This window comes from Ranitomeya imitator, chromosome 1, assembly GCF_032444005.1.
Source record: "Ranitomeya imitator isolate aRanImi1 chromosome 1, aRanImi1.pri, whole genome shotgun sequence".
Classification (NCBI taxonomy): Eukaryota; Metazoa; Chordata; class Amphibia; order Anura; family Dendrobatidae; genus Ranitomeya; species Ranitomeya imitator.
Window position 1 is genome coordinate 849,147,466 of NC_091282.1, and position 144,179 is coordinate 849,291,644.

The 144,179-nt window shown below is 45.7% G+C and overlaps 1 protein-coding gene across 1 annotated transcript; it reads right to left on the bottom strand.

Annotated features, from left to right (window-relative positions):
• Positions 1-375: 375 nt before the first annotated feature.
• LOC138651263 (lysine-specific demethylase 4B-like) lies at positions 376-102,774 on the bottom strand. Its single transcript, XM_069741332.1, has 22 exons — positions 102,625-102,774; positions 60,099-60,273; positions 50,006-50,181; positions 48,247-48,361; positions 47,871-48,064; positions 24,761-24,810; positions 23,534-23,637; positions 23,313-23,450; positions 23,041-23,231; positions 20,190-20,335; positions 18,593-18,924; positions 18,388-18,502; positions 16,483-16,661; positions 16,199-16,385; positions 15,592-15,668; positions 15,245-15,300; positions 13,211-13,319; positions 12,943-13,128; positions 11,866-12,030; positions 5,503-5,622; positions 4,301-4,393; positions 376-1,398 (listed from the first exon to the last, which is right to left on the bottom strand). The coding sequence occupies exons 2-22, from the start codon at positions 60,237-60,239 to the stop codon at positions 1,237-1,239; spliced, it is 3,036 nt and encodes a 1,011-aa protein (XP_069597433.1). The 5' UTR covers positions 60,240-60,273; positions 102,625-102,774; the 3' UTR covers positions 376-1,236.
• Positions 102,775-144,179: the final 41,405 nt, after the last annotated feature.

Below are 144,179 nucleotides of genomic sequence, written 5' to 3' on the forward strand. Positions count from 1 at the left end.
AGTGGTTACATTTTTCTAAAGGCTTACGTAGGTTTGAAAGAAGGCTGGAATCTGTGTGATCTAGAGGATCACTAGTGGTTTTTGAGACTTGACATCCTGCAATCAACTGATCAGCAGTCAGTTTTTTTTTTTAGAGAAAGGAATGACAAAGTGAACTGCCCCATTTTAGTAATGTAACCCTAAATGATTCATACAAAGTCTCACTCAGGTGTAGATAAGTGTGCAAAAAAACCCCAAAATACTTTAGTCCAATCACTCAGCATATTTGGTATAGGACGTAATGGTGATGGTTTGAGGGGCTTGTGGGACCATCACCTGACATGCTCGCTTTAACAAGGTGTTTTTTAATAAGTAGTAATGACGAAAGTAAACATATTTAATGAAATGGTATCCAGTGACTTGATTTATTTTATAATTACAAAAAGGCCATGATAATACAGCACATTATTCAATAAACAATTGGAAATCATGATTAGTGCACAAAATAAAACACCATGACACAAAGAAAATGCATCTTCCCCTAACTAATAAAATATGAGGACATGCAGCAGGCTGCAAGTCTCCCGAGGATTACACTTTGCAATATACATTAAGGTTCTCAGAAGCCCTGTCCATGAATCCCAACACCAGGTGATTTAGGAAAGGAAGAAAAATAAAAAAAAAAGTCATGCATGATTACACAAGGACCTTGCTTGCAGACTCTGCCTAAAATCCTCCGAACACCCAGTACTTTTTAACACAAGTGTAATAACTTGGGTGGAATCAGGAAAAAAAAAAAGTTCTTTTACATAGCGGTAGTAAACAAATCATGACAACACTGTTTCTTATCAGCTCCCATCCCGGTTATCACAATCAGATGAACCATGAATTAAAAAGGTTTTCAAATGTTTTTCAAAGTTGATGTTTTTCTTTTTTTTACCAAGATATTAAATAAAATCACATTTCATTTCTCTCTTCTTATTATTTTAAAGCTATTCTGAAATGTTTCTTGAAAAGTTTGAAAAATAGAAAGAGAGGATTTTATATGCAGTTTAACCGTAGCACCTAGAGAATTCATGTCCTCGGCTTACGAGTATTTATGGCAGCAGTACTTGGCCCTTTATACTGCCGTACAGGACTCGCTTCACATCTCCACTCTGCAAATGCCTGAGAGGTCCTTGAATCCACTCTGGAGTTTGAAATATACAAAGAATTTTGCCAACGTAAGTGTTCAAAGTTAGATGGGCGGCAAGGACCCTAAACACCAGGAGACTGGGCAGAGTTTTCTACAGGAGTCTTGTTTAGGTCAAATAAAGTTTGATTATCAGGCTCTTCATTAGTCGGACTTGTGACCCTTGGGCGCTTGTTCATCTGTGCATCCTCTTTGTCCTCCTCCAAAGGAGCTCCAGTGCTGACAGACTTGGCAGAAAAACAAAACAAAAACAAGCCATAAGTGAATAAGAATTACATGGGTTTGAAGGGTTAATGAACATTGAGAGATAGAATATCAAAAATAAAATCCAGAAAATCACATTGTATAAATTATATACATTTATTTGCACTTTGCAGTGAGAAATAAGTATTTCATCCCCTACCAACCATTAAGATTTTTTTCTCCTACAGACCAGTTAGACGCTCCTAATTAACTCGTTACCTGCATTAAAGACAGCTGTCTTACATAGTCACCTTTATAAAAGACACCTGTCCACAGACTCAATTAATCAGTCAGACTCTAACCTCTACAACATGGGCAAGACCAAAGAACTTTATAAGGATGTCAGGGACAAGATCATAGACCTGCACAAAGCTGGAATGGGCTAAAAAACCATAAGTAAGATGCTGGGTGAGAAGGAGACAACTGTTGGTGCAATAGTAAGAAAATGGAAGAAATGAAAAATGACTTAATTGACATTGATCTGGGGCACCATGCAAAATCTCACCTCGTGGGGTATCCTTGATCATGAGGAAGGTGAGAGATCAGCCTAAAACTACACGGGGGGGGGGGGGGGGGGAACTTGTTAATGATCTTAAGGCACCTGGACAACAGTCACCAAGAAAACCATTTGTAACACATTATGCAATAAAGGTTTAAAACCTGCAGTGCCCGCAAGGTCCCCTTGCTCAAGAAGGCACATGTGCAGGCCCGTCTGAAGTTTGCCAATGAACGCCTGTGGTCAGATAAGACAAAAATCGAGCTCTTTGGCATTAACTCAACTCGCCGTGTTTGGAGGAAGACACATGCTGCCTATGACCCAAAGAACACCGTCCCCACTGTCAAGCATGGAGGTGGAAACAATATGGTTTGGGGGTGTTTTTCTGCTGAGGGAACAGGACTAGTTCACCCTATCAATGGGAGAATAGATGGAGCCAGGTACGTAAAATCCTGAGTGACAACCTCCTTCCCTCCACCAGGACATTAAAAATGGGTTGTGGCTGGGTCTTCCAACAAGAAATGACCCAAAGCATACAGCCAAGGCAAGTGGATAAAAAATGAGCACATTAAGGTCACGGAGTGGCCAAGCCAGTATCGAGACCTTAAACCCACAGAAAACTTAAGCAGGGAGTTGAAGCTCTGAGTTGCCAAGCGACAGCCTCAAAATCTTAATGATTTAGAGATGATCTGCAAAGAGGAGTGGACCAAAATTCCTCCTGACATGTGCGCAAACCTCATCAACTGCAAACAATGTCTGACTGCTGTGCTTGCCAACAAGAGTTTTGCCACCAAGTATTACGTCTTGTTTACCAGAGGGATCAAATACTTATTTCTCACTGTAAAATGAAAATAAAATCCAGAAACTCATATTGTATAAATTTTTGATATTCTATCTCAATGTTAAAATTAACTTACCCTTAAAAGTATAAACTGTTCATGTCTTACTCAGTGGGCAAACTTACAAAATCAGCAAGGGATCAAATAATTATTTCCCCCACTGTATGAGATTCACTACAAAAAGTTCAAGGAGGGCCTGGATGTCTCTCTCGATAAATATAATATTACAGATTATGGGTACTAGATTCTGTGATAAGACATTGATCAGGGGAACTAGTCTGATTGCTGTATGTGGAGTCAGGAAGGAATTTTCCTCCCAATATGGCTCAATTGGCTTCTGCCCCATGGTATTTTTGCTTTCCACTTGTTCATCGTTCGGTTATAGGTTGAACTCCATGGAGTTATGTCTACCTTCAACCTTAAAAACTATGAAACTACGAAATATTGCTATAGACCAAGTACACCCCTACATGTCAACTGTATGTCCTAATGGCAGCAACCTCTCTCAGCAAGATAATCAATAATTGTCTAGGGATAATTTGGGGACCGTGACAAACGTCAAAGTGTTGCATTGGCCTCCAAATCTCCAAGGCGTCAACTGAATTGAGCATCTGTAAGAAGTGCAAGGAAACAAGTCTGATCCATGTAGGCCCGAATCTTGCAACCTACATTCCTTAAGTGTGCGTACATTTTAAATATTTTTTAAAAACTGGAATAGGTGGTGAAATGCTCTATAGATCTGTGGTTTCTGGGTCAAGAATCCCCCAATGATTGTTCTGAAGACTCTTCAGAAGTGCACTGCTCAGAAGTTCCTGCATGAGCTCAATAGTACGTCTATGCAGTTGCTGAGCACTTCTGAACAGTTTTCTAAGCAATCGATGGAGACCTCACGACTTGGACACCCACCTATCTACTGGTCAATTTAGCACCCACATTTAAAAAATAAAAAAATGTGTAGTGCGTGTATTAAATTCCTTACTTGTAGCGGTCTTCTGCCGTTTCCAACGCTGCTCTGGTCCTCTTCAGCATCACATGACCACAGCTTTTTTTTTCTACTTCTCACAAAGTGGGACCCTTAGTTCATTTCTTAATTTAAGTTTACAAAAGCCGTGTTGAAAGTCTCGTACACTTAGATTGAGAGATTGACTTCCATTCCACAGAGCCTATGCTGTAGTTGTAGCTAACCAGCTAGTCACAACTGCCAGTTGGTCTCTCGATGCAGGAAGAGGACTGGAGTGGCGGTGGAAACGGGAGAAGACAGTGACCGGAAAGTATTTTCATTCGCTACACATACATACTAATGACTGGTAACAGAGGGTACAATAAAAAATAAAAAAAGGCCTGCTTGAGTGCACCCTATGACATGGATCCGCTGCCAATGACATGCCATCACTAAAACTATTTTGGGCTTGAAGATTTTTCATCCTGGAAACCCAACTAATTTTCATACTGAGTACATCCTTATGCTGTGGATAGGCAATGAGCGTTTCAAAGGCATTATTTTTTTCAAATGTAACTAAACATATGTGGTAATCACATAAAAACACCTACCAAGCGGCACTTCACTCTTTTTGGTAGAGGTTCTTCTAACGTAAAGATCTCACTGCGCTTTAACATTAACTGGGATTCGTCGTCAAACTCCACCTGCACAAACCACAGCGTCAGTCCAGATTCAAGAGGGAAATGCAAACATACAGCAAACACCAGGATGGCATTTCAGAGGCCGTGTCACTTATCTCATGATGATGCAGATTACGCGCTGGACAGTTTCAATGTTTTTGTTAAGCGCACTGTATGAGGGCCTAATCTGCGAGGCGAGGTAATGACTCAATTTTGGAGCAGATATAGAAAACTATAAAACTTCTTAAACCCTTGGATTTAGCCAGAGCTGGTATGTCACTCTCCATAAGGAGAAACGATACCCCTTAGACCCCAGTCCAGAGCCTCTCACCTAGCCTGATTAGTTCTCATGCTTTGCACTGACGAGGGCCAAAAGCCCGAAACACCGTGTCTGCGAATTGAGATATTGATTTGGCTTTTATCCCAAGTCATATTGCACAACTCGTTAAAGAGTTGATTGTGACTTGTAGGATCGCTACTTCCAATAGGTGGCGCTACAGAGTTAAGTCCTCTTTTTCTCAGAAGAGGCAATTTGCATAAACCCTTGGAAGTCAGTTTTGGCCTGTAGGACAAACCATTTTTTTCCCACTGAAACTAGTCAAACTGATATTTATTTTAATCCTAAATGTCTGCCTGATGTAATAATCTAATCTCTTTTCTAATATATTACAGTTAACCACTCCCGATCATTCCCTTACTACTCTAACTGCTCTCTATATTTTTTTTTCTACATGCAGATTTATGAGGCTTCACTTGAGAATCCCCAGTGCATGCTGGGATTCTCAAACGAGACGTCATCAGGGGGGAGACTGCTGTAGCCTCTGCCCCTTCCACGAAACGTCAGTGTTGTGAGTTTCAGGGGCTGGGCTAGTCCCTGCTCTACAGAGCATACGACAGTTGTCAATTGCGACTTATGATCAGTAGGATCTTGTCACAGCACAATATTAATTTTAATGCACAGTGACAGTGCGCTTTCTCACTGGCTCTGATGAAAAATGAAGAGTAAGAGAGCGCACAGTCAGTGCGCATTGTAAGGAGAAAATCTGGAGAGCAAAGACGAGCCCTGCTTCCGCATGACATCACTTTAACATGATGATTGCGTCTTTTTTAACCTAAATAATTAAATTACCTACCTGATAAATGAGGCTCACTTTAGAGGAAATGAATTTTGCTTTGTAGATATTTCCATCTATCCACCTGAGATCCACAACTTCTCCTTCTGCCGGTGGCCCATTTTGCATACAATCTCTGCTCTAAAGAAAAAAAAAAAGAAAAAATGACCACATGACAAAGATGTGTGTACATACATATATACGGTGTGCGCACACATACCGGGTAGTATGTGTGTGTTTTCGACCTTTACACTATGGCCCCAATTTATATAAAGGGACTGTCGGCACAGAATGACTGTTACAACCAAGTATAGATGCTCGGTGCACCATGGAGTGACCAAATATTTAACTATGCCTTCCCGCTTGCTTGTTTTCCCCACTATCTCCACACTCCTCTTTGATTAACGGCTTTGGCTTCTCAGAGCCTGAGAAGGGTGGGAGACAGATGGAAAACAAGAAGATAGGAACATGCACGGAACTGTTTAGCCACACTACGGGTGCACAGAGAGACTGTACTGGGGTTGAAGAGTCATTCTGTGATGACAGAGTCCCTTTAAGACTGGCGTTGTTTCAGGTGCATCTTTCCACTGCCGTGTGCCTCCGCTAGAAATGTTACTCCAGCCAGGGACACTGAAGAGGAGGAAATTTTGCCGAATTTGCCAGGCACACCTACCCAAGTCCCAGCACCCCCTACTTTAGTGTAGTTGGCCAGGACAGGCGTAAAAACAACAAAAATTTGCAACAATCCCGAGCAAGATGTTTTACGCTAGAAAACTAGCGAAAACCCCTTGTTGAGTGGAGTTGCATTTCTTGATTTAAATAGATTTTTATTAACAATATAAAGAAGAACATCAGAATGCCATTTACATTACAATATGTTACATGCACATTTTCTTATTTTAATAAACCCCAACATTACCCCAATGTTCAGCATTTATCCAATTTCGTGCTATCACTTTCCTAGCCATGTATAGTAGCCTAGCGATTGCAATCTTCCAGGTATTGTCAACTCCAATTTCTTCCACATATCCCAGCAAGCATACTATCGGGTCTCTAAGAACTCTACACTTATAAGCTACTTCAACCCGGCTCAAGACCACCACCCAAAAAGCAGCCAGCCTAGGACACGTCCACATCATGTGATATATTCCTGCATTCTCACTCGCACAACTCGGACACTCAGAATTGGCACGCAACCCCGCTTTGTGTAGCACTTCCGGAGATTTATATACTCTGTGCAAAATATATAGCTGCGAGAGTCTATATGGTTCACTCAAGGATAGTCGCGGAACCCACTCCATCACCGATTCCCAGGTTTCATTCTCCATCGGCCCCACTTCTGTCTCCCACTTAGCTCTCGCCTTTATAGGGAAATCAAGCAAAAACGTGTGCATAAGGTCCTTATACAGGGTGGAAATAACTCCCCTTGTGGTCCCGTCACCACACACATACTCCAAAACTATATCATCTTGAATCCTGATATCAGCTTTCTTATTCTGAGCTCTAAAGGCATGTCTCATCTGCGCATACTGATATTCCCCTGTTGATCTCAGACCAAACTCTACCTGCAATTGGGAAAAGGATTTCAATGCTTGCTGCTGGATTATCTGGTGAACAAAGCAAATTCTCTTATTCTGCCATTCCATCAGTCCTCCCAGAGCCTCGAATTCCTTTAAATTGTTGTTAGCCCATATCGGTGTGAATTTAGTCAGCCCTGTAACCCCACGAATCTGCCTTAGTCTATTCCATAATTTACGAATCAGGAACAGGGTTGGATATAATTTCCCTAAAGCGCCCAAGGAGCCATCTTCCAAACACTGAACCACCGGTCGTCGGCCTGTCACCTCTTCCATCAGGTGTTGTACTGCACTGGATGACGCCCCTCGCGCCCAGCCCTTCAAATGCTGACTCTGGGCTGCAAGAAAATATATTTCCGGGTTGGGCAAAGCCAAACCACCATCTTCCTTGGGTCGCTGAAGCGTCTCCAGGCTAATACGTGGATATTGTCTCCCCCATATCAAACTTCTAAAGAGGGCATTAATCTGCCTGAACTTCCCCCGAGGGATCCAAATTGGCGCATTGTGTAAAACATATAGAATTTTAGGCATCAGGACCATCTTAATAAGGTTAACCCTTCCGACCACCGATAGATGCAGTTTATTCCAGGCATCTACCTTCGCCTTGAGTACCCCCATAACAGGAGTCAAATTCCTTTGTAGGAACTCCGCAATTGGGACCGAAATCCATATTCCAAGGTATTTAAATTGGGAAACCACCTTTAGCCTCTCATCCCCAACATCCTCACTCACATTCTCTCCTACGTCATCCACCCTAAAAAGAACCGATTTACCCCAATTAATTGTTAGTCCCGACACGGTACCAAATCTCTCAACAATTTCAATGGCCCCTCTCAGTGAATCATTCGGATCAGCCAGGAACAGCAAAACGTCATCCGCGTATAGCGCTATTTTTTCCTCAATTTTCCCATACCTAAACCCAGGGACTCTATCAGACTGCCGAATCTTAGCAGCAAGAGGTTCTACAGCTAAAGCAAACAGGAGGGGTGAGAGCGGGCATCCCTGCCTAGTACCCCTAGCCAGCTCTATAGGCCGAGACAGCTCCCTGTTCACTCTAATTCTAGCCGACGGTAATGAATACAACAGCTGTATCCAGGACACAAACTGCGGACCAAACCCCATACATTCCAACACCTGCCATAGGTATCCCCACTCAACACTGTCAAACGCCTTATGGGCATCTAACGATACAATCACTCTTCGACCACAGTTGTCAGACTCCACCTGCAGATTCACATATAGCCTCCGCAAATTAATCGCCGTTGACCTATCAGGCATAAAGCCAGACTGGTCCGAATGCACCAGACTCGCAATAACACTAGAGAGACGGAGAGCCAACACCTTGGCCAGAAGCTTGACATCAATAGTTAGTAAGGAAATTGGTCGGTACGACTCCGGCTTCCCCAAATCCTTATCCTCCTTTGGAATAACCACTATTATGGCCTCTCTCATAGAGGCTGGCAAGCACCCACAGGACCTAGCTTCCTCCAGTACCATTTTTAATCTAGGAATCAACACTTCTGCCAAACCTTTATAAATCTCAGCGGGTAACCCATCAACCCCAGGCGCCTTCCCATTAGCCATGGACATCAATGCCCGACTCAATTCCTCCTCAGTGATAGGGGCCTCAAGGCTCTCCCTATCTGCCTCATTCAGTCTCGGCAGATCCAGACCCTCCAAGAAGGTCAATGTATCCTCGACCGATTCCCCCAACCGGGAGGAATACAAATCTGCATAGAAGTCCGCGAAGGCCCTCAAAATCTCAGGCGTTTCCGTTATTCTACCTCCACTTGTAGGTTCCAAAGAGTGTATATATGAAGATCCTCTCTGAGCAGCAGCCACCACCGACAGCATATGTCCCACTGTTTCTCCTTCCTGATAAAACAACACTCTTTGGAAATCCCGCTTCCTCTCAGCTTTGTCTAACAGAATTTTTTCCAAATGGTTTTGTGCATTTTTCATCCTTCTCTCTGCCTCAGGAGTTCCCAGTGTGGTCATCCCATCTTCTGCCTCCTTCAACTCCTCAACTGCCGCCTTTTCTGCCTCCCTCGTCCTCCGCTTACACCTACTAATGTCCCTAAAGAGTAGTCCCCTCAGATACGCCTTCATTGCATCCCAAATCGTAAGAGCGTCTGTGCTTCCATCATTTAGGACAAAGAACTCCGCCACCTCCCGTCCTATACTTTCCAACTCAATGCTCTGTAACCAATTAGGATGAATCTTCCAATCTCTCCCATTTATCGAACGTGCCCCCTCCAATCTAACCTCTACTTCAATTGGGCTATGGTCTGACAAGGCCCTTGGCAGATATCTCACCTCCCCAACCAGTGTGTCTAAGATCCTGTTACCCAGAGCCATATTAATTCTAGAGAGCGTGGCATGCGCTGGTGAATAACATGAGTACCCTCTTTCCCCAATATGTCTGACCCTCCAAAGATCAATCATACCTATCTCCTGTATATAGGTGCCAAATGTTGTAATGTGTCCCTCCGACCTATTCTAAGTATTTTTATTTTTGTCCCAATAATCATCACAGATGTTATTTAGATCCCCGATAATCATTAACGGTGTTGGCCCCCATCTTTCCACTCGCTCCATTACTTCTCTAATCTTCCTGCTAGAGTAGGGGGGCGGAATATACATCGCAGCAACACACATCATCACTCCATACAATATACACTGTATTAGTACGTACTGCCCATCCACATCCACATATACCTTCACCTCCTCATACTGAACTCCCGCTGGAACCAAGATTGAGACTCCTCTTGCATACGTGGAGAAGGTAGAGTGGTATCCCTTTTGAATCCAACGTCTATTTAGGACATCCACCTTTTCCCTTACCAAATGCGTCTCCAGCAAGCATATCATTGAGGCCCGTTGGTCTCTTGCATATTGCAAACTCGCGGCTCGTCTAGATTTTTCCCCTAGGCCTCTCACATTCCAGCACAAAATCTTAAAACGGGTCCCCATCAATTGACTCATCTTCACTAAGAGTATCATCATTCTTGAGCACGAGCTGTCTAACTTCCCTCCCCCACCTCTCCCAATTCCCCCTCCCCCCCATCCCCCCTCACATCTAACCATTCCACCTCTTTTCAAGAGTGGGGCATCATCGCCCATAGCGAACACTCCGTTTGGCATTGCCTTCCCAACCCTCCTCCCACCACTGTACATAACAGGATTCCATACATTTTGAAAAACAACGTCTCAAAATATTTTAACATAGAATTATTTACACACGCAAGAAACCTGCATATACTTATAATATGCCGCTTACCCTTCCTCCCCCTTTCCCAGCAGCCGTTACACCATCCCTTTAACTTTAACTGATTACAATCCAGCTCCCTTCTTCACCACCCATACCCCCTGAGTTGTCAATCACAAGATTCTTTTCCAACTGACAGAGAAGTAATCACATTCAGACTCTTCCCACAGTTTCAGTCTCCTTTTCCTTTAAGCCTTTTAGCATTAATATCAATCCACTGGGTAGCTTCCTCCGGCTTCTGAAAAAAATGAATTTTATCAAACGCCACCACCCTCAGTCTTGCTGGAAACATCATAGAGTACTGCACTCCCAGCTCCCTCAACCGTCTCTTGATACCCGTGAACATCATCCGTTGTTTCTGCACCAGGGCAGAATAGTCCGGGTAGATAGCAATCTTTTGGCCTTCAACTGTCAGATCCGTCATATCTCTAGCCTTCCTCAGGATAATGTCTCTGTCTCTATAATTTAGAATTTTGGCAAGCATGGTACGGGGATTCGCTCCAGGGACAGGTGGTTTCGGCGGGACCCTATGCGCTCTCTCTACCGCGAACACTTTTGTTAGCGCCATATCTCCAAAAGTCTCTAACAGCCAGTTTTCAATATACTCAGTTGGATTCCTCCCTTCAGCTTTTTCAGGGATGCCCACTATGCGAATATTGTTTCTTCTGGACCTGTTCTCAAGGTCCTCATTTTTTGCCGCCAATTCAGCTATTGCTTGAGTGAACTTTTTCTCTGCTTTTTGCAGCTGCACTATATGGTCTTCTGCAGTGCTCACTCTCTCCTCTACCTCCCCCACACGTTTGTCAATCTTCTGCATGGCTGCGTTTATCTGGGCTGTGTCTCCCTTAACCTCCTGTATCTGTAAAGTCAGAGACTGTTTACATGAAGAAACCAGCACAAAAACGTCTCTCAAGGTAGGCTCAGCTTCTGGCGCCATTTCCTCGGGTCCCCCTTCTGCCACCGCCATTTTGCTCTCCTTTCTCCCCTGTTGTACCTCATGTTCTCCTGATGGGCTCTCCTCCTCCTCCTCGGTATCAGCTCCGGCTCCCTCCTCTGCGGCCTCCGCTCTGGCAAACTGCTGGAGCTTTGCCGCTACCTCCATGCGCTTTCTACATGCGGCGTTCTCCTTGTCTGCCTTCTCCCTTGTATCGGCGCCATCTTGGATTGCGCCTGCATCCCCGGCTCCCGCGTCCTTCTGCCGTCTCCTGGTCATATTCGCCGGTTCCAGCGCTACCACTCAGCACCGCCGGACTCTCCAAGTCTCCCCGCAGCCGGTAAGCCCCGTCAGGGACCGAACAGCAGCGGCTCTGTAGGATTATTGAATATACAGCAGCGGGAGCTCCCTGCCGCACGTCCGTTCACATGGACTCTCAGGCCACGCCCCATGGAGTTGCATTTCTAATAGAAAATTATTTCAAGAATGCTACTTCAAAGTAATATGAAGGATAATGACAATGCAGTGCTCCTTTCTAATGGGGAGCAAATATTTGGTTTATAAATTGACAGTATTTATTCTACCCAGTGTAAGACAAATCTCACCATGATATTTTCGGGATACACGTTGTCACTGTACGAGCCATCGTCAAAGTTGACTTCATAGAAAATGTGAGTAGCGCATCCAATGACCCGGCATCGATAGTACAAACCATTGCGATTTCGTCCAATCACAGTCTGACCCACACTCACCTCCTTGGAGTCTGGAATCTGTAAGAAAAAGGCAACTAATGACACTAATGATATTACTAGTTTCCAAAGACAGTGCAAAGTTGATTGGATTTGCCGCCACTGTGATTTTCAGAACACACTCGTCTCTTCTGACCGCCGTCTCCAAGCTGTAGCATCAGCCCCACGGACTGATGTGGTATGCCAGAGAACGGCCTGGAGCAAGCGGAGGAATATCCACTCCAAAACGCGGAGCTCTGCTCCCACTGTGTATTCGTTCACAGTATATACCGAGACTTTACATATCTTAGTCCGTGATTAGACCGTGATTTTACCAAAACTACAGCAAGCAGCCCAGTAAGTGACAGCACTGTAATCAATTTTTTTACTTTTTTTTAACTTTCTCATTGCTTTTTTATGGGTAAAAAAAACACTGCAAATAGGCTGCAAGAATTGTCATGATGAAGTTCTCAAAATCAGTCAGGAAAATAGGCGTCTGCATAAGATTGCTGTCATCTCAGGTTTTACTGGCAAAAAAATGCTTCATGTGAACATAGCCAAAGGGTATGTGCACAAATCATTGTCAGGCGGGATGGAAGGGAAAGCGCTAATAGGATGGTCTCCATTGATAAATCATCGATGAGGACAAATCCTCAACTTTTCTTCTGTCATCAATATTGTTTAATGAGTGCCAATCCTATTCCCAAGGGTGATGGAAAACCCAAGAAAGAACAAGGGTGAGGCCAGATGGAGCGTCTGAAAACAGCAGCGGGTAATAGTTTACAACCACGAGACTACAATAAGGCGCATGAAATGTGACGCATGCGCTCCGCGGCCACGTCCTCTGGCCTTACTGGAATGTTGTGGCCTCCATTAAGTACCAACGCCAATTCCCTGCATGGAACGGCCTGCTATCTCAGACATGATGACCAGAGCTGGGTGAATATTACTTACAGATTGCCCGTTGGCCTTGTGTTTGAAGCATGTAATGGACACCACATAAGGCCAGTCGTCAGGCTCCATCGATATCCCAGCGGCGTGAGCACATGTGACATGGAATGAGGTGGAACATCGATCGACAGAACACTGGACACAGGCAGCAACCTCTTTTCGGATTTTCTTCCGGCAATACACACATCTCTGAATTCGAGAATACCAAATGTTAATCCCGTCCACAAATTCTACAGCAGCGAAAACAGCACATTTCTTTTTCCGGACTTACCAGTCTCCACCTCTGTTCTGGAATGCTACTAATGTCCACGGGGTGGCGCTGAATCACATTTACAAAGCAAGCTTCAGGAACAGCAATGGCGCAGACAATGTGCGCCCACCTGAAAATCAATTTGGAGGTGACAAAATTAGACATGTCACTTAACAAAACCTGTGTTCGTGCACCCTTCAAAAGGCGTATGGAAAGCATTTGCCAAAACTGGAAGAGATTTTGTCAACTGAACAAAAACCCAAACCAATAATGCATTCGTGCCTTTTTTTGGTCTATTTTTTGGCGCACGTTTACTCCATTCTCCAAATTTTTGCAACATGTTAAAAAAAAATGTAAATTTTTGCAAAAATAAATAAATAAGAAAAAACAAGTTGCAAAACAGTTCAAAGAAAACAAAAATAAAATAAAAATATATACCGTATATACTCGAGTATAAGCCGAGATTTTCAGCCCATTTTTTGGTGCTGAAAGTCCCCCTCTTGGCTTATACTCGAGTCATACCCAGGGGTCGGCAGTGGAGGGGGAGCGGGGGCTGTCTAGTTATACTCACCTGCTCCTGGCGCGGTACCTGCACGTCTTTTCCCCGGCGCCGGCAGCTTCTTCCTGTACTGAGCGGTCACATGGTACCACTCATTACAGTAATGAATATGCGGCTCCACCTCCGGGGAAGCAGGGACTGCACAGCGCCAGGACCAGGTGAGTATAATGGGGTGGAGGAGCGCTGAGCTGCGCGATACTCACCTGTTCCCCATTCCAGCCGCCGCTGTCTTCAGCGTCTTCTGCAGTGACGCTCAGGTCAGAGGGCGCAGTGACGTGGTTAGTGTGCGCCCTCTGCCTGAACCTCAGTACAGAAGACGCTGAAGACAGAGCAGCACCGGAACGAGGAGCAGGTGAATACTGAAAGTGCCGGGGGCCTGAGCGACGGAGAGGTGAGTATGTGATTTTTTTTTTATCGCAGCAACAGCAAATGGGGCAAGTGTCTGTATGGAGCATCTTATGGGGCCATAACGTTTGTGCAGCACTATATGGGGCAAATATCTTTATGGAGCATCTTATGGGGCCATTATTAACCTTTATGCAGAATTATAAGGGGCATATTTTAATATGGAACATCTTATGGGGCCATCATAAACTTTATGGAGCATTATATGGGGCTCCTGATTCAATATGGATATTCAAAAACACTTAACCTACTGATGTCTCAATTAATTTTACTTTTATTGGTATCTATTTTTACTTTTGACATTCACCGGTAGCTGCCGCATTTTCCACCCTAGGCTTATACTCGAGTCATTAAGTTTTCCCAGTTTTTTGTGGCAAAATTAATGGGGTCGGCCTATACTCAGGTCAGCTTATACTCGAGTATATATGTTATATATATATATATATATTGGTGCAGAGGCAAGCAAACAAATTCTACAAGACGAAAATAAAAAAGTGCCAAAAAAAAAAAGAAAAAAGAAAAACACAAATGACGACTAGGGGTTATCAGGGACTTTTTACCCCCATGGGGTAGTTGCTAACTACCCGACTGTTGTGTCCGGAGAGACAGACAGACTTCTCCTGATGGCAATCCTGCTGCTACACGTCAACAGAACAGCTCTTCCTCTAATGGGCTGCTCTGTCGACAGGGTGTGACTGCAGACGTGATGCCGATTGACTGCCGAGCTGTCATGCTGATTGACAGCCGGGCTCCCTGTAGTAAGCTAGCGGGGAGCCAGTTGTTAACAAAACGGACATCGACAGTGACGCCCCATCAACAGAACAGAGTGGAAGAGAAGGCGCTGCTCTGTAGTATTGAGGTCATTGGAAGACGTATTATTGCTGGCAGGAGTAGTTTGTGACCGCTCCGAGCTGGCAGAGATCGGCGCCGGGCAGAACAGGCAAGTGGTTAATGGCTACCTGCCTGTTAGATCTTAAAACCATAAGAAATACATAGAATAGCCCCAGATAACGCCTTTAACGTTTTCTTACAAACCCAAGGTGAACTAAAAGGTAGTGAGGATATAAAAGGTTACCGACAATGATACACACCTTTTGTCTGTAGTCGTCTTCAAGGCACCTCCTCGAAGATTACATAAACTGCAGTGCTGTAGAAAGAATAAATAAATGGAGCAGCCAAGACATAATCTACCCCAATTTACAAGACGCCCCCTTTCTGCATGAGTTAATCTAATGACATCAGTCACCAGTGAGAGAACATGGCGAGCAGGTTCCCAGTCCTAGATTACATTTGGAGGGACTGCTGGAACTAACAAGGAATACAGGTGACTAGAGAAATAGGGTGGTCAGGTACGTATGGGCAGGGGTGTTGGCAGACTGGTTTGGGGGTATTTTTGTAGAGAAATTAGCTATGAACAATAAGAAAGATGGGTACTCACAGCATTCCAAGCACAAGCTGAGCAACGTGAGCAGATCCAATTCTCCTTCACTAAATCTGGACGAATTCCGTAACAGCCTGAAAAAAAAAAAAAAAATCACAGTATTGTAAGACGTTAAAAAGTAGCCTTCATTTTATTTTTCATAAATCAATAGTACACATGAAAATAAGGAACATAGTAAAATATTTTATTAAATAAATCTGCTTCTTTCTCCCCCCCAGAACTGAGAATTCACAAAATGATATAATGTGCCTTCAGTGACCACAGATTTTCCCATTACTTAGCTAGGAGATGACAGCTGGTGCTCATAAAGTTCTATGTGCAGCAGAGTGTCCGTGTGCCTCTAGCTCCTCCCATATTCCCATTGCTTAGAGCTCCACCCCCTCCATAGAATTTTAAAAGCACCAACTGTCATCTCCCATCTCAGCAATAGCGAGATCTGCCTCCACTGAATTTCCCCATGAATTGGAAGAGGCGTTCAGGAGGAGAAAAAAGCAAATATATGATAAAGTTTCTTATTTTAATTCTGATTTATGAAATAAAAATGACAGAAACTCTAAGTTAAAGAGGGAATTGCCAGACTAGAACATTAATGGGAAACACTCACTGGCATGGACCTGCACACAGCATTTTACACAAGACAGCAGGGGACTTGTGCCATCTTCTCCAATGTAAGTGCTGACTGGTAAAGGATCCATATTGCTTTCACTGGGTGTAAAACACATTTCTGGTATAATGGGCTTCGTTTTCTGGCCTCGTTTAGGACTGACTGACTCCGTCAGCTGAGAAATATCCTAGAAAGTAAAAGCATCATGTGATACAGGGTGGTATGTGGGGTAGACCTAGGAAGAAAAGGAGAACATCATAGAGGAGACGAGGAGGACTCAATACCTGTTGGCAAGGAGAGAAGAGGGAACACACTGCGCAGTATGGCTTCACCAGCGCAGCTATGGCGTTGAATCTCCGCTCTGCCAAAAAATTGGGTGGCTTGTTCTTCCACAAGTGTGACAGAAGGTTAGGTAGGGTCTCCGTGTCACCAGCGTCATCTTCGGTAGAGAACGGGATAGAATCTGAAAATCAGAAGAGGTGGTTAGTAGTGATGAGCGAGCGTGTTCACCAATCGATCGTGCATTGGGGTGCTTGGGTACGCGGGGGCTCAAGTGCCGTGATCGGGTCCCCGCCCCGCATGCGGGGATTGCCAGCCATGAGCTGTAATGCCGTAGCCATGCTGGCTGCAACATTACAGCCAATAAACAACGTGGGGTGGGGACTCTAGCATGGCGCTCGTGCACCCGCCACACTCCCGAGCAGACGACATATGGCTAAATAATTAGAGTTTACAGGAAAAGGGTACTGAAAATATAGAAAAAAAATTGTTACTTGACTGTCCACATTACAGTGATATTGATGACCTATCCTTACGCCATATGATCATTATCAGATAAATGGGGTTCGGACAGCCGTTGCCACCAATGAGCTGTTATCAGAGTATTGGGAGCGGAGCTGCATCCCTGGAGGAGCAAAGGGGCTCTGCAGCCGAGAAGAACTTTTCCTTCCAGCAAGTGCGACCACCTGGCCTAGAAAAACGGCGGCTGATAATCAAGGCAAAAACCTGTATACTAGAAGATTAAGAATCCACCCCCGTTCTAAAGAAGAAGATTTTAAAGAAGAGTTAAATTTGCCTTTTACAAGCATTTTGCAATTTTAACCATTTATGAACATGAAACAACCCCTTTAAAAAAGGAACCTGTCGACTGATGCTGCCCAAACCAAAAGGGCAGCAGGAATCTGAGCCAGAATGTGTGATTGCAGCCAGTTATGTTTTATTCGGAAATGATCTGGCGTTTTAGAGAAAACATAGAAGATCCGGCTCGGGACCATAGCGGGAGAATTTCATATACTAAGTGCTGCACTCATTTTAAAATGCCCATTACTAGACCTTATATCCTGTCCATTACAATTCTTGATGAAACCTCATATGGTACGAGCATATAATCACTGAAGTGCATTTCCACAGTTTATTCCAGTTTACTCCATCTGAGCGAATGGTTAAGGCTTCTGGAGAAAGCCCACTGGTAGCCACAGACCAGACTAATAAAGCACCAACGCCAGCCGGCTTCTTATGGCCTCACTCTAGTGTCTATACATAGGTAGAGACCTGTCAACCATCTGGAGTGGTGTGGGGAGAAGGTGACCAGGGGTGGTGTCTCTCCCTATGGTTCCTGGCTGGCTCGGCAAACTAGGTTATCTCCAAACCGCTCCAGTGTTTCAGAGTAAAATATACTTGGCTGCAATTCTGCAGCTAGTCTCTGATGCATGTGGCCCGTGGTTTAGGCAGCAGGAATTGACTGGCAGGTTCTCTTTAAGGACAAAGCTGTGGCCACACGGCAAAGTGAAGATTGCAGTTTCACATTGCGACATCTCATCTAATTGTCAATGGGATTGCATTGCAATCCGTGACCAACAGCGACTGCTGAAAAAAAATCCAGCATACATAGATTTTTGGTTGCAGATGACTGACTCCATACACTCCTCCCCACCTGGCTCTGCTTGACCGATTGGTTTCTTCATGTCAGTCAAGCTGAGGTGGGTGGGAAGAAGCAGGCAATATCTGCTCCATGGTCCTCTTAGTCCTGGCGTCCTGCTCAAAACTAATTTGAAGGAACTCTTCCATTTCATAAAAAGGTCTTGCATCTTGGATTATTTTATAGCTACAAAGCAGATACATTTCAACCTTGCACAAAGGAACAGGAGCAAAACTGGAAACTTGGCTTGCCGATCTAGCCAGATCTTTACCATCATCACTGGAGACGTCCTGCTTGACTACCGACAAGGGAGAGCGGGTTGGTGGTCTTCCCAGTGGATGGCGCCTGCTTTTCTTAATTTTCATCTCTGGGAAAAGGGCCTTATGCTGAAAAGATACGATAAGTGCAGACCATTACATTAAATTTGGGGCAATTTTACAAGCAAGTACCCATAAGCAGATGTAACCGTAACGCACCTTGGGCACTTCCACTTTTTTGGAAATTCCAATAGATTGATCCTCTTCTTGCCTGTCAAATTTTGAGGCAAAGTGTTCAAACGCTTCTTGGCAGGACATCCGTGTTTTCTCAAACACAATCTTCTTTGACTTGGGGACAACATAGAGCTTGGGAATTGCACGCAGAGGCTTCAAGTCATCCTCTGTTGATGGGTCTACAGAAGGGTCTGAAGTTTTTATACTGGAAAAGTTAAATAAATGGCCTTCAACCAGGGCCCTCTGTTTCTTGCCACATCTTGCTTTCTTGGGTTTCAAAAAACAAGGAAATGTCGCTAGAGGATTCTCCAAAATGTCTGGGAAAATATAAAAAAAAAGAAAGCAACATTTGTGAACATTCTCAGGCTTAAATGTACTATGGAACAGTTAACTCTCTCACTGCATACTTTAGCTGGGTGTAAGTAGGGACTCAAGCCTGGCTACTAATAGTGATGTGCCATAGAATATAGTAACAGCTAGGCCCCGATTCATCATGGTTGTTTCTCCAGTAATTTGCTCCTTTTTAGTGGTTTTGGTAGATGAGCCTTACTCTGTGTAAAATTTGCACCACTTTTTTAAGCGGTGTTTCTTTTTTTAAAAGGAGCTGTACACTACTCATACAACTCTCTCTCCATCGGTAGGTTATCCAACAGTATCTTAATAACACTTACATCACACCTCCAGTGTCTGCGCCATTCCAGTTGTTTTGACAGGGTCTTTCAGACGCAATTGACACCTGGAGGGGGTAGGTTGAGAGCAGCAATAGCTCTGACTTCTTCAGGATGTAGGATTTGTCCTACGGAGGGGAGAGTGAAGCCACCGCCGATTGGCCGCAGGGATTGCATGACATAAAAATGTCATGCGAGCACTGGGAGAGCCAGAGCTAACACCACCCAATGACGGCACCGCAGGGGAGTGTAAGTTTTATTATTATACTCATTGGGGAAATACGAATTGAGTAAGGATGGAAAATACTAACGGTACATGGGTAGCTGTGGGATGCTTATTGCCAGTGTGGGGGTTACACTGGAGGAGAACAGGAAGCTGTGAGATGCTTGTTGGTGGTGATACAGAGCAGATAATGGCCACTCTGCTCATGTATCATTTTCTGATTTATGTCCAATTACATCTTCAAGTTACTTTTAAAGACAGCAGACCATCAGGTATTTATCCTGTATGTGGGTGGCATCAGGGGAATTATTATTATTGCATGGCAAGAACAAAGGTATGGTGCATGTGTGGGCCACAGGAGACCATAGTGTTACTGTGTATGACCCAAAAAAGGACATTATTACTGTGTGGAGCACCAGCAGGAGTACTTTTTCCCACGGTCCAGGTGACTAGTGATAGCTAATGAGTGTAAGGCTGCATACAGGCCACAAACTGCAGTATCCCGTGTCGCTGGGGTCCCACTTCTCTGTACAATCATTGAATTTTGCAAGGAAACAGCAGTTCCATCTCTAGGACTGAGTGGCTATTACGTCCGTAGTGTATATTAAGCAAGAACCCTAAAACACAGGGATGAGTGGAATCCGACACTACATGCTCAGACACAAAGGATAACAAAGTTCTAGATACAAACCGTCACAACACATTTTGCCATCATCCTCGCACTTTGTTCCATCAGCCATTTTATCATCTAAAAGAACATCAGAACCAAAGACTTCCTTCAGTACTTTCTGATCTTGCACCTTCTGCCTCCGGGGCTGGGTGCGCTTTCTGTATTTCCTGGGAAAACACAAACATTTACACTCATTTTTGTACACTGAAATCAGATTTTATTATTATTACTAGCTGAAGAGCCCGGCGTTGCCTGGGCATAGTAAAAATCTGTGGTTAGTTATAGCACCTCACTTCTCTCATTTTCCCCCTCACACCTCATTTTCCCCCTCACTCCTTTCATTCCCCCCTCCACTTGTCATTTCGACCTCACATCTGTCATTTTCCGATCACTCCACTATTTTCCCTCACTCCTCATTTTGCACTCACACCTCATTTTCCCCTCAGTATATACCTGTTTGTCATCTCCCTTATATATAGTATACACCTGTATGTCATCTCTTGTATATAGAATATACCTGTATGTCATCTCCCCTGTATACAGTATATACCTGCTGTATGTCATCTCCTCCTGTATGTTAGGGCATGTTAGGTTAGGCTATGGGTTGAACTAGATGGACTTCAAGTCTTCCTTCCACCTTAATAATAACTATATATATTGTATATACCCATGTGTAATCTCGTCCTGTATATAGAATAACACCTGTATGTCATCTCTTCTGTATATAGTATATACCTGTATGTCATCTCCTCCTATATATAGTATATACCTATATGTCATCTCTTGTATATAGTATATACCTGTATGTCATCTCCCCTGTATATATAGTTTATATCTGCTATATGTCATCTCCTCCTGTATATACCTATGTGTCATCTCCTCTTTTATATAGTAAATACCTGTATGTCATCTCCTCCTGTATATAGTATTTACCTGTAGGTCATCTCCTCCTGTATATAGTATTTACCTGTATGTCATCTCCTCCTGTATATAGTATTTACCTGTATGTCATCTCCTCCTATATATAGTATATACCTATATGTCATCTCTTGTATATAGTATATACCTGTGTGTCATCTCCCCTGTATATAGTATGTATCTGTATGTCATCTGCTCCTGTATATAGTATATATCTGTCTCATCTCCTCCTGTATATAGTATATACCTGTATATTGTATATATCTGTGTCATCTCCTCCTGTGCATAGTATATACCTGTATGTCGTCTCCTCCTGTATATAGTATATTCATGTGTCATCTCCTCCTGTATATAAGTATGTACCTGTATGTCATCTCCTCCTATATATAGTATATACCTGTATGTCATCTCCTCCTGTATATAGTATATACCTGTGTGTCATCTCCTCCTATATGTATATACCTATATGTCATCTCTTGTATATAGTATATACCTGTGTGTCATCTCCCCTATATATAGTATGTACCTGTATGTCATCTCCTCCTGTATTACACCTCGTTCACACGTTATTTGCTCAGTATTTTTACCTCAGTATTTGTAAGCTAAATTGGCAGCCTGATAAATCCCCAGCCAACAGGAAGCCCTCCCCCCTGGCAGTATATATTAGCTCACACATACACATAATAGACAGGTCATGTGACTGACAGCTGCCGTATTTCCTATATGGTACATTTGTTGCTCTTGTAGTTTGTCTGCTTATTAATCAGATTTTTATTTTTGAAGGATAATACCAGACTTGTGTGTGTTTTAGGGCGAGTTTCGAGTGTCAAGTTGTGTGTGTTGAGTTGCGTGTGGCGACATGCATGCAGCGACTTTTGTGAGACGAGTTTTGTGTGACGCCATGCATGTAGCAACTTTTTGTGTGTCGAGTTGCATGTGACAGGTTAGTGTAGCAAGTTGTGTGCAGCAAGTTTTGCGCATGGCAAGTTTTGCGCGTGGCGAGTTTTATGTGTGGTGCGTTTTGAGTATGTGCAAGTTTTGTGTGAGGCAACTTTTGCATGTGTTGCAACTTTTGTGCATGTGGCAATTTTTCTTTAAGTCCCCCTTGTTCACATCTGGCAGCTGTCAATTTGTCTCCAACACTTTTCCTTTCACTTTTTCCCCACTATGTAGATAGGGGCAAAATTGTTTGGTGAATTGGAACGCGCGGGGTTAAAATTTCACCTCACAACATAGCCCATGACGCTCTCGGGGTCCAGACGTGTGACTGTGCAAAATTTTGTGGCTGTAGCTGCGACAGTGCAGATGCCAATGCCGGACATACACACATACATATACACACACACATACACCACATTCAGCTTTATATATTAGATTATTCATATTGTAAAAGAAAGTGACAAGTATTCCTGGTTAAGGAGTTGCCCCTTTCTTGTTAAAGAAGTTCTCTGTGCTAAAAACAGTTTCCTGGGGGGGTTAAATCTCTGTATAAGCTCTCATATTCACACATGGATACAACTTAGGCCACTTTACAATCTGCTCCTGCATCAACATCACATAACCGCTGCAGCCTGTGACTGAGTGCAGCAGTCAGGAGACTTGAACATCATCACGTCCGCAGAGGCCTGTGCTGCATCCATGGGGGTGACGACAGGTGGGAATGGGGAATTAAAGAGAACCTAGGGATGGACAGGATCCCTCTATAGCCCAAAAATGGTCTATAGATCTTGCAATTTTCTGCAGGTTGCACCAAGTGGATTTTTGTTCTCAAGTTAAGAATAATGAAATATCTTCAGAAATCATTTGTAATAAATATGTATCTTTACAAGGTAGGGGGTCATTTCTAATATACTGAGGATATGACATGGAGGATGTGACATGGAGGATGCACTACGTGGTCATGGTCCTGTCACAAGGGGACAGAGTCTGATTTATAGAAGGTGAGAGACGATACCTGCGGCCTACTTTCCCTTGAGCTTTCCTCAGCAACCAAGCCTCCAGCTCGGGGCTGCTGACTTCAGTGGGCTTCAAGTGGTCAAGAACAGTGATGTCCTTGCCCTTCTTCCACACGTCATAGCGGTCTGGCTGAAGGAACTTCACAAAGACATCCATAGAGATCTTCACCATGTCCTTCCGACATGTGCACTACAAAGAGGAAATCCAACGCTGACGCCCATTACAATGATTAGGAAACACCCAAAGACCCTAATGGAATAACGGACTAACCTGTGTGGCCATTTTTCCATAATCAACCCAGCGCAATGTTGCAAAATTGGTGGACTCGGCACAATTAAATCCATGATTAAATCCCGCATGGTAGCCATATGGAAAAGTGATCATAAACTCTCCTGCTTCCTGTGTGATCTATAGGAACAAGAGACGCCATAGACTTAGCTTTAACTAACACAAAAATGCTTTTTTTTTGTCACATCTTGCACATTTCTTACCCGATCAAACGGAATCCCATACTTCTTGAGAATGGATGGAGAAATTAGAGTCATTTTATGCCTAAGGAAGGCATCGCATCCTTGAGAACTGCCTGGGAAAAATCCTGTTGGGAAACAGAAATGATCGATCAGGGTGAAATTAAATATGATTGGGCGTTTTACTGTCTCCATGGAGACTTCTAGCCGAATCTGTTCTCTCCCCTCTTTTAAAATGGAGAAACATTATGGGATTGTTTATCTTTTGGGGACAATTCATTTATCTAACATCAATATGTGTATTTTGGGGTAAAAATCAAATTTGTAATTGGATTCCAGTCAAAATGTTGCAGTTTGCCTTCTATAGCCTCTATACTACACTGTCTATTGATGGCTGCAGAATTAATTATCTGGGAATCCACCAGTGAACTCATTCAGATTGAATGATGGGAGATTTTGGAACCTTTTTCGTCTCCTCTCAGCCGATTTACAGCCACAGACCACATTAAAGACACGAGTTTTCAATTAAATCAAATTACAAAATTTACCATATTTTTTTTTACACCCAAATACGTGCATTTCCGTAAAAAAAAAGTATATAAATGTGCTCAGATGTGGAAGACCCTTTAAAGTGTTATTCTTTTTTTTTGCCTTGTTCGTTTACAGGACTCTTCCGCTTCCATTATACTCATTTCCCGTGCCGACACTCTTCTATTGGTGTTGGCACTCACGTGATGTTATGTCACCTGACCCTTGCGCCCAATCAGCATCACTGTCCCGCCTTCAGGCAAATGGAACATCAAGAGGAAGTCAGAGTCCCGCCACAGCTCTGACTTCCTGTTGATGTCCAATATGTCGGAAGGCGGGGACAGTGATGCTGATTGGGCGCAGGGATCAGATGACGTAACAACATCATGTGAGCGCCAAGAACACGAGTGCTGACACTGCTGGAATGGCGCCAGAACCATGATGAGAGTACAGGAATTTATATTTTAACGGGGCCAAACATGGTGAATGAGAAGGGGATGTCCTGGTAGTGGAAACAGGATTTAAACGGACAGCAACATCCTATAGTCAGGCTTAGATTTACATTACCATTTATTCTATAGAAGACTTATTGTTCCTTGCTAGAAATTATTTAAGGCAGAATGTATTTTTTCTGTAAACCACAAGAACGGACTAGATAACCATTTACAAGGCTCTGTTCAGATCAGCATCATTCTTTCCATTTAGATCGGAAACCACGCTTACCTTTTGCCAAACGTTCTAGCCTTTTTCCATGTTCAGGGGGAATTGCATACCTGTCAAATACAAAAAAATGAAAGTTATATGAGGCATTGCAGAGGTTAAGTCCTGGCATTAGAAATAATACGATTTATGGACCCCCTTAAGAAATACTGTCTAGAGTTTATCTGGATAGTTCACAAGTCTCATTAGTTGCCAGCGCTGACCTCGGGAGGATAACGCTCTGACCAGACGTTTTACAGCCTGTAGCTGGTCTGCGTACGTCGGCGGTGACCACAACAAACTGGTGTACTGTATCAATCATTATTGAGTGCCAAGTTTTTTGATACAGTTGATTTAAGGGGCTGGAAACCCTACTTGAGCACCTCTACTCACAAATCTATAGAGTGCCGTGTATCTTGTTCTTCTAACAACAAACTGGTGTCGTGATTTTCTAAAACAACTTTTTTCCTCATTTTTCAGATGATGGAGTTGCACGACACTTATTTTTGCACAAAGCGCTGCAGTTTCTATAGGTATCATGTTGGGCTACACTTGATCGCTTTCTTTTTTTTTACTGTACAGTATTTCATATTAGATTTTCATAGTTCAGACTTTTACAAACATAGCAAAATCAAATATGCTTTTTTTAAAAAAAAATTAAATATCTTTATTTTTGGATTGAGAAAAGGGGCTGAATTCAATAAATACAGTTGCAATCAAAAGTATTCAACCCCTATTGCAAACTAGGCTCATTTGCAAAATGTAAAAAAGGTTCAAAAATAAAACCGAGTCAAGAACAATTTATAGACCCCAACAACTAATATAACAGGCGTCTTCTCCAAATTTAACACAGAATTACTTCATTCTCCTTTTAATAAGCATCTTCAGTACTTATTAGAGCACCTTTGGATGTTATAACCTGCTGCAAAAATGATGCAACACCAGCCTCCGGCAAGGATCCATTCCTCAAGGCCAATGGCCTCTAGGTCTAGGATAATGTTCTTGACCAGCCTCCGGCAAGGATCCATTCCTCATGGCCAATGGCCTCTAGGTCTAGGATAATGTTCTTGACCAGCCTCCGGCAAGGATCCATTCCTCATGGCCAATGGCCTCTAGGTCTAGGATAATGTTCTTGAGTTGTCAGAGAGCAGTACTAAGCTATAAGTAGTGCTGAGCTATGTATCTTGTTCTTGTTTGTTTGCTTTATTACAAAACAGCAGAAAGGGCACAATTTGGTAATAATCCCAATTTGCAATGGGGGTTGAATAATAAGGCAAAGAAACCACTCTATTTGTTCTTTTAGGCCCCCTGTAATCACTTCAACATTGCAGTTAAACTGACGATCTCCTGTGTAGCTGTGGAAATACAACAGTGGCAAAGTAGAACTTCAGTGGCCATCGTCTGCCAAAGGATAAGAGAGAAAAAGAGGGTGAGGGAGAAAAGGGGGAGACCTTGTAAGGTTGAGGGGTGATTGAGGGTGAGAGAAAGGAGGAGAGAGGGGGAAAGTCGGGATGATCTCTTATGCTACATAAAAGGGACATTACACCCAATAAGGAGTTTCTCGTTCATCAGATGTAAGATTATTGTGAATTGTGTTTTTACTAACACTCAATCACAATTATTTTTGAGTGTAAATGCCCCTTCAATTATATTTTCTTGCCCAATAAACAAATAAAACACCATGCTTTAAAACTTCATTAATGACTGCCAAAACTCATTAAAATGGCGTCCACTAGGGGGCCTTAAAACAGCAATCGGAAATAAGTGTAGTCGGAAAATCTCCAAGGTTTTAGGTGGAGAAAACGATTGGGGCCATTTTTTATTTTTTTTACAATCCCAGATGAGATGAGCGGCGTTATTGAATAACTGCGATCACGTAAAAAATAGTGAAATCAGAATTAAAAATCATTTTGGTCTTCCAAGACATGATCTATTCAAGGTCTCTCTCAAATGTCTGTGAAATTAAAAATGTTTAAGCATTACCCTGAACATGGATTTAGTGAGGTGAAGAAGAAAAAAAAACAAACAAACAAAAAAAAAAAAACACCACTCTACGCCTAGTGGGCAGCAAAATCTGTGCACAGCACCCCTGTATTTGTTGCGGTCATGTCCAGAGCCCCTTACAAAGCCCTAATAAGATTCCTTCATTTTAGTGATAATTCCTAGCCTGCCCAAAAAAATGACCCCAAAGATTATAGCCAGAGCAAATGGAGACCCCCTAAGCTCCCTCCTAAAAGATTCATTGTAATTCCTAGACCCTGGAGCAAAATGTTGCAGTTGACGAGTCCTCGATTAGTTTCTAGGGCAATCTGTCGAGCTAATTTATCCCCTCCAAGCAAGCCAAATACAGTATCAAAATGATATAAAATGTGTGAGGGTGTAATTAGGTATACATCCACAAACATTTTGGAATGACAAGAAGGACGTCTACATGACGACACCACTGTTACGGTCAGCGACAGTGGCACCACCAAGGACAAGAAAAAAAAAAACAGTCTGTGTAACAGATCTATAATAGATTTATGGGTGTCTTGACTTGTAGGACCAGGTGACAACCATAACTTTTGAAGTGGAAGACCAGGGCCTGGTATAAAGATAATCTACCTCATCCAGATTTATACCTATAACAACTTTGTCCTCTATAAAAAGTCAATCTTATCTAGTTCCAGGAGAAAATTGTCGAGTGTCTCCTATTTGACTCAATGGCACAGGAGACAGTCTTCGAGTCCGAGGACATCGGGAGACTGTCAGAGCGACATTTTATTAGCCCTGTCCCTGCCACTACCATCCAAAACTGTCCCCAAAAAAAGATGCCGGACTTTTAGGAAGTACAGCAGGAGCGTTTCCTGGTATTATTGCCCCATGTGCGCATCCAAATCAGGTCTTTGAGTCACCCCTGTTTTGAACTCTACCACATAACTTCCCATTATTAAATTGGCATGATTAACATTAAAAATTGTGCAGTAGCATCTTTTTTTTCAAATCATATTTTCTCTCCTTAGTGGGCCCCAGTAGAAGGGAATTTTTATTGGACAAGTAATAAAAATAATGTTTTCACCAGTAAAACACATTTTACCCCATTTCACAAATTACAGGACTTGATCACTCACATACCAAATTCTCATCCACATACCAAATTCTCATCCACATACCCACGTCTGTATACTCCAGAGTGTGAATTCCACAAATGTTCCTCAAAAGTCAGGTCATGTGACAATTACTTCCATGACATCGAATCATAGAATGTTATAGTTGGAATGGGCCTCCAGGATCATAATGTCCAACTGCTCAATGAAGGACTCACTAAACCATCTCAGACAGATGTCTGTCCAGCCTCTCTTTGAAGACTTCCATTGAAGGAGAGCTCTCCACCTCTCGTGGCAGCCTGTTCCACTCATTGATCACCATCTAATCTGTGTCTCCTCCCATTCAGTTTCATCCCATTGATTCTCATGTTTCCACGTGCAAATGAGAATAATGATGATCCCTCTACCCTGGGACATCCCTTCAGATATTTGTAGACAGCTATTAAGTCTCCACTTAGCCTTCTTTTTCGCAAGCTAAACATTCCCAGATCCTTGTAGGACATAGTTTGCCGTAAACTCACCATCCTGGTAGCTCTACTCTGAACTTGATCACTCACAAACATTGACCATTTATCTAGATCTGACTGTGTTTAGGACTATGTCTGGCTTTACAAAACTCTTCTTTGCATTTTTATTACCTATATATTATTTTACAGAGTCTCAATTGCAACTCGAACTATGTAATTTATCAGCTTCAATGCATTTGTAATCTTCAGCATATAGGCAGAGCAACCTAAGCAGCATATAATAGGATGAACAAGCAGTGCCACAATATTAAGAATGGGGTAACAAGCCACACAGACATAAAGATTTACAGACAATTTTTGTTTTAGTACAAGAAAGATCCTACACATCTCCAATTAATATAAATTGAGCAAATTCCTGAAAATTTTCCCAACAGAAACCAGACAGAGAATCATACTGGTCTTTACACTGGCCAAGTTTACCACTGAAGGGGTAAATGAATATACTGAAGACACTACATAATCCTTGTGCTTTGCCCTGCAGTTTTCTCATATTATTCACATAATTATTAATTTTTATTATTTTTATTTTTCTGCATTTTGCTCAATTCTCCTTCCTCTCCCATGTTTAAATTCAGATCACTACCATCTCCAGGTTAAATCAATGTTTGTCTGAATTTCTCCTTACATAATTATGTTTATGTAGTTTTATGTTTTTAATATATACTGTATACACTCGAGTATAAGCTGACCCGAGTATAAGCCGACCCCCCCTAATTTTGCCACAAAAAAACTGGGAAACTTAATGACTCGAGTATAAGCCTAGGGTGGAAAATGCAGCAGCTACCGGTAAATGTCAAAAGTAAAAATAGGTACCAATAAAAGTAAAATTAATTGAGACATCATTAGGTTATGTGTTTTTGAATATCCATATTGAATCAGGAGCCCCATATAATGCTCCATACAGTTCATGATGGGTCCCATAAGATGCTCCATATTAAAATATGCCCCATATAATGCTCCATATACAAATATGCCCCATATAATGCTCCATACAGTTCATTATGGCCCCATAGATGCTCCATACAGTTCATTATGTTATGGCCCCATAGATGCTCCATATACAAATATGCCCCATGTAAATACAGTTCAGTATGGGCCCATAGATGCTCCATATAACAATGTGCCACATATAATGCTGCTGCTGCAATAAAAAAAAAAAAAAAAAAAGACATTCACCTCTTGTCGCTGCTCCTCAGAGTCCCGTCTCTCTGCACTGACTGTTCAGGCAGAGGGCGGCGCAGACACGAATACATCATCGCGCCCTCTGACCTGAGCAGTCACTGCAGAGGACGCGGAAGATGGAGAGGCGGTGGAACGAGGAAAGGTGAATATGAAATACTCACCTGCTCCCGGCGCGGTCCCTGGCAGCTTCTCCCGGACAGATGGTCTCCGGTGCCCGCAGCTTCTTCCTCTGTCAGCGGTCACTGGTACCGCTCATTACAGGAATGAATATGCAGCTCCACATTTATGGGAGTGGAGTCCATATTCATTACTTTAATGAGCGGTACCACGTGACTGCTGAAGAGAGAGGAAGGTGGTGCCGGCGCCGGAGACCATGGGACATGCAGGGACCGCGTCAGGAACACCAGGAGCAGGTGAGTATGTGACAGTCATCACTCCCCCTCACCCGCCGACCCCCCCGCATTCCATGACTCGAGTATAAGCCGAGAGGGGCACTTTCAGCCCATTTTTTGGGCTGAAAATCTCGGCTTATACTCTAGTATATATGGTACATTTTGAGATCGTAAAGTCATTTGTGTGCGTTTTTCTCTGTTTTTTTATACACACGTTTTCCAATTGTGGAGTCATTTCCCTTGTTAATCACTATAATTACCGTATGTGAATTTCCCATTGACCAATCATGTTATCCCATTAAGGACTGACCTCTACAGTATAAAAGGCCATGATAGTCCCTGATATGCTTGATGAAGGAGTGCTATCGACTCTGAAACGCATTGCATGAACAAAAACTTTATTTTTCTATACATCTGGATTTTCCAGTCATGAGCGGGGTTCTGAGGAGTGTGAGGAGGCGAGCTCTGGCTCCTCCCCCCACTCCCCATCTACACAGAAATCTATACATAGCAAATGCCTTCTCCTAGCTCAGTAATGGAGACGTCTGTCTTCACCGAATACAGGTTTTACTTCAGAACTGAGAATTTAGATAATGACTAGTGTTGAGCATTCCGATACCGCAAGTATCGGGTATCGGCCGATATTTGCGGTATCGGAATTCCGATACCGAATTCCGATACTTCCCGCGTATCGGATACCGGAATCGGAAGTTCCCAGAATTCAAACTGAACGCAGCAGCCAATGAGGAATGATTGGAAGTGTGGGCACATCCTGTTTAGCATGGTGGGCATGTAAGTACTGGCAAGGCTTGGATTGGCTGCTGAAATGATGTCACTCTGCACTATAAAAAACGCTGCCGCCATTTTGCGCTCACTCTGCTGTGATTTCAGTTAGGGACAGGACGCTGTGTTCTAACTGAGGGCCAGTCGAGCTAGCTAATTGCTTTATTTTCCTTTCCAAAGGCTAATTTAGCAAAACGCTGTGTGTTCTTCACTGTTCACCTTGCTCTTGCCTTGCAGCGCTGTTTTAACAGCGTTCTGCAAGGTCTCTGTGTGTGTGTGTGTGTGCAGCTCACTCTGTAGTCTGTGTGCAGCCATATACCCGGTTGTATTCAGCTCAGGGGGGGTTCACACTGCCTCACACAGTTGTCCTTTTTTGCTCTTAGTGCAGCCTGCTGCACATTTTTTCTCAAATTTCCTATTAGTGTTTTTCCACCAGTCTCCAGCTCTATTGTGGAAAAACACTACATAGGATAACCTAGAGGGGGGTTTTTGGGCCTTGCAGCGCCGTTTACGGCTGTCTGCACGGTCTCCGTGTGAGCCCAGCTCGCCCTGTAGTCTGTGTGCAGCCATAGCCGGTTGGATTCAGCTCAGGGTGCGTTACTGCCTCATACCTTGAAAAACAATTTCCTTTTTTTCAAATAGTGCAGCCAGTTTAAAATTTGAAAAAAAAAATTCCTATTAGTGTCTTTCCACTCGTATCCAGCTAAATAGTGGAAAAACACTATATAGGATAACCGAGAGGAGGGTTTTTTGGCCTTGCAGCGCCGTTTACGGCTGTCTGCACGGTCTCCGTGTGATTTAAACTAGCTCTGTAGCCCGATCTGCACCAAAAAAAAAGTTAAGTTCACCAAACACAACTTAACACTTGTGTAGGCCACATTTGAAAAATAATAAAGTTTAGTCCACAATTTACAACATTAGTGTTTCTTACACCTGTTAGGAGGAGCATTTCAGGAATAAGCACACTAAGGCCTTAGTACTTTTCTGCTTATCTTTATCTGTCAACCAAGATGAAGAGGGCAGGGAGTAAGGCACGTGGGCGTGGGCGCGGAGCAGGGAGAGGAGCAGGGAGAGGACGTGGTGATTCTGTGCCTGCTGCGGGCGCCGGTGACTCGTCGTCACTCAGTTTCAGCAGGGAACAGTCCTTCATGCGCAGCTTTGTCGGAGAGCGCCGTGCACCGCTGCTACGTGAAGACCAAATTGAAGCCGTTGTCGGGTGGATGGCAGCTAACGCCTCGGCATCGACTTCAGTTAGTGCCACATCCTCTCAGGCACAGAGCACTGGAGAGCAGCCATCTGTCTCTTCACCACCTGCCAAATTGGCCAGGCAGTCAGAGAGCCCAGGACAGGAGCCGTCTCTACTTCTGTTCTCTGAATCTCTTGGCTTGGAAACAGGGGGCCAGCCAAGCAGCATTGGAGAAATGGAAGAAGAGGCAGTGTGCAGTGATGCCCAAAAGCTTTATCTCTCTGACTCTGAAGAGGCAGGTGGGCCAGTGCCTCCGGTGACCACAGCGCAGTACGCATCTGATGATGAAACTCAGGTGCCGCTTTCTGATGCGTACTGTGCTGCCGAGACTACCCAGGAGGAGCAGTTGGTGGCAGAGGGTAGTGGAGATGATGAGGTCCTTGACCCATCGTGGCGTGAGGAACAGGAAGGTGGTGGGAGCAGCTCTGAGGAAGAGCTTCCCCTTACGGGCCAAAGAGGGAGAGGGAGGGGGAAGACTGCGGAGCCTGTAGCCTCCATTTTTGCGCCCGTTAGGAGCCTGTCTCTTTCCAAAGCCAAAAAGGGCGCTCCCAAGACTTGCAGTGCCTGGTCCTTTTTTGACACAGTTGCAGATGACATTTGTTTTGTCAAATGCAAGCTGTGTCATCAGAAAGTAAAAAGAGGTAAAAGTGTCAGCAACCTCAATACCACAAATATGTGGAAACATGTGCGGAACAGGCACGCGGTGGAGTTACAGAAACACAGTGAAGACGTAGGCCAACCAACAGCGGCAGCTACCACCTCCATCTCGTGTTGCCTCTTCCTCCACTGTTGTCCAGAGACCTAGTGTAATTCCACCCACAGCACCACCTTCCCAGTCATCCTCACACTCCCAGTCTACTCTACAGCCATCGGTAGTCCAGGCATGGGAGAAAAGGCGGGCATTCTCGGCCAACCACCCCCGAGCACAGGCTCTGAATGCAGGCATTGCCAAACTGTTGTCCCTGGAAATGCTCTCGTTCAGGCTGGTGGAGACTGACAGCTTCCGTGACTTGATGGCATTGGCAGTCCCACAGTACAAGGTGCCCAGCCGCTTTAACTTCAGCAGGCAGGCTGTCCCTGCCCTGCACAGGCATGTTGAGGCAAACATAAAACATGCGCTACTGAACGCCGTCAGTAGCAAGGTCCACCTCACCACCGATGCGTGGACCAGTCAGCATGGACAGGGGCGATATGTTTCCCTCACTGCCCATTGGGTTAATGTTGTTGAGCCAGGTACAGATCGTGCGAGTGGCGCAGGACGTGTCCTGCCCACTCCAAGGATTGCAGGAATCCAGTCTGTACGCATCGACTCCTCCTCTTACACCAGTTCCTCTGATTCCTCTCTGCAGGATCCGTCACAGTCCACCTCCACATGGACCCGTGAACGTTTACCTATGACCGACATGAGCACAGCCGTGGCCAAACGTCAGCAGGCCGTCTTGAAACTAGTTTCATTGGGGCATCGAAGCCACACAGCGCAGGAGCTCTGGAATGCCATCAAGCAGGAGAGCGATGTGTGGTTACTGCCAGCGAATCTCCAGCCAGGCATGGTAGTGTGTGACAATGGCCGAAATCTGGTGGCAGCTTTGGCCCTTGGCAACCTCACTCACATCCCATGTCTGGCACATGTGCTCAATTTGGTTGTGCAGAGTTTTCTGAGGGACTATCCGGATCTTGATGCCCTGCTGCACAAGGTCCGCCTAGAGTGTGCTCACTTGCGGCGTTCCAGCTTGGCCAGATCCCGCATTGCTGCTCTGCAGCGCCGATTCCGCCTTCCGGAACACCGCATCATATGTGACCTACCTACCCGGTGGAATTCCACGTTACATATGTTGGAGCGGTTGTGTGAGCAGCAGCAAGCAGTTATGGAGTACCAGCTGCATCAGGCGCAAAGAAGTCGCAGTCAGCGCCGATCAGACTTCACAACCACAGAGTGGGCCACTATGAAGGACGTCTGCCAGGTTTTGCGTCCTTTTGATTATTCCACGCGGGTGGCAAGTGCAGATGATGCACTAGTCAGCATGACTGTCCCCCTTATCTGCCTGCTTCAGCAAACTTTGCAAGGGTTAAGGGATGATGTGGTGGAAGAGGTGGAGGATGAGGAGTCACCTTTTCCATCAGCTTCTGGAGAGTCAGCGCCACGTGGTTCCTCACAAAGGGGTACGCAGGGGCCAATTTGTGAGGAGGATGAGGAGGAGTCAATGGAGGAGGAAGAGCTCCGTCCAGAGGAGGGAGCGACACAATTGTCCAGTGGTCAGTGTGTACAGCGAGGGTGGGGTGATGACGAGCGGGCAGAGATCATGTCTCAAGCAGGGGACAGCGTTTCTGGGCCAGTTGGCACTCTGCAGCACATGGTGGATTTCATGCTGCAGTGCCTGAGAAACGACCGCCGCATCGACCACATTCTCAACATGCCTGATTATTGGGTGTTCACCCTCCTCGATCCTCGCTACCGGGACAACGTTCAAAACCTCATCCCTGCGTTGACCCGGGAGCGTAAATTGCGGGAGTACCACGACACACTGGTGAATTCCATCATCTTCTCCTGTCCAACTGAGAGGAGTGCTGCTAGTGCTTTACAAAGCAGCTCAGTGCGTCGAGGCAGTGGGGGAGGCTCTGCCCAAAGAGGGAGCAGAAGCAGTGCCTCTGCCCAAGGCAAGCCCAGTATGGCACAACTCTGGCACACTTTTGTGTGCCCGCCCCAAATGTCTACACCATCACCGGCGGCTCCAGTCAGCAGGAGGCAACGGTTCCGTCAGATGGTGACAGACTACATGGCTTGCCCTCTTACTGTACTCCCAGACGGCTCTTCCCCGTTCAAGTTTTGGGTCTCTAAGCTGGATACATGGCCAGAGCTAAGCCAGTATGCATTGGAGGTGCTGGCTTGCCCTGCGGCTAGTGTCTTATCGGAACGTGTCTTTAGTGCCGCAGGTGGTGTACTAACAGACCGTCGCATGCGACTATCCTCCGATAACGTTGACCGGCTTACTTTCCTGAAAATGAACCAGGCCTGGATCTCGCAGGAATTTGCCACTCCTCTGCCTGATTAAGTAATTGGGTGTCATCCAGGTCTCCTGCTGTGTTCATCTTTCTACCACCTGAACTGCTATTCCTGGGCTCCAACACCGCCAGTTGCGGCTCAGAAGTGCAGGCTGCACAGTAAAAACATACGACCCAGTGTTATTGGGTTTCAGTAACGTCAGCTGATCCCCAGCTGTGTAGCCGGCAATGTGTCCTGCGACCGCCACGCTGGCACAACAACCTAAATGTAAGGGAACCTGTCTCCCCCCTCCCCCCCGTCGTTTGTTACTGAAAGAGCCATCTTGTGCAGCAGTAATGCTGCACAAGGAAAAGGTAGCTCTTTTTTTTTTTAGCTCTTTGCACACGCAGAGCTTAACACTTATAAAATGTGTTCACTGATACCGTTATACCGTCCCGGAGCTGGGACTTTCCTTCGTAATGTGACGCAGCACAGCCGTCATTCCTACCCCCTTGGTGCCATGCGCTGCCTCCTCAGCGTTGTTTTAAGCTGTCACGGAGCCTGCGCTGTTCTGTCATCCCTTGGGCATGCCCTATTTGCGCTGCCTATCTTCTGACATAATTTGGTGTCAGGCTGGCTGCGCCTGTGCGGCCGCGCTGCCCGAGATCCCGCCTCGCAGTGTCTTCTGATTGAGTCACACTGCGGGCCTGGGATCCATGGGCATGCGCAGTGCATATCTTCCCCTCGGGCTCTCGCTCATTTCCCTCCGCCTTCTTTAGACTGTGCGCCGTCAGCTGATCCCTAGCATGCCACGGCCGTGACACCGCACAGTCTAAAGAAGAGGGAAGGAGGGGAGTGAGAGTCGAGGTTATGCACTGTGCATGCCCATGGTTCCAAGGCCCGCAGTGGGATTACGTTAGACGAGACTGCGAGGTGGGATCTGGAGCAGCGTGGACGCACAGGCACTGACAGCCTGACACCAAATTATGTCAGAAGACAGGCAGCGCTAATTGGGCATGGCCAAGGGCTAACAGAACAGCGCAGGCTCCGTGACAGCTTAAAACAACGCTGAGGAGGCAGCGCACGGCATCAAGGGGATAGGAATGACAGCTGTGCTGTGTCCCATTACGAAGGAAATTCGCACCTCCGGAACGGTTTAACGGTACAAAGGGACACATTTTTAGTGTTTACTTCGGTGTTTGCAAGGAGCATAATTAAAAGAGCAACCTTTTCCTTTTGCATCCTTAGTGCTGCACAAGATGGCTCTTTCAGCTACAAACGTCTTGGGGGGGGGGGGGGGGGGAGTTAAAGGTTCCCTTTCAACTTGCTCCAATCAGGCTTCGGCCTACACTCTGTTCCTCTGCTCCTCCTGCTGTCCCTGGGCTCTAACACCGCCAGTTGGTGCCTGGAAGTGCTGTGTGCACAGTCAACAGTCGCTCCTCTGTTATTGGGGTTCAGTAACGTCAGCTGATCCCCAGCTGTGTATCCGGCAACGTGTCATGCGACCACCACGCTGGCACAACTAAAATGTAAGGGGACCTGTCCCCCCCCCCCCCTAGGCGTTTGTTACTGAAAGAGCCACCATGTGCAGCACTAATACTGCACAAGGGAAAGGTCGCTCTTGAAATTATGCTCCTTGCAAACGCTGAACTACACACTCATGTAATGTGTCCCCTCACACCGTCCAACCGTCCCGGAGGTGGGACTTTCCTTTGTAATGTGACGCAGCACAGCCGTCATTGCTACCCCCTTGGCACAGTGCGCTGCCTCCTTAGCGTTGTTTGATTCCGTCATGGACCCTGCGCTGTTATGTTATCCCTTGGCCATGCACAGTTTGCGCTGCCCGTCCTCTGACATCATTTGTTGTCGTCCTGGCTGCGCCTGTGCGTCCACGCTGCCCGAAATCACACCTCGCAGTGTCGTCTAATGTGATCCCACAGTGGGCCTGGTATCCATGGCCATGCGCAGTGCATATACTAGCCTCTCACTCCCCTTCTTCACGCTTCTTCAGACTAGGCGGCGTCAGCTGATCCCTAATAGCATGCCACGGCCGTGACGCCGCACAGTCTGAAGAAGCAGGAAGGTGGTGAGTGAGAGGCGATGATATGCACTGCGCATGCCCATGGATCCCTGGCCCGCAGTGGGACTACATTAGATGACACTGCAAGGTTGGATCTCGGGCAGCTTGGACGCACAGGCACTGCCAGCCTGACACCTACATGATGTCAGAAGACGGGCACCGCTAACTGTGCATGGCCAAGGGATAACATTACAGCGCGGGCTCCGTGACAGAACCAAACAACGTTGAGGAGGTGGCGCCCGGCACCAAGGGGGTTGGAATGACGGCTGTGCTGTGTCACATTACAAAGGAAAGTCCCACTTCCGGGATGGTTTGACGGTGTGAGGGGACACATTATATGAGTGTGTACTTCAGCGTTTGCAAGGAGCATAATTTTCGGAGCCACCATTTTCCATGTGCAGTATTACTGCTGTACAAGATGGCTCTTTCAGCAACAAATGCCTGGGGGGGGGTTAAAGGTTCCCTTTCAACTTGCTCCACTGCAGGCTTCGGCCTACACTCTGCTCCTCTTTGATTCCCTGGGTTTCAACACTGTCAGTTGCCACCTGGAAGTGTTGTCTACACAGAAAAAACACTAGGTGATGTGTCAGTGGGGTTCAGCACCGCCAGCTGTTCCCCTGCTGTGTAGTCGGCAACGTGTCCAGCACAAGCCACGCTGGCACAACAGAACAAATGCTGCCACCAGTGCAGGCTTCGGCCTACACTCTGCTCCTCTCCTCCTCCTGCTGACCCTGGGCTCAAACACCGCTAGTTTTTGCCCGGAAGTGCTAGCTGCACAGAGAAAAACACCAGCCAATGTGTTAGTGGGGTTCAGCAACGCCAGCTGTTCCCCTGCTGTGTAGCCGGCAACGTGACCTGCAAACGCCACGCAGGCACATGAACTGAAATTAAAGGGAACCTGGCCCCACCCCCCCAGGTGTTTCTATGTATAACAGCCACCTAGTACAGCAGTACTGCTGCATTTGTACAAGGTGGCTGACTTTCTCCTTGCCCACGTGGAACTCAACACGTACAAAATGTGTCTCATTGAGACCATTCCACTGTCCCTGAGGTGTGACTTTCCTTTCTAATGATACGCAGCACCCCCCTTGGTAGCGTTTCCCGTCTTTTGTCATCATGGTTAGCTGGCTGCGCCTGTGCATCCGCCCTGCTAGAAACAACGCCCCTCGTTGTCATATTTATTTTGTCAGCGAGGGTGTGGTTTATGGGCACGAGCAGTGCATATGTTCGCCTGTCTTAACTCATCTCCTTCCGCCTTCTTCAGACTGTGCGGCCTCCTGGCCGTGGTAGGCGATAAGGGATCAGCTGAGGCCGCCCAGTCTGGAGCAGGTGTAAGGATATGTGTGAGCGGCAAACCTATTTACTGCACAAGGCCACGAATCCCAGCCACGCAGTGTGATTTTTTGAAAACACACTGTGGGTCTGGGATTCATGTCCATCGCTAACCGCAACGGCCGACATGAAATGAGGTCAGAAGACAGGAAGCGCTCACAGCGCATGGCCAAGGGATCACAATAGCGCAGACTCCTGTACAGCAAATAACGCTCAGGAATCTGCGCCCAGTACCTAGGTGTAAATTTGTACACCTGTGCTGCGTCTCCTTAAAAAGACTAGTAGTCACGCCTCCACTACTGTTTGACAGTATAATGGGCTAAATAGTGTACGTGTTTAATTCAGCGTGTGCAAGGAGCAAAATTAAATAGAGCAACCTTTGACTTGTGCATCATTAATGCTGTTCAAGGTGTGGCTCTTGTACCTTGCAACACCTGACGGGGGGGGTTAAAGGTAACCTTTGAAATTGGTTCAACTAGGCTTCGGCCTACACTCTGCTCCTCTCCTCCTCCTGCTGACCCTGGGCTCAAACACCGCTAGTTTTTGCCCGGAACTGCTAGCTGCACAGAGAAAAACACCAGTCAATGTGTTAGTGGGGTTCAGCAACGCCAGCTGTTCCCCTGCTGTGTAGTCGGCAACGTGTCCAGCACAAGCCACGCTGGCACAACAGAACAAAAGCTGCCACCAGTGCAGGCTTCAGCCTACACTTTGCTCCTCTCCTCCTCCTGCTGACCCTGGGCTCAAACAACGCCAGTTTCTGCCCGGACATGCTAGCTGCACAGAGAAAAACACCAGCCAATGTGTTAGTGGGGTTCAGCACCGCCAGCTGTTCCCCTGCTGTGTAGTCGGCATCGTGTCCAGCACAAGCCACGCTGGCACAACTGACCAAAGGCTGCCACCAGTGCAGGCTTCGGCCTACACTTTGCTCCTCTCCTCCTCCTGCTGACCCTGGGCTCAAACAACGCCAGTTTCTGCCCGGACATGCTAGCTGCACAGAGAAAAACACCAGCCAATGTGTTAGTGGGGTTCAGCACCGCCAGCTGTTCCCCTGCTGTGTAGTCGGCATCGTGTCCAGCACAAGCCACGCTGGCACAACTGACCAAAAGCTGCCACCAGTGCAGGCTTCGGCCTACACTTTGCTCCTCTCCTCCTCCTGCTGACCCTGGGCTCAAACAACGCCAGTTTCTGCCCGGACATGCTAGCTGCACAGAGAAAAACACCAGCCAATGTGTTAGTGGGGTTCAGCACCGCCAGCTGTTCCCCTGCTGTGTAGCTGGCAACGTGTCCTGCAAACGCCACGCAGGCACATGAACTGAAATTGAAGGGAGCCTGCCCCCCACCCCCAGGTGTTTATATGTATAACAGCCACCTTGTACAGCAGTACTGCTGCATTTGTACAAGGTGGCTGACTTTTTGTCCTTGCCCACGTGGAACTCAAAACGTACAAAATGTTTCTCATTGAGACCATTCCACTGTCCCTGAGGTGTGACTTTCCTTTCTAATGATACGCAGCACCCCCCTTGGTAGCGCTTCCCGTCTTCTGACATCATTGGTTGGCTTGTTGCGCCTGTGCGTCCGCCCTGCCTGAAACAATGCTCTTCGTTGTCTTATTTTGACTGCGAGGGTGTGATTGATGGGCACGAGCAGTGCATATCTTCACCTGTCTTAACTCATCTCCTTCCGCCTTCTTCAGACTGTGCAGCCTCATGGCCGCGGCATGCGAGAAGGGATCAGCAGAGGCCGCCCAGTCTGAAGCAGGTGTAAGGACGTGTGTGAGCGGCCAAAATATTTACTGCTCAAGGCCACGAATCACAGCACCGCAGTGTGACTTTATGAAAAGGCACTGTGGGTCTGGGATTTATGGCCATCGTTAACCGCAACGGCCAACATGAAATGAGGTCATAAGACGGGCAGCTCTAACAGGGCATTGCCAAGGGATAACACAAGAGCGCAGACTCCTGTACAGCAAATAACAACGCTCAGGAAGCTGCGCCAAGCACCAAGGCGTTATTTGGGACACCTGTGCTGCGTCTCCTTAAAAAGCCAAGTCACGCATCCACTACAGTTTGACTGTAGAATGGGCTAAATTGTGTACGTCTTTCATTCAGCGTGTGCAAGTAGACAAATTAATAGAGCAACCTTTCACTTGTGCAGCATTAATACTGCACAAGGTGTGTCTCTTGTACTTTGTAACACCTGAGGGGGGGTTAAAGGTTTCCTTTGAAATTGGTTCAAATAAGCTTCGGCCTACACTCTGCTCCTCTCCTCCTCCTCCTGCTTCAACACGGGCTCTAACATCGCTAGTTTTTGACCGCAAGTGCTAGCTGCACAGAGAAAAACACACGCCATTGTGTTAGTGGGGTTCAGCAACGCCAGCTGTTCCCCCACTGTGTAGCCGGCAAAGTGTCCTGCAAACGCAACGCAGACACAAAGCTGCCTCCAGTGCAGGCTTCGGCCTACACTCTGCTCCCCCTGCTTACCCTTAGCTCCAACACCGCTAGTTGGGGCTCTAGGAAGACAATCTTTAATAGGCAACGCATCTGGGTTCCAGCACCGCCAGCTGGTTCTCGGCAGTGTTCTTGTCACAGGTACTCCCTCGTGCCAAGCCTGGTTTCAGCACCGTCAGCTGTTTCCGGGTTGTGTCAAGCTCACTGAGACGCCTATGCTTGCCCCGTCGTGGTGCGGTCGGGTTAGCCAACTCCAGGGTGCCTCCAGTTTAGGAGCTTCCTATGTGGGCTGCGTGAACTGGTAGTCAAGGCTGGTTCTGTAGTGCCAGTAGGCCCAGCTCCCCCTGTAGGACTGTTGGGGTTCGGTAACTGCGGCTGCCTCGCGGCCTAGCTGTTCTCTCCTCTCCTGTGGGCCTTGGGGTCCACCACCTGGTTCCAGCACCGTCAGCTGGTTCCGGGCCGAGCCTTTGGCTTAGGTGCCTCCTCCTGGGTATCCGAGTTCCGCCAACGTCAGGCGGTCCTTGGTAGTGCTTTTAAGCGCGGGCACCTACAGCTTAGTAACCGGGTTCCAGCACCGCCAGCTGGTCCTCGGTCGTGCCATTGGCTCTTGCACACTGGGGCAACGCATCTGGGTTCCAGCACCGCCAGCTGGTTCTCGGCAGTGTTCTTGTCACAGGTACTCCCTCGTGCCAAGCCTGGTTTCAGCACCGTCAGCTGTTTCCGGGTTGTGTCAAGCTCACTGAGACGCCTATGCTTGCCCCGTCGTGGTGCGGTCGGGTTAGCCAACTCCAGGGTGCCTCCAGTTTAGGAGCTTCCTATGTGGGCTGCGTGAACTGGTAGTCAAGGCTGGTTCTGTAGTGCCAGTAGGCCCAGCTCCCCCTGTAGGACTGTTGGGGTTCGGTAACTGCGGCTGCCTCGCGGCCTAGCTGTTCTCTCCTCTCCTGTGGGCCTTGGGGTCCACCACCTGGTTCCAGCACCGTCAACTGGTTCCGGGCCGAGCCTTTGGCTTAGGTGCCTCCTCCTGGGTATCCGAGTTCCGCCAACGTCAGGCGGTCCTTGGTAGTGCTTTTAAGCGCGGGCACCTACAGCTTAGTAACCGGGTTCCAGCACCGCCAGCTGGTCCTCGGTCGTGCCATTGGCTCTTGCACACTGGGGCAACGCATCTGGGTTCCAGCACCGCCAGCTGGTTCTCGGCAGTGTTCTTGTCACAGGTACTCCCTCGTGCCAAGCCTGGTTTCAGCACCGTCAGCTGTTTCCGGGTTGTGTCAAGCTCACTGAGACGCCTATGCTTGCCCCGTCGTGGTGCGGTCGGGTTAGCCAACTCCAGGGTGCCTCCAGTTTAGGAGCTTCCTATGTGGGCTGCGTGAACTGGTAGTCAAGGCTGGTTCTGTAGTGCCAGTAGGCCCAGCTCCCCCTGTAGGATTGTTGGGGTTCGGTAACTGCGGCTGCCTCGCGGCCTAGCTGTTCTCTCCTCTCCTGTGGGCCTTGGGGTCCACCACCTGGTTCCAGCACCGTCAGCTGGTTCCGGGCCGAGCCTTTGGCTTAGGTGCCTCCTCCTGGGTATCCGAGTTCCGCCAACGTCAGGCGGTCCTTGGTAGTGCTTTTAAGCGCGGGCACCTACAGCTTAGTAACCGGGTTCCAGCACCGCCAGCTGGTCCTCGGTCGTGCCATTGGCTCTTGCACACTGGGGCAACGCATCTGGGTTCCAGCACCGCCAGCTGGTTCTCGGCAGTGTTCTTGTCACAGGTACTCCCTCGTGCCAAGCCTGGTTTCAGCACCGTCAGCTGTTTCCGGGTTGTGTCAAGCTCACTGAGACGCCTATGCTTGCCCCGTCGTGGTGCGGTCGGGTTAGCCAACTCCAGGGTGCCTCCAGTTTAGGAGCTTCCTATGTGGGCTGCGTGAACTGGTAGTCAAGGCTGGTTCTGTAGTGCCAGTAGGCCCAGCTCCCCCTGTAGGACTGTTGGGGTTCGGTAACTGCGGCTGCCTCGCGGCCTAGCTGTTCTCTCCTCTCCTGTGGGCCTTGGGGTCCACCACCTGGTTCCAGCACCGTCAGCTGGTTCCGGGCCGAGCCTTTGGCTTAGGTGCCTCCTCCTGGGTATCCGAGTTCCGCCAACGTCAGGCGGTCCTTGGTAGTGCTTTTAAGCGCGGGCACCTACAGCTTAGTAACCGGGTTCCAGCACCGCCAGCTGGTCCTCGGTCGTGCCATTGGCTCTTGCACACTGGGGCAACGCATCTGGGTTCCAGCACCGCCAGCTGGTTCTCGGCAGTGTTCTTGTCACAGGTACTCCCTCGTGCCAAGCCTGGTTTCAGCACCGTCAGCTGTTTCCGGGTTGTGTCAAGCTCACTGAGACGCCTATGCTTGCCCCGTCGTGGTGCGGTCGGGTTAGCCAACTCCAGGGTGCCTCCAGTTTAGGAGCTTCCTATGTGGGCTGCGTGAACTGGTAGTCAAGGCTGGTTCTGTAGTGCCAGTAGGCCCAGCTCCCCCTGTAGGACTGTTGGGGTTCGGTAACTGCGGCTGCCTCGCGGCCTAGCTGTTCTCTCCTCTCCTGTGGGCCTTGGGGTCCACCACCTGGTTCCAGCACCGTCAGCTGGTTCCGGGCCGAGCCTTTGGCTTAGGTGCCTCCTCCTGGGTATCCGAGTTCCGCCAACGTCAGGCGGTCCTTGGTAGTGCTTTTAAGCGCGGGCACTTACAGCTTAGTAACCGGGTTCCAGCACCGCCAGCTGGTTCTCGGTCGTGCCATTGGCTCTTGCACACTGGGGCAACGCATCTGGGTTCCAGCACCACCAGCTGGTTCTCGGCAGTGTTCTTGTCACAGGTACTCCCTCGTGCCAAGCCTGGTTTCAGCACCGTCAGCTGTTTCCGGGTTGTGTCAAGCTCACTGAGACGCCTATGCTTGCCCCGTCGTGGTGCGGTCGGGTTAGCCAACTCCAGGGTGCCTCCAGTTTAGGAGCTTCCTATGTGGGCTGCGTGAACTGGTAGTCAAGGCTGGTTCTGTAGTGCCAGTAGGCCCAGCTCCCCCTGTAGGACTGTTGGGGTTCGGTAACTGCGGCTGCCTCGCGGCCTAGCTGTTCTCTCCTCTCCTGTGGGCCTTGGGGTCCACCACCTGGTTCCAGCACCGTCAGCTGGTTCCGGGCCGAGCCTTTGGCTTAGGTGCCTCCTCCTGGGTATCCGAGTTCCGCCAACGTCAGGCGGTCCTTGGTAGTGCTTTTAAGCGCGGGCACCTACAGCTTAGTAACCGGGTTCCAGCACCGCCAGCTGGTCCTCGGTCGTGCCATTGGCTCTTGCACACTGGGGCAACGCATCTGGGTTCCAGCACCGCCAGCTGGTTCTCGGCAGTGTTCTTGTCACAGGTACTCCCTCGTGCCAAGCCTGGTTTCAGCACCGTCAGCTGTTTCCGGGTTGTGTCAAGCTCACTGAGACGCCTATGCTTGCCCCGTCGTGGTGCGGTCGGGTTAGCCAACTCCAGGGTGCCTCCAGTTTAGGAGCTTCCTATGTGGGCTGCGTGAACTGGTAGTCAAGGCTGGTTCTGTAGTGCCAGTAGGCCCAGCTCCCCCTGTAGGACTGTTGGGGTTCGGTAACTGCGGCTGCCTCGCGGCCTAGCTGTTCTCTCCTCTCCTGTGGGCCTTGGGGTCCACCACCTGGTTCCAGCACCGTCAGCTGGTTCCGGGCCGAGCCTTTGGCTTAGGTGCCTCCTCCTGGGTATCCGAGTTCCGCCAACGTCACGCGGTCCTTGGTAGTGCTTTTAAGCGCGGGCACCTACAGCTTAGTAACCGGGTTCCAGCACCGCCAGCTGGTCCTCGGTCGTGCCATTGGCTCTTGCACACTGGGGCAACGCATCTGGGTTCCAGCACCGCCAGCTGGTTCTCGGCAGTGTTTTTGTCACAGGTACTCCCTCGTGCCAAACCTGGTTTCAGCACAGTCAGCTGTTTCCGGGTGTGTCAAACTCGCTGAGACGCCCATGTTTGCCCCGTCGTGTTGCAGTCGGGTTAGCCAACTCCAGGGTGCCTCCAGTTTAGGAGCTTCCTATGTGGGCTGCGTGAACTGGTAGTCAAGGCTGGTTCTGTAGTGCCAGTAGGCCCAGCTCCCCCTGTAGGACTGTTGGGGTTCGGTAACTGCGGCTGCCTCGCGGCCTAGCTGTTCTCTCCTCTCCTGTGGGCCTTCGGGTCCACCACCTGGTTCCAGCACCGTCAGCTGGTTCTCGGCAGTGTCTTTTGCTCTTGTACCTTCTGCTCCCCATCCTGGTTCCAGTACCGTCAGCTGGTTCCGGGCAGAGCCTTTGGCTTAGGTGCCTCCTTCTGGGTATCCAAGTTCCACCAACGTCAGGTGGTCCTTGGTAGTGCTTTCAGGCACGGGTACCTCCTGCTTAGTAACCGGGTTCCAGTAACGTCAGCTGGTCCTCGGTAGTTCCATTGGCTCTTGGACCTTCGGCTACCCATCCGGGTTCCAGTACCGTCAGCTGGTTCTCGGCAGTGTCTTTTGCTCTTGTACCTTCTGCTCCCCATCCTGGTTCCAGTAACGTCAGCTGGTTCCGGGCAGAGCCTTTGGCTTAGGTGCCTCCTTCTGGGTATCCGAGTTCCGCCAACGCCAGGCGGTCCTTGGTAGTGCTTTTTAGCACGGATACCTCCTGCTTAGTAACCGGGTTCCAGTAACGTCAGCTGGTCCTCGGTAGTTCCATAGGCTCTTGAACCTTCGGGTAGCCATCCGAGTTCCAGTTCCATCAGCTGGTTCTTGGCATTTTCTCAGCCTTCTTGTACCTTCTGCTACATTTCCAAGTTTAAGACCCTAAAGTCGACGACCCGGAAGACCACCCCGATGACGACGACCCGGAAGACCACCCCGATGACGACGACCCGGAAGACCACCCCGATGACGACGGCGGAGACGACGACGGCGGAGACGACGACACTGGAGACGACGACCCTGGAGACGACGACATGGAAGACCGAGAAGCAGAAGAACAAGAGGCTGCAGAACAAAAAGCAGAAGAACATTAAGCATAAGACTTAATATCAGAGCAAAAGATATTATCTAAATTATATGCAGAAGAAGACTAAGCAGTGTATGGGGGTGAGTCCGTTCCTCCTCGTGGTGCCCCTGGATAAAGCCTGATGCTGCAGGCCAAACTGAACGCGGACAAATGTAACTTTTGTGACTGGCAGAACGGAAGGTGTAATCTTCCAACTTTTATAGATAACAACTACGGGAATGCCTGTCACAAATGAGAATATGATGAAGAAGTAGAATAGGAAGAATAATAACAGTGGAATAAAAAGAATATGTAGAATAGGAAGAATAATAATAGTTGAATAAAATGAATATGAAGAATGTAATAAAAAAAAAAATAGGTAGAAGATGAAGAAGAAGATGAATAAGGTGAAGAAGAAGTTGATGTCAAAGATGCTGATGATGATGAAGATGAAAGTGTGGGAAAAGTAAAAAAAAAAAAGAAAAAAAAGAAGGGGAAGGGCGTGGAATAGTGAAACATCAATATCTGACAAAATAAAAAAAAATTTACATACTCAATATCTTTTTCACTCCGAACGTCTTTAAAAAAAAAAAACCATGCTATTCTATTTGATTGGGCTAAACCTCATTGCCTTTAATGTCTCCGCCACCTCCCACAATACATCCTACATTATTCTTAGTTGTTTTCCTTGATGTAGAATGAACCTACAAGGAAAGAAAGGGTTTATTTTAATTCCGATATTTTGGTCCCATTGACTTGCATTGGGATCGGGTATCGGTATCGGCGATATCCGATATTTTTTGAATATCGGCCGATCCCAACCGATACCGATACTTTCCGATATTGGAAGGTATCGCTCAACACTAATAATGACTAGTGATGAGCAAACATGCTTGGATAAGGTTATCTGAGCATGCTTGGGTGCTAACTGAGTGACTTCGGAATGTTCGAAAAATATATTTGTGTCCCTGTGCTTCCATGTCTTGGGGGTGTTCGAGAGTCGCAACACATGCAGGGAACAGGCAATCTATACACGTATTGCGGCTGTCTAACAGCCTCGAGACATGGAAGTGCGGGGACTCGAACATAGTATTCGAGCACGCCGAAGACACTCTGTTAGCACCCGAGCATGCTCGGTTAACCCCTTATCAGAGCATGTTCGCTCATCACTACTCTTCACGCATTTTTGCTAGATCTCACGCTTTGAATATGTGAAGTAATGAGTAGTGATGAGCGAGTGTACTCGCTGCTAGGGTGGTCCCCAAGTATTTATGACTGCTCGGAGATTTAGTTTTCCTTGCCGCCGCTGCATGATTTGTGGCTACTAGACAGCTTGATTACATGTGGGGATTCCCTAGCAACCAGGCAACCCCCACATGTGCTCAGGCTGGCTAGCAGCAGTAAATCATGCAGCTGCGTCAACAAAAACTAAATCTCCGAGCAGTTACAAATACTTGAAGACCACCCGAGCAACGAGTACACTCGCTCATCACTAGTAATGAGTAAATAATGTGGCAGCCCTGATTTAGTTCAAAGTGCGAGGTCTTGCGATATTGCGTGAAATTTTGCGCTTTCGCAAGTCTGCTGCATGATTAACTAGTACTGCCGTATTATGTACCGATAGTTATAGTTGCAGTATTATGTACTGACAGTTACAGATCAGCATCTGCTTATAAATGACGCTTATATGCTGGTTTAGTTCAAAGAGTGGGGTCTCACAGTAATCATGCTTTGGTAGTAGGTGGGGCCATGGAAGGTTGTTGCACGCCAGGATCCCACAAACCGGAAGTTTGGACCCAACTCGTGCTACTACGTCATGTTCTTTAACCTGGCATTAGAGACACTGGTTAGTTATATTTAGTAAAATAATCTGTCTTTGGCTTCCCCCAGGTTTTTTGTTGTTTTTTTTTTTTTTTTAAACAAGAATGGCCATTAAAGACAGGCAAAACACCCTCCGCAAAAATAATAAAAAGAACAGAGCTTGTAGTGGAACCAATATTATTTGAGCTGGCCAAGGACATAAAGACCTGAATGCTATATGAAGATCATTTAAAAGGGAAAAAGTTGATATAGGTCATCATGCTTTCAAAATATACAAATATTGCCTCTCACCAGGACTTGGGCTCTCCAAAGTGCAGATAGTTAATGCTGTACAGATCCATGTCCTCTGTATGCCAAGCAAAAGTGGTCTTCCACATGCCAAAGTAAAGATATGGAGTATTAACTCCTTCTATGATGATCCCACTCTCATGTTCCACCATGTCGAGCAGCGTTTTCAAGCCTGCAATATTCCACAAATGGATATCCTGCCGATATGGAAAGATATACGTTTAGACGAAAAGTAAAGGGAAACGTCGCCACATGAAACACTACGTAATAGAATGTGAAAAGCACGGAAGATAAAGTGGTAAGAAATCAAACTGAACTAGAGAAGGAAAAAGTTCTACATGAAGAAACAGAAGGGGTGAAAAAAAAAAAAGGGTCTCACACTGTCATAAAGGGAACCACTTATGTCTGCCCCATAAATCGGAGACATGAAGGTCAAATTCTTCCAGTATTTGCGCTCCAAATCATCGAAGTCTTGATGGCGAGGCGTGCAGTACCTAAGGGAGAGCAAGAGAAAGATGACACTACATTCCAGCCAACCATGAATAAATACGTTTGTGCATCTGTTTAGGCCGGGGTTCCATTTATCGATGGCATTGGGAACAATTTTCTTGTGTCTCAACTTGAGATGGGAGAATGAACGGGCATGAGTCCGGTCAGCAATCTGTCACTTATGGATGGGAGCACTATGGATCTTTTCACCTCCCGGTATTCCTGGCACTTCTCTTAATTAACCGGACTGGCATGGCATTATCATTCTCCCATCTCTAATCTCAGCTCAAACCTGTACCAGCTCCAGGCCGGCCATTTCTCCAGCTTCTACTGCAAAACTGGTGAGCCAGATTGAAAAAGGCCACAGATAGGGCCCGATTCGTCGTATTTGCTGACTATTTTTTCGGTCAAATTTTTCAAAATGGCGAACATGGTTCATGAATTTGACACAAAACCAAAAAAATGCTTTTTATTTCTCATCTAACAGATTATGACTTTTCAGCAACAAAAGTCAGAAATCCTTTGAAAAGTCGCAAAAATTGCACCAGGGTGTCAACTCTTCCAGAGACCTAACTCCAGGGGAAAACTGGAGAGAGATGAACAAAGAAAAATTCAACATTTGGTATGGAAAAAAAAAATGCATTTGATGAATTGGTTAGACACTTTGTCCATCCTTAAGCTTGTCTGAGAGCGCAGCAGATGCAATTACATCACAACATCGAGCCAGCAGAGCCTCAGTACACAGTGCAAACCGGAGCAGCGGGGGAACTGGGTTAGGCGAGTAGGCGTTTTTTTTTTGTTTTTTTTACTGACCGCACATTGCGGGGCAATGTGGGAACGTAATATTGTGCAAGGGCACAGTGGAGACATAATACTATGCAGTTGGGTTTTGTGGAAACATACTGTGTAGGGGGCTGTGTGGGGACATGATAAGGTGTAAAAGGGGGGCATCATACTATGCGAGAGGCTTTATTAGGATATTATACTTCGTATCATATACCCTCACTAAGCCCTCCAACAGAGTATAATGTCCCAATAAAGCCCCTCACATAGTAGGAGATCCCCCACACATCCCCCTACACAGTACAATATCCCCACACAGCACCCTACACATTGTAATGCACTGTCTATAGTTTATGGGGGCTGTGGTGACATGATACTGTGTAGTAGGGGGCATCCTACTAAGTGAGAGGCTTTATTAGGATATTATACTTTGTAGGAGGGCTTTGTGAGGATACTATACGAAGTATAATGTCCCAATAAAGGCCCTCACAAAGTAGGAGATCCTCCACACATCCCCCTGCAGAGTACAATGTCCCCACACAGCCCCCCTACACAGTGTAATGCACCATCTATAGTGTATGGGGGCTGTGGTGACACACTGAGGGGACATCATATTGTTTGAGGAGCTGTGTGGGGACATCATACTGTGTGTGAAGGTGGTTTGGCCATCATTCTTGTGACGACTCAGTCGCCAATGACTTTCACTTTATACTGTGAAGAGCAGAAAGCAGGCAGTAGTGGAAGTGGCCTGAAGAATGAGCACATCACTTCTTTTTACATATTGAGTAGGTGACAAAAAAGCACCACAATCAAATTGTTATTTTCAAGTAGAAGAACAGCAAACATATCCGTTGGTAATGTCTTACTGGTCACTGTTTGCCAACTTGCGGTATTCTCCTACGGTCATGGCTTTCTTTTGGATATTGTACTGAGTGAAGAGGCCGGACTGACCGGTCACCACTTGCTGAATTGGAGCAGGAATCACCATTTCATCCAAGTCATCATACGTTCGTCGTGGGCGCCACTCTTTTGGAGGAATAATCTGCCGAGAGAATACCCAAAATAATAATTACTTATCCATATGATTCTTGGTTATAGCATGAAGCTACAAGGCTTACAACTGTTCAGTCCTAGTTTATTTCCCCCCTCCTTTGATACACATGATGCATGTGTAAGGCCAAACATAAAAGTATATGCCAGGTAGATCTGAACATTGGCCATTGAAAAAAATAAATAAATATGTATAGTGCTTTAGCGCATTTGCAGGCACCATAATCCTACGCAGGTGCTAAATCTGCACTACAAAGATACCTAAACTTGTATTTATTAAAGCTTAGTGTAAAATGAATCTGTCAGCAGGTTTTTGCTATATGATTTAACAGCAGCATGAGGTAGGGACAGAAACCCTGATTCCAGTGATGTATCACTTAGTTCAGAGGTCCCCAACTCCAGTCCTCAAGGCCCACCAACATGTCATGTTTTCAGGATTTCTTTAGTTTTGCCCAGGTAATAATTGCATCACCTGTGCAATGCAAAGGAAATCCTGAAAACATGACCTGTTGGTGGGCCTTGAGGACTGGAGTTGGGGACCTCTGACTTAGTTGACTGGGTGCAGCAGTTTCTCTCTTGCAGATCTAGAAGAGATCAGTTGTTGAGCAGTATATAACCGCCTACACCACAGCTTTCTGTGTACATTGTATAGTGACAGAGCTGCTATTCAGTGCTGGTGGAGTGGATGCACTAGGAGGCACAAGGCCACTTGTCCTGCTATGTTAATCGCCTACTGATAAAACACTGATTGAATTGCTGGTTCAATGCACAGCCGAGTAAGGGTACCGTCACACTATAACATTTCGATCGCTACGACGGTACGATTCGTGACGTTCCAGCGATATCGTTACGATATCGCTGTGTCTGACACGCAGCAGCGATCAGGGATCCTGCTGAGAATCGTACGTCGTAGCAGATCGTTTAGAACTTTCTTTCATCGCTGGATCTCCCGCTGTCATCGCTAGATCGGTGTGTGTGACACCGATCTAGCGATCTAGCGATGCGATCCAGCGATGCGTTAGCTTGTAACCAGGGTAAACATCGGGTAACTAAGCGCAGGACCGCGCTTAGTTACCCGATGTTTACCCTGGTTACAAGCGTTAAACTAAAAAAAAAACAAACAGCACATACTTACATTCTGGTGTCCGTCAGGTCCCTTGCCGTCTCTGCTTCCAGCACTGTGACTGCCGGCCGTAAAGTGAAAGCAGAGCACAGCGGCTGTGCTTTCACTTTCACTTTACGGCCGGCAGTCACAGTGCGGGAAGCAGAGACTGCAAGGGACGTGACGGACACCAGATGTAAGTATGTGCTGTTTGTTTTTTTTTAGTTTTACACTTGTAACCAGGGTAAACATCGGGTAACTAAGCGCGGTCCTGCGCTTAGTTACCCGATGTTTACCCTGGTTACCCAGGGACCTCGGCATCGTTGGTCGCTGGAGAGCTGTCTGTGTGACAGCTCCCCAGCGACCACACTACGATTTACCTACGATCACGGCCAGGTCATATCGCTGGTCGTGATCGTAGGTAAATCGTATAGTGTGACGGTACCCTAAGTGACACATTGCTGTAATGAGGATCTCTATCTCTACATCATGGTGCTCTCAGATTAAATAGCAAAAACCTGATAACAGATTCCCTTTAAATAGGACAAGAAATGCTGAGGCGCAGAAAATACGCATTGCACACAGTACAATTATTCTCTATGGCCCAACTCCTATCTGGCGTATTTTACGGTCTTGTACGGCCATAGACAATCGCAGCATGCTGCATTTGTCAGCGTATTGCGCAAAAAATCCGCCAATGAAGGCGAGAAAAATACGGATTACACACGGATCAACGGTGTGACTTGCGAGAAATACGCAGCGGTGTTCTATAGAAAAGCCGTAAATTCAGTGTGTTGTACAGTAAAATCACACTGACAGGTTAGAATAGAATAGATAGAATAAATGTCTACACAGTGTCTGTGTGCAAAATTTGAAGACCATTGTCACCTGAAATAAAGTTAAAATAAAAAAAACAACAATATCCTATACCTATCCGATGCGGTCATGTCCCACGCTGTAAATCCATATGAAGGGATAAATAATTTTACAAGCAGGAGCCTGCTAATGCAGCCGCCCCTGCCTGTAAAAACTGGGGAATGAATGGGACGCAGGGGAACATAGCTACCTAGACTTGCGGTGCTGCGCTCCCTGCTGGTATAAACTCAGATGAACTCGAGCGTGAGAAAATATTCAGAAAAATCCCCACGCTCGAGTTCATCTCAGGTTATACCAGCAGGGGGCGCAGCACCGCAAGTCTAGGTAGCTACGTTCCCCTTCTTCCCATTCATTCCCCAGTGTAAACCATGTCTCATATCCTGTCGGGTTTGAGAAGGAGATAGCAAAAGCCGGCAATTGAAATATTTGAGCCCACGGATCCATTGTATGTCCGTTATGCAAGCCGGCGAGAAAATCTCGCTGTACGGATGCCATACGGATTACATACGGAGGTTTACATGTGCAAAATACGCTGCCACACCCTGCCTACGGATGACATATGGATCACTGTTTTGGGAACATTTCTGTGTATTACGCATGTAAAATATGGACCATATTTCCCTACGCTGAGTGTGACCCCGGCCTCAGACTCTTCAAATGTTTCTTGCGAGTGGCGGCTGTGTATTGCCCTCCAGGCAAAACCAACCAGTTTACCAATCACTTTGCCACTTGGCTTCCACACTTTCTATACTGTGACATTCCCATTCTCATCATAGGGGACTTTGATATCCCCATTTATAACCTGCTCTCCCCATCTGCTCCTAATCTTCTCCCTCAGCTCCTCCTTTGGCCTTTCACAACTTACTACCTCTCCTACACATGAAAACAGGAATACTCCGAACCTAGTCTTCTCCTGGCTCTGCTCAAGTGTACGACTTTCCTAACTCACCTCTCCCGTTCTATGACAAACTTTTTTCCCTCTGTCAAGAACAGAAAACTATGTGCCATCAATACCCAGCAGTTTATGATTAATCTACATTAATCTTTAGCGCCGATCTCCTCCCTCTCAAGTCAAGACTCAGCATTGTCACATTATAATACATTGTAGGGTGCCCTGGATGAAACAACACCTGGTACATGCAGAACATCATTAATCCTGGCACACGCTACAAACTAGTTTTCTTCAAATGTTGCTCAAAGTGTGTCAAGCATCCGTGGGGAAAAAAAAGTCACTTTCAGTAGAAGACTTTATCCACTATAAGTTCATGCTCAAAAGTAATAAGTTCATGCTCAAATCCTATAACTCTCCATCTGGCCATACAAGTCTATTTCACCATCCTTATCACATCACTAGCAGAGAATCCAAAACGACTCTTCAAAACTTTTCACTCCCTCTTGAGCCCTAAAGTACAGACCCCTTGTCACCAACCTTAGCGCTGATGATCTGGCCACTTCCACCACACCATCCCCACCACACTCTACCTTTTAGCCTGTAACGGAAGAAGAAATTACCAGGCTCCTGGCTTCTTCTCGCCCTCCAACATGCACCAGTGACCCTATTCCTTTTGCACATCCTTCAGTCCCTCTTCCCGCTTAACTACAATCTTAAACCTCCCCCTTTCCCCCCCCACCCAATATCTTTCCCTGGTCATTCAAACACACTGTAAGAACCCCTTTACTAAAAAAAAAAAATTAAGAACAATCCCTCAACACAACTGCACTGCTAATTACAGACCTGTCACTCTAATCTTCACTTCTAAACTCCTGAAACACTTGATCCACTTTCCTTTAATTCCCTACCTCTCAGATAATTCCCTTCTTGACCCTTTGCTCTGCTTTATCAGCCTGAAGGACATCATCCTCTCCTGGATCTGCTACTACTACCTCTCTAACCACTCCTTCACCTTCTTTTGCTGGCCCTTGTTCACCTCCTCTTTGCCTTTCTGTTAGGCTTCTTCAGGGTTCAGTTCTAGGCCCCCTTCTCTTCTCTACACATCACCGTTATTGGACAAATCATGAGAAGATTTGGCTTCCAGGACCATCTCCATGCTGATGACACCCAATTACACATCTCTTCCCTTGACAACACCCCACCACAAATACAAAATACCTGGGATTGACTCTGCAGTGTCTCCAACATCATGTCCTCCCTCTACCTGAACCTCAGAAAAACCGATCTCCTCTTGTTTCCTCGCTCTACTAACCCCGAAATTGCAATTTCAACCAGAACTCCCAAGCAGCATGCTCGCTGTCTTGGGATCATTTTTGACACAGAACTTTGCTTTATTCCTTATATCCAATTGCTCTCACGTTCAGGTTAACTGCATCTTAAAAATATCTCCAGAATACGACCTTTTCTCACATTTGAAAAGGAAAAAATGCTTACTGTCACTCATTCAATCTCACCTGGACTACTGCAACTCTCTACTGATCGATCTCCCTCATACCAAATTTTCTCCCCTCCAGTCCTCCCTGAATGCAGCAGCCAGGATAGCATTTCTGTCCAGCCGCTGCAATGATGCCGCCACCTTGTGCCAGTCATTGTACTGGTCACCCATTCGCTACAGAATACAATACAAAACTTCTCTCTCACCCACAAAGCTCTTCACAGTTCAGCACCACCCTATGTGTCTCCTCACTAATTTCTGTCTATCACATGTGCTCTCCAACCAGCAAATGATCTACGACCAATATCCTCGCACCTCGGTCTCCAAGTATTCTCTCATGCTGTGCCAGTTATTTTGGAATGCATTACCCTGGACTATACAACCTAAACATACCTCCATATTTTTAACCATGCTTTAAAAAACACATCTATACAAGTCTATCACCTTCACTAATCTATCGTATTTTTCGGACTATAAGATGCACTGGACCATAAGACGCACCCAGGTTTTATAGGAGATTAGAGGGGGGGGGGGGGGGGGTGGAAATTGAAGCAAAAAATTGTCAATTTTGTACTTAATATCTGCTATTCTGGTATATATGGTCCCCCCTCATCCTCATCCAGATACACATGGCCCCCTCATCCCTACCCTGGTATGCATGGCCCCCCCAAATCCCTGTCCTGGCAGGAATGGTCCCCCTCATCCCTATCCTGGTATGCAGGGTCCCCATCTTGTCCTAGTATGTATGGCCCCATCCCAATCCTGGTATACATGGCCCCATCCTTATCCTGGTATGATTGGGCCCCACCCCCATCCTGTTATGCATGGCCCCATTAGAAAAAAACAAAACAAAAAAAGCACAAACAATTACACTTACCTCCCCAGCGCTCCCTTGCAGCATTTTGTTCCGATGCCAGCAGCTGCTTTATGCTTGTAAGCAGCGCATGACAGGGATGTCATGCACTGCCTGCAAGCCGACATGTGATCGCCAGCAGCTGCAGGAAGCTGGCGGCTGACACTGTGCGCGCTACTGAAGAGCAATAAATCCTCACTGCTCTCCACGCACACAGTCCCGGCGTGCAGAGCAGTGAATATTCCAGCAGCTGCCCTTTGGCTTGCAAGCTGCAAATGATGTCCCTGCCATGCGCTGCTTACAAGCATAAAGCAGGTGCTGGCATTGGAACAAGATGCTGCGAGGGAGTACATGAAGGTAAGTTTAATTGCTTGTTTTTTTAGTTTGTGATTTTTTTTTTTTTTATTTTTTTTTACAGACTAAAAACAATATTTTACAAAAATGAATTTGTTTTAGCATCGCCATATTCTGAGAGCTGTAACTATTTTTTTGCCGAGTGAGCCATATTAGGGCTGTTTTTTGCAGGATGGTTTGGGGTTTTCATTTACCGTATACCCCTTTTTATTTTTTCACATATGATTTTTTACTGAGTTTGCCAAACAGAGTAAATAACAGGCCAGTTTTATAGAGTGAGTCACTATGAATGTGGCGATACCAGTTAGGTGTACGTTTTAATTTTTGTTTTATCCCAAACGCTGCGTTTGAGTGATGAAATGGATTTTAGTGATTTGTGTGCACTTGTATTTTTTTTTTTTTTTTTTTTTTACTTTTTTACATATTTTTATTTGACTTTTTTACTTAGTCCCACTGTGGGACAGGTATAACTTTCAGTTTGATCACTTGTCTCATACACTGCTTTACTCATGTACAGCAGTGCATGAGACTGTCAGTGACTCACTGACTGTGACTGAGAATTAGCTTATTGCTGGATCTCACAGACCACCGTATGTTAACCATCAAGACCCGCAATTCTGATTACGGGGATCCGATGGTTACTAAGTGGGTCTTGTAACCCCCTTGTAACAACTTAAATATCGCTGTCCCAATTGACAGCCGAATTTAAGGGGTTAACCGGCCCCGATCCATCGCAAAACTGTCCAGGGCGGATACAGCATGGTGTCAGCTGTCACCTGCGGGAATTGCCTCAGCAGCGCTATTCCCTTATTCCACATCGCCATTTCAAAACAGCGATGAGGGAATAAGTACCCTTAACGACTGCCGTTTTAATGATTATTGGCAATCGTTAAGGTGCACAATAATATGCTAATGTTTATGGAGGGGTGCTGTGGGAGACATAGTCCACACATACACATAACATGCTTGGGGTACTTAAGACTCTGACAAGGAAATTGGTGGTTGTCATCGGCTGGAGTTGGATGCACAAGCTACGGTCGGGGTTTCAGTCATCTGAGGTGACTGCAGACTACGTCAGCAGGAGATACAAAAGCGGTGAGCCAACCAAAAGCTGTGGTACAGTGGGTATCGCCTGGTGAGGGGCAGTGGAACTAACAATCCCAGCTTAGGATCTTCAGGACTAAGGGCATTGCATTGCGGCCTTCTACTGCGAGTTGCTCTAAGACCGTGGAAAGTAAGGAAGAAAAATAGTTGCATAGTTAATGTGCCTAGGTGATTAATACAACCTCAGTTCCTCACAGAAGGCAATACAGAACTGGCCATGCCCCCACAGTTTTGGCAAGGTGACACCCTGTAGGCACAGTGGGTTAGCAGATGGTGCCCAGCCCTCACCTTTGGGCAGAGGGGAGCGTTTGTAGCAATGCCAGGTAGCCTAGGATTAAATCCTAGCTCTGTAGGCTTTGATTAGTGCACCTAGATAGCACTGCATAATTAGGCTAGCTGTTCTCTTTAGTCAGTCAGCTCAGGAAAGCTGACCAGACTGGATTGCGTCTTGGAGCTTAAGACAGACAAGTCAAAGTCCCGCTCTGAGAAGAGTCTACACAGGTATCAGTGTTTGCTATGGACAATAACGGTTTTGTTTTACCAAGCTGGGGCTAACTTGGGTATAAGTAGTCAGGGTCCGTTTTGTTTAGTTAGCGCGTGGACAAGGCTAGGGATTTATATTTGTGAGTTTGTTTTGGTGCTGTGCAACCTGTGGAAAGCAAATATAACTGCTCATCTTTGGCCCAAACCTGATTTGTGTAAACTCTATCCAAAGCCAGGTGCCCAACGTCTACCAGAGCGAGCATCCCTATAGTTGGTGGATGTAATGTGGGTGTGAAGCCCCAGAGGACACAGATGATTGCAGTGTTAAGATTTAGGCTGTGTGCCCATGTTGCGTTTTTATGCGTTTCTGCCGCAGCGGAAAGGCATAAAAACGCTTAAAAAATGCATTCCCATGCAATCCTATGGGATTCCTCAGTTGCTGTGCCCATGCTGCGGATTTTCCCGCTGCGGTATCACATAGCGGTAAAATTCGCAGCATGTTCATTATTTCTGTGGAATCGCAGTGGAATTTCACCTCCATAGGATTGCATTGAAACTCTCACTTTACGCATGTGGCTATGCCCACCATGCGTAAAGTGAGCGCTTCATGTGCAGATGGTACCCAGGTCTGGAGGAGAGGAGACGCTCATCCAGGCCCTTAGGAACCATATTTCTGTAAAAAAAAGAAAAAAAGAATTAAAATAAAAAATAGGGATATACTTACCATCTGATGGCCCAGGAGTCCTCCCACCTCTCAGCGGTGCACACGGTGGCTTCCGTTCCCAGGGATGCATTGCGCGAATCACCTGGGATGACGTCGCGGCCACGAGACCGTGACGTCACAAAGGTCCTTCGTGCAAAGCATCTCTGGGAACGGAAAGTACCGGGGGCGCCGCTGAGGAGATCGGGGGCCATCGGAAGGTGAGAATAACCATATTTTTTTATATTATTTTTAACATTCTCTCTTTTACTATTGATGCTGCATAGGCAGCATTAATAGTAAAAAGTTGGTCACACTTGGCAAGCACTATGCTTGACAAGTGTGACCAACCTGTCAATCACTTTTCCAAGCGATGCTTCAAATCGCTGGTAAAAGCGCAAGCATTCTGCAACGTAAAAACGCTTGTGTTTTGCGGGAAAGCGCATGCGAATTCCGCATGTGTTTTAAACGTAGCAGGGAGTTGCGGAAATGCTGAGAACATTTCCGCTTCCGCAGCATTTCTACAACATGGGCGCACAGCCCGAATGTTCTTTCTATGGTATGCACTGACTTTCCCCAGCTCTCCCTGGCTCCTGAATGTCTCTGTATATTGCATTGATTTTTATGGTATGCACTGACTTTCCCCAGCTCCCTCTGGCTCCTGAATGTCTCAGTATATTGCATTGATTTTCTATGGTATGCACCGACTTTCCCCAGCTTCTGCCGACCACTTCACTGCATACAAGCAGTCCCTCGCCAGCTTTAAGTCCACGCTCACTGCCGCAAAACAAACTTACTTCTCATCTCTCATATCCTCCCTGTCTCACAACCCTAAACAGCTTTTCAACACTTTCAATTCTCTACTCCGTCCCCCTACACCCCCTTTCCCAAGCAGTAAGAGCAACAGCAGTAGTTAAAGCAGCAGCAACATCATCAGCAGCAGTATGAGCAGATTTAGCAGCAGCAGATGGCTTTCCTGGCAGATATTGTAAGCGCCAGGGAGATGGCATCAGCCGCTAGTTACAGTAAAGGTATCCAGGTGTTGCCAACGGTACAGGAGGCCAAACAGAAGATTACTTTGGAAGTTGACATTGAGGCTTTCCTGACTGTATTTGAGGAGGGTGGCAGACAGAGAGAAACTGCCCCCAGAGCAATGGACAGAAGTCCTAGCTACATATCTTACAGGGAACTGCAGAACGCGTACTACGTCCTTGCCTTGCAGGATGCCAGAGTACGACAAGCTGAAGGCGGAGATTATGGCACGTTTGGCTGTCCGACCACAATGGGTGCACTTTTGGCACTAACAAAAGGGACCAACCTCCCCGATCCTAGATGCTCGACCTGTTACACCTGGTTCAAAAATGGCTGCAGCCAGAGACCTGCTCTCCAGCACAGAAGTTGGAAAGAGAGTGGTAGTGGTCAGATTTATCCACTCACTACCAAAGTTGTGCAAACCTGAGATGCCCAAGGAGATCACCAGAATGCAGATGACCTGGTAAGCCTTGTGGAAAGATACTTGACCATGGAGAACTCCCTGACCAATCAACGGAGCCGGAGGTCACATTTCTGGGAGACCCAAAAGAAAAGGCTCAATGCCATGTTCGAGGGACAAAGACCCAAGAGAGGTCAGAGCTAGGTTCAAAGATTACATATCGTACCACTGTTGGAGGTGTCGAGTCCCGGGTCATACACAGGCCGTTTGTCCTTTGACCTCAAAGCCGATGGACTGCAGCATAGGCCGGAGCTACTCCTACTGTTTTGTTTTACCAAACTGAGGCTAGCTCAGCTGTGTATGAGTAGCCAGGGTCTGTTCTATTTAATTAGCGTCTGAACAAGGCTTGGGACTTTTATTTAGGAGTTTATTTTGGTGATGAGCATCCTGTAGAACGCAATAAAAACTGCACTTCTTTGGACCAAAACTGCATTGCCTGTGTGAACATTACCTAAGGCCCAGAGTCACTTGTCATCATGTCACTTAATTGCAAAGTGCTGCAGAATTTATTGGCACAATATAAATAAAACAAATTATTACTATAAACTAAACACTTACCTTAGCCAGACCAGCTCTGTGTGCTCCCTGAGTTTCTATGTAAGCTATGTACTTCCCAAAGTCTTGAAACTCTTCCCATGTGGGCCTAAATGTCATGATCTTACAGCCCGAATTCTGAGATGGCGTGGTTTCTGGTCCCATGATGAATTCCACAAAATATGACTCTAGAATAAATCTAAAAACAAAAGATATATCAAATTATGTACTGTTGGAGCCTACAAAAGCGGCATTGATGAGTTCTAACAGAAAAATAAGGTTCAATTTTACTTTAAACCATACGCCAACCCAGGAGGGTAATTAATATAAATAGTTATTGGTTAATGATGTGGAGCCCATGCTTTCTATAGAATCCGTACTGTGCTCTATGCAAGCTCAAGCAGGTTCTGTACACTCGTTTTATTATCTATGCCCCTCTTGCGGGTCTTTGGAGCGATCTATGGGGTCTCATGACTCAGACCATCATAAGTGCTTGTAACATATAAAAAGCATAAATTCATTCATCACTCTAGTTATCAGTCCATCTAGAACAATGTACAGCATTTCAATAGCCATGACATCATGAAGTCACCTTAACCCCTTTACCCCGAGGGTGGTTTGCACGTTCATGACCAGGCCAGTTTTTACAACTCAGTGTTATTTTATGTGGTTGTAACTCGGGAACGCTTCAACGGATCCCAGTGATTTTGAGATTGTTTTTTATGACATATTGTACTTCATGATTAGTGGTAAAATTTCTTCAGTATGACTGTGAAAAAACCTGAAATTTAGCGAAAAGTTTGAAAATTTTGCAGTTTTCAAACTTTGAATTTTCATGCCCTTAAATCAGTTATGTAAAAAAAAAATAGTTAACCAACATTTCCCACATGTTCTACTTTACCTTTACATCAACACAATATTGGAACCCCAATTTTTTTTTTTTGGTAGAATGTTCTAAGGTTTAAAAGTTGACCAGCATTTTTTTAATTTTTCCAACCAAATGTACAATTTTTTTTTAATGGACCACATCACATTTGAAGTCACTTTGAGGGGTCTATATGAGAAAGGATACCCAAAAGTGACTCCATTCTAAAAACTGTACCTCTTAGGCCGCCGTCACACATGCGAGTTTTACGGACGTAAGAGCGCAGAATCTACGTCCGTAAAACTCGCAAAAAATACGGCACAATTATTCTCTATGCCCCTGCTCCTATTTGCCGTATTTTACTGATCAGTATTATACGGCTTTCTACGGCCGTACAAAATCGCAGCATGCTGCGTTTGTCACCGTACTGCGCAAGAAATACGCCAATGAAAGTCTATGGAAGCGTGAAAAATACGGATTACACACGGACAAGCAGTGTGACTTGCGAGAAATACGCAGCGCTGTTAGAGAGAAAAGCCGGTAATTCAGTGCGGTGTACAGTAAAATCACACTGACAGCTTACAGTAGAATAGGTAGAATAAATGTGTACACATAGAATAGGTATATATATATATATGTCATTAGACACATATATGTATATATATTAATATTTATTCCAGCGCTAGACAGCTTGAAAGCCGGTAATTCAATTACCGGCTTTTTCCTTCTCCTTCCTAAAACCCGACATGATTTGAGACATGGTTTACATACAGTAAACCATGTCTTCTCTCCATTTTTTTTGCAGATTCCACACTACTAATGTCAGTAGTGTGTATCTGCAAAATTTGGCCGTTCTAGCTCTTAAAATAAAGGGTTAAATGGCGGAAAAAATTGGCGTGGGCTCCCGCGCAATTTTCTCCGCCAGAGTAGTAAAGCCAGTGACTGAGGGCAGATATTAATAGCCTGGAGAGGGTCCACGGTTATTGGCCCCCCCCTGGCTAAAAATATCTGCCCCCAGCCACCCCAGAAAAGGCACATCTGGAAGATGCGCCTATTCTGGCACTTGGCCACTCTCTTCCCATTCCCGTGTAGCGGTGGGATATGGGGTAATGAAGGGTTAATGCCACCTTGCTATTGTAAGGTGACATTAAGCCAGATTAATAATGGAGAGGCGTCAATTATGACACCTATCCATTATTAATCCAATACTAGTAAAGGGTTAAATAAAACACAAACACATTTTTTAAAATTATTTTAATGAAATAAACACAATGGTTGTTGCAGTATTTTATTCAACGCCCAATCCAGTCACTGAAGACCCTCGTTCTGTGAGTAAAAAAACATAATAAACCAACAATATACTTACCCTCCGCAGATCTGTAACGTCCAACGATGTAAATCCTTCTGAAGGGGTTAAAACATTTTGCAGCAAGGAGCTGTGCTAATGCACGCTGCTCCTCGCTGCAAAACCCCAGGGAATGAGGCTAAAAATATATCAATGATCTATATTTAGCTTCATTTGCGGTGAGGCGCCCTCTGCTGGCTGTTCATAGATCGTGGGAAATTACCTAGAAAGCTCCCTGGCTTTCTAGGTAATTTCCCACGATCTATGAACAGCCAGCAGAGGGCGCCTCACCGCAAATGAAGCTAAATATAGATCATTGATCTATTTTTAGCCTCATTCCCTGGGGTTTTGCAGCGAGGAGCAGCGTGCATTAGCACAGCTCCTTGCTGCAAAATGTTTTAACCCCTTCAGAAGGATTTACATCGTTGGACGTTACAGATCTGCGGAGGGTAAGTATATTGTTGGTTTATTATGTTTTTTTACTCACAGAACGAGGGTCTTCAGTGACTGGATTGGGCGTTGAATAAAATACTGCAACAACCATTGTTTTTATTTCATTAAAATAATTTTAAAAAATGTGTTTGTGTTTTATTTAACCCTTTACTAGTATTGGATTAATAATGGATAGGTGTCATAATTGACGCCTCTCCATTATTAATCTGGCTTAATGTCACCTTACAATAGCAAGGTGGCATTAACCCTTCATTACCCCATATCCCACCGCTACACGGGAATGGGAAGAGAGTGGCCAAGTGCCAGAATAGGCGCATCTTCCAGATGTGCCTTTTCTGGGGTGGCTGGGGGCAGATATTTTTAGCCAGGGGGGGGCCAATAACCGTGGACCCTCTCCAGGCTATTAATATCTGCCCTCAGTCACTGGCTTTACTACTCTGGCGGAGAAAATTGCGCGGGAGCCCACGCCAATTTTTTCCGCCATTTAACCCTTTATTTTAAGAGCTAGAACGGCCAAATTTTGCAGATACACACTACTGACATTAGTAGTGTGGAATCTGCAAAAAAAATGGAGAGAAGACATGGTTTACTGTATGTAAACCATGTCTCAAATCATGTCGGGTTTTAGGAAGGAGAAGGAAAAAGCCGGTAATTGAATTACCGGCTTTCAAGCTGTCTAGCGCTGGAATAAATATTAATATATATACATATATGTGTCTCACTGACATATATATATATATATACCTATTCTATGTGTACACATTTATTCTACCTATTCTACTGTAAGCTGTCAGTGTGATTTTACTGTACACCGCACTGAATTACCGGCTTTTCTCTCTAATATATGTGTCTACTGACACATATACATATATATACATATATATACATACATATATACATATATATATATATATATATATATATATATATATATATATATATATATATATATATATATATATATATATATATATACACAGTATATATATATTTTCTTTTCTTTTTGGGACACATGGATCACTTCTATAGCGGTATGTTGGTTTTGCTAGCCTGCGAGAAAACCACGCAGTACGGATGCCATACGGATTACATACGGAGGATGCCATACGGATTACATACGGAGGATGCCATGCGCAAAAAACGCTGACACACCCTGCCTACGGAGGAGCTACGGACCACTTTTTTCGGGACTTTTCAGCGTATTACGGCCGTAATATACGGACCGTATTGTTTTACGCTGTGTGTGATGCCGGCCTTAGGGTGCTCAAAACCACATTGAAGAAGTTTACTAACCCTTCAGGTGCTTCACAGGAATTTAAAAAAAAAAAAAATAATAATATATTTAACTTTTTCCACAAAAAATGGACTAAAGATCCAATTTTTATTTTGACATTGGTTTCAGGAAAAATTTGTAGTGCAATTTCTCCTGAGGACACCAATGCCCCATTTGAGGGAGAAAACTACTGTTTGGGAGCATGGCAAAGCTCAGAAGGGCAGAAGCATCATTTGACTTTTTGAATGTAAAATTTCCTGGAATCCTTAGCAGACGTCATGTTCCATTTGGAGAGCCTGATGTGCCTAAACAGTGGAAATCCCCCACAAGTGACCCCATTTTGGAAAATAGACCCCCTCAGGAATGTATTTAAATGCATGGTAAGAACCTTGTACTCCCAGATACTTCACAGAAGTTTTATAATGTTGAGCCATGAAAGTATATAAAAAAAATATATATTTTTCAGACACAAAGCTCAGAAGGCAAGGGGCGCCAAATTTTACTGTTATGGTTTGCAGGTTCCATGCCCAACTGGGAGAGCCCTTGAGGTGCCAGAACAACAGAATCCCCCATAAGTGACACCATTTTACAAACTACACCTCTCAATGAATTAATCTAGGAGTGCAGTGGTCATATTGACACCATGGGTGTGTCACAGAATTTTATACCATTGAGCAGTGAAGAAAAATAACTACATTTTACTATCAAAATTTAGTTTTAGACCCAGATTTTACATTTTCACAGAAGAAGTGGGTAAAAATGGCACCAAAATTTGTCACACAATTTCTACTGAACGTGGCAATACCCCATATGTGGCTCTACCCCATATGTGGCTCTACAGTACTGCTTAGCCATACGGAGAGACTCGGGAGAAATCCCCTTGGGGAATTTATCTACAGATGTAGTGCTGATTTGGACTCCATGGGTATTTTCCAGCAATGAATGTTGCCAAGTGAAAATTTCAAACTGCCATTGTAGTGACCAGTATGTTGCAGTCACCAGTACATTATGCCCAGCCCATGCTTCTGGAGGCATGTACCCGTAAGATAGGCAAGCTCTCATCGCTTCAGAAATGCCAAACGTGGATGTTATATGTGGTTTAGGTACACTGTGGGGCTCAGAAGGGAGGGGGCATTTGGATTTGGGAGCGGAGAATTTGCTGAATTTCTTTTGGTGGGTGAAGAGTCATTTCGCTTTTCCAGAGCCTTTGCACTACCAGTAACGTGGAAGCGCCTATATTTCCGTTAACAGATGACAGATCTGAGTGGGGACTTGGCTTTTTTTGTGGATTGAGTTGAAGCTTTTATTGGGAACATTTTACATAACGTTCGGGATCACATTTATCTGGCGCTCTATACTAAACACTTATTTTGGGGTTTCCATCTAAATCTGAGTGACGTGATTCAGATGAAACCCCCGAGGGATCCATTCACTATAATGAGGCAGCAGAGTTACTCTGGACTCAGTCTGGCCTCTGTTCAGCAGTGTCCTTTTCAAAAGTGCACAAAACTGTGCCCGGCGGCACTTTTATGCAATCCTAAAAAGATGGACACAGCCGGATCACAGGTCAGACGGTGTCCACAGTGCCTCCATCTGCCTCATTATAGGGAATCTTCTGCCACAAGTTACGTCTGAATCATGTATTTCAGAGATTTACACAGAAACCCTGGTGTACGCGCTCAACGAAAAGTGCAGGATAAATGTGCACCGTGCCTCATTGTGATCTTCGAAGGGCAGAATGAAAAAAAAAAAAATCAACAGTAGGTGAATTGGATTTATTTTTTTGCACCGTTCCTTGTGCGGTATAAGCGATTAGGTGACTTTATTCTTCGGGTTGGTACGATCACAGCAATACCAGATTTATATCGGGTTTTTATGTTTGGCTGCTGTCACACACTAACAGACGCTTTTTATTGCAAAAAATAGTTTTTGCATCACCACATTTTGAGTCATGCTATGACTTGGTTTTTCCGGGATGAGTAGACATTTTTATTGGTACGATTTTCGGCACATGACATTTTTTAAATGCTTTCTATTCTGATTTTTGGGAGGCAGAATGGAAAAATAACAAAAAAAAAAAAGACAGCAATTCAGGATTTTTTTTATTTTTTTTTTGGGGGGGGGAGAGGATACCGTTCCACGTGTGTTAAAATGGATAAGGCATATTCTTCGAGTCAGTGCAATTACAGCGATACCTCATTTATGTCGCTTTCTTCTGTTTGGCACTTTTACACAAAAACTATTTTATAGAAAAAAATTATTTTTGCATTCCTTTATTGTGAGAGCTATAACTTATTTTTTCGCTGATGGAGCTGTATGGTGGATTGTTTGTTGCTGGACAAGATGACGTTTTCAGCAGTACCATGTTTATTTTTATCTGCATTTTTTATTGAGTTTGATTCCACTTTTTGTTTGGCGGTATGATGATCATGGCAAAAAAATAATGCTTTTTAAAAAAAATTTTTATGGTGTTCAACTAAAGGGGTTAACTAGAGGGACAGATTTATAGGTTGGGTTGTTGCGGACGCGACGTGGCGATACCAAATGAGTGTATTTTTGTTTATATTTTTTCATTCAAATATTTGTATATACAATATCTTGATTTCGTGTTCAATCGCAGCATTTTGGGGGTTAAAGTGTCGGGAGTGGTCTGTGACCATTGTGTGTCGGGTGTCAGCTGTTAGAATCAACTAACACCACCCGTGTACGGGCGATCACGCAGACGTAATAATCCATCCGTGGTCAAATAGGCCCAGGTCACATGGACAGATTATTACGTCTGTTGTCAGAAAAGTGTATTCCCATTTCAATGTGTAATAGGTGTAATAATTACATTATTAGCAAACACCTCCAATCGGAAATGTAGTATAGTTCTTCTAACTCGCTATGTTGCTTACCCCATGTGCAGGGCATTGTAGTAGAGATCAAAACTTCATATGCACTCAGATTTGTATCAGTAAAAATTAAAGCTTGCTACATAAGAAAAAAAAAGTCTTTACACATGAAAATGTTACATGCCAAAACTTTTGTTCTACAACAGTTTTAATTTCACCCCCCACCTCGCAAAATGTATTGATTCTGACCAGTGTCAGGGGTAATAACTCTTGAAGCATTAACTTATCCCAGTGATTCACAAAGTTTTAAAGTGACACATTGCGCTTCATGTTAGTTGTAAATTTTGGTCGATGTGATTTGCATTTATTTAAAAAAATATCAAAAATTATGAAATTGGCAAATTTTCAAACTTTGAATTTTTATGCTTGTAAATCAGATATTTATTAACTACTAGATGGTGGCCCGATTCTAACGCATCGGGTATTCTAGAATATGCATGTCCACGCATTATATTGCCCAGTCACGTAGTATAATGCTCCCTGCAGTTATGTCCCCATAGATGCCCCATATAATGCTCCATGCAGTTATGGCCCCATAGATGCCCCATATAATGCTCCCATAGATGCCCCATATAATGCTCCATGCAGTTCTTTATGGCCCCATATAATGCTTCATGCAGTTACGGCCCCATAGATGCCCCATATAATGCTCCATGCAGTTATGGCCCCATAGATGCCCCATATAATGCTCCATGCAGTTATGGCCCCATAGATGCCCCATATAATGCTCCCATAGATGCCCCATATAATGCTCCATGCAGTTCTTTATGGCCCCATATATGCCCCATATAATGCTTCATGCAGTTACTGCCCCATAGATGCCCCATATAATGCTGCATGCAGTTATGGCCCCATAGATGCCCCATATAACGCTCCATGCAGTTATGGCCCCATAGATGCCCCATATAATGCTCCATGCAGTTATGGCCCCATAGATGCCCCATATAATGCTCCATGCAGTTATGGCCCCATAGATACCCCATATAATGCTCCATGCAGTTATGGCCCCATAGATGCCCCATATAATGCTCCATGCAGTTCGTTATGGCCCCATAGATGCCCCATATAATGCTCCATGCAGTTCTTTATGGCCCCATAGACGCTCCATACAGCATTGTGCCACATGTAATGCTGCTGCTGCTGCATTAAAAAAAAAAAAAAAAAAAAAATCACATACTCACCTCTCGTCGCTGCTCCTCAGCGTCCCGTCTCTCCGCACTGACTGTTCAGGCAGAGGGCGGCGTACACACTAATACGTCATCACACCCTCTAACCTGAGCAGTCACTGCAAGAGGACAGGAAGACGGAGCGGCGCCCAGCAGATGGAACGCGGACAGGTGAATATGAAATACTCACCTGCTCCTGACGTTGTCCCTGCCTGTCCCAAGATACCGCAGCTTCTTCACGCCTGCGCGAGAAGGACCTGCCATGACGTGGCTGTCACATGACCGTGACGTCATGGCAGGTCCTTCACACCCTCTAACCTGAGCAGTCACTGCAAGAGGACAGGAAGACGGAGCGGCGCCCGGCAGATGGAACGCGGACAGGTGAATATGAAATACTCACCTGCTCCTGACGTTGTCCCTGGCTGTCCCAAGATACCGCAGCTTCTTCACGCCTGCGCGAGAAGGACCTGCCATGACGTGGCTGTCACATGACCGTGACGTCATGGCAGGTCCTTCTCGTGCAGGGCCTGTGATGACGTCACAGTCACATGACCGTGACGTCATGGCAGGTCCTTCTCACGCGGGCACGCAGGGCATGTGATTACGTCACGGTCACATGACCATGACGTCATGGCAGGTCCTTCTCCCATACCATCGTTGGCTGTTGTGAATTCTGCTTTTTGGTTCGCTCCAGTGGTTGTAGGTGGGAATGCAGTTGTCTCTGAGTCGCAGTCCTGGCCAGGTGTATCTGCTGATTGCAGTTCTGACTGGGATATTTAGGTGTGCGGGATTCATTAGTCCTTTCCAGTTGTCAATGTTTCTTGTGAAGTGTTGGATCACTTTCTGGCTTCTCCTGCTTAGCTGCCAATTCAGCAAAGATAAGTGTCTGTTTCTTTTTCTGTGGCACACATGCAGTGTGCTTATATTCTGTGCTATTCATTTGTTTTTCTCTTGTCCAGCTTAGACTGTGTCTGTGTTTTCTCAGTCTTGTTGGATTCTCTGGAGTTGCAGATATACGCTCCACATCTTTAGTTAGATGGTGGAGTTTTTGTATTTTCTGCTGTGGATATTTTTTTGGAAGGATTTTTAATACTGACCGCTTAGTATCCTGTCCTATCCTTTCCTATTTAGCTAGTGTGTGCCTCATTTGCTAAATCCTGTTTCCTGCCTGCGTGTGTCTTTTCCTCTACTACTCACAGTCAATATTTGTGGGGGGCTGCCTATCCTTTGGGGTTCTGCTCTGAGGCAAGGTAGTATTCCTATTTCCATCTATAGGGGTATTTAGTCCTCCGGCTGTGACGAGGTGTCTAGGGTTTGTTAGGTACACCCCACGGCTACTTCTAGTTGCGGTGTTAAGATCAGGGTTTGCGGTCAGTATACAGGTCCTTCTCAAAAAATTAGCATATAGTGTTAAATTTCATTATTTACCATAATGTAATGATTACAATTAAACTTTCATATATTATAGATTAATTATCCACCAACTGAAATTTGTCAGGTCTTTTATTGTTTTAATACTGATGATTTTGGCATACAACTCCTGATAACCCAAAAAACCTGTCTCAATAAATTAGCATATTTCACCCATCCAATCAAATAAAAGTGTTTTTTAATAACAAACAAAAAAACCATCAAATAATAATGTTCAGTTATGCACTCAATACTTGGTCGGGAATCCTTTGGCAGAAATGACTGCTTCAATGCGGCGTGGCATGGAGGCAATCAGCCTGTGACACTGCTGAGATGTTATGGAGGCCCAGGATGCTTCAATAGCGGCCTTAAGCTCATCCAGAGTGTTGGGTCTTGCGTCTCTCAACTTTCTCTTCACAATATCCCACAGATTCTCTATGGGGTTCAGGTCAGGAGAGTTGGCAGGCCAATTGAGCACAGTAATACCATGGTCAGTAAACCATTTACCAGTGGTTTTGGCACTGTGAGCAGGTGCCAGGTCGTGCTGAAAAATGAAATCTTCATCTCCATTAAGCATTTCAGCCAATGGAAGCATGAAGTGCTCCAAAATCACCTGATAGCTAGCTGCATTGACCCTGCCCTTGATGAAACACAGTGGACCAACACCAGCAGCTGACATGGCACCCCACACCATCACTGACTGTTGGTACTTGACACTGGACTTCAGGCATTTTGGCATTTCCATCTCCCCAGTCTTCCTCCAGACTCTGGCACCTTGATTTCCGAATGACATGCAAAATTTGCTTTCATCAGAAAAAAGTACTTGGGACCACTTAGCAACAGTCCAGTGCTGCTTCTCTGTAGCCCAGGTCAGGCGCCTCTGCCGCTGTTTATGGTTCAAAAGTGGCTTTACCTGGGGAATGCGGCACCTGTAGTGTTATGGCTGGCAATCAGGCAACACAGCGTGCAGTAATCAGCGCACATACAGAGATCTGGCAATAACCCAAAACAATAGGACGAGCTCTGAGACGTGGAATCTCTGTAGACTGCAGTACCTGATCTATCCTCACACAACTGGAAGCAGCAGTGGATTGCGCCTATCAACTACCTATGCAACTCGGCACTGCCTGAGGAGCTGACTAGCCTGAAGATAGAAATACAAGCCTGACTTACCTCAGAGAAATACCCCAAAGGAATAGGCAGCCCCCACATATAATGACTGTTAGCAAGATGAAAAGACAAACGTAGGAATGAAATAGATTCAGCAAAGTGAGGCCCGATATTCTAGACAGAGCGAGGATAGCAAAGAGAACTATGCAGTCTACAAAAAACCCTAAAACGAAAACCACGCAAAGGGGCAAAAAGACCCACCGTGCCGAACTAACAGCACGGCGGTGCACCCCTTTGCTTCTCAGAGCTTCCAGCAAAAGATAATAACAAGCTGGACAGAAAAAAACAGAAAACAAACTAGAAGCACTTATCTAGCAGAGCAGCAGGCCCAAGGAAAGATGCAGTAGCTCAGATCCAACACTGGAACATTGACAAGGAGCAAGGAAGACAGACTCAGGTGGAGCTAAATAGCAAGGCAGCCAACGAGCTCACCAAAACACCTGAGGGAGGAAGCCCAGAGACTGCAATACCACTTGTGACCACAGAAGTGAACTCAGCCACAGAATTCACAACAGTACCCCCCCCTTGAGGAGGGGTCACCGAACCCTCACCAGAACCCCCAGGCCGACCAGGATGAGCCACATGAAAGGCACGAACAAGATCTGGGGCATGGACATCAGAGGCAAAAACCCAGGAATTATCTTCCTGAGCATAACCCTTCCATTTGACCAGATACTGGAGTTTCCGTCTAGAGACACGAGAATCCAAAATCTTCTCCACAATATACTCCAATTCCCCCTCCACCAAAACAGGGGCAGGAGGCTCCACAGATGGAACCATAGGTGCCACGTATCTCCTCAACAACGACCTATGGAATACATTATGTATGGAAAAGGAGTCTGGGAGGGTCAGACGAAAAGACACCGGATTGAGAATCTCAGAAATCCTATACGGACCAATAAAACGAGGTTTAAATTTAGGAGAGGAAACCTTCATAGGTATATGACGAGAAGATAACCAAACCAGATCCCCAACACGAAGTCGGGGTCCCACACGGCGTCTGCGATTAGCGAAAAGCTGAGCCTTCTCCTGGGACAAGGTCAAATTGTCCACTACCTGAGTCCAGATCTGCTGCAACCTGTCCACCACATAATCCACACCAGGACAGTCCGAAGACTCAACCTGTCCTGAAGAGAAACGAGGATGGAACCCAGAATTGCAGAAAAATGGAGAGACCAAGGTAGCCGAGCTGGCCCGATTATTAAGGGCGAACTCAGCCAACGGCAAAAATGACACCCAATCATCCTGGTCAGCGGAAACAAAACATCTCAGATATGTTTCCAAGGTCCGATTGGTTCGTTCGGTCTGGCCATTAGTCTGAGGATGGAAGGCCGAGGAAAAAGATAGGTCAATGCCCATCCTACCACAAAAGGCTCGCCAGAACCTCGAGACAAACTGGGAACCTCTGTCAGAAACAATATTCTCAGGAATGCCATGTAAACGAACCACATGCTGGAAGAACAAAGGCACCAAATCAGAGGAGGAAGGCAATTTAACCAAGGGCACCAGATGGACCATTTTAGAAAAGCGATCACAGACCACCCAAATGACAGACATCTTTTGAGAAACGGGAAGGTCAGAAATGAAATCCATCGAAATATGTGTCCAAGGCCTCTTCGGGACCGGCAAGGGCAAAAGCAACCCACTGGCACGTGAACAGCAGGGCTTAGCCCTAGCACAAATTCCACAGGACTGCACAAAAGCACGCACATCCCGTGACAGAGATGGCCACCAGAAGGATCTAGCAACCAACTCCCTGGTACCAAAGATTCCTGGATGACCGGCCAGCACCGAACAATGAAGTTCAGAGATAACTTTACTAGTCCACCTATCAGGGACGAACAGTTTCTCGGCCGGACAACGATCAGGTTTATTAGCCTGAAATTTCTGCAACACTCTCCGCAAATCAGGGGAGATGGCAGACACAATGACTCCTTCCTTGAGGATACTCGCCGGCTCAGATAACCCCGGAGAGTCGGGCACAAAACTCCTAGACAGAGCATCCGCCTTCACATTTTTAGAGCCCGGAAGGTATGAAATCACAAAATCAAAACGAGCAAAAAATAACGACCAACGGGCCTGTCTAGGATTCAAGCGCTTGGCAGACTCAAGATAAGTAAGGTTCTTATGATCAGTCAAAACCACCACGCGATGCTTAGCACCCTCAAGCCAATGACGCCACTCCTCGAATGCCCACTTCATGGCCAGCAACTCTCGGTTGCCCACATCATAATTACGCTCAGCAGCAGAAAATTTCCTGGAAAAGAAAGCACATGGTTTGAACACTGAGCAACCAGAACCTCTCTGTGACAAAACCGCCCCTGCACCAATCTCAGAAGCATCAACCTCGACCTGGAACGGAAGAGAAACATCAGGTTGACACAACACAGGGGCACAGCAAAAACGACGCTTCAACTCCTGAAAAGCTTCCACGGCAGCAGAAGACCAATTAACCAAATCAGCACCCTTCTTGGTCAAATCGGTCAATGGTCTGGCAATGCTAGAAAAATTACAGATGAAGCGACGATAAAAATTAGCAAAGCCCAGGAATTTCTGCAAACTTTTTAGAGATGTCGGCTGAGTCCAATCCTGGATGGCCTGAACCTTAACCGGATCCATCTCGATAGTAGAAGGGGAAAAGATGAACCCCAAAAATGAAACTTTCTGCACACCGAAGAGACACTTTGATCCCTTCACGAACAAGGAATTAGCACGCAGTACCTGGAAAACCATTCTGACTTGCTTCACATGAGACTCCCAATCATCTGAGAAGATCAAAATGTCATCCAAGTAAACAATCAAGAATTTATCCAGATACTCACGGAAAATGTCATGCATAAAAGACTGAAAAACAGATGGAGCATTGGCAAGTCCGAACGGCATCACCAGATACTCAAAATGACCCTCGGGCGTATTAAATGCCGTTTTCCATTCATCTCCCTGCCTGATTCTCACCAGATTATACGCACCACGAAGATCAATCTTAGTAAACCAACTAGCCCCCTTAATCCGAGCAAACAAGTCAGAAATCAATGGCAAGGGATACTGAAACTTAACAGTGATCTTATTAAGAAGGCGGTAATCAATACACGGTCTTAGCGAACCATCCTTCTTGGCTACAAAAAAAAACCCTGCTCCCAATGGTGACGACGATGGGCGAATATGTCCCTTCTCCAGGGACTCCTTCACATAACTGCGCATAGCGGTGTGTTCAGGTACGGACAAATTAAATAAACGACCCTTAGGGAATTTACTACCAGGAATCAAATCGATAGCACAATCACAATTCCTATGCGGAGGAAGGGCATCAGACTTGGACTCTTCAAATACATCCTGAAAGTCCGACAAGAACTCTGGGATGTCAGAAGGAATGGATGACGAAATAGACAAAAATGGAACATCACCATGTACTCCCTGACAACCCCAGCTGGTTACCGACATAGAGTTCCAATCCAATACTGGATTATGGGTTTGTAGCCATGGCAACCCCAACACGACCACATCATGCAAATTATGCAGTACCAAAAAGCGAATAACTTCCTGATGTGCAGGAGCCATGCACATGGTCAGCTGGGCCCAGTACTGAGGCTTATTCTTGGCCAGAGGTGTAGCATCAATTCCTCTCAACGGAATAGGACACCGCAAAGGCTCCAAGAAAAATCCACAACGTTTAGCATAATCCAAATCCATCAGATTCAGGGCAGCGCCTGAATCCACAAACGCCATGACAGAATATGATGACAAAGAGCACATTAAGGTAATGGACAAAAGGAATTTGGACTGTACAGTACCAATAACGGCAGAGCTATCGAACCGCCTAGTGCGTTTAGGACAATTAGAAATAGCATGAGTAGAATCACCACAATAGAAACACAGTCTGTTCAGACGTCTGTGTTCGTGCCGTTCTACTTTAGTCATAGTCCTGTCGCACTGCATAGGCTCAGGCTTACTCTCAGACAATACCGCCAGATGGTGCACAGATTTACGCTCGCGCAAGCGACGACCGATCTGAATGGCCAAGGACATAGACTCATTCAAACCAGCAGGCATAGGAAATCCCACCATTACATCCTTAAGAGCTTCAGAGAGACCCTTTCTGAACAAAGCCGCTAGTGCAGATTCATTCCACAGAGTGAGTACTGACCATTTTCTAAATTTCTGACAATATACTTCTACATCATCCTGACCCTGGCATAAAGCCAGCAGATTTTTCTCAGCTTGATCCACTGAATTAGGCTCATCGTAAAGCAATCCCAGCGCCTGGAAAAATGCATCAACATTACTCAATGCAGAATCTCCTGGTGCAAGAGAAAACGCCCAGTCCTGTGGGTCGCCGCGCAAAAAAGAAATAATAATCAAAACCTGTTGAATAGGATTACCAGAAGAATGAGGTTTCAAGGCCAAAAATAGCTTACAATTATTTCTGAAGCTCAGGAACTTAGTTCTGTCACCAAAAAACAAATCAGGAATCGGAATTCTTGGTTCTAGCATCGATTTCTGATCAATAGTATCTTGAATCTTTTGTACATTTACAACGAGATTATCCATTGAGGAGCACAGAGCCTGAATATCCATGTCCACAGCTGTGTCCTGAAGCACTCTAATGTCTAGGGGAAAAAAAAGACTGAAGACAGAGCTAAGAAAAAAAAATGATGTCAGGATTTCTTTTTTCCCTCTATTGGAAATCATTGAAAGGCTCCTTGTACTGTTATGGCTGGCAATCAGGCAACACAGCGTGCAGTAATCAGCGCACATACAGAGATCTGGCAATAACCCAAAACAATAGGACGAGCTCTGAGACGTGGAATCTCTGTAGACTGCAGTACCTGATCTATCCTCACACAACTGGAAGCAGCAGTGGATTGCGCCTATCAACTACCTATGCAACTCGGCACTGCCTGAGGAGCTGACTAGCCTGAAGATAGAAATACAAGCCTGACTTACCTCAGAGAAATACCCCAAAGGAATAGGCAGCCCCCACATATAATGACTGTTAGCAAGATGAAAAGACAAACGTAGGAATGAAATAGATTCAGCAAAGTGAGGCCCGATATTCTAGACAGAGCGAGGATAGCAAAGAGAACTATGCAGTCTACAAAAAACCCTAAAACGAAAACCACGCAAAGGGGCAAAAAGACCCACCGTGCCGAACTAACAGCACGGCGGTGCACCCCTTTGCTTCTCAGAGCTTCCAGCAAAAGATAATAACAAGCTGGACAGAAAAAACAGAAAACAAACTAGAAGCACTTATCTAGCAGAGCAGCAGGCCCAAGGAAAGATGCAGTAGCTCAGATCCAACACTGGAACATTGACAAGGAGCAAGGAAGACAGACTCAGGTGGAGCTAAATAGCAAGGCAGCCAACGAGCTCACCAAAACACCTGAGGGAGGAAGCCCAGAGACTGCAATACCACTTGTGACCACAGAAGTGAACTCAGCCACAGAATTCACAACACTGTAGCCCATTTCCTGCACACGCCTGTGCACGGTGGCTCTGGATGTTTCCACACCAGACTCAGTCCACTGCTTCCTCAGGTTCCCCAAGGTCTGGAATCGGTCCTTCTCCACAATCTTCCTCAGGGTCCGGTCTCCTCTTCTCGTTGTACAGCGTTTTCTGCCACATTGTTTCCTTCCAACAGACTTACCATTGAGGTGCCTTGATACAGCACTCTGGGAACAGCCTATTTGTTGAGAAATTTCTTTCTGGGTCTTACCCTCTTGCTTGAGGGTGTCAATGATGGCCTTCTTGACATCTGTCAGGTCGCTAGTCTTACCCATGATGGGGGTTTTGAGTAATGAACCAGGCAGGGAGTTTATAAAAGCCTCAGGTATCTTTTGCATGTGTTTAGAGTTAATTAGTTGATTCATTAGATTAGGGTAATAGGTCGTTTAGAGAACCTTTTCTTGATATGCTAATTTATTGAGACAGGTTTTTTGGGTTATCAGGAGTTGTATGCCAAAATCATCAGTATTAAAACAATAAAAGACCTGACAAATTTCAGTTGGTGGATAATGAATCTATAATATATGAAAGTTTAATTGTAATCATTACATTATGGTAAATAATGAAATTTAACACTATATGCTAATTTTTTGAGAAGGACCTGTAGTTACCACCTACTCCAGTGAAAATTTTCATGCTGCTCCAAGGTCACCTGATCATAACAGTTGGCACCGTAACCTGCCGCTTCCATGGAGAGGTCACCGGAGCGTCGCGAGGAGAGGGAAAGGTGAGTATATAATAATTTTTCATTATTTTTAACATTAGATCCTTTTACTATTGACGCTGCATAAGCAGCATCAATAGTAAAAAACTTGGTCACACAGGGTTAATATCGGCGGTAACGGAGTAAGTTACCGCTGGCATTAACACTGTGTGAGAGGTGACTGTGGGGAGTATTATTATTATTATTATACATTTTTATAGCGCCATTTATTCCATGGCGCTTTACATGTGAATACGGGGCAAATATAGACAAATACATTAAACATGAGCAGATAACAAGGCACACGAGTACATAAGGAGGGAGGACCCTGCCCGCGAGGGCTCACAGTCTGCAGGGGGTGGGTGAGGATACACTAGGAGAGGGAAGAGCTGGCTGTGCGGCTGTTCAGTAGGTTGAGGATCACTGCAGGCTGTAGGCTTGTCGGAAGAGATGAGTCTTCAGGTTCTTTTTGAAGGTTTCTATGGTAGGCGCAAGTCTGATGTGTTGGGGTAGAGAGTTCCAGAGTATGGGGGAAGCACGGGAGAAGTCTTGGATGCGGTTATGGGAAGAAGAGATGAGAGGGGAGTAGAGAAGGAGGTCTTGGGAGGACCGGAGGTCGCGTGTAGGTAGGTACCGGGAGACCATGTCACAGATGTATGGAGGAGACAGGTTGTGGATGGCTTTGTATGTCAGTGTGAGGGTTTTGAACTGGAGTCTCTGGGCGATAGGAAGCCAGTGAAGGGCTTGACACAGGGGAGAGGCTGGGGAATAGCGGGGGGACAGGTGGATTAGTCGGGCAGCAGAGTGTAGGATGGATTGGAGTGGTGCCAGAGTGCTAGAGGGGAGTCCAGAGAGTAGGAGGTTGCAGTAGTCGAGGCGGGAGATGATAAGGGCATGCACTAGCGTTTTTGCAGTGTTGCGGTCAAGGAAAGCACGGATCCGGGAAATATTTTTGAGTTTGAGACGACAGGAGGAGGCAAGGGCTTGGATATGTGGCTTGAAAGAGAGGGCAGAGTCGAGGATCACCCCGAGGCACCGGGCGTGTGGGACTGGGGATAGTGAGCAGCCATTGACATTGATGGATAGGTCTGGTGGAGGGGTAGAGTGAGATGGGGGAAAGATGATGAATTCTGTTTTGTCCATGTTCAGTTGTAGAAAGCGAGCAGAAAAGAAGACTGAAATGGCAGACAGACAGTGCGGGATTTTGGTAAGCAAGGAGGAGAGGTCAGGTCCGGAGAGGTAGATCTGCGTGTCGTCAGCGTAGAGATGGTACTGCATACCGTGGGATTCTATGAGCTGTCCCAGGCCGAAAGTGTAGAATGAGAAAAGTAGGGGTCCTAGAACAGAGCCTTGAGGAACACCGACTGACAAGGGGCGAAGTGAGGAGGTGGTGTGGGGGAGGGAGACACTGAATGTTCGGTCTGTCAGATATGACGAGATCCAGGAAAGGGCCAAGTCTGTGATGCCAAGGGATGAGAGGATTTGTAGCAAAAGGGAGTGGTCTACAGTGTCAAAGGCAGAAGACAAGTCCAGGAGAAGGAGGACAGAGTAGTGTCGCTTGCTCCTGGCAGTTAGTAGGTCATTGGTGACTTTAGTTAGGGCAGTTTCAGTTGAGTGATGGGAACGGAAGCCTGATTGTAACCGATCAAAGAGGGAGCAGGAGGAGAAGTGGGAGGACAGTTCAAGATGGACGTGTTGCTCCAGCAATTTGGAGGCATAAGGGAGAAGAGATATCGGGCGATAGCTAGACACAGAGGATGGGTCGAGGGAGGGCTTTTTGAGGATGGGTGTGATCTTGGCATGCTTGAAGGATGAGGGAAAGACACCTGTTGTGAGTGAGAGGTTGAAGAGGTGCGTTAGGGTTGGGATGAAGACCGTGGAAAGGTTAGGGATGAGGTGGGATGGGAGCGGGTCAAGCGTGCAGGTGGTGAGGTGTGATCTTGACAGGAGGGTGGAGAGCTGATCTTCTGTCATGGTGGAGAAGCTGGTTTTGGAGGAGCAGGGTTGAGCAGCTAAGAGGGGCAGTGGGCGCTGTGGGCCAAAGCTTTCTCTGATCGTATCGATCTTCTGTTTAAAGAAAGAGGCGAAGTCATCAGCAGAAATGAGGGGGGAAGGAGGTGGTGCGGGGGGACGGAGTAGAGAATTGAAAGTGTTGAAAAGCTGTTTAGGGTTGTGGGACAGGGAGGATATGAGGGATGAGAAGTAAGTTTGTTTTGCGGCAGTGAGCGCAGACTTGAAGCTGGCGAGGGACTGCTTGTATGCAGTGAAGTGGTCGGCAGAGTGGGATCGCTTCCATCTCCACTCAGCAATCCTGGAAGCCCGTCTCAATTCTTTGGTCAGGCTGGTCAGCCAGGGCTGCCTGTTAATTGTACGAGTTTTACTATGCATGAGTGGGGCGGCCGAATCGAGTGTTGTTGTTATTGTGGTGTTATAAAAAGTGGCAGCAGCATCTGTGTCATGAAGGGAAGCTATGTCTGTGAGAGGGAGAAGTGACTCAGAGAGTGATTGTAAGTTGAGATGTTTGAGATTTCGGCGAGGGTGAGTGAGTTTGTGGAGTGGGGGTTGCACACTAGGAGAGGAGAGGGACGAGAATGTCAGTAGGTTGTGGTCAGACAGGGGGAGGGGTGTGTTAGTGAGGTTAGTAAGGGAGCAGAGGCGGGTGAAGATGAGGTCCAGCGTGTGGCCATCTTTGTGAGTGGCCTCAGAGGACCATTGAGTGAGGCCAAAGGAGGCAGTCAGTGATAAAAGTTTAGAGGTAGCTGAGGTGAAAGTGTCAATGGGGACATTGAAATCACCCATGATGATAGTGGGGATGTCAACAGAGAGGAAATGAAGTAGCCAGGTGGTGAAGTGGTCGAGAAAGGTGGAGATGGCTAGTTCTGGGGGGCGGTAGATGACAGCCAGCTGGAGGTTGGAGGGGGTATAGATGCGGACAGAGTGCACCTCAAACGAGGGAAGAGTAGCGGAGGGTGGTAGCGGGATTGGAGTAAAGGAGCAGGTGTTGGACAGGAGCAAGCCAACTCCTCCACCGCGTTTGTTGCTGGGGCGAGGGGTGTGAGAGAGGTGGAATCCGCCATAGGAGAGCGCAGCTGGAGAGGCCGAGTCAGAGGGGGTGAGCCAGGTTTCAGTGAGGCCGAGGAAGGAGAGTTTGTTGGTGATGAAGAGGTCATGGATAAATGGCAGTTTGTTGCAGATGGAGCGTGCGTTCCATAGTGCTCCAAGTAGGGGGAGCGGGGGAGTGGGGGCTGGATGAATGGGTATGAGGTTGTCGTGGTTGGGAAAACGTGCGGAGGATCGTGGCAGGGGGTTAGAAACGAGTGTGGGGATGAATTGGGGAGGGCCGGGATTTGGGGATATGTCACCAGCAATGAGGAGTAACAGACAGATCATTAGAAGGTGGGAGCAGGATAGGACATGATGTGCCCGTGTGTGTCTGGAGAAAAAGGATTGTATGTGGAGGAACAGTTCTGAGGGGAAGGTGAGATGGCTGGGGAGTATGGAGGAAGAAATGACTAGTTCCTTACTAGGTGGAGTGATTGCAGGAGATTGTAAGAAGGAAAGTAGTATGGGGGTGAAAGAAAAGAAACCGAAACATTGTAGTGGTTGGTATTCTGTTACTTTCCAGTCAAATTCAGTCTAATTCAGAATCATAATTAAAAAGATGTAATTTAAAAGATGGAAGTTAAAAGATGATTTTCAGCAGACTGAGTCTATAGCAGACTCCTGCATGTGAATATATCCCCAGTTAAGGGCAATCAGGTGTGAATGAGGGGGTGGCTGGGTATGGGAGACCAGATGTAGAGAGTTAAGCAAAGGTCATAAAGTGAGGGAGGGGTAAGACTGACCACTCAAAGAGATGCCAGGATCACACAATGAGAGACATGAAAACAGGTCGTGGAAACAAGCTCATAGGTGAGAAAGCATACTAAAAGGATTGTATGTGCTGCACCAAGACACTCAGATCCAGGGGAAGCATAGAAAAGCCAGTGCAATATACAGACATTCAGAAGCCAGGGAGAGCTGGGTAAAGTCAGTGCATACCATGGAAAATCAATGCAGTATACAGAGATATTCTGGAGCCAGGGAGAGCTGGGTAAAGTCAGTGCATACCATGGAAAATCAATGCAGTATACAGAGATATTCTGGAGCCAGGGAGAGCTGGGTAAAGTCAGTGCATACCATGGAAAATCAATGCAGTATACAGAGATATTCTGGAGCCAGGGAGAGCTGGGTAAAGTCAGTGCATACCATGGAAAATCAATGCAGTATACAGAGATATTCTGGAGCCAGGGAGAGCTGGGTAAAGTCAGTGCATACCATGGAAAATCAATGCAGTATACAGAGATATTCTGGAGCCAGGGAGAGCTGGGTAAAGTCAGTGCATACCATGGAAAATCAATGCAGTATACAGAGATATTCTGGAGCCAGGGAGAGCTGGGTAAAGTCAGTGCATACCATGGAAAATCAATGCAGTATACAGAGATATTCTGGAGCCAGGGAGAGCTGGGTAAAGTCAGTGCATACCATGGAAAATCAATGCAGTATACAGAGATATTCTGGAGCCAGGGAGAGCTGGGTAAAGTCAGTGCATACCATGGAAAATCAATGCAGTATACAGAGATATTCTGGAGCCAGGGAGAGCTGGGTAAAGTCAGTGCATACCATGGAAAATCAATGCAGTATACAGAGATATTCTGGAGCCAGGGAGAGCTGGGTAAAGTCAGTGCATACCATGGAAAATCAATGCAGTATACAGAGATATTCTGGAGCCAGGGAGAGCTGGGTAAAGTCAGTGCATACCATGGAAAATCAATGCAGTATACAGAGATATTCTGGAGCCAGGGAGAGCTGGGTAAAGTCAGTGCATACCATGGAAAATCAATGCAGTATACAGAGATATTCTGGAGCCAGGGAGAGCTGGGTAAAGTCAGTGCATACCATGGAAAATCAATGCAGTATACAGAGATATTCTGGAGCCAGGGAGAGCTGGGTAAAGTCAGTGCATACCATGGAAAATCAATGCAGTATACAGAGATATTCTGGAGCCAGGGAGAGCTGGGTAAAGTCAGTGCATACCATGGAAAATCAATGCAGTATACAGAGATATTCTGGAGCCAGGGAGAGCTGGGTAAAGTCAGTGCATACCATGGAAAATCAATGCAGTATACAGAGATATTCTGGAGCCAGGGAGAGCTGGGTAAAGTCAGTGCATACCATGGAAAATCAATGCAGTATACAGAGATATTCTGGAGCCAGGGAGAGCTGGGTAAAGTCAGTGCATACCATGGAAAATCAATGCAGTATACAGAGATATTCTGGAGCCAGGGAGAGCTGGGTAAAGTCAGTGCATACCATGGAAAATCAATGCAGTATACAGAGATATTCTGGAGCCAGGGAGAGCTGGGTAAAGTCAGTGCATACCATGGAAAATCAATGCAGTATACAGAGATATTCTGGAGCCAGGGAGAGCTGGGTAAAGTCAGTGCATACCATGGAAAATCAATGCAGTATACAGAGATATTCTGGAGCCAGGGAGAGCTGGGTAAAGTCAGTGCATACCATGGAAAATCAATGCAGTATACAGAGATATTCTGGAGCCAGGGAGAGCTGGGTAAAGTCAGTGCATACCATGGAAAATCAATGCAGTATACAGAGATATTCTGGAGCCAGGGAGAGCTGGGTAAAGTCAGTGCATACCATGGAAAATCAATGCAGTATACAGAGATATTCTGGAGCCAGGGAGAGCTGGGTAAAGTCAGTGCATACCATGGAAAATCAATGCAGTATACAGAGATATTCTGGAGCCAGGGAGAGCTGGGTAAAGTCAGTGCATACCATGGAAAATCAATGCAGTATACAGAGATATTCTGGAGCCAGGGAGAGCTGGGTAAAGTCAGTGCATACCATGGAAAATCAATGCAGTATACAGAGATATTCTGGAGCCAGGGAGAGCTGGGTAAAGTCAGTGCATACCATGGAAAATCAATGCAGTATACAGAGATATTCTGGAGCCAGGGAGAGCTGGGTAAAGTCAGTGCATACCATGGAAAATCAATGCAGTATACAGAGATATTCTGGAGCCAGGGAGAGCTGGGTAAAGTCAGTGCATACCATGGAAAATCAATGCAGTATACAGAGATATTCTGGAGCCAGGGAGAGCTGGGTAAAGTCAGTGCATACCATGGAAAATCAATGCAGTATACAGAGATATTCTGGAGCCAGGGAGAGCTGGGTAAAGTCAGTGCATACCATGGAAAATCAATGCAGTATACAGAGATATTCTGGAGCCAGGGAGAGCTGGGTAAAGTCAGTGCATACCATGGAAAATCAATGCAGTATACAGAGATATTCTGGAGCCAGGGAGAGCTGGGTAAAGTCAGTGCATACCATGGAAAATCAATGCAGTATACAGAGATATTCTGGAGCCAGGGAGAGCTGGGTAAAGTCAGTGCATACCATGGAAAATCAATGCAGTATACAGAGATATTCTGGAGCCAGGGAGAGCTGGGTAAAGTCAGTGCATACCATGGAAAATCAATGCAGTATACAGAGATATTCTGGAGCCAGGGAGAGCTGGGTAAAGTCAGTGCATACCATGGAAAATCAATGCAGTATACAGAGATATTCTGGAGCCAGGGAGAGCTGGGTAAAGTCAGTGCATACCATGGAAAATCAATGCAGTATACAGAGATATTCTGGAGCCAGGGAGAGCTGGGTAAAGTCAGTGCATACCTGTGGGAAGAGGAGAATGGAGCGGGCACTGACTGCAGGGGAGTAGGGAGGGACTTATCGGACTGTGGCCATCGATGATTGTTCGCGGCAGCCAATGACAGGCAGCTGCCGAGACCAATCAGCGAATGAATATCCGTGACAGAAAGAAAGAAGGACCGACGGAAGTGACCCTTAGACAATTATATAGTAGATTTTGTGTGGTATAACTAACATTTACCACATGTCTACTTTACATTAACATCACTTTTTAAACAATTTTTATTTATTAGGAAGTTTGAAGGGTTTAAAGACAGCCACAACACATGCAGGGACTGCCCGTTTATTGACAATCCATGCATGTGTTGCGGCTGTTTACTGCCTCAAAACATGCAGCTGCAGGGACTCAAATATATTGGAGCACGTCCAAGATACTCGGATAACACTATTTGACCACGTTCACTCATTATTAGTGTTGAGCGATACCGTCCGATACTTGAAAGTATCGGTATCGGATAGTATCGGCCGATACCCGAAAAATATCGGATATCGCCGATACCGATATCCGATACCAATACAAGTCAATGGGACATCAAGTATCGGAAGGTATTCTCATGGTTCCCAGGGTCTGAAGGAGAGGAAACTCTCCTTCAGGCCCTGGGATCCATAGGGATGTGTAAAATAAAGAATTAAAATAAAAAATATTGATATGCTCACCTCTCCGGCGGCCCCTGGACATCACGCTGCTAACCGGGAGGCTTCTTTGTTCTTCTTTAGGACCTGCGAATGACGTCCCGGCTTCCGATTGGTCGCGTGCCGCCCATGTGACCGGTACGCGACCAATCAGAAGCCGTGACGTCATTCGCAGGTCCTCAATTCCTAGAATTAGGAGTTTTTGTGAATGAGAATGACGTCGCGGCTTCTGATTGGTCGTGTGCCGGTCACATGGGCGGCACGCGACCAATCAGAAGCCGCGACGTCATTCTCATTCACAAAAACTCCTAATTCTAGGAATTGAGGACCTGCGAATGACGTCCCGGCTTCTGATTGGTCGCGTGCCGCCCATGTGACCGGCACACGACCAATCAGAAGCCGCGACGTCATTCGCAGGTCCTAAAGGCGCGCATTTTAAACAAAGAAGCCTCCCGGTTAGCAGCGTGATGTCCAGGGGCCGCCGGAGAGGTGAGCATATCAATATTTTTTATTTTAATTCTTTATTTTCACATCCCTATTGATCCGATACCGATACCCGATATCACAAAAGTATCGGATCTCGGTATCGGAATTCCGATACCGCAAGTATCGTCCGATACCCGATACTTGCAGTATCGGAATGCTCAACACTACTCATTATTTATCATCAGTTTTTCCAACAAAATTTACAAAACAATTTTTTTTATTTCCCTTTAGGAACCACATCACATTTAAAGTGACTGAGTGGTCTATGCGACAGAAAAAAAAACAAAAGTGACACCATTTTAAAAAAATTTCACCCCTCAATCTGCTCAAAAACACATTCAAGAAGTTTATTAACCCTTCAGGTATATCACATGAATTAAACAAAGCAGAAGAATAAAAAAAAGAGCATTTAAGTTTGTCACAAAAATTTTACTTTAGATCCCAATTGTTTTTTTTTTTTCTTCACAAGGGTCACAGAAAAAAAAATGGTCCCCAAAATTTGCTGTGTAATTTCTCCTGAGTATGCAGATACCCCATATGTGGGGAGAAACTACTGATTGGGTGCATGGCAGGGTTCAGAAGGGAAGGAGAGCCATTTGATTTTTTTTAACACAAAATTTGCTGAAATAATAAGCGAACACCATGTCGCGCTTGGATAGCCCCTGATGTGCCTAAACAGTGGAAACCAGCCAAAAGTGACAGCATTTTGGATACTATACCCCCATCAGGGAACTTACCTAGATGGGTGCTGTTAGGTCGGTCTCAAATGGACCATAATGTATATTGGATGGTTTCTAAATAGTTAGGATGCTCGGGCAGTTGGATTCACACAGATACAACTTGTCTGTGTGAATCCATCTGCTCGAGCATCCTAACAATTTGGAAACCATCCAATATACATAATGGTCCATTTGAGACCGACCTTACTGTTTTGGCGTCCCTAGGTGGGCTGATTAAAAAAGGCTCCAATATCTGAGATCCGGCAAACGCAGACTGAGGATCAGAAGACACACAGACCAAACTGTCATGATCCCAATGGCAGGGGATCACAAAAGGACAAGCACAAAAAACAAAACAAGCTCTAGGGTGATGGAAACTGAGCTGACCGCGATCCTGAACCTCAACACACAACTAGCTGTAGCCGGGGAACGTGCCTACGATGATTCTAGACGTCTCGCGCCAGCCGAAGAACTAACTTTCCCTATTAGAAGAAACACAGACCTCTCTTGCCTCCAGAGAAACACCCCACAGAAATAGCAGCCCCCCACATGTAATGATGGTGAAATGAGAGGAAAGCACATACGTAGTTATGAAAACAGATTCAGCAAAATGAGGCCCGCTAAAGCTAGATAGCAGAGGATACAAAAGTGAACTGCGCGGTCAGCGAAAAACCCTACAAAAAACCATCCTGAAATTACTTGAACTCATGTTCCAACTCATGGAACATGAGGAGTAATATCAGCCCACTAGAGCAACCAGCAAAAAGGAATCACATATCTGCAAGCTGGACTAAGACAAAAATTAAGCAAAACGTGGAACAGGAAAATCAAAAACTTAGCTTGTCCTGAAGAATACAGAAGCGGGAAGCAGAGGTAACAAGACACACTGATTACATTGATAGCCGGCGAGGAAATGACAAGAAAGCCAGGTTAAATAGGAAACTCCCATATCCTGATAGAACAGGTGGACACCAGAGACCGCAGAGAACACAAGTCACCCAGTACCATCTGTAACCACCAGAGGGAGCCCAAAAACAGAATCCACAACACCAAACCACCAGTGAAAGGTAAGAACCTTAGTTTCTTACAAACTCTCTCTGTGTCTCCACCTGTCTCACAAGCTGCAGACCGGAATCCGGGTATGCTATAGTCAAGTCTTTTTTTACACGACCAGCCCATATTGTTTGGCAAAGAAACATAGAATATCTTAGTGATACTTAAATTGTAAATATTGGATTGATAAACTATAATCAACATTTGTGCAGCATTATATTGGGCAAATGTGTCTATGGAGCATCTTATGGGGCCATTATTAACCTTTATGCAGGATTATATGGGGCTCCTGATTCAATATGGATATTCAAAAACACTTAACCTACTGATGTCTCAATTAATTTTACTTTTATTGGTACCTATTTTTACTTCTGACAATTACCGGTAGCTGCTACATTTTACACCCTAGGCTTATACTCGAGTCATTAAGTTTTACCAGTTTTTTGCGGCAAAATTAGCGGGGTCAGCTTATACATATATATATATATATATAATGGTGGCCCAATTCTAACGCATCGGGCATTCTAGAATATATATATATGTATGTATGTATGCATGCATGCATGCAGCAGCCACATAGTATATGGCACAGGCCACGTAGTATATAGGAGTACTATGTGGCCTGTGGTATATACCATGTGGCTGCTATATACATACATACAAATTGTAGAATACCCGATGCGTTAATATAGGCCACGCAGTAAATAACACAGCCCACATAGTATATAACACAGCCCACACAGTATATAGCAGCCACGCGGCCAGGTAGTATAATAGCAGCCACGCTGTATCTAACACAGCCCACGTAGTATTTAGCAGTGTGGGCACCATATCCCTGTTAAAAAAATAATTAAAATAAAAAAATAGTTATATACTCTCCCGGCGGGATCCAGCGTAGAGCCAGCGAACCTCTAGCGATGCGCGCGGTTGCCGCCACCTTGCGTTCCCAGGATGCATTGCGAAATTACCCAGATCCCTTAGCGGTCTCGCGAGACTGCCAAGTCTTCTGGGTAATTTCGCAATGCATCTCTGGGATTGGAAGAACATTACGGTAGATCTTTTTACTATTGATGCTGCATAGGCAGCATCAATAGTAAAAACTTGTTCACACAGGGTTAATAGCAGAGGTAACGGAGTGAGTTACCCGCAGCATAACGCGGTCCGTTATTGCTGGCATTAACCCCGTGTGAGTGGTGACTGGAGGGGAGTATGGAGCGGGCGCTGACTGCGGGGAGTATGGAGCGGGCGCCAGGCACTGACTGCGGGGAGTATGGAGGAACTAATCGGACTGTGACCGTCGCTGATTGGTCGCGGCGGCCATGACAGGCAGCTGGCGAGACCAATCAGCGACTTGGATTCCATGACAGACAGAGGCCGCGACCAAGGAATATCCGTGACAGACGGAAGTGACCCTTAGACAGTATAACGTGTGTGAGTGTGTGAGATATATATACACACACACACACACATATACACAGCCCCATTATGGGACTTTCACTTTCTGCAGTTTGATCATAGAAAGTATAGCAATGCAGTAGCCTGTCAGCCCTACAGACAAGTTAGCTAGATCATGCACTGCACATGATCTAACTTTATAGTGCCTGGCGACTCGGATGTCGTTATGAAGTTTGCTGCTCCAGTGGTTTTAGATCTTTTAGTCAGACATTTATGTTTACTTAAGTTCAGTTATTATCATTTCATAAGTTTTCACATTTTTATTGAAAAATACATAACATGTTCCCAAAAACCTTTATTTTACATGACTTCTGCAATTCGTCATGACATGCTGGATATCTGCTTCCGGGCCACATCCTGACTGATAATTCCAGGCATGGATTAAACAAGAATGGGTTTTTGTTTGTGCGCCCACAATTGGAAAGACTGACCACAGGCTCTCCAAAGTATTGAAATCTAGGTAGTTTCTTGGCAATGGACTGAATTTTAATTTTTTGTTCACCAAGACACGATCTCTCTGCACTACACTGCCACAAGTAGCGGCATGCCACGCTGCAGTTATGAGGCTTGTGAGCTGTGGGTGATGGCACCGGGCCATCCACCCATCATCCCAAGTTCAATTCAGTTGAAAGTAATGATGATGATTATTCCTCCGCTCCACTGATTTTTCATTGAGAATATTCTGGTGACCAGCATCCTACATGTAGGACTACGGGGAGGGCAGCATCCTACATGGAGGACTACGGGGAGGGCAGCATCCTACATGGAGGACTACGGGGAGGGCAGCATCCTACATGGAGGACTACGGGGAGGGCAGCATCCTACATGGAGGACTACGGGGAGGGCAGCATCCTACATGGAGGACTACGGGGAGGGCGATCATATTAAATGAAGCTGTCAATCTGATAGCGGCATTTAACATAATAGCGGCGGGTGTGTCGCAATTCCACTCGCTGCTGTTAGGGGCACAGTCTTCTGGTCCCTTAGAGCATAAATCTTGGATTTTATATGTAATTGTTTGGATACCGGAAGAGAAGAGGTCTGATCTCGGGAATTTAAGAGAATCCCTGCGAACACCTTCCTGGTGGAAGAAGCCAAGTCCTGATTTACTATCCAACCTAACGATGTTAAAGTTTGATCTTTGTGAATATTTGATAAACTAAAAAATTCCGAAATGAAGGACTTTGAACTGTAAATTAACAATGCTGGATGTATGGGCACGTGATAGGAAACATCCTGTAGGTCGATAGTAGCCATTACAAAGTCTCTGCCCATTACTGGGATTAAATCTGGAACACGGAAAGGGATAATTCATGTTCCAGATTTTGAACTGAGGAAATCACTCCTGATGCCTGCAGTCCTTGGAGGTCTGAGATTAGGTTCTTCTATAATCTTAGAGATGGCAGGGATGCTACTTCAAGCCTTTGCGGGGTGTAGGGAGAGAATTATATTATTGTTCCCCCACTGTCAGATTCCAGAATATTCTGATCTGAAGATATCTTCTGCCACTGTGAAAGAAAATCTGAAATTTGCCTCCTACTTGCTTGGCATCATTGTCTTATGTTGGCTCTGAAATACATTCTTTCCCCTTCCTCCTTTGGGGTAACTCCAAAGACCAGAGTTACATTTCCCTCTTACTGTGAGGTTTGAGCCTGTGATGGAAAAAAAAACCAACAACCTTCACTTGAAGATTTTTGGGTTAGGAAGAGACTTCTTGGCAGCTTTGTCTAACAATTCATTGAGAGCTGGACCAACATACTCTCCCCTGAATGGGATAGAGCAAAGTTTAGATTTAGACATTATATTCCCGCTCCACATCTTCAACCAATTGGCTCTCCTTGTGGTGTTTGGTAAGACTGAATAAGATCTTGCCACTAGCCTGTCCGATTCTGCCAAAGCATCAGCTTCTGAAGGAGAGGCAATGAGGCCAGCAGGTCTTCTGCTTTTACCAACGTAACATGGCCCTTGTTGTACAGGTGGAAACTACGCTGGTTTTCAGTGAAATCACAGATATCTTTCAATACTTTCTCAACAGGCTGTCCATTTTTCAATCCAGCGGTCCTTGAGTAGAGTCTTCAAACGGCAACGTAGTTTTCTTTGCCATCTTCGCTACCTAGATATCTACTTTAGGAATCTCCATCCAGCATTTGGCTATGTCCTTATCTAATGGGAACCTAGCACTAAGTTCTTCCGGGATGCTTAGACATCTCTCTGGGCACTCCTACTCATCCAGAATTACACTCTCTACATTATGAATAGGAAACACCATCTTTCTTTTTTTATCTCAAAGCTCCTAATATTTCATCCTGGATTGTTCAAGTTGTTTTTTTCCTCTGCTTTGCCAATTGTATACCTTACTGCCGATAAGAGCTCCACCATGTCTTTTGATGAGAAATAAAACTTATCATCCTGGTCTAAAGTGCGATTCGGGCAAGTTCACTTCTTCCAGCCATTCCTCAGGAACAGATACATTGGGGAAAAAAATATTTAGTCAGACCCCAATTGTGCAAGTTCTCCGTCTTAAAAAGATGAGAGAGGCCTGTAAATGACATCATAGGTAGACCACAACTATGAGAGTCAAAACGAGAAAACAAATCCAGAAAACCACCTTGTCTGATTTAGCAAGATTTATTTTGCAAATTATGGTGGAAAATAAGTATTTGGTCATTAATAAAAGTTCATCTCAATATTTTGTTATATATCCTTTGTCGTCAATGACAGGTCAAAAAATTTCTGTAAGTTTTCACAAGGTTGCCACACACTGTTGGTGGTATGTTGCCCCATTCCTCCATGCATATCTCCTCTAGAGCAGTGTTTAGGGCCTTTCGCTGGGCAACACGAACTTTCAACTCCCTCCAAAGATTTTCTATGGGGTTGAGATCTGGAGACTGGCTAGGCCAATCTAGGACCTTCATATGCTTCTTATGAAGCCACTCCTTTGTTGACCTGGCTGTGTGCTTGGGATCATTATCGTGCTGAAAGACCCATCCACGTTTCATCCTCAATGCCCTTGCTGATAGAAGGAGGTTTGCACTTAAAATCTCACGATACATGGCCCCATTCATTCTTTCATGTACACGGATCAGTCATGCTGGTCCCTTTGCAGATAAATAGCCTAATGATGTTGCCACCCCCATGCTTCACAGTAGGTATGGTGTTCTTTGGATACAACTCAGCATTCAACACGACGAGTTGTGTTTCTACCAAACAGTTCTACTTTGGTTTCATCCGACCATATGACATTCTCCCAATACTCTTCTAGATAATGCAAATGCTCTGTGGCAAACTTCAGACGGGCTCGAACATGTATTGGCTTACGCAGGGGGACATGTCTGGCACTGCAGGATTTGAGTCCCAGGCGGCGTAGTGTGTTACTGATGGTAGCCTTTGTAACGATGGTCCCAGCTCTATGCAGGTCATTCACTAGGTCCCCCAAGTGGTTCCGGGATTTTTGCTCACCGTTCTTGTGATCATTTTGATCCCATGGGGTGTGATCTTCCATGGAGCTCCAGACCGAGGGAGATTATCAGTGGTCTTCCATATGTCTTCCATTTTCTTATTATTGCTCCAACAGTTGATTTCATCACACCAAGCTGCTTGCCTATTGCAGATTCAGTCTTCCCAGCCTGGTGCAGGGCTACAATTTTGTTTCTGGTGTCCTTCGACAGCTCTTTGGTCTTCACCATAGTTTCTCGGTGGTCATCTTCCTGAGGCCAAGCGTGCGCAGATAGATCTTGATAGCCTTCGCTTCAGAAAAATAACAGCCGAGATCTCAATCTGCACGCGTGGCCATTTTCCTGAAGTCGAGGGCCGCAGAGATCTCAATCTGCACACGTGCCGCTTCAGCTTCAGGAAGAAGGCCACATGGAAACCGATGATGCACCCGACTCTGCTCGCATTAGACACCGGGCCGCGGTGTCGCCACATTTCTGCCGCTGGCATCCTGAGGAAAGGACACTGCTCAGGTGCACTCCGCACCGCCACACCTCTGCCACTGCCGGTTCTGCTGCTACACCACTGCCGCAACCCCCCGGTAAGCCTGCGTTCGGACTATAACATGCACCCCCCATTTTCTTCCCAAATTTTTGGGGGAAAATGTGTCCCAGTCTGAAAAATACGGTATATATAATTTTTTTTTTTTGCGCAAATGAGGGTACTATTAACCCTGCAAGGTGCCCCAAAATTACATATGCAGGTGCTTCTCACAAAACTAGAATATCATCAAAAAGTTAATTTATTTCAGTTAAATACCAAAAGTGAATCTCATTATATAAAGTCCTTACAAACAGAGTGATCTATTTCAAGTGTTTATTTCTGTTATGTTGATGATTATGGCTTACAACCAATGAACACCCAAAAGTCATTATCTCAGTAAATTAGAATACCGTATATACTCGAGTATAAGCCGAAACCAGTATAAGCCGACCCCCCTAATTTTGCTACAAAAAAAACTGGGAAAACTTGATGACTCGGGTATAAGCCTAGGGTGGAAAATGCAGCAGCTACCGGTAAATGTCAAAAGTAAAAATAGATACCAATAAAAGTAAAATTAATTGAGACATCAGTAGGTTAAGTGTTTTTGAATATCCATTTTGAATCAGGATCCCCATATAATGCTCCATAAAGTTTATGATGGGCCTCATATCATGCTCCATATTAAAATATGCCCCATATAATCCTGCATAATAATGGCCCCATAAGATGCTCCATAGACACATTTGCCCAATATAATGCTGCACAAATGTTGATTATGGCCCCATAAGATGCTCCATAAAGATATTTGCCCCATATAGTGCTGCACAAACCTTGATTATGGCCCCATAAGTTGCTCCATACAGACACTTGCCCCATATAATGCGGCACGAACATTAATTATGGCCCCATAAGATGCTCCATAAAGATATTTGCCCCATATAGTGCTGCACAAACCTTGATTATAGCCCCATAAGATGCTTCATACAGACACTTGCCCCATTTGCTGTTGCTGCGATAAAAAACAAAATCACATACTCACCTCTCCGTCGCTCAGGCCCCCGGCACTTGCAATATTTACCTGACTTCGTTCCGGCGCCGCTCCATCTTCAGTATCTTCTGCACTGATGTTCAGGCAGAGGGCGCGCACTAACCACGTCATCACACCCTCTGACCTGAGAGTCACTGCAGAAGACGCTGAAGACGGAGCGGCGCCAGAACGAGGAGCAGGTGAATATCGCGCAGCGCTGCACTCCCCTCGCCGTTATACTCACCTGCTCCTGGCGCTGTGCAGTTCCTGCTTTCCCGGCGCCGCAGCTTCTTCCTGTATTGAGCGGTCACCGTTACTGCTCATTACAGTAATGAATATGTGGCTCCACACCCTATGGGAGGTGGAGCCGCATATGCATTACTGTAATGAGCGGTACCATGTGACCGCTCAGTACAGGAAGAAGCTGAGGCGCCGGGGAAGCAGGGACCGCTCCAGGAGCAGGTGAGTATAATTAGACAGCCCCTGCTCCACCCCCCTGCTCCCCCTCCCCTGCCAATCCCTGGGTATGACTTGAGTATAAGCCGAGAGGGGGACTTTCACTCCCCAAAAATGGGCTGAAAATCTCGGCTTATACTCAAGTATATACGGTACTTTATAACACCAGCTCGAAAAATGATTTTAAAGTCTGAAATGTTGGCCTACTGGAATGTATATTCAGTAAATGCTCTCAATACTTGGTCGAGGCTCCTTTTGCATCAATTACTGCATCAATGCACATTGGCATGGAGGCGATCAGCCTGTGGCACTGCTGAGGTGTTATGGAAGCCCAGGTTGCTTTGATAGCTGCCTTCAGCTTGTCTGCATTGTTGGGTCTGGTGTCTCATCTTCCTCTTGACAATACCCCATAGATTCTCTATAGAGTTAAGGTGAGTTTGCTGGCCAATCAAGCAAAGTGATACTGTTGTTTTTAAACCAGGTATTTATACTTTTGACAGTGTAGACAGGTGCCAAGTCCTGCTGGAGAATGAAATTTCCATCTCCAAAAAGCTTGTCAGTAGAGGGAAGCATGAAGTGCTGTAAAATTTCCTGGTAGATGGCTGGGCTGACTTTGGTCTTGAAAAAACACAGTGCACCTACACCAGAAGATGACATGGCTCACCAAACCATCACTGATTGTGGAAGCTTCACACTAGACCTCAAGCAGCTTGGATTGTGTGCCTCTCCACTCTTCCTCCAGACTCTGGGACCTTGATTTCCAAATGAAATTCAAAATTTACTTTCATCTGAAAACAACACCTTGGACCACAGAGCAACAGTCCAGTTCTTTTTCTCCTCGGCCCAGGTAAGACACTTCTGGCATTGTCTATTGGTCATGAGTGGCTTGACACAAGGAATGCGACACTTGTAGCCCATGTCCTGGTTAGGTCTGTGTGTGGTGGCTCTTGAAGCAATGACTCCAGCAGCAGTCCACTCCTTGTGAATCTCCCCCAAATTTTTGAATGGACTTTTCTTAAGGCTTCTTTTACACTTACTGTGATTTTAGCGGCCCTTTTTGTGGGCTTTTTTTGGGCAGTATTGCCCCATCTGCCGCAAAAATCTTGTGGATCGCCGTTTTTCTGGATTGGAATAGTAATGAAAAAGTAGGCACCAAGAAAAAAAAAAAAAGGTGATCCGGAAAAACGGAATTCACAGTGCACCGCAAAAACAAGCTTCTGTGTCCGTAAGCCGTGAAAAATATCAAGCAGGCTCGATATTTTTTCACGGCCGTAAATACGGCCCTCACGGCCATACAGCGTATGGCGCTCCGTTGAATTATTGCGGCCCCATAGAAATCTATTGGGGCCGCAAAAACGAGACGACAAACCACGGCAAGTGTAAAAGAATCCCAACGATCCTTTCAAGGCTGGAGTTATCCCGGCTGCATGTCCACCTCTTTCTACCACACTTTTTCCTTCCACTCAACTTTCTACTAATATGCTTGGATACAGCACTCTGAACAGCCAGCTTCTTTAGCTATGACTTTTGTGGCTTACCCTTCTTGTGGAGTGTGTCAATGACTGCCTTCTGAACATCTGTCAAGTCAGCAGTCTTCCCCATGATTGTGGAGCCTACCGAAACTGACTAAGGGACCTTTTTAGACTTAGGAAGCCTTTGCAGGTGTTTTTGTTAATTATTGTAATTTATGGAGAAAATGACTTTTGGATTTTCATTGGCTGTCAGCCATAATCATCAACATTAACAGAAACACTTGAAATAGATCACTGTTTGTAATGACTCTATATAATATATGAGTTTCACTTTTTGTATTGAAGAACTGAAATAAATTAACTATTAATGATATTCTATACTGTGAGAAGCACCTGTATGTGTTATTTTTGACCTCCACTGTTCCTGATAACTGTCATTTCTTAATTACATTTCGAACAGAGGAAAGGGCAACTTGAAAAAGCTTTGCCATCTTCTTATAGCCTTCTCCTGCTTTGTGGGCCTCCACCATTTTCAGAGTGCTAGGCAGCTGCTTAGCAGAACCCATGGCTGCTGTTTTGTAGCACAAGGTTAGAGGAGGCTGGGTTTTTATAAAGCTGGGAAATTTGCATCACCTGGCCTTTCCTAACGATAATAGTGAACAAGCCATCACCCTAGGGGTATGTTCCCATAGTCCGTAAACGCTGCGGGTTGGACGTTGCGTACCTCCGCAGTGTCCAGATGTTACAGCATAGGCCAACTCGGACCTGGGAAGTCCTATACTTTCTAGAATCTGGCACAACAGGATGTCTAAGGGTTAGAGCATAAAAAAATTAATATTTGTTCTTAACTTCCAGATGACGCCAGGAACGACTGCTTCCAAGACATAATGGTGGACTTAGGTTTGCCGATCACATGGATTAATACAAGCTGGAGGGAAGCATTTCTATTAGGAGAGTTACAGAAATTCCTGCGACGTGTAAATATACTCCAACTATGCACTGGGAGATCAGACGATTATTAACATGAAATTTCCAAGAAATGATCAATGGCAGTTGAACAAACTTTGAATAAATCACTTTCTGTCTTCTCCTAAGCCTCTCACCCTCTCCCTCTTGAATTCATTATTCACTCATAACTGCTAAATAAAGTGTATGGAGAGGGACAGGGAAAGGAATAGTGTGAGAGAGGCAGAGACGGTGCTGCTGCTTTATTTTAAGTGTGTATTTCACCCCAGTGCTGGAGTCACAGCTACACTGCTCAGTACAATTGTATAATGTCCTCCATGCTGCTGCTCATGTGCTAAACAGACAGGTGTGCAAGGAATCTCTGAGCCCTGTGTATGAGACATGATAGCAGCTAGTCTCCAACCACTAGCTTACAGAAAGCTAAGAATTACAGCTAGAGGCTTCAGAAAACTGGAGAAAAATGCAGACTACACTACATGTGATGAAACCTGCCTTACTGGCCATTTTTCAAATGTTTAAGAAAATTTTCATAACATTTTTAAACCCAATTTTTATGTTGTGGCTTTGATGTGCCGATACAGCCCTTCAGAAAAAGGAACAATTTGGGGATCATGAGGCCTCTGATTTTTTCACTAAATAGGAACTGGACTGCCACCACCATCTTGGTATGTGTAGGAAACCCAGCCAATGGCGGCATCAGGAATCTTACTGTATACTGCAATCAAAAGACCAGAGCTGATCCCTAGTGGGGGCTAAATAATATTAAAAAAACAAACAAACAAAAAAACATAAAATAAACATAGTTGGTATTACCATGTCTGTAGAAGTCCTTTGTATGAAAATGTAAAAATTAATTCATCCACATCATAGACCACATCAATGGGAAAAATAAGGGGGTCTGAGAAAATGGTGATTTTAGGTAAAAAAAAAAGCATCCAGATTTTTGTCTATTCCTTAACCCCTTTACCCCCAAGGGTGGTTTGCACGTTAATGACCGGGCCAATTTTTACAATTCTGACCACTGTCCCTTTATGAGGTTATAACTCTGGAACGCTTCAACGGATCCCAGTGATTCTGACACTGTTTTCTCGTGACATATTGTACTTCATGATAGTGGTAAAATTTCTTTGATATTACCTGCGTTTATTTGTGAAAAAAACGGAAATTTGGCGAAAATCATGAAAATTTCGCAATTTTCCAACTTTGAATTTTTATGCAATTAAATCACAGAGATATGTCACACAAAATACTTAATAAGTAACATTTCCCACATGTCTACTTTACATCAGCACAATTTTGGAACCAACATGTTTTTTTTGTTACGGAGTTATAAGGGTTAAAAGTTGACCAGCAATTTCTCATTTTTACAACACCATTTTTTTTTTTTTAGAGACCACATCTCATTTGACGTCATTTTTAGGGGTCTATATGATAGAAAATAACCAAGTGTGACACCATTCTAAAAGCTGCACCCCTCGAGGTGCTCAAAACCACATTCAAGAAGTTTATTAACCCTTCAGGTGCTTCACAGGAATTGTTGGAATGTTTAAATAAAAATGAACATTTAACTTTTTTTTTTTTTTCACAAAAAATTTACTTCAGCTCCAATTTGTTTTATGTTACCATGGGTAACAGGAGAAAATGGACCCCAAAAGTTGTTGTACAATTTGTCCTGAGTACGCTGATACCCCATATGTGGGGGTAAACCACTGTTTGGGCGTATGGCAGAGCTCGGAAGGGAAGGAGCGCCATTTAACTTTTCAATGCAAAATTGACTGGAATTGAGATGGGACGCCATGTTGCGTTTGGAGAGCCACTGATGTGCCTAAACATTGAAACCCCCCACAAGTGACCATTTTGGAAAGCAGACCCCCTAAGGAACTTATCTAGATGTGTTGTGAGAGCTTTGAACCCCCAAGTGTTTCACTACAGTTTATAACGCAGAGCCGTGAAAATAAATCTTTTTTCCCCACAAAAATTATTTTTTAGCCCCCAGTTTTGTATTTTCCCCAAGGGTAGCAGGAGAAATTGGACCCCAAAAGTTGTTGTCCAATGTGTCCTGAGTACGCCGATACCCCAAATGTTGGGGTAAATCCCTGTTTGGGCGCACGGGAGAGCTCGGAAGGGAAGGAGCACTGTTTTACTTTTTCAACGCAGAATTGGCTGGAATTGAGATTGGACGCCATGTCGCGTTTGGAGAGCCCCTGATGTGCCTGAACAGTGGAAACCCCCCAATTATAACTGAAACCCTAATCCAAACACACCCCTAACCCTAATCTCAACGGTAACCCTAACCACACCCCCAACCCTATTCCCAACCGTAAATGTAATCCAAACCCTAACCCTATCTTTAGCCCCAACCCTAACCCTAGCCCTAACCCCAATGGGAAAATGGAAATAAATATATTTTTAATTTTTCCCTAACTAAGGGGGTGATGAAGGGGGGTTTGATTTGCTTTTATAGCGGGTTTTTTATCGGATTTTTATGATTGGCAGCCGTCACACACTAAAAGACGCTTTTTATTGCAATAAATAGTTTTTGCGTCTCCACATTTTGAGAGCTATAATTTTTCCACATTTTGGTCCACAGAGTCATGTGAGGTCTTGTTTTTTGCGGGACGAGTTGACTTTATTGGTAACATTTTCGGGCACGTGACATTTTTTGATCGCTTTTTAATCCGATTTTTGTGAGGCAGAATTACCAAAAACCAGCTATTCATGAATTTCTTTTGGGGGAGGCGTTTATACCGTTCCGCGTTTGGTAAAATTGATAAAGCAGTTTTATTCTTCGGGTCAGTATGATTACAGAGATACCTCATTTATATCATTTTTTTATGTTTTGGCGCTTTTATACGATAAAAACTATTTTATAGAAAAAATAATTATTTTTGCATCGCTTTATTCTGAGGACTATAACTTTTTTCTTTTTTACCTGATGATGCTGTATGGCGGCTCGTTTTTTGCGGAACAAGATGAGGTTTTCATCGGTACCATGGTTATTTATATCCGTCTCTTTGATCACGTGTTATTACACTTTTTGTTTGGCGGTATGATAAAGCATTGTTGTTGTTTTTTTACGGTGTTAACTGAAGGGGTTAACTAGTGGGACAGTTTTATAGGACGGGTCGTTACGGACGCGGCTATACTAAATATGTGTACTTTTATTGCTTTTTTTTATTATTTAGATAAAGGAATATATTTATTGGAACAATATATTTTTTTTATTATTTATTTAGGATTTTATTTTTTTTCACACATGTAAAAAAACATTTTTTAACTTTTTTTTACTTTGCCCCGGAAGGGGCATCACATTTTATTGACAGATCGCTGATCTGACACTTTGCTGTACTATTCCGTCCTTGGGAAGTAGGGCCCACCCCACATGGACGGAATAGTACGTCTAATGGCGGAAAGGGGTTAAAATACATAGATATGCACCTTCTTTGACCACTTCACCACCTGGCTACTTCATTTCCTTTCTGAGGACATCCCCACTATCATCATGGGCAACTTCAACATCCCCATTGACACTTCCCTCTCGGCTGCCACTAAACTTCTATCTCTCACTTCCTCCTTCAGCCTCACTCAATGGTCTTCTGCAGCCACTTACAAAGATGGTCACACATTGGACCTCATCTTCACCAGCCTCTGCTCCCTATCTAGCCTCTCTAACTCACCTCTTCCTCTTTCTGACCACAATCTTCTCACATTCTCTTCCCTCTCCACTTCTTGTCTACAATCCCCACAAACTTGCACACCCTCGCAGAAATCTTAAACACCTTGATCTACATTCACTCTCTGAATCCCTCCTCCCTCTCACAGACATAAGTTCCCTACACAATGCGGATGACGCTGCCGCTCTATATAACACCACAATAGATGTAGCTTTAGAATCTCTTGCCCCGCTCACACATACCAAAGCTCGCAAAATCAACAGACAGCCCTGGCACACCAGCCTGACCAAAGAACTAAGGCGAGCTTCCAGGGCTGCTGAGCGGAGATGGAAAAGATCCCACTCCAACGAGCACTTCATCGCATTCAAACAGTCCCTCACTACTTTCAAGACCACACTCGCCACAGCTAAACAAACCTACTTCTCTCTCTCATATCCTCTCTGTCTCACAACCCTAAACAGTTATTCAACACCTTCAACTCTCTCCTCTGTCCACCAGCACCTCCTCCCTCCCCACTTATCTCCGCTGAAGACTTTGCCTCATTTTTCAAGCAGAAGATTGAGAACATCAGAGACAGTTTTAGTGGACAACCCCCAGAGCCCTTCCTCCCAAATACCAGCCCTCCACCTACAAAACCAACTTCTCCAATATTACAGAAGATCGACTCTCCACTCTACTCTCAAGATCGCGTCTCACCACCTGTGCACTTGACCCAATCCCTTCCCACTTCATCCCAAACCTCGCCACAGTCTTCATCCCAACTCTAACCCATCTCTTCAACCTATCACTAACAACTGGTGTTTTACCCTCAAGCTTTAAACATGCCTCAGTCACACCTATCCTCAAAAAGCCCTCTCTTGACCCATCCTCTGTATCTAGCTATCACCCTATATCACTTCTCCCCTATGCCTCAAAACTACTGGAACAACACGCCCATATTGAACTGTCCTCCCATCTATCTTCCTGCTCCCCCTTCGACCGCTTACAATCTGGCTTCCGGTCACACCACTCCACTGAAACTGCCCTAACTAAGGTCATCAATGACCTATTAACCACGAAGAGCAATCGACACTACTCTGTCCTCCTCCTAGACCTGTCCTCTGCCTTTGACACAGTGGACCATTCCCTATTACTACAGACCCTCTCATCCCTTGGCATCACAGACTTGGCCCTATCCTGGATCTCGTCATACCTAACTGACCGAACATTCAGCGTCTCCCACTCACACACCACCTCCTTACCTCGCCCTCTATCTGTCGGAGACCCACAAGGTTCAGTCCTTGGGCCCCTGCTCTTCTCCATTTACACCTTTGGCCTGGGACAGCTCATAGAATCTCATGGCTTTCAGTATCACCTCTATGCTGATGACACACAGATCTACATCTCTGGACCAGATATCACCTCCCTACTAACCAGAATCCCTCAATGTCTGTCCACCATTTCATCCTTCTTCTCCGCTAGATTTCTAAAACTTAACATGGACAAACCAGAATTCATCATCTTCCCCCATCTCACGTGACCCCCCCAACGAACCTATCCATTACCTATCCCACTCTCCCCAGTCCCACAAGCTCGCTGCCTCGGGGTAATCCTTGACGCTGATCTCTCCTTCAAACCACATATCCAAGCCCTTTCCACTTCCTGCCGCCTCCAACTCAAAAATATTTCACGGAGCCGTACATTCCTAAACCAAGAATCTGCAAAAACCCTAGTCCATGCCCTCATCATCCCCCGCCTCGACTACTGTAACCTCCTGCTCTGTGGCCTCCCCTCTAACACTCTCACACCCCTCCAATCTATTCTAAACTCTGCTGCCCGACTAATCCACCTGTCCCCCCGCTATTCCCCGCACTCTCCCCTCTGTCAATCCCTTCACTGGCTCCCCATTATCCAGAGACTCCAGTACAAAAGCCTAACCATGACATATAAAGCCATCCACAACCTGTCTCCTCCATACATCTGTGACCTCGTCTCCCGGTACCTACCTACACGCAACCTCCGATCCTCACAAGATCTCCTTCTCTACTCCCCTCTTATCTCTTCTTCCCACAATCACATATAAAATTTCTCTCGCTTATCACCCCTACTCTAGAACTCTCTACCACAACACATCAGACTCTCGCCTACCATCGAAACCTTCAAAAAGAGCCTGAAGACTCATCTCTTCAGACAAGCCTACAACCTGCAGTAACCACCGATCGACAAAACCGCTGCATGACCATCTCTACCCTCACCTACTGTATCCTCACCCATCCCTTGTAGATTGTGAGCCTTCGCGGGCAGGGTCCTCACTCCTCCTGTACCAATTATGACTTGTATTAAGATTATTGTACCTGTTTTTATTATGTATACCCCTCCTCACATGTAAAGCGCCATGGAATAAATGGCGCTATAAAAATAAATAAATAATAATATATATTGTATACACAACTTGTCCTGCACAAAAAAAGCCAGGATATGGCTACATAGATGCAAAAAATAAGACAAAACACATAGGGCCACCCCTTTAGATGCAGATATTGTTGGCTAGAGCTCATTTCCCCAATAGGGTTTCATCAATGCTGCACCTTTCGCCTTCTTCAGCCGCAGAACGGAGCAACTGAGGATCCGTCAGTGAGCGCGAGCTGACAGGACCCCCGAATGGTAAATGTGAGGGGAAACAAGACGGCAAAAAACTGGGATCATATCCAATCACAAGACTATATGAATTTACCCCAAAGCTGGCCCTTAATTATTAATCACTGTCGCCAAGGATATTAAGATCTGTGAATAGCGTGTCCCCAGGATGGGAAGCCCCCAGAACAACATCGGGGTCCATTGTCATTCCTGGCAGAGCCCGATCAATAGGCCAGCTGTCATCATCGCAGCCTCCGTTAAAGGGCCAGCGCCGCCGCCCCTCCCCCGCAGCCATCCGCCGGGCTCGCCTCTGCCTGACAACAGAGAACAATAGCGACCGCTCACCAAATACAACACCTCCATGCAAGCGAATTACTGGCGACCTCTGCAAGCTTCCATAGCGAGCCATTGTCTGTGTGAGCACGGCGGCACACAAGGACAGCCCCGGCTCCGGGGCCGGGACACCTACCACTATGGCGGCGGCACGTCCGCGGGGAACAGACGTCCGTTTTCGGGTCGCTCTCGCTTCCGCTTCGCCCACCGCAGCCGATTCCCCGAGCTCCCGTTCCAGGTCTCGCACTTCCGCCGTCCACCATCTCTACACAGGCCGCATCTGTGCAAACCCCGCCCTCCGGCGCCGCTGATTGGTGAACGACCAGCAAGCTTTGCATTCCTATTGGCTGAAAAGGGGAATGTCCCCGCCCACTCTTGCAGTAAACGTAGGCTGGATGTTATTATCCGCTCACATACATTATCCGCTCAGATGCGGATGTGCTCGGAGCTGGTGCTGCTAATGGTGGCCACCGCGGTGACTGCTAGCCCCCCTCCCAGCCTGCCGTCATGGCGCCTGTCGCCTCAGCCCGTCAGCAGGCTTGGCTGCGAAGAGCCGGCGCGTAATGGCTTCTGTGGGCACAAAATGGTGCTTAATTAGTCTTTGAGCACAGTGCTTGTGTCTCAGGAGGTTTCCGTCTATAACATGAGTATAATGCACAGCAATGTTAAAACCGTATAGTTGTGCCCACGTCCTGGCTTATGTCACGTCCTCAGGGTGCGCACTATGAAGTGGTTAATAGAAGCGACCCGTTGGTTCTTCGGGGGAGTCGCCCGCTCTGTGCCGCTGGAGGGGGCGGTGCAAGAACCAGGGAAGAGAAGGAATACTCGGCGGGTGTGGCGTTGTCAGGCACTGCGCACATCCTAAGGCCGGGGTCACACCGCCGTATAACATGGCTGTGTGATATAGCATCCTATGGGGCAGATCAGCGATTATTTCTCATGCCGACCCGGCTCGCACACTCATACAAGTCTATGGGTGCGTGTGAAACATCAGACTGCACTCGGATGCCATCCCAGTGCAGTCCGATGTACGGCGACAGCAGGGGAGTTGGAGAAATGACTTTCTCCGTCTCCTCCGCAGCTGTTCTCTGATGCGAGGGGATCGGAGCGCTGACACTGGGATCACGCTAGCGGTCTTTGGCATACACTGGGGTGATTCCAGCCTTAGGGCTTGTTTACGTGTGTTTTTGCTAAGGCTCTGTGCACACACTGCAGCACAATCCAGAGTGTAAGCAGGAAAAACCTAAAATATGTTAATCTTAGATGCGTTTTTATCTCCATTTTTGTTTTTTCCCCTTTATAAACACTGAAAGAACTGACGCTGCAGATGTGAAACCGCAAAGAAGGAGCAGAAATCTCATTCACTTTGCTGGAGCAGTAAAATGTTGCTGTTTTTAATTCTTGAAAGATGCAGGGCAGTGAAAAGAAAGTCAGTGTGTGAATAAGGCCTTACTGGCCAGATGGAAAGACCACCGTCATGGAAACGCACATCACAAACCTCATTTAACCCTTTCCCACTGCAGCTGATTTTAACATTACATTTGCATTTTGTTCCTTCTCCCTAAAGCCATGACCTTTTCTTTTAACTTAAAGGTTGAAAAAAAATTCAGAAGTTTGCAAAAGAAACAAATAATTAAGTTTGTCTCCTAATTTTGAGACCTATTTTTATTTTTCCATTGAGCTGTGTGTGTGGGGGTGGGAGGGGGTTGTATTTTTGCACCTTGAGCTGAAGGTTATGTTGATACCAATTTGGGCACACATGACTTTTTGCTTTCTTCTAACTAGGGACAGTGACGCCAGTGATGATTTGGCACAGATCTCATAAGCAGGGCCGGCTTCAGGTTTTCGTGGGCCCCGGGCAAATTAGTCCCAGTGGGTCCCTGTAACACATACCACAATTCATGATGCACAGATACGGCAGAAAAATTTAGGTATAGTACAAAGCCAAACATTTCATTTATGACATTACATGAGTGATATCAATTGTACATTCTACAATAAGTCAGAAACTGGACAGTATAGTCCACCATACAGTATTATGGGCACCACACAGTGCTCCATACATAATAATGAGCCTCATATATTGCTCCATACATAATAATGAGCCTCATATATTGTTCCATACAGAATAATGAGCATCATATATTGTTCCATACAGAATAATGAGCCTCATATATTGTTCCATACAGAATAATGAGCCTCATATAATAATAATAATAATAATTTTTATTTATATAGCGCCAACATATTCCGCAGCGCTTTACAAATTATAGAGGGGACTTGTACAGACAATAGACATTACAGCATAACAGAAATACAGTTCAAAACAGATACCAGGAGGAATGAGGGCCCTGCTCGCAAGCTTACAAACTATGAGGAAAAGGGGAGACACGAGAGGTGGATGGTAACAATTGCTTTAGTTATTCGGACCGGCCATAGTGTAAGGCTCAGGTGTTCATGTAAAGCTGCATGAACCAGTTAACAGCCTAAGTATGTAGCAGTACAGACACAGAGGGCTAATACTGCATAAAGTGTATGAGAACATGATGCGAGGAACCTTTTTTTTTTTTTTTTATATTATAAATAGGCCACACAGGGATCGTTAGGTTAATGCATTGAGGCGGTAGGCCAGTCTGAACAAATGAGTTTTTAGGGTACGCTTAAAACTGTGGGGATTGGGGATTAATCGTATTAACCTAGGTAGTGCATTCCAAAGAATCGGCGCAGCACGTGTAAAGTCTTGGAGACGGGAGTGGGAGGTTCTGATTATTGAGGATGCTAACCTGAGGTCATTAGCGGAGCGGAGGGCACGGGTAGGGTGGTAGACTGATACCACGGAGGAGATGTAGGGTGGTGCTGAGCCATGGAGTGCTTTGTGGATGAGGGTAGTAGTTTTGTACTGGATTCTGGAGTGGATGGGTAGCCAGTGTAATGACTGGCACAGGGTAGAGGCATTGGTGTAACGGTTGGTGAGGAATATGATCCTGGCTGCAGCATTCAGGACAGATTGGAGCGGGGAGAGTTTGGTAAGAGGGAGGCCGATTAGTAGAGAGTTACAATAGTCCAGACGAGAATGAATAAGTGAAACAGTAAGAGTTTTTGCAGAGTTGAAATTAAGAAAAGGGCGAATTCTAGAAATGTTTTTGAGATGCAGGTAAGAAGAGCGAGCCAGTGATCGGATGTAGGGGGTGAATGAAAGGTCAGAATCAAGGATGACCCCAAGGCAGCGGGCATGTTGCTTTGGAGTAATGGTGGAACCGCACACGGAGATGGCAATGTCAGGCAAAGGTAGATTAGTAGAGGGAGAGAACACGAGGAGTTCAGTTTTTGACAGGTTTAGTTTCAGATAGAGGGAGGACATGATGTTAGAGACAGCGGTAAGACAATCACTGGTATTTTCTAAAAAGGTCGGTGTGATATCAGGAGCAGAAGTGTATAATTGGGTGTCGTCAGCATAGAGATGGTACTGGAAACCAAATCTACTAATTGTTTGTCCAATAGGGGCAGTATACAACGAGAAGAGTAGGGGGCCTAGGACTGATCCTTGAGGAACCCCAACAGTAAGGGGAAGGTGAGAGGAGGAGGAACCAGCAAAACATACAGTGAAGGATCGGTCAGAGAGATAGGAGGAGAACCAGGAGAGAACGGTGTCCTTGAGGCCGATGGAGCGGAGCATAGTGAGGAGGAGCTGATGATCCACAGTATCGAATGCTGCGGAGAGATCCAAGAGAATTAGCATGGAGTAGTGACCATTAGATTTAGCTGTTAGTAAGTCATTAGAGACTTTAGTGAGGGCAGTTTCAGTAGAGTGTAAAGAGCGGAAGCCAGATTGAAGAGGGTCGAGAAGAGAGTTATCTGAGAGATAGCGGGTAAGACGGGAGTGGACCAGGCGTTCGAGGAGTTTAGAGATGAAGGGAAGATTAGAGACAGGTCTATAATTAGCGGCACAGTTTTGATCGAGGGATGGTTTTTTAAGTAATGGATGTATGATGGCATGCTTAAATGAGGAGGGAAAAATACCGGAAGTGAGGGAAAGGTTGAATATTTTTGTTAGGTGAGAGGCGACAGCCGGGGAAAGGGACTGGAGGAGATGTGATGGAATGGGGTCACTGGTGCAAGTGGTTGGGCGAGAAGATGCAAGGAGCCTGCTTACTTCTTCTTCTGTAACTGCTTCAAAGTCAGAGAGTGAACTAGATGCAGTGGGGGAGGGAGGACAGTGCATGGTATGAAGAGATGATTTCCTGTCGAATGTGGTCAATTTTTTCTTTGAAGTAATTGGCCAGATCGTCAGCACGGAGATCCGTGGTTGGGGCCTGCTCTCTTGGGTTGAGTAGGGACTGGAACGTGTCAAAGAGACGTTTAGGGTTATTGGACAGGGAGGTGATGAGGGTGTTGAAGTAGGTTTGTTTGGAGAGGTGAAGGGCAGAATTGTATGTCTTTAGTATGAACTTATAATGGATGAAATCTTCGGGTAGATTAGATTTTCTCCACAGACGTTCTGCGCACCTGGAGCACCGCTGCAGGAAACGTGTTTGCAGCGTGTGCCACGGTTGTTGCCGTCTGTGCCGAGTTGTTTTATGTATAGGAGGAGCAGCTTCATCCAGAGCACTTTGCAGGGTTTCATTGTAATGCTTCAATGCAGAATCAGGACATGAGATGGAGGAGATAGGGGCCAATGAGGACTGCAAGTTCTTCATAAGTTTCTGGGTGTTAATGGCCTGTATGTTTCTATAAGTGTGGAAAGTGGGGGTGTCCTGAGCGGGATGGCAGTTCTTGATAGAGAATGAAAGAAGGTTGTGGTCAGAGAGCGGGAGAGGGGAGTTTGTGAAATCATCCACTGAGCAAACTCGGGAGAAGACCAAGTCAAGGGAGTTTCCATCTTCATGTGTTGGAGAGTTAGTATGCTGCGAGAGGCCAAAAGAGGAGGATAGAGATAAAAGGTGAGAAGCAGATGGGGAGAGGGGAGAGGCAATGGGGATGTTGAAATCACCCATGATAAGGGTGGGGGTGTCACAGGAGAGAAAGTGTGGAAGCCAGGTGGCAAAGTGATCCAGGAACTGATGTATATTGTTCCATACAGAATAATGAGCATCATATATTGCTCCATACAGAATAATGAGCATCATATATTGCTCCATACAGTATAATGAGCATAATATATTGCTCCATACAGTATAAAGAGCATCATATATTGCTCCATACATAATAATGAGCCTCATATATTGCTCCATACAGAATAATGAGCCTCATATATTGTTCCATACATAATAATGAGCATCATATATTGTTCCATACATAATAATGAGCATCATATATTGTTCCATACATAATAATGAGCATCATATATTGCTCCATACATAATAATGAGCCTCATATATTGCTCCATACAGAATAATGAGCCTCATATATTGTTCCATACATAATAATGAGCATCATATATTGTTCCATACATAATAATGAGCCTCATATATTGCTCCTTACAGAATAATGAGCCTCATATATTGTTCCATACATAATAATGAGCATCATATATTGTTCCATACATAATAATGAGCATCATATATTGTTCCATACAGAATAATGAGCATCATATATTGCTCCATACAGTATAATGAGCATAATATATTGCTCCATACAGTATAAAGAGCATCATATATTGCTCCATACATAATAATGAGCCTCATATATTGCTCCATACAGAATAATGAGCCTCATATATTGTTCCATACATAATAATGAGCATCATATATTGTTCCATACATAATAATGAGCATCATATATTGTTCCATACATAATAATGAGCATCATATATTGCTCCATACATAATAATGAGCCTCATATATTGCTCCATACAGAATAATGAGCCTCATATATTGTTCCATACATAATAATGAGCATCATATATTGCTCCATACAGAATAATGAGCCCATATATTGTTCCATACAAAATAATGAGCCCCATATAATGCTCCATACAGAATAATGAGCATCATATATTGCTCCATACAGAATAATGAGCCCCATATATTGTTCCATACAGAATAATGAGCCCCATATAATGCTCCATACAGAATAATGAGCCCCATATAATGCTCCTTACAGAATAATGAGCCCATATATTGTTCCATACAGAATAATGAGCCCCATATAATGCTCCATACAGAATGATGAGCATCATATATTGCTCCATACAGAATAATGAGCCCCATATATTGTTCCATACAGAATAATGAGCCCCATATAATGCTCCATACAGAATAATGAGCCCCATATAATGCTCCTTACAGAATAATGAGCCCCATATATTGTTCCATACAGAATAATGAGCCCCATATAATGCTCCATACAGAATAATAAGCCCCACACATTGCTCTATACAGTATTATTGTCACCACACATTCTCCATACAGTATAATGAGCCCCATATATTGCTCCATACAGAATAATGAGCCCATATATTGCTACATACAGAATAATGAGCCCATATAATGCTCCATACAGAATAATGAGCCCCATATAATGCTCCATACAGTATATGCTGGGCCCCGTATAATGCTCCATTATATAATGGGCCCCATATGATGCTCCAGTATATGATGGGCCCCATATATTGCTCCATACAAAATGTGCCCCATATAATGCTTCATACAGTATATAATAGGCCCCATAAGATGCTCCAGTATGTGATGGACCAAATATAATGCTCCAAACATACAAAAATGAAATATTCACCTCTCCTCCCTCCCACTGCTCTGCTCCGAACTCCGCAGCATCGCCGTCTTCCGGCTCTCAGCACTGTGACGGTTCAGGCAGAGGGCGCACACTAGGGACGTCATTGCGCCCTCTGACATGAAACGACACAGAGTAAGGAGAGGCAGAAGACGCCACAGCGGTGGAACAGGGAGAGGTAAGTATGCGAGTACCAGGGCCTTGAGCAAGCGGGGGGGGGCACTCGTGAGTGCTGGCACTCGGCCCCCATAGTGTCCCTAATGGAGAGTGGGCCCCGGCGCTCAGGCCCTGAACATGAGCCCCAGGAACACAAGTGCTGCCACGGTGCGGCACGGAAGGTGAGTAGAGGTGTTTTTATTTCAAAGTAGGCAAACATTCAGATTAACTCTACATTGGATCAAGAGGCCTTATCAGTTCTGGATGAATTGGAAAAAGAAAATGCCTCTACTGTCCCAGGTACTTTCCCCACCTCCGTCGTACCCAGGTCCACCACTTTCCTCCCCTTTGTGCTCTGCCCACAGATTGAGATTTTTAATAAACTTGTCCTGGAAGATTTCAGGACGATCTCGGAAAATAAAAGAGGTGATAACCTTACATGGGCACAGCGTAAAGCAAGTAAAGCAAATAACCCTTAATTTTCTATGATAATATAGATAAAACATCAAGTTTATTACGTTCAATTAAAACCATGACACAACTACAACCAGATATACACAAAAATAACACACAACCGTGCACTCTAGATTGCCCTGTTATTAGCACCTATATACAAATCCTGCCTGTCAGCGGAGGTTGGCACCCTATACATACAAGGCTAGTTAGCCTTCTTGTCATCCTGCCTACCTTTTTCCGGTTGAATATATGACGAGGCATCTGTGACACCTCTCAACAGGGGATATAGTGGGAGTCACAGGGTCAGCCGACGGTGAGCGGGGGCGCCAATCTCGTTTGTATGTATAGGGTGCCAACCTCCGCTGACAGGCAGGATTTGTATATAGGTGCTAATAACAGGGCAATCTAGAGTGCACGGTTGTGTGTTATTTTTGTGTATATCTGGTTGTAGTTGTGTCATGGTTTTAATTGAACGTAATAAACTTGATGTTTTATCTATATTATCATAGAAAATTAAGGGTTATTTGCTTTACTTAATTTGAATTTTTCTGACTCTTTTGGTGGCTGTACTAGCCTATGGTTGCTACAGCGTAAAGCACTAAATGAATTAAGGTCCATGAAGGACATTGTGATTAAACCAGCGGATATGGGGGAGAATGTTGTCCTGTGGCCGATGGAGATGTATGAGAGGGAATCTTTTCGACAACTAAGGGATAGAGAGGCATACACCATGTTATCCTCCAATCCCACCAATAGGTTTTCAGGAATTCTAGATGAGATCTTGCATAGAGCCTTCACACATGGTGTTATCCCAAAGAAGATGTATGATGGCCTCAGAGTAAACAATCCGGTAGTCCCTACCTTCTATCTCCTGCCCAAGATCCAAAAGGACCCCCTGGTCCCCCCCGGGGCGTCCTGTTGTCTCTGACATTGGAGGGCTATGTGATTTGGTTTGTAAATTCATTGAGTATTATCTCCACCCACTTGTGGAAACGTTGCCCTCCTATGTTAGGGACACCACGGATATCCTGGGGAAGATCAGTGGTCTCTCCCTTGAATCAGATATGCTCCTAGCAACGATCGATGTAGAGTTGTACACTAGTATAGGACACATCGATGGCTGAGGGTTACAGCGTTCTATCTTCAGACTAGTAGTCTGGACACTGATCTGTGCTCCCTGATCCTGGAGCTCCTGGAATTCATATTAACACAATTATTTCACCTTCAAAGATAGATTTTTTCTTCAACAATGCGGCACTCCGATGGGCGCGGCCTGTGCGCCCTCGTATGCAAAACTCTCAATTATTGGGAGAGGGAGTTTTTCGGTGGTGGCGCACACGCCGCTTCCCAGGCGCAGTGCTGGTATCGTTATATAGGCAACTAGCTGAAGAGCCCGGCGTTGCCTGGGCATAGTAAATATCTGTGGTTAGTTATAGCACCTCACTTCTCTTATTTTCCCATCATGCCTCTCATTTTCCGCCTCACATCTCTCATTTTCTCCCTCACACCTCTCATTTTCTCCCTCACTCCTCTCATTCCCCCCTAACACTTGTCATTTCGACCTCACATCTGTCATTTTCTGATCACTCCACTATTTTCCCTCACTCCTCTCATTTTGCACTCACACCTTTTCATTTTCACCTCACACCTCTCATTTTCACCTCAGTATATACCTGTGTGTCATCTCCCTTATATATAGTATACACTTGTATGTCATCTCCTGTATATAGTATATACCTGTATGTCATCTCCCCTGTATATAGTATATACCTGCTGTGTGTCATCTCCCCTGTATATAGTATATACCTGTATGTCATCTCCTCCTATATATAGTATATACCTGTATGTCATCTCCTCCTGTATATAGTATATACCTGTGTGTCATCTCCCCTGTATATAGTATATATCTGTGTGTCATCTCCTCCTGTATATAGTATATACCTGTATGTCATCTTCTATATATAGCATATACCTGTGTGTCATCTCCTCCTGTATATAGTATATACCTGTATGTCATCTCCTCCTGTATATAGTATGCACCTGTATGTCATCTCCTCCTGTATATAGTATATACCTGTGTGTCATCTCTCCTGTATATAGTAAATATCGGTGTGTCATCTCCCCTGTATATAGTATATACCTGTGTGTCATCTCCTCCTTTATTAGACCTCGTTCACACGTTATTTGCTCAGTGTTTTTACCTCAGTATTTGTAAGCTAAATTGGCAGCCTGATAAATCCCCAGCCAACAGGAAGCCCTCCCTCTGGCAGTATATATTAGCTCACACATACACATAATAGACAGGTCATGTGACTGACAGCTGCCGTATTTCCTATATGGTACATTTGTTGTAGTTTGTCTGCTTATTAATCAGATTTTTATTTTTGAAGGATAATACCAGACTTGTGTGTGTTTTAGGGCGAGTTTCGTGTGTCAAGTTGTGTGTGTTGAGTTGCGTGTGGCGACATGCATGTAGCGACTTTTGTGAGATGAGTTTTGTGTGGCAACATGCGTGTAGCAACTTTTTGTGTGTCAAATTGCATGTGACAGGTTAGTGTAGCAAGTTGTGTGCAGCAAGTTTTGTGCATGGCGAGTTTTGTGCGTGGCGAGTTTTATGTGTGGTGCCTTTTCAGTATGTGCAAGTTTTGTGTGAGGCAACTTTTGCATGTGTTGCAACTTTTGTGCATGTGGCAATTTTTCCGCGTGTGCAAGTTTTGCGTGTGGCGAGTTTTCCATGAGGTGAGTTTTGCACTTGTGGCGAGTTTTGCAAGAGCCTAGTTTTTGCATGTGGCGAGTTCTGCGCATGGCGAGTTTTGAGTGGCGACTTTTGTGTTTCGACTTTTATGTGGCGAGGTTGGTGTATTTGTGGTGAAATGTGTGCTGAGGGTAATATGTGTTCAAGCAAGTGGTAGTGTGTAGCGCATTTTGTGTGTGTGTTTATATCCCCGTATGTGGTGAGTATCTCATGTCGGGGCCCCACCTTAGCAACTGTACGGTATATACTCTTTGGCGCCATCGCTCTCATTCTTTAAGTCCCCCTTGTTCACATCTGGCAGCTGTCAATTTGCCTCCTACACTTTTCCTTTCATTTTTTCGCATTATGTAGATAGGAGCAAAATTGTTTGGTGAATTGGAAAGCGTGGGGTTAAAATTTCACCTCACAACATAGCCTATGACGCTCTCGGGGTCCAGACGTGTGACTGTGCAAAATTTTGTGGCTGTAGCTGCGACGCCTCCAACACTTTTCCTTTCACTTTTTCCCCATTATGTAAATAGGGGCAAAATTGTTTGGTGAATTGGAAAGCACGGGGTTAAAATTTCACCTCACAACATAGCCTATGACGCTCTCAGGGTCCAGACGTGTGACTGTGCAAAATTTTGTAGCTGTAGCTGCGACGCCTCCAACACTTTTCCTTTCACTTTTTTCCCCATTATGTAGATAGGGGCAAAATTGTTTGGTGAATTGGAACGCGCGGGGTTAAAATTTTGCCTCACAACATAGCCTATGACGCTCTCGGGGTCCAGACGTATGACTGTGCAAAATTTTGTGGCTGTAGCTGCGACGGTGCAGATGCCAATCCCGGACATACACACATACACACACACACACACACACACACACACATCCACACACACACACACACACACATTCAGCTTTATATATTAGATATATTCATTATATGGCAGGGTACCGAGCCTGGCTTCTGTGACCTCATCCATGAGCTAAATTCAAACCTCTATAACATCAAATTGACCTATAAGATTGCGCCAATAGAGATTGACTTCTTAGACATTAAGATATCGGTAGATACTGTAGGTAATATTCAAACTGACATCTTTCGTAAGGCAACCTCAATAAATTCACTTCTGCATTCAACCTCGGCACATGTGTCCTCAACAATAAAAGCAGTGCCAATTGGACAATTTTTGATGATGAAGAGAATTTGCTCTTTGGATGGGGTGTTTGAGGACCAGGCTCGGGACGTATCCAGGAGATTCCAGGATCTGGGATACAGTAACAGGAGTATAAAAAATGGTTACTCTCGTGCTTGGAAAGAACCAACGTGAACAACTGCTGCGTAGAGCACCGCCCAAGGCTAAAAAAGACCCACCTTTGAGATTTATCTCAACATTTAACAATCAATGGGACTTGATGCGCCAAATATTAGAGAAACACTGGGTGGTGCTCAAAACAGAACCTACTTTGAAACACATTATTACCGATCGCCCATTACTAACAGCTAGGAGAGGGAGAAATCTCAAGGATTTGTTAGTGAAGAGCCACTATGTGGCTAATCCCCCAAATTTCTTCGGTACATCCAAACAAAAGTGGGGTTGTTATCTTTGTGGATCTTGTGTGGCATGTCGGAACATCGACCGTGCCGCATCTTTTACAACAGCAGATGGAGGTAGGGAGTACCGGATTACAAACTACATTACTTGTAGTACCACTCATGTGGTCTACTATGCCATCTGCCCCTGTAATTTAATCTACGTGGGGCTTATGTCGCGTGAGCTAAGAGTACGGAAGAGGGAACATGTGAGGGACATCGTGTCTGCAAAAAATTGTGAAGATCCTTCTGATTTGAAGACGATCCCTAGACACTTTAGGCTGTGCCACGGAGGTGTCAAACTGCATTCCTCGAGGGTCGCAAACAGGTCATGTTTTCAGGATTTCCTTGTATTGCACAGGTGATAATTTAATCACCTGCACAGAATGATTCCAGCACCTTGTGCAATACAAGGAAATCCTGAAAACACGACCTGTTTGCGGCCCTCGAGGAATGCAGTTTGACACCTTTGCTGTGCCATGACTGTGATCCCACCGCATTACGTGTACGAATCATTTGAGTATCCCCTTCACACCTTTTTCCAAACTGACATGGGGAAGTATTATACCATCCAGGAGGATGAAAATAAACCTTTGGAAAGGTGGCTACATGTTGGATTCGGAAGCACATAAGGAGGAGTTGAAAGATGGAATAAGAAACAGACCTGGACCCTCCTTCCATGACAGTGGCCCCTTATCCCTATGTACTGTATTTTCTGTCTTCATAAGTCTTCTATTTTTGGTTCCCTATATTTTGTTGTTTTTCTGTGTTTTGTTTTTCATTTTATTTATGTATTCCCCTTTTTTTGTTACCCATCTGATGATTGACACTTTTTATTTGCATTTGTATGGTTGCATGCCGTATTCTGATTCTTACCCGACAGGCCTGTTATTATTTTGTTAGACATCCACTCCATTTTGGGGTGGGTGTACTTTTTGCTCAATAATGTAGTTTTTACCTGAGATGTACGCCGCCGGGTGTTCATGCGCCGTGGTTCCTGGGCCAGCGTGCGTCCCAAAAGGCATCCTGTCGGCTTCGGTGCGTGTCAGTGACGTCACAGGAAGTATTTTCCTTGACCCGCACCAGAAGCTGGATGGCCAGACGTGACACATGGCAGCCCTGGTCCCGCTCCACATGCGCCCACAGGTGCGCAATTGACATAGGGTATTTAATCCCTGGCATAATCTGGTAGCCCATACTGCCCCCTGAAGAAGCCCGCAATGCGAAATGCGCGTCGGGACACTAGGTGCACACAACTGGGCACGCTGCTCCCCCACATGAGTAAGAAATTTAAAAGCTCACCATTTTTTATCTGCACTATTATTGACACTTTAGCTTTCTAATATAGATGGTGCAGGTGTTAGACTACAATTAGATTGGATATTTATCCACTTTTATAGATATTTTGTGCTCTCTTGGCTTGATTAGGCCTGAATTGGTCTTATTTATAATCTATGCCATGTTTTTGGTGCGATCTCTTGAGTAGCGTGTTGACCCTGTTGTGCACACTATCATTTGTCTTCTTTCCTTTTCCTTACACTCGTCCTTTGTATTGCATTCAGGGTTTGCATAACCCGAGTATTTCATATTTGTGTGAGTTAATAAAATTGTGATTTGATTAGTTATAAAACGCTGACTCGCTACATTCATTGCTTGACAAAAACAAGCAACTACTAGGCTAACTCATAGAATCCAACCATAGCAACGTTATTGAAAAAAATGTAAAAAACATATCACATCAGACAGTCGTCCTCAACGGGGCCAAAAGATGGTATCCAGATAATACCCGCATACAGGAAGCCCAAGGTAAGGTATGTCCCTGGTACAATTCATATATAGATATATAGGTAAACCAACAGTACACTCACATATGGAACATGTGGATGTCTACATAATACAAATATCACAAATATCACAGCACAGTAGCCTATAGAGCACATCACATATTCCTATAATGGTTTTAGATCACAAAATACCTCCCCATAGTACCTTATCAATGAGGACGCTGACACCCAGGGACACCCTTTCACCCCGACGCGCGTTTCGGTAGTGTTATATTCCTCAGGGGGCGTGCCTGTGATGTGCTCTATAGGGTACTGTGCTGTGATATTTGTATTATGTAGACATCCACATGTTCCATATCTGAGTGTACTGTTGGTTTACCTATATATCTATACATGACTTGTACCAGGGACATACCTTACCTTGGGCTTCCTGTATGCGGGTATTATTTGGATACCATCTTTTGGCCCTGTTGAGCCCGACTGTCTGATGTGATATGTTTTATAAATTTTATTCAATAAAGTTGCTATCGTTGGATTCTATGACTGCCTAGTAGTTGCTTGTTTTTGTTTAGTTCTGTTGCAGTTATCCATACATCCATGCATAGGTGGTAGATTGTTAGATTTATTCCTACAATTTATGTCAATTGTGATGATAGATACTCTCTACCACTGATTATGTTAATCAGAATTTGGTTCTGTATTCATTGCTTGAGTATAGAGCTCCATCTTTCTGTATAGCTTTATGTAATACTAGATGGTGGCCCGATTCTAACGCATCGGGTATTCTAGAATATGCATGTCCACGTAGTATATTGCCCAGCCACGTAGTATATTGCCCAGCCACGTAGTATTGCCCAGCCACATAGTATATTGCCCAGTGATGTAGTATACAGCACAGACACGTAGTATACAGCACAGTCACGTAGTATACAGCCCAGCCACATAGTATATTGCCCAGCCACGTAGTATATTGCCCAGCCACGTAGTATACAGCCCAGCCACATAGTATACTGCCCAGCTACATAGTATACTGCCCAGCCACATAGTATATTGCCCAGCCACATAGTATATTGCCCAGCCACATAGTATATTGCCCAGCCACATAGTATATTGCCCAGCCACATAGTATATTGCCCAGCCACACAGTATATTGCCCAGCCACACAGTATATTGCCCAGCCACACAGTATATTGCCCAGCCACACAGTATATTGCCCAGCCACACAGTATATTGCCCAGCCACACAGTATATTGCCCAGCCACATAGTATATTGCCCAGCCACATAGTATATTGCCCAGCCACATAGTATATTGCCCAGCCACATAGTATATTGCCCAGCCACATAGTATATTGCCCAGTCACGTAGTATATTGCCCAGCCACATAGTATATTGTCCAGCCACATAGTATATTGCCCAGCCACATAGTATATTGCCCAGCCACATAGTATGCATCATATCCCTGTTAAAAAAAAAAGAATTAAAATAAAAAATAGTTACATACTCACCATCCGGAGCTTCCAGATCGAAGCGGCCGGTTACTGATGCTCCTCACGCGTTCTGGTCTAAAGAGTGCATTGCGGTGTCGCGAGATAATGACGTAGCGGTCTCGCGAGACCGCACGTCATCATCTCACGAGACCGCAATGCATGGAGCGGTCACCAGGGCGTCGCGAGGAGCATCGGTAACCGGCCGCTTCGATCTGGGGGCTCCGAATGGTGAGTATGTAACTATTTTTTATTTTTTTAAAATAATTTTTAACATTAGATATTTTTACTATTCATGCTGCATAAGCAGCATGAATAGTAAAAAGTTGGTCACACAGGGTTAATAGCAGCGTTAACCAAGTGCGTTACACCGCGGTCAACGCTGCCATTAACCCTGTGTGAGCGCTGACCGGAGGGGAGTATGCGGACGCTGGGCACTGACTGCGGGGAGTAAGGAGCGGCCATATTCTTCCGGACTGTGCCCATCGCTGATCGGTCGTGGCTGTTTTGCCGCAACCAATCAGCGACTTGGATTTCCATGACAGACATAGGCCGCGACCAATGAATATCTGTGACAGAAAGAAGGACAGACAGACAGACAGAAAGACGGAAGTGACCCTTAGACAATTATATAGTAGACTAGCTGAAGAGCCCGGCGTTGCCTGGGCATAGTAATTATCTGTGGTTAGTTATAGCACCTCACTTCTCTTATTTGCCCGTCACGCCTCTCATTTTCTCCCTCACACCTCTCATTTTCCCCCTCACTCCTCACATTTCCCCCTAACACTTATCATTTCGACCTCACATCTGTCATTTTCCAATCACTCCACTATTTTCCCTCACTCTTCTCATTTTGCACTCACACCTTTTTATTTTCACCTCACACCTCATTTTCTCCTCAGTATATACATGTTTGTCATCCCCCTTATATATAGTATACACCTGTATGTCATCTACTCTATATAGTATATACCTGTATGTCATCTCCCCTGTATATAGTATATGCCTGTATGTCATCTCCCCGGTAAATAGTATATACCTGCTGTATGTCATCTCCTCCTGTATATTGTATATACCTATGTGTCATCTCCTCCTGTATATAGTATATACCTGTATGTCATCTCTTCTGTATATAGTATATACCTGTATGTCATCTCCTATGTATAATATATACCTGTATGTCATCTCCTGTATATAGTATATGTCTGTATGTCATCTCCCCTGTATATAGTATATACCTGCTGTATGTCATCTCCTCCTGTATATACTTATGTGTCATCTCCTCTTTTATATAGTATATACCTGTATGTCATCTGCTCCTGTATATAGTATATACCTGTGTGTCATCTTCCCTGTATATAGTGTGTACCTGTATGTCATCTGCTCCTGTATATAGTATATACCTGTGTATCATCTCCCCTGTATATAGTATGTACCTGTATGTCATCTCCTCCTGTATATCTATATATACAGTGGGGCAAAAAAGTATTTAGTCAGTCAGCAATAGTGCAAGTTCCACCACTTAAAAAGATGAGAGGCGTCTGTAATTTACATCATAGGTAGACCTCAACTATGGGAGACAAACTGAGAAAAAAAAATCCAGAAAATCACATTGTCTGTTTTTTTATCATTTTTTTTTCATATTATGGTGGAAAATAAGTATTTGGTCAGAAACAAACAATCAAGATTTCTGGCTCTCACAGACCTGTAACTTCTTCTTTAAGAGTCTCCTCTTTCCTCCACTCATTACCTGTATTAATGGCACCTGTTTAAACTTGTTATCAGTATAAAAAGACACCTGTGCACACCCTCAAACAGTCTGACTCCAAACTCCACTATGGTGAAGACCAAAGAGCTGTCAAAGGACACCAGAAACAAAATTGTAGCCCTGCACCAGGCTGGGAAGACTGAATCTGCAATAGCCAACCAGCTTGGAGTGAAGAAATCAACAGTGGGAGCAATAATTAGAAAATGGAAGACATACAAGACCACTGATAATCTCCCTCGATCTGGGGCTCCACACAAAATCCCACCCCGTGGGGTCAGAATGATCACAAGAACGGTGAGCAAAAATCCCAGAACCACGAGGGGGGACCTAGTGAATGAACTGCAGAGAGCTGGGACCAATGTTACAAGTCCTACCATAAGTAACACACTACGCCACCATGGACTCAGATCCTGCAGTGCCAGACGTGTCCCACTGCTTAAGCCAGTACATGTCCGGGCCCGTCTGAAGTTTGATAGAGAGCATTTGGATGATCCAGAGGAGTTTTGGGAGAATGTCCTATGGTCTGATGAAACCAAACTGGAACTGTTTGGTAGAAACACAACTTGTCGTGTTTGGAGGAAAAAGAATACTGAGTTGCATCCATCAAACACCATACCTACTGTAAAGCATGGTGGTGGAAACATCATGTTTTGGGGCTGTTTCTCTGCAAAGGGGCCAGGACGACTGATCCGGGTACATGAAAGAATGAATGGGGCCATGTATCGTGAGATTTTGAGTGCAAACCTCCTTCCATCAGCAAGGGCATTGAAGATGAAACGTGGCTGGGTCTTTCAACATGACAATGATCCAAAGCACACCGCCAGGGCAACAAAGGAGTGGCTTCGTAAGAAGCATTTCAAGGTCCTGGAGTGGCCTAGCAAGTCTCCAGATCTCAACCCTATAGAAAACCTTTGGAGGGAGTTGAAAGTCCGTGTTGCCAAGCGAAAAGCCAAAAACATCACTGCTCTAGAGGAGATCTGCATGGAGGAATGGGCCAACATACCAACAACAGTGTGTGGCAACCTTGTGAAGACTTACAGAAAACGTTTGACCTCTGTCATTGCCAACAAAGGATATATTACAAAGTATTGAGATGAAATTTTGTTTCTGACCAAATACTTATTTTCCACCATAATATGCAAATAAAATGTTAAAAAAACAGACAATGTGATTTTCTGGATTTTTTTTTCTCAGTTTGTCTCCCATAGTTGAGGTCTACCTATGATGTAAATTACAGACGCCTCTCATCTTTTTAAGTGGTGGAACTTGCACTATTGCTGACTGACTAAATACCTTTTTGCCCCACTGTATATATAATCGTCTAAGGGGCACTTCCGTCTGTTTGTCTGTCTGTTTGTCTGTCTGTCACAGAAAGCCCAAGTCGCTGATTGGTCGCGGCCACGACCAATCAACGACGGGCACAGTCCAGCCGCGAAATTGCTGCTCCCTACTCCCCTGCAGTCAGTGCTCCCTCCATACTCCCCCCCCAGTCAGCGCCTGCAGCCCACATAGCGTTTTAGCAGTCCGTTAAACTGACTGCGTTACATCGCGGCATAACGCGGTGTAACGCAGTATGTTAATGCTGCGATTAACACTGTGTGACAAACTTTTTACTATTGATGCTGCCTATGTGCGAGACCGCTAAGTCATCTGGGTAATTTCGCAATGCATCTCTGGGAACGGAAGCTGGCGGCAGCCTCGCCGCTCGTGCGCATCGGTGGACGCCGGAGGGTGAGTATATAACTATTTTTTATTTTAATTCTTTTTTTTAACAGAGATATGGTGCTCCCACTGCTGTATACTACATGGGCTATGTTATATACTGCGTGACTGATATATACTACGTGGGCAGTGTTATATACTGTGTGGGCTATGTTACACACTACGTGGCTGCTATATACTACGTGGCTGCTACATACTATGTGGCTGCTATATACTATGTGGCTGATATATACTATGTGGCTGCTACATACTATGTGGCTGCTATATACTACGTGGCTGTGCTATATACTACGTGACTGTGCTATATACTACATGGCTGTGCTATATACTATGTGGCTGCTATATACTATGTGGCTGCTATATACTACGTGGCTGCTATATACTACGTGGCTGCTATATACTACGTGGCTGCTATATACTACGTGGCTGTGCTATATACTACGTGGCTGTGCTATATACTAATGGCTGTGCTATATACTACGAGGCTGTGCTATATACTAATGGCTGTGCTATATACTACGTGGCTGTGCTATATACTAATAGCTGTGCTATATACTACGTGGCTGCTATATACTACGTGGCTGTCTGTGTTATATACTACGTGGCTGTGCTATACACTATGTGGCTTGCTATATACTACGTGGCTACTATATACTACGTGGCTGTGCCATATACTATGTGGCTGCTATATACTATGTGGCTGCTATATACTACGTGGCTGTGCTATATACTACGTGGCTGTGCTATATACTATGTGGCTGTGCTATATTCTACAGCCTGTGCTATATACCACGTGGCTGCTATATACTACGTGGCTGTGCTATATACTACGTGGCTGCTATATACTACGTGGCTGTGCTATATACTATGTTGCTGTGCTATATACTACGTGGCTGTGCTACATCTTGCACCCCGAACCCCCGACATCCAGTGCCCTGAACCCTCGACATCCTGTGATCAATCAGTGACATACGCAGTCCAGCCGTGAATTGACGCGGGATTTAAACCACACTTCGCTGATTGGTCGTGCCCGGCCAGCCGCGACCAATCAGCGATATTGGCATGGGATTTAAACACAGCTTCAGTGATTGGTAGCTCACGGCCGGCCGCGATCAATCAGCGATATTGGCGCGGGATTTAAACACCGCTTCAGTGATTGGTAGCTCATGGCCGGCCGCGACCAATCAGCGATATTCATGTGGTATTTAAACACCGCTTTGGTCATTGGTCGTGCCCAGCCGGGCGCGACCAATCAGCGATATTGGCGCGGAATTTAACCCCCACTCACAGCGTGACGTACATACATATTCTAGAATACCCGATGCGTTAGAATCGGGCCACCATCTAGTAGTATGTATCTGTGTGTCATCTCTTCCTGTATTAGACCTCGTTCACACGTTATTTGGTCAGTATTTTTACCTCAGTATTTGTAAGCTAAATTGACAGCCTAATAAATCCCCAGCCAACAGGAAGCCCTCCTCCCTGGCAGTATATATTAGCTCACGCATACACATAATAGACAGGTCATGTGACTGACAGCTGCCGTATTTCGTATATGGTACATTTGCTGCTCTTGTAGTTTGTCTGCTTATTAATCAGAATTTTATTTATGAAGGATAATACGAGACTTGTGTGTGTTTTAGGGCGAGTTTCATGTGTCAAGTTGTGTGTGTTGAGCTGCGTGTGGCAACATGTATGTAGCGACTTTTGTGAGATGAGTTTTGTGTGGCGACATGCGTGTAGCAACTTTTTGTGTGTCGAGTTGCATGTGACAGGTTAGTGTAGCAAGTTGTGTGCAGCAAGTTTTGCGCATGGTGAGTTTTATGTGTGGTGCGTTTTGAGTATGTGCAAGTTTTGTGTGAGGCAACTTTTGCATGTGTTGCAACTTTTGTGCATGTGGCAATTTTTCCGCGTGTGCAAGTTTTGCGTGTGGCGAGTTTTCCATGAGGTGAGTTTTGCACGTGTGGCTAGTTTTGTGGCGAATTTTGCACGTGGTGAGTTTTGAGTGACGACTTTTGTGTTTCGACTTTTATGTGGCGAGGTTGGTGTATGTGTGGTGAAATGTGTGCTGAGGGTGGTACAGTATATGTGTTCAAGCACGTGGTAGTGTGTGGCGCATTTTGTGTGTGTGTTCATATCCCTGTGTGTGGTGAGTATACCATGTCGTAGCCCCACCTTTGCAACTGTATGGTATATACTCTTTGGCGCCATCGCTCTCTCATTCTTTAAGTCCCCCTTGTTCACATCTGGCAGCTGTCTATTTGCCTCCAACATTTTTCCTTTCAATTTTTCACCATTATGTAGTGTAGCACGGCTAAAGGTTGTGTAGTCGATGGGAGGTATGTGTCACATACGTGGCTTGTCGCTGTGATGTAACCCGGAGTGTTTTCTTTGATGCACATAACCATGTCTATCTATGTGTGTTTCAGGACCTGTGGTGATGTCATAACCACATGTCTAATCATGTGATGCGTTCCTGGGTGTGGTTAGATCCATAAAAGATAGGCTAATGCTTAACACAGGAGATGTGTGTGGAGGTGAAAGCCTCCAGAGTGTGTTAAGGCTCCAGGACTGAGCCTGAAGGACTGGACACTTGTATTTTCTGTTCCTGAGCTAAAGGCTATTTGATTTCTGTTATCTACTATGTAGTTTATGGATCAATGAACCCTGTGAACTTTTAATGGAACTTGCCTCCTGAGTGTCAGCCGTCGCACCTGAGCGAGTGTAACCCCTACAGTAGATAGGGGTAAAATTGTTTGGTGAATTGGAACGCGCGGGGTTAAAATTTTGCCTCACAACATAGCCTATGACGCTCTCGGGGTCCAGACGTGTGACTGTGCAAAATTTTGAGGCTGTAGCCTCGACCAATTAGCAAAGCGTGGTTCAAATCCCGTGACAATTCGCAGCCGGACTGCGCCTGTGGCTGATTGTTCGCGGCCAGCCACGTAGTATATAGTACAGCCACGTAGTATATAACAGCCCACGTAGTATATTGCACAGCCACGTAGTATATAACAGCCCACGTAGTATATTGCACAGCCACGTAGTATATTGCCCAGCCCACGTAGTATATTGCCCAGCCCACGTAGTATATTGCACAGCCCACGTAGTATATTGCACAGCCCACGTAGTGTATTGCACAGCCCATGTAGTATATTGCACAGCCCACATAGTATATAGCAATGTGGGCATCATATCCCTGTTAAAAAAAAAGAATTAAAATAAAAAATAGTTATATACTCGCTTTCCATTGGCCCCCAGATTGAAGCGGTTACGGACGCTCCTCGCGTGCTCCGGTCTGAAGAGTGCATTGCGGTCTCGCGAGATGATGATTTAGCGGTCTTGCGAGACCGCTACGTCATCATCTCACGAGATCACAATGCATGGAGCGGTCACCGGAGCGTCGCAAGGAGCAGGAAAGGCCTGTTCTGAATCCGAGGGGCCGACAGACGGTGAGTATATAACGATTTATTTTTTTATTATTTTTAACATTAGATATTTTTACTATTGATGCTGCATAGGCAGCATCAATAGTAAAAAGTTGGTCACACAGGGTTAATAGCAGCGTTAAAGGAGTGCGCTACCCCGCGGCATAACGCGGTCCGTTAGCGTTGCCATTAACCCTGTGTGAGCGCTGACTAGAGTGGAGTACGGAGTGGGCACTGACTGCGGGGAGTAAGGAGCGGCCATTTTGCCGCCGGACTATGCCCATCGCTGATTGGTCGTGGCTGTTTTGCCGTGACCAATCAGCAACTTGGGATTTCCATTACAGACAGACAGAAAGACGGAAGTGACCCTTAGACAATTATATAGTAGATTTAGGAGCTACTCCTTTTGCTTTTGGCAAAATAAAGGTTTTTGGTCATGTGGATCCGCGATGTCAATTTTTGTTAACTAAACGTTCAGATTGAGGAAGAGTTGTCCTAGTAGTGAACAATCCTTTTAAATTAGTCAATAATGTTACATGTATTAATAAATGCCCTGATGGTCCCTTTATATGATCCCTATATAAGGATCCACATTATTCCATTGTTTAGGTATACTGTGGCATACAGCAGTAACTCGTTTCCATTATAAGGAATTCCCTATTTTAGCTTTGCATATTAATGTGTAGACTACTGTTTCCTAAACAGCGAGATAAATGGAATGTGCAGCTAAACCTTTCCAACTTTTGCCAAAGGGAAACCCAGCTCTGATCTTCTCATTCCTGGCAGGCAGAGATCTGATCACAACTGTAACCTGCCTGCTGTCAGAATTGCTTGGATTGCCAGTGGCGTGACTGGATGAGGACATTAATACAGGATTGGGTTAGGAAGAAGGGCATTATTACAGGATGGTAGCCAGGACATAGGACATTATAATAGCGTGACTGACATTATTTCAGGATGGAAGACTTTATTACAGAATATGGGGACATTTTTACAGGAAGAGAACAAAACAGAGGACATTATTACAGGATGGGGCCAGGATGGAAGACATTATTTCAGGATGGGGAGCCAGGACAAGGGACATTACTACAGGAATGGGGATACTATTTCAGAGTAGGGGACAATATTACAGGGTGGGAGCAAGCACAGAGAACATTATCACAGGATGTGGACATTATTTCAGAATGAGTACAATATATCAGGATGGGAGACATTATTTCATTAAGAGGGCCAGGACTATGAACATTATCACAGGATGGGGTCCATGGTGGATGCCATGGAAATAATAGGGGCCAGGACAGAGGACATTACATCAGTATGGGGGCAAGGATGGTGGGACATTATTACAGGATGGGGTCCAGTATAGAGGACATTCTAGCAGCATGGGGGTATTATGACAGAATGAGGGACATTATTACAGGATGGGAGCCAGGAAATGGGGACATTTATTACTGGACAAGGGACTTATTACAGGATGGGAGCCAGGAAATGGGGACATTTATTACTGGACGAGGGACTTATTACAGGATGGGAGCCAGGAAATGGGGACATTTATTACTGGACGAGGGACTTATTACAGGATGGGAGCCAGGAAATGGGGACATTTATTACTGGACGAGGGACTTATTACAGGATGGGAGCCAGGAAATGGGGACATTTATTACTGGACGAGGGACTTATTACAGGATGGGAGCCAGGAAATGGGGACATTTATTACTGGACGAGGGACTTATTACAGGATGGGAGCCAGGAAATGGGGACATTTATTACTGGACAAGGGACTTATTACAGGATGGGAGCCAGGAAGAATGACTTGATTAAAGGATGGTAGACATTGCTACAGGATTGATGATATTATTTCAGGACAGGGTCCAGAACAGAAGACATTATTACAAAACGGGGGGAAAGAATGGAGGACATTATAAGATGGGGGACATTATTACAGGATGGAGACCAGGATGGCTGACATAATTAACCCTGCTGTTTTGGTCGCATTTACTATACACTTGTAGTGTTCCGGGTCACTATGACCCGGCTTATTAAACCTTGATTTTAGACACTCTAACTCCATTTTTTTATATTTTTTGCTTAGTAGACTGTTTGTGAACGTGTTTGGTAGTAAAAAAAAAAAAGAAAAATTAACTAGAAATCTTTTTTTTTTTGTTTTTATTCTGAAAAAACAGATCCATCCAATGAGCAAAACGAAAATAGAAAACTACACATATTTTGTAAAAAAAAAACAAAAAAACAATCAAATCAAACATTTTGTGATAAAAAATAAAGATAATAAACATTACAATGTGAATATATTTACATGATCATATAAATTTACGGATTCTTGCATGAAAAACAATACTCGTCTTGTTGTCACAAGTAGAAGGGCAATAGCTGCAACTTTTTCTTTTGATGCCGGAAGAGGCCATGGGGGTAGAAGCACACAGCTGCTCTCCAAAGAAACTGAAAGGTAACATGTCTGGGCTAGCATATGTGTACTGATAAGAGCAGAGAAGATAAGAACCCTTCTGAAAACAAGCAGATACGCCAGGAAGACAGACTAAGGGTACCGTCACACTATACGATTTACCAACGATCACGACCAGCGATATGACCTGGCCGTGATCGTTGGTAAGTCGTAGTGTGGTCGCTGGAGAGCTGTCACACAGACAGCTCTCCAGCGACCAACGATGCCGACGTCCCCGGGTAACCAGGGTAAACATCGGGTTACTAAGCGCAGGGCCGCGCTTAGTAACCCCATGTTTACCCTGGTTACCAGCGTAAAAAAAACAAACAGTACATACTTACATTCCGGTGTCTGTCCCTTGCCGTCTGCTTCCCGCACTCACTGACTGCTGGCCGTAAAGTGAAAGCACAGCACAGCGGTGACGTCACCGCTGTGCTGTGCTTTCACTTTACGGCCGGCAGTCAGTGAGTGCGGGAAGCAGACGGCAAGGGACCTGACGGACACCGGAATGTAAGTATGTACTGTTTTTTTTTTTTTACATTTACGCTGGTAACCAGGGTAAACATCGGGTTACTAAGCGCGGTCCTGCGCTTAGTAACCCGATGTTTACCCTGGTTACAAGCGAACGCATCGCTAGATCGGTGTCACACACACCAATTTAGCGATGACAGCGGGAGATCCAGCGACGAAAGAATGTTCCAAACGTTCTGCTACGACGTACGATTCTCAGCGGGATCCCTGATCACTGCTGCGTGTCAGACACAGCGATATCGTAACGATATCGCTGGAACGTCACGAATCGTACCGTCGTAGCGATCAAAATGGCACTGTGTGACGGTACCCTTACTTAGCAAAAAAAAATTATTTGCAAGACTTTACAGCTCAGCTTTACAAAAAAAAACCGTCTTAGACAGCGCGTTCTGAGCAGTCCGTTCTGCGCATAATATACACGTGTAGTGCACACCTAGTGATCCCTCCGGATGCACTCTACATTTTAGAATAGACTGCGCACCAAAAATAATCAATATAAAGCCATTTTTATGGTGCGCAGATCTCAATGCATACCCCCGGTAGAGCGCGTGTACGACCCCATTGAAATAATTTAGGAAATAAATCAATGGATATACAATAGTAGATGCAATAAATAGACCCAACTGAGGTTATAACTCCTTTATATCACTGAAAATATGGCCTCACAGCTGTAAAAAACGATGTCGGGTCACTATGACCCAAACACAACAAGTGTAACTTTTTGCGTGTAGCAAAAAGTAAACGAAAAAAAAAAAAAAATACTCATAGGTAAGTCCCCCCAAATGAGGAAAAGTCAAGGAGTCTCAAGTTTTAGAGACTTACAGAAAAAAATCTACAGGGCCGCAAAAAGTCTGTTCGGGTCACTATGACCCGAACAGAACAGCAGGGTTAAATAATTTAAAAGTAGTACTTAGAAAATGACCTTATTGCCATATTTTTTCTGTGAGATCTATATTTACTTCTGAATTTTTTCATCTAAACCCCTCATCCTGAAATAATGTCCCCTGTGCCGAACCCCTTCTTTTATTAATGTCCCCCATTCTGTTTTGTTTATTTTATAATGTCCTATCATGGTCCCTTTTTATAATAATGTCCCTGTCATGGCCCCCATCCTGTAATAATGTTGTCTGTCCTGGCCCCCTTCTTGTAATCAAGTTCCCTATCCAAGGACCCCGTCCTGTAATAATGTCCTTCTTCCTTGCTCCATCCTGTAATAATATCTCCTGTCCTGGCCATATCCTGTAGTAATGTCACCCATCCTTTAATAATGTTCCCTGTCTTAGACCTCTTCTTATAATGTCCCCCATTCTGGTCCCTTTTTTAAAAAATGTCCCTCATCCTGAAATAATTTCCTTCTTCCTCTTCCCCATTTTGTAATAATGATCCCCTTGCTAGCCATTTTGTTTAATATTGTCCCCTGTTAAGGTCCCGTTCCTGTAATAATGTCCCCCATCCTGGCCTCTTTTTTTAATAATGTCCCCCTGTCCTGGGCCCCTTCCTGTATTGATGTCCCCCTGTTCCATACTAGAGCTTTTCTCCAAGAGAGGAGAAAAAAAACAAATCTCCTTACCTGTGCTCGCTTCCTCGACGTGCAGCATCCTATTCCTCCTCCATAGCTGGAGAACAGGGGCAGGGCAGCATATGCCTGTGACATGCGACATCCATGGTGGACACAGTGATGTCAGTTGTTAGCCTCTAATAGGCCGGCGGCCATTATATCTGTTGCAGTGCAGGGAGCCAGTTACTTTCTGCACCATAATACATTTCAACTGAAGATACAAATTCAGCAGAAAACGGTGCTGGCGTTAGCTGGCCCCCTTCCTCCACAGGCAGGGTCGTTATGCCCCTGGTAGTACTATAAGTCCCAGCGTATAATACTACCGTCTACTCAGCATGATATTGAGGAGACATTTATTCAGCCACAGCTGAAAAGGGTTAATAGAGGAAGGCAGTATTCTAGAAGTAATAGTTTTTATAGCTAACCAGAGGAAGGAGGATTTTTGGACTTCCCTTAAAATCCCTTTCATAGCCTTCATTGATGGACGCACCAAACCATTGTGTACGCTGCTGCCACCAGGAGGCGGACACCAGGAATTACAACCTGAGAAAGTTCTATTACCTATCTGACGGCACTGCGAGCATGAGAAAGTTCTCCTGCTCTCGGTGCTGTCAGACAGGCCCTGCGAGTTCACAGCCAATGTGACCCACGGTGCTTGCACTGACGTCAGAAAGGTGAAGTGAGTTCATTGGCTGTGAACTCGCAGGACCTGTCAGACGGCACCGTGAGCAGGAGAACTTTCTCACGCTCGCTGTGCCATCAGATAGGTAATAGGAGTTCACAGAGAGACACTGAGCACACGGTGCTGGATGATAGGCTGCATGATCGCATCATTCTACCATGCAGCCTGCCATCTAGATGTAACAGAGCTAGACCCGTCGTGGGACAAATGGATTAGCATCATCTCTGCAGAAAGGTGAGGAATATTGTTGTTTGGTTTTTTAACTCTTTTGCAGAAGACAATGGCGTTGGGGGAATGGGCAAGGTCGTAAGTATGGTTTAATTAGGATTATTAAAGGAGTCTGTGTCATTTCAATTAATTTTGCTATTCATATTTCATATTGACATGCTTTGGCACGATTGAATGCAACCATTTTTTGTATATTGTATATGGAGGTAGCTGCTCCTGATATACTCCTAATCACACTAGTTTGGATGTGCTAGTCATTTTTCTGTTATTTCTATGTTAGCTTACTGACTGAGCACTCATCCCTTCACCATGTGGTTTTTAATTACATCTAATGACATTTGGTTCCGTCCAACCCATATATGTAGGCTTCTCTGAGAGAGTACACATTCACCCATGCTTTCAGACATTAGCCTTAGCTAAGGGTTCACATTTGGACAGGGAGGTCAGGGACCCATCAGATTAACCCCTTCATGACCCAGCCTATTTTGACCTTAAAGACCTTGCCATTTTTTGCAATTCTGACCAGTGTCCCTTTATGAGGTAATAACTCGGGAACGCTTCAACGGATCCTAGCGATTCTGAGATTGTTTTCTCGTGACATATTGGGCTTCATGTTAGTGGTAAATTTAGGTCGATAATTTTTGCGTTTATGTGTGAAAAAATTGGAAATTTGGTGAAAATTTTGAAAATTTCGCAATTTTCAAATTTTGAATTTTTATTCTGTTAAACCAGAGAGATATGTGACACAAAATAGTTAATAAATAACATTTCCCACATGTCTACTTTACATCAGCACAATTTTGGAAACAATTTTTTTTTTTGCTAGGAAGTTATAAGGGTTAAAATTTGACCAGCGATTTCTCATTTTTACAACGAAATTTACAAAACCATTTTTTTTAGGGACCACCTCACATTTGAACTCAGTTTGAGGGGTCTATATGGCTGAAAATACCCCAAAGTGACACCATTCTAAAAACTGCACCCCTCAAGGTACTCAAAACCACATTCAAGAAGTTTATTAACCCTTCAGGTGCTTCACAGCAGCAGAAGCAACATGGAAGGAAAAAATGAACATTTAACTTTTTAGTCACAAAAATGATCTTTCAGCAACAATTTTTTTATTTTCCCAATGGTAAAAGGAGAAACTGAACCACGAAAGTTGTTGTCCAATTTGTCCTGAGTACGCTGATACCTCATATATGGGGGTAAACCACTGTTTGGGCGCACGGCAGGGCTTGAAAGGGAAGGAGCGCCATTTGACTTTTTGAATGAAAAATTGGGTGCACTCTTTAGCGGACACCATGTCACATTTGGAGAGCCCCCGTGTGCCTAAAAATTTGAGCTCCCCCACAAGTGACCCCATTTTGGAAACTAGACGCCCCAAGGAACTTATCTAGATGCATAGTGAGCACTTTGAACCCCCAGGTGCTTCACAAATTGATCCATAAAAATGAAAAAGTACTTTTTTTTCACAAAAAAATTATTTTAGCCTCAATTTTTTCATTTTCACATGGGCAACAGGATAAAATGGATCCTAAAATTTGTTGGGCAATTTCTCCTGAGTACACCGATACCTCATATGTGGGGGTAAACCACTGTTTGGGCACATGCTAAGGCTCGGAAGGGAAGGAGCGCCATTTGACTTTTTGAATGAAAAATTATCTCCATCGTTAGCGGACACCATGTCACGTTTGGAGAGCCGCCGTGTGCCTAAACATTGGAGCTCCCCCACAAGTGACCCCATTTTGGAAACTAGACCACCCAAGGAACTTATCTAGATGCATATTGAGCACTTTGAACCCCCAGGTGCTTCACAAATTGATCCATAAAAATGAAAAAGTACTTTTTTTCACAAAAATTTTATTTTAGCCTCAATTTTTTTCATTTTCACATGGGCATCAGGGTAAAATGGATGCTAAAATTTGTTGGGCAATATCTCCTGAGTACACCGATACCTCACATGTAGGCGTAAACCACTGTTTAGGCGCACGGCAAGGCTCGGAAGGGAAGGAGCGCCATTTGACTTTTTGAATGAAAAAATAGCTCCAATCGTTAGCGGACACCATGTCACGTTTGGAGAGCCGCCGTGTGCCTAAACATTGGAGCTCCCCCACAAGTGACCCCATTTTGGAAACTAGACCACCCAAGGAACTTATCTAGATGCATATTGAGCACTTTGAACCCCCAGGTGCTTCACAAATTGATCCATAAAAATGAAAAAGTACTTTTTTTTCACAAAAATTTTATTTTAGCCTCAATTTTTTTCATTTTCACATGGGCATCAGGATAAAATGGATGCTAACATTTGTTGGGCAATATCTCCTGAGTACACCGATACCTCACATGTAGGCGTAAACCACTGTTTAGGCGCACGGCAAGGCTCGGAAGGGAAGGAGCGCCATTTGACTTTTTGAATGAAAAAATAGCTCCAATCTTTAGCGGACACCATGTCACGTTTGGAGAGCCGCCGTGTGCCTAAACATTGGAGCTCCCCCACAAGTGACCCCATTTTGGAAACTAGACCACCCAAGGAACTTATCTAGATGCATATTGAGCACTTTGAACCCCCAGGTGCTTCACAAATTGATCCATAAAAATGAAAAAGTACTTTTTTTCACAAAAATTTTATTTTAGCCTCAATTTTTTTCATTTTCACATGGGCATCAGGATAAAATGGATGCTAACATTTGTTGGGCAATATCTCCTGAGTACACCGATACCTCACATGTAGGCGTAAACCACTGTTTAGGCGCACGGCAAGGCTCGGAAGGGAAGGAGCGCCATTTCACTTTTTGAATGAAAAATTAGCTCCAATCGTTAGCGGACACTATGTTGTGTATGGAAGGTATGTAGTGTATGTCAGGTTGGTGTGTGTGTGTGGTGTAGTATTCACCACACACACACACCTGACGTACACTATACCACACCACACCAAACTGACGTACACTACGCCATACACACCCTGACACTACGTCAGGTTGGGTTGTGTAGTGTTAGGTTGGGGTGTGGTGTAGTGTACGTCAGGTAGGTGTGTGTGGTGTAGTGTACACCACACACACACACACACCAACCTGACGTACACTATACCACACCACACACCAACCTGATGTACACTACGCCACACACACCAATCTGACACACTACGTCAGGTTGGTGTGTGTGGTGTAGTGTATGTCAGGTTGGGGTGTGGTGTAGTGTACGTCAGGTAGGTGTGTGTGGTGTACTGTACACCACACACACACACCAACCTGACGTACACTATACCACACCACACACCAACCTGATGTACACTACGCCACACACACCAATCTGACACACTACGTCAGGTTGGTGTGTGTGGTGTAGTGTATGTCAGGTTGGGGTGTGGTGTAGTGTACGTCAGGTTAGTGTGTGTGTGTGGTGTTGTGTATATCAGCCTGGTGTGGGTGAGTTCTGTAGTGGAATATCAGGATGTGGCTAGTCCACGGACGTGTGATGAATTCTGAAGCATTCATTCAAACACAGTGCAGGTTTGTCGGGACACGTTTCACATTGGAAACGAGTTTCCCTTCTTATCCCCCTTTTATAGCACACCCGGCACCTTTTTTTTGCTCTCCCCTCACAGGGAAAATGTTGCACCGGTACCATACGGGAGACTTGAGTTCCAGCAGTGCTGGGGCCCGCTCCTTCCTCGTCTCCAAACATCAGGGCCTTTATCACCGCCTCCTGGAACTGAAGGAAGGTGTTGTTGGTCTGGCCTGCACATCGTGATAGCACGTATGCGTTATACAGTGCCATTTGTACGATGTGCACAGCCAGTTTTTTATACCACACCTTCGTTTTCCGCATGGCACTATAGGGCTGGAGGACTTGATCAGAAAGATCAACTCCCCCCATGTGTTTGTTGTACCCCAGGGCACAGTCCGGTTTGTGGACCTGTGCTGGGGTACCTCGAACAGTGCTGGCCGTGGTGCCGGGACCATGGATTGTTGTCAAGAAAAAGACGTCCCTTTTGTCTTTGAACTTGACCGCAAGCATGTTGCCACTACATTGGGCCCGGCTCTCACCCTTTGGGAGAACCTGCTCAATTAGTGACAAAGGGAGACCCCTCTTGTTTCTGCGCACAGTACCGCAAGCAACGGTAGCTCTGGCAGAGAGGGACTGAAAGAGTGGGATGCTTGTATAAAAGTTATCAACGTACAGATGGTAACCTTTATCAAGCAGTGGGTGAACCAAATCCCACACTATTTTCCCACTCACCCCCAGAGCAGGTGGACAATCTGGGGGCTGGATACTGCTGTCCTTTCCTTGATAAACTCTAAAGCTGAGAGTGTACCCTGAGGTACTCTCACAGATCTTGTAGAGTTTTATCCCGTACCTCGCCCTTTTGCTTGGCAGGTACTGACGGAACTGAAGCCTCCCTTTGAAGTGGATGAGGGATTCATCCACACAAATTTCCCTTTGGGGAATGTACACTTCAGCAAACTTGTTGCTGAAGTGTTCGATGACCGGCCGAATTTTGAACAATCTATCAAAATTCGGGTCATCGCGAGGAAGGATGTCCGTATTGTCCCTAAAGTGGAGAAATTTATGAATCGCCTCAAAACGTTTGCGATTCATAACCATGCCAAATACTGGAGTTTGATATATAATATCAGTACTCCAGTATTGGCGAAGTTCTGGTTTCTTCACAATTCCCATGTGAAGGACCAGTCCCCAATATTTCATCATTTCTACGGAGTCAACGGGCTTCCAAGTAGTAAATGATGAAACTGGGTTTTGGGCAAAAAATTGCAGGGCGTACAAATTTGTTTGCTCCACCATGAGACTGACGATTGACTCCGAGAAAAAGACTTTGAAAAAGTCTATCTCCCGGAGGTTGGCAGTCTCAAATTGGATTCCTGATTGGGGAATGAAATCAGGAATCCGTGGAGCAAAGTTTTCAGGGACGGGGGTCCAGACGGGGGCACTAGTGCTAGGTTGGGCGTCACTAGCACTAGGTTGGGGGTCACTTACACTTGGCTCCGACTCTCCTCCCCTGGGCTCCGGCTCCCCTCCCCTGGGCTCCGGACGATTTCTCGGCCTGCGACATCTTGGGGGTGGCGAGTCGGTGTCACTAGGGGAGGAAGAGTGGGAGGAATACAGAAAAGTGGGGTCCTCTCCCTCACTATCAGCTTCGGAGGCAAGAAAGGAATATGCCTCCTCAACTGAGTACAGCCTTTGTGACTGGGATGACTGGGATGAGCGGGACATTGTGTGTGTGGTGCGTGTGCGTGTGTAAAAAAAAATCTAAACTTTATTATAGTGTTGCGTGTGCGTGTGTATGTGCGAGTGTTTGGTGCAACTCTTCTGCAGGAGGAGGCTATCAGGTGCGGGGAGCTGTCAGACGCGTGTGGGGGCTGTCAGGCGCGTGGGGGCTGTCAGGCGCGTGGGGGCTGTCAGGCGCGGGGGGCTGTCAGGCGCGGGGGGACAGGAGGGGGCTGAGGAGATGCAGCGTCAGATGGAGATGAAGCTGGCAGCAGCAGGTGATCAGGGGGGCAGGGGGTGATCAGGGGGGCAGGGGGTGATCAGTGGGTGATCAGGGGGGCCAGGGGGTGATTAGCGGTGATCACTGAAGAGGGTGATCACCAGGGCAGGAGGGGCTGACAGACACAGGGGCGGTAGCAGAGAAGAAAACGCAGCAGCAGCAGCAGGTGATAAAGGGGGGCAGAGGGGTGATCAGGTGGACGGGGGGGGCAGGGGGTGATCAGGGGGGGCAGGGGGTGATTAGCGGTGATCACTGACGAGGGTGATCACCAGGGGAGGGGCTGACAGACGCAAACGCGGTAGGAGAGAAGAAAACACAGCAGCAGCAGCGGGTGATGAAGGGGGGCAGAGGGGTGATCAGGTGGACAGTGGGGGGGCAGGGGGTGATCAGGGGGGGTAGGGGGTGATCAGGGGGGGCAGGGGGTGATTAGCTGAAGATCACTGAAGAGGGTGATCACCAGGGGAGGAGGGGCTGACAGACGCAGGGGGCAGTAGGAGAGAAAACACAGCAGCAGCAGCAGGTGATAAAGGGGGGCAGGGGGTGATCAGGTGGACAGGGGGGGGGGGCAGGGGGTGATCGGGGGGGTAGGGGGTGATCAGGGGGGGGCAGGGGGTGATTAGTGGTGATCACTGAGGAGGGTGATCACCAGGGGAGGAGGGGCTAACAGATGCAGGGGGCGATAGGAGAAAAGAAAGTAGAGCAGCAGCAGGTGATAAAGGGGGGCAGGGGGTGATCAGGTGGACAGGGGGGGGGCAGGGGGTGATCGGGGGGGGTAGGGGGTGATCAGGGGGGGGGGCAGGGGGTGATTAGTGGTGATCACTGAGGAGGATGATCACCAGGGGAGGAGGGGCTAACAGATGCAGGGGGCGATAGGAGAAAAGAAAATAGAGCAGGAGCTGGTGATAAAGGGGGGCTGTGGGATGATCGGGGGGGGCAGGGGGGAGGGAGCGGAGGTTGGGGGGAGTGGAGGACAGGAGAGGGGAGGTACCTGTCCTCAGCAGCAGCGGTGGTACTGGCGGTAGCAGTGGGGGAGGCGGCGGTGGCAGTGGGGGATACGGCGGCGGCGCTCTGAAGATGTGTGCGGCGGCTGCGGCGGCGATCGCGGAGTCTGGGGGGGCAGGTGAGCAGTCGGGCACCTCGCTCCTCAGCTTCCACGGATGGGATGAAGCTGAGGAGCGAGGCAGACGCTGTTTTTCTCCGCCCCTCCAGCTCTGATTGGAGTGCTAACGTCACATGGACGCTAGCTCCAATCAGAGCTGGAGGGGGTTAAAAAAAGGTCAGCAGCGGTGATCGTAGACCCGGGGGGGCAAAGCCACCCCCCCTGGGGTGAAGTACAGGTCCCCCTGCACCTGCGGGTACGGTGACATTTGAATGACCCCGGTCACCGGACCCGCAGGGAAGCATTCCCGCCATGACGCCACATAGGCGTCATGGGTCGGAATGGCACCGACTTTCATGACGCCTACGTGGCGTCATGGGTCGGGAAGGGGTTAATGAGGCCACCTTGACGATGGTTGATGGGCTCACACTATTTGGCCAAATTTTTTGCAAAGCGTCTCAAATATTTTTCCTAATATTCAAGAGCCATTTTGCTATTCATATTTCATATTGACATGCTTTGGCACGATAGAGTGCAACCTTTTTTTTTTGTATATTATACTGTATGTGGCACATGAATTGATGGTGTCACGGTTCATACCATGCTGCCAACAATATGTTATGGATCCCAACAATATGTCAGGGATCCCGGGGAGGATATCTTTATCGTCCCCACTACTCACACCAATTTGTCACGAACCGGGGTTGTTTGATTGCCCCTGGTTCCTTCTGAAAGGGATTTATCTATATCCCACTTCCCAGTTCCATTTGGAACTTGCAGCTCTCTGGCGCCCCCTTTACCCTCAGGTCAGATTGGTACTGCACCTAGTGTAATTAGCCGCCAGAAAGGCTGCTTGCCATGTACTGGCTATTGGGCAAGCTGCAGCAAGGGCAATATAACTACTCCCACGCAGGCGGGAACAATAATCATCAATGCCGCCATCTCTAAAAAGATTCCCAATTGCACAGAACAAAGTATGCTGCCACTAGCTCCGATTCCACCAAAGGTTAACGGGTCCGGAGTCAACCCAAATCAGTAGCATAATTCACTTCAGAGGAAGCGACTATTTGTTCATAGAGCAGGAAGAGACAGCTAGTAAATTATATATTTTACTCCATAAAAGTTAGACAGTGCTTACAAAGTAGAAAAGATATTAAAAAGAAGACGAAGTCATGTGTACATTGCAGATTACAAAAAAATAGGATAAAAATGGAATAGAGAACACTTCCAGGTCGTTCAGATCATTTCATATCAGCATGGCGGCCCTGTGCTCAGGAGATACATCCAGATGCCTGAGCACCGCTTTGCAGAACTGTTAGCTCGCTTCCTGGATCAACTCTGAAAACTAACTCCCAACTCAGCAAGGGTGAAGATATGCCCTCTGTCGTGACATCACTGAGTGGGCTGAGTAATGATATGCACTCTTTTCCCAGTTATTTACGTTTTTGTAAGCCCCCAGACAAAGGCATACCTTGGTCAAGGGGAGGGGGGAATGAGTAGCTTTACAGGATTGGTCACTGCAGTTTAAAAGCCATACCCTGCTCACACATTAGTATTAACTTGCACAGTGTCTCTGCCATAGGCTTTGTTTGTGGTATGAGCGAATGCAGGGGGAGAAAAGGGGGGTCGGAGCTGCAGTGTGTGTGTATAAAGCAATGCAACCTCCTGAAACTAAACTTACAATATGACATTTTTGGCATTATCGTGACACCTCCCCTTTTGGACTGCGCTGCGGAGGAAGAACCTCTCAGTACTCCATGCGCAAGCCAGCAGGTTCACCCTGGCGGGACAACCCATCTGCATTGCCATGCTCCCTGCCCATTTTGTGTTCGATGGTAAAGTCATACTGCTGGAGGGCAAGGCTCCAGCGTAGCAACCTTCCGTTGGTTCCACACATGGCTTGTAGCCAGCGCAGAGGGTTGTGGTCGGTCACCACAGTGAAGGTTGACCGTACAAGTAGGGCTGCAACTGTTGCCTGAGTACCTCCTCAAGATGCTGCAGGTGTTCACCCCCAGAGGAAATGAAGATAGCAACGTCATCCAAGTACGCTACCACGTACTTCTCCAGACCCAGAAGCAGGTGGTTGACCATCCGCTGGAAGGTGGCAGGGGCATTCTTCATGCCGAAGGGCATGACCGTGGACTCGTACAGTCCAAAGGGTGTGATAAAGGCAGACTTCTCCTGCGCCTCCGGGCTCAGGGGAATCTGCCAGTAACCTCAACTCAGATCCATTATGGTTAGATATTTTGCACCAGCTAACCTCTCAAGCAGCTCCTCGATGCGCCGCATTGGGTGCATGTCAGAGGCTGTGATGGTGTTGAGCCCCCTGTAGTCCACGCAGAACTTGGTGGTCTGATCCTTCTTTGGTACGAGAACTACAGGTGAGGCCCACGCGCTCTTTGACCGTTGAATCACCCCCAGCTGTAACATCTCACCGATCTCCTGGCGCATAACCTGCTGCACCTCGTTGGAGATCCGAAAGGGTGTTTGCCGTAGTGGAGCATGATTCCCGCTTTCCACCTTGTGGACCGCTAACAATGTCCTTTCAGGTCGGTTGGAGAACACAACCAGGAAGGGTTCCAGCGTGGTCCGCAACTGTGACCGCTGGGGTTAGGATAACAAGGCACTTACCTCCACATCCTCGATGGACCCACCAGCCTTGGCTTGGGCCAGCATGTCCAGGAAGGAGTCTTCCTCCCCATCTTCGGGCAGGCTGCAGACCGGTAGGACATAAGGTTCACGTTCGAGATGAGCCTTCATCATGTTGATGTGAAAGGCCTTTCACCTACCCCGAGCGTGGTCAAGCGTGACCACGTAGGTGACTGGGTTGAGCCATTGGTGGACGACGTGCGGGCCTTCACAGGCTGCCTGAAGCTTATCCTTTGGTACGGGGACCAGCACCCACACCTTTTGACACATGTGGTAGGTCCGCTCCTGGGCGTTCTGGTCGTACCACAGCTTCTGATCACCCTGAGCCTGCGTCATGTTGTCATGCACCAACTGCGTCAAGGTCTGCATCTTGTCACGAAAGCGCATGACATACTCCACTATGGACACTTCAGAAGGGTTCGGCTCTTCTTCCCAGGATTTCCTTACCAACCCAAGGGGTCCCCGGACTCGCCTGCCATACAGGAGCTCGAAGGGGGAGAACCGTTGAGGCCTGAGGAACCTCTCGGTAAGTGAACAGCAGGTGTGGGAGTTACCACTCCCAGTCGCGTCCTTTGGTCTCGACAAGCATGCGTAGCATCTGTTTGAGGGTACCATTGAAGCGCTCACACAAGCTATTGGTCTGTGGGTGATACGCACTCGATACCAGATGCTTCACCTGCATTCTCTTACAGAGATCCTCCATTAGGCGACACATGAATTCAGTCCCTTGACTGGTAAGCATCTCCATGGGAAATCCTACCTGTGAAAAGATAGCACCTTATCTGCCCCAGTTGAGGACAGAGCCACTGCCTCTGGGTACCGGGTAGCGTAGTCTACTGTTATGATCTGGTGGTTTAGGAACAACATGAGACAAGCTCTGAAGGAGGTGGTATCTGTACTGACCGCAGACCCTGAACCTAGCAGCGCAACTAAAAATAGCCGTGGGGGGTACCTGACGCTCCCTAGACCCCTCGGCACAGCCTAAGATCTAACTTCCCCTAAAGATGGAAACAGGAAACCTATATTGCCTCAGAGAAAATCCCCAAAGGAAAGATAGCCCCCCACAAATATTGACGGTGAGAGGAGGGGAAAATAACATACGCAGAGATGAAATCAGATTTTAGTATAGGAGGCCAGTCTAGCTTGATAGATAGGACAGGAAAGGATACTGTGCGGTCAGTATAAAAACTACAAAACAATCCACACAGAGTTTACAAAATCTCCACACCTGACTAAAGGTGTGGAGGGTAAATCTGCTTCCCAGAGCTTCCAGCTAACAGAAATAATCCATAATGACAATTTGGACAAAAATAGAATGCACAGAACAATAAGTCCACAACATGTGGACTAAATGAGCAAAGCCAGAACTTATCTTAGCAGAACTGGTCAGGAAACCAGGAGAATCCAAGCAGAGATGTGAATCCAGCCAGAAAACATTGACAAGTGGCATAGGCTGAAGACTAGAGCCAGGTTAAATAGCAGAGCCAGGAGAGACGATTAGTGAAAGCAGCTGCTAAAGCTAAACCCAAGGAGCAGCAGTTCCACTCAAAACCACCAGAGGGAGCCCAAGGGCAGAATTCACAAAAGTGCCATTTACAACCACCGGAGGGAGCCCAAGAACGGAATTCACAACAGTACCCCCCCCCCCCCAGAGGAGGGGTCACCGAACCCTCACCAGAGCCCCCAGGCCGATCAGGATGAGCCAAGTGAAAAGCCCGAGCCAAATCGGTAGCATGGACATCGGAGGCAACAACCCAAGAATTATCCTCCTGGCCATAACCCTTCCACTTGACAAGATACTGGAGCCTCCGCCTCGAAAAACGAGAATCCAAAATCTTCTCAACCTCATATTCCAACTCTCCCTCAACCAACACCGGGGCAGGAGGGTCAACCGAGGGAACAACAGGCACCACATATCTCCGCAACAAAGATCTATGGAAAACATTATGAATGGCAAAAGAGGCTGGAAGAGCCAAACGAAAAGAGACCGGATTCATAATTTCAGAAATTTTATAAGGACCAATAAACCGAGGCTTAAACTTAGGAGAAGAAACCTTCATAGGAACATGACGAGAAGACAACCAAACCAAATCCCCCACACGAAGCCGGGGACCAACACGCCGACGGCGGTTAGCAAAACGTTGAGCCCTTTCCTGAGACAACGTCAAATTGTCCACCACATGAGTCCAAATCTGCTGCAGCCTGTCCACCACAGAATCAACACCAGGACAATCAGAAGGCTCAACCTGCCCAGAAGAAAAACGAGGATGAAAACCAAAATTACAAAAGAAAGGTGAAACCAAAGTAGCCGAACTAGCCCGATTATTAAGGGCAAACTCGGCCAACGGCAAGAAAGACACCCAATCATCCTGATCAGCAGACACAAAGCATCTCAAATAGGTCTCCAAGGTCTGATTAGTTCGCTCAGTCTGGCCATTAGTCTGAGGATGAAACGCCGAAGAAAAAGACAAATCAATGCCCATCCTAGCACAAAAGGCCCGCCAAAATCTAGAGTCAAACTGAGAACCTCTGTCAGACACAATATTCTCCGGAATGCCATGCAAACGAACCACATGCTGAAAAAACAATGGAACCAGATCTGAGGAGGAAGGCAACTTAGGCAAAGGTACTAAATGGACCATTTTAGAGAACCGGTCACAAACAACCCAGATAACAGACATCTTCTGGGAAACAGGAAGATCCGAAATAAAATCCATGTAAATATGCGTCCAGGGCCTCTCAGGGACCGGCAAAGGCAAAAGCAACCCACTAGCGTGGGAACAGCAAGGCTTGGCCCAGGCGCAAGTCCCACAGGACTGCACAAAAGCACGCACATCGCGAGACAAGGAAGGCCACCAAAAGGACCTAGCAACCAAATCTCTGGTACCAAAAATCCCAGGATGACCAGCCAACACTGAACAATGAACCTCAGAAATTACCTTACTTGTCCATCTATCAGGAACAAACAGCTTCTCCACTGGACAGCGGTCAGGCCTATCAGCCTGAAATTCCTGAAGCACCCGGCGCAAATCAGGGGAGATAGCAGAAAGAATCACCCCCTCCTTAAGAATGCCAACCGGCTCAAGGACTCCAGGAGAGTCAGGCGAAAAACTCCTAGAGAGGGCATCAGCCTTAACATTCTTAGATCCCGGAAGATACGAGACCACAAAATCAAAACGGGAGAAAAACAGGGATCATCGAGCCTGTCTAGGATTCAGCCACTTGGCCGACTCGAGGTAAATAAGATTCTTATGATCGGTCAGGACCACAACACGGTGTTTAGCTCCCTCAAGCCAATGTCGCCACTCCTCAAACGCCCACTTCATAGCCAACAACTCCTGATTGCCGACATCATAATTGCGTTCCGCAGGCGAAAACTTTCTGGAAAAAAAAGCACACGGTTTCATCAAAGAACCATCAGACTCCCTCTGAGACAAGACGGCCCCTGCCCCAATCTCAGAAGCGTCGACCTCAACCTGAAAAGGAAGAGAAACATCCGGTTGACGCAACACAGGGGCAGAAGTAAATCGGCATTTAAGCTCCTGAAAGGCCTCAACAGCCTCAGAGGACCAATTCGTCACATCAGCGCCTTTCTTCGTCAAATCAGTAAGGGGCTTAACCTGTTATGACCTGGTGGTCAGGACAATAATGGACCTGGTGGTTAAGAGCACACGGAATGACTTGATAGTTACTGATAATATAGGACGAGCTCTGAGACGTGGTCACCTGAGGAGCGAGGCTTCAAAGCAAGAAACAATTTACAATTATTTTTGAAATTCAGAAACTTAGATCTATCCCCAAAAAACAAATCAGGAATAGGAATCCTAGGCTCTAACATTGGATTCTGAACCACAAAATCTTGAATGTTTTGTACCCTTGCAGTGAGATTATCCATACAAGAGGACAGACCTTGAATGTCCATATCTACACCTGTATCCTGAACCACCCAGAGGTAAAGGGGGAAAGAGAGACAAAACACACTGCAAAGAAAAAAAAATGGTCTCAGAACTTCTCTTATCCCTCTATTGAGATGCATTAGTACTTTGGGCCACCTGTACTGTTATGACCTGGTGGTCAGGACAATAATGGACCTGGTGGTTAAGAGCACACGGAATGACCTGACAGTTACTGATAATATAGGACGAGCTCTGAGACGTGGGAACTCTGCTGACCGCAATCCCTAATCCTATCACACACACTAGAAATAGCCGTGGATTGCTCCTAACGCTCCCTATGCAACTCGACACAGCCTAAGGAACTAGCTAGCCCTAAAGATAGAAAAATAAAGCCTACCTTGCCTCAGAGAAATTCCCCAAAGGAAAAGGCAGCCCCCCACATATAATGACTGTGAGTAAAGATGAAAATTACAAACACAGAGCTGAAATAGATTTAGCAAAGTGAGGCCCGACTTACTGAACAGACAGAGGATAGGAAAGGTAGCTTTGCGGTCAGCACAAAAAACTACAAAAAGACCACGCAGAGGGCGCAAAAAGACCCTCCGCACCGACTCACGGTGCGGAGGCGCTCCCTCTGCGTCCCAGAGCTTCCAGCAAGCAAGACAACAATCAAAATAGCAAGCTGGACAGAATAATAGCAAACCAGAGAAAAACAAGCAGGAACTTATATTCTGCTGGGAAGACAGGTCACAAGAACGATCCAGGAGTGAACTAGACCAATACTGGAACATTGACAGGTGGCATGGAGCAATGATCTAGGTGGAGTTAAATAGAGCAGCCAGCTAACGAATTAACCTCGTCACCTGTGGAAGGAACCTCAGAAGCAGCAGCCCCACTCACCACCACCAGAGGAAGCCCATGGACAGAACCAGCCGAAGTACCATTCATGACCACTGGAGGGAGCTTGACAACAGAATTCACAACAGTACCCCCCCTTGAGAAGGGGTCACCGAACCCTCACCAGAGCCCCCAGGCCGACCAGGACGAGCCAAATGAAAGGCACGAACCAGATCGGCAGCATGAACATCGGAGGCAAAGATCCAGGAATTATCTTCCTGACCATAACCCTTCCATTTGACCAGGTACTGGAGTTTCCGTCTCGAAATACGAGAATCCAAAATCTTCTCCACCACATACTCCAACTCCCCCTCAACCAACACCG

Coding starts and splice junctions, on each gene's coding strand:
- LOC138651263 (XM_069741332.1), bottom strand. CDS start 60,239: ATGGGACCAGAAACCACGCCATCTCAGAATTCGGGCTGTAAGATCATG. Junction 48,065..48,246: donor GTGGTTCCCTTTATGACAGT/GTGAGACCCTTT, acceptor CCATATCGGCAG/GATATCCATTTGTGGAATAT. Junction 5,623..11,865: donor TGTATCCCGAAAATATCATG/GTGAGATTTGTC, acceptor TTTTTTCTTTAG/AGCAGAGATTGTATGCAAAA.